The sequence below is a fragment of the Leucopleurus acutus genome (assembly GCF_964270905.1).
Source record: "Leucopleurus acutus genome assembly, chromosome: 1".
In the NCBI taxonomy this organism is placed as follows: domain Eukaryota; kingdom Metazoa; phylum Chordata; class Mammalia; order Artiodactyla; family Delphinidae; genus Leucopleurus; species Leucopleurus acutus.
Genome location: NC_139142.1, coordinates 132,879,812 through 133,014,268, shown reverse-complemented (window position 1 = coordinate 133,014,268; position 134,457 = coordinate 132,879,812). Strand labels below are relative to the sequence as shown.

General features: G+C 48.3%; 1 protein-coding gene and 1 pseudogene across 3 annotated transcripts; both read left to right on the top strand.

Annotated features, from left to right (window-relative positions):
* Positions 1-13,930: 13,930 nt before the first annotated feature.
* DAPK2 (death associated protein kinase 2) lies at positions 13,931-133,108 on the top strand. 2 transcript variants are annotated; one of them, XM_082850523.1, is made up of 12 exons: positions 13,931-14,018; positions 19,787-19,884; positions 80,580-80,801; positions 88,757-88,895; positions 107,176-107,305; positions 112,825-112,873; positions 113,590-113,616; positions 116,512-116,664; positions 117,716-117,761; positions 130,027-130,116; positions 130,225-130,308; positions 132,907-133,108. In XM_082850523.1, exons 2-12 carry the CDS (start codon positions 19,808-19,810, stop codon positions 132,985-132,987), a joined length of 1,098 nt encoding a protein of 365 aa, XP_082706649.1. In that variant the 5' UTR covers positions 13,931-14,018; positions 19,787-19,807; the 3' UTR covers positions 132,988-133,108. The 2 variants fall into 2 exon arrangements, with proteins under 2 accessions (XP_082706649.1, XP_082706648.1); XM_082850522.1 differs by lacking the exons at positions 130,027-130,116; positions 130,225-130,308; positions 132,907-133,108 and adding an exon at positions 119,125-119,878.
* On the top strand, positions 42,960-43,930 carry LOC309969805 (heterogeneous nuclear ribonucleoprotein A1-like; annotated as a pseudogene). The gene has a single exon. The product of its transcript is annotated as a heterogeneous nuclear ribonucleoprotein A1-like (transcript).
* Positions 133,109-134,457: the final 1,349 nt, after the last annotated feature.

Genomic DNA, 134,457 nt, shown 5'->3' with positions numbered 1-134,457 from the left:
AATTCTCCCACCCAGTGCACACGTGCACACACAAATGCTTTTTGACCAGCTGTCTGCCTCTACAAGATACGACAAGCATCATCTGAGTGGGCTCTGAGGCTCACAGACCAGGGCCAAATACACATTGACCCCCAAGTACTGACCGTTTCTCATCCCTGGAGCCTTATCTAGGGCTTAAAGAGTAGGGCTGTCTTTATATCTTCTAATGAAACCCTGATACATGAAAGTCTCATTGCCAGTTTCAGGTGGCTGGAGTCGATTGAAGTCAGAGATCCCTAGTGTATGCTCTTACCAACTCAAGCACTTACTCACTGGTGTTCTCACCAACAGATACTTAGCACTTTTTAAGTATCAGGCACTGTCTTAGGTGCTAAGGATACAAAGATGGATCAGCCATTGTCTGTCTTCCTTCAGTTCATGCTTACCAACCTCTGCATTCAGCCCCCTCTTCCCTGCAGGCAGTGAGTGATGCAGGCTGTCCCGTCTAGTGTCTGAGCTTGTCCTAGCCAGGCAGACATGGAGGCTAGTCAACCAGAACCAAAGACAAAATCATCCCTTAAGGGACTGTCTGGTGAGGAAACCAGTGATGGTACAACCAGAAATGTGTCACTGCTGCAGGCACCCCCATCCTGCTGGCCCTGCTGCTCTTCAAAGTTAGCTATAACTGCTGTACTCGCTGCTACTGTCAGAATGATATCTCTTCTATCCCTGCTATTTTGTGTGACTCACTCCAGCTGCAAAGTCCTAGATGGGGTCTCTAATGGACTGATCCCAAGTCCCATGTCCATGTCCTGGCTGCCAGGGAGGGAGGAGAAAGGAGTATCTGGCCTGTATGAGGAGTCCGTCTATCTCCCAGCAAGACTCACATGGTAGGAATTGCTCAAATACATCAAGAGCGTTAAGGTAGTCTGATGACTAATGTCCACTACATTAATATTATATTTAAATGAGTTTGTACTTTATCAACCGTAACAGCATCTACATACAAGTGAAAAATAGAGGTCCATAAATTCACAAAATGTGTTTGCTGGCAGGGTCAGCAAATTTTTTCAGAGAAGGGCCAGATAGTAAAATTTCAAGCATTGCATCTCTGTTGCAACTATTCAACCCTGCTTTTATAGCACAAAAAGCAGCCATGACAATATGTAAGTGAGCATAGCTGTGTTCCAACAAACATTTATTTATGGACACAGATTTGAATTTCTTTAAATTTTTATGTAGTGAAATATTCTTCTTTTGATTTTTTTCAACCACTTAAAAATATAAAAACCATCCTTAGCTTGTGGGTTGTACAAAAGCAAGCATTGGGCTGGATTTGGCCTGTGGGTCATTTGCCAGCTCCTGATCTGTAGGGATGATTCTTAACCTTTTTGGAAGGTCTCAGACCTCTTTAAAAATCTTATAAAAGATATGGAATGGACCCTTTCCCTAGAGGAAAGAGACACTCACATGAAACTTTGCGAGTGATTCCAGCACTTTCATGGATTTGCTAAGGAGTAAATAATCCTGGTCTCTAAATCATGCTAGCTGAGCCCTTGGGCTCCCATTCCTTTAAGAACTCCTCAGAGCCCAGGGGTTCACAGCCTTGGTTGGGAGTCACTATCTAGTTAAGTAATCAGAAGCTTTCTCAGCTCCACTGTGGAGCAACTGCCATGTGACCCAAACTGCTGATGTCTCCAGCAGGAGCAGGATACAGTTAACTGTAATTAGGGGAGGACTCTCTATTAGGAAGGGGAAGGATTGCTGTAATAGAGGCCTTGCATTCATAGCCCGGTTGGTGTCCCTCATGTGTTAATACAACGACAGAAAACAAGCCAGTGAACCGTGAGGGATGAACCTTATCACTGACGCAGCACTACTAGAAACAACTCTATTTTTTTAAGCTGCAGGTGGGTGCTGAGTATCTGTTATTTTTTACATCTTTTTAATATATAAAATATTTTATAATTAAAATGTTAAAAAACCCACTGGATCTCGCCTGGGCCAGTGGTTGTCTTTGACTCAGGTTAGGCTGCCTATAGGGCAGAGGTGAACTGAGTCCCTGTGTGAACTTGTTTGGGAGAGATGAGCTAGGGGAAGGGGGAGGATAGCAGTTGCTGTGTGGGCTATAAAGTTCTCTCTAAGGGCTATTAGTATCACACAGACCTTTGAGCCTCACAATGGAGGTGGTTCAGAGGACAGGCCCTGCTGCCAACATGCCACCTCGTTCTAATCGAGAACTTAGCCACCGTATGACCTTGGCCAAGTTACCTAACCTCTCTGTACCTTAGTTCCCTCATCTGTAAAATGAGGATGATATTTCATAGGACTGGTATGAAGATTAAGAAGGAATGCTTATAAGTGCTGAGCACAATGCCTGAAACATAGTAAATGCTTTATTAGTGTTTGTTAAATAAAAATAGAGGAGAGAGAGAATTCCCTGGTTTTCCAGTGGTTAGGACTTGACACTTTCACTACCGTGGCCCGGGTTCAATTCCTGGTTGGGGAATTAAGATCCCGCAGGCCACAAAAAAAGAAGAGAAAGCCCCTTGGTGCTTGGAGGCAGCAACTTTCCTCCCTGGCTGGGTGCTGTTACTTCGGAACCACTAGATGGCAGCAAAGCGCGGGCTTCCAGGTTTCCAGTTGGTCGTTGAAGAGCAAGACTTCTTGAAGAGCCCTGATGTCAGCTGTCCTGGGTGTTCTCTGCCCCCACCAGGGATCTGCCTAAGGGCGCCCTCAGGGCACACTCACCACCACTCTGACTGGACTGCATCACACTGGGGGCATTGCAGTCTGCGCCTTTGTTCTGACGGGTGATTATCGCAGAAGCCTCTCTCGGATGTGGAATTAACGATGCCAAAGGTTATGGTAATTTTGACACTTCTGACACATATTGGTTGCTGAATTGCCTTCTGAAGAAATTGTACCAATTAATATCTCACCAAGAATGGGGGTTTGTGTCCCTGTCCTGCACTAATTAATATTGGGTATTATTATTTTTTGACCTATTATTTCAGCTTTATTGAGGTATAATTGACATAAAATTACAAGACGTTTAAAATGTACATCGTGGTGATTTGATGTATGTGTACATTGTGAAAGGATCCCACCCATCTCATTAATTAACACATCCATCACCTCACATATTTATCCTTTTTGGGGGGGAGGTTAGAACATTTAAGTTCTACTCTTTCAGCAAATTTCAATTATACAATACAGTGTTATCACTACAGTCGCCATGTTTTTCGTTAGATCCTCAGACCTTATTCATCTTATAACTGAAACTTTGTACCCTGTTACCAACCTCTCCTTATTTCCGCCCCCCCACCCTGCCCTGGCAACCACTTTTCTGCTCTGTTTCTAGCCTTCGACTTTTTTTTTTTTTTTTAAGATTTCACATATAAGTGATTCTATGCAGTATTTGTCTCCCTCTGCCTGGCTTATTTTAGATTAATTACATTTAAAAAGTATTCCAACCCATGTCCTCAAAAGCTGTATAATCTTCCTTTACAAATCAGAGTTTTTATTTAAATTGTATAAAAACCATATATGGTTTGCATTTTTGTTTTCTTATTAGTCATCCATTTTATACACATCAGTGTATACATGTCAATCCCAATCTCCCAATTCATCACACCACCACCACCCCCGCCACTTTCCCCGCTTGGTGTCCATACGTTTGTTCTCTACATCTTGTTTCAATTTCTGCTTACTTGCTCTGTGACACGTGGGATCTTCTGGACCAGGGCTCAAACCCGTGTCTCCTGCATTGGCAGGTGGATTCTTAACCACTGCGCACCAGGGAAGTCTGAATATATATATATATATTAAGGTGGGAGATAAATAAAATAAAATGTATTTTCCCCTTTGGGGAAGTTTCCTTTGATTTTCTCCAAACTCCTGGGGGCTAGTTCTGTAGCACACTGTTCATATTCTTGGTTGTCATGAATGTGTTTTCTAATATTTCCTATCTTCTTTAGATGCTCCCTTTATCTCCCACAGTGTTTTCTTGTTGAATTATTTCAGGCTCACCTTGGTCATAATGAGGGTATTCAGCTTTACCAAGGACCTCGGTCTTTGGCATTTCCTACGAGGAATGCCCACCGGCCTAGGGGTCAGGAGGCCTGAACTTTAATCCTGGCCCCTCCCTGAACACGTGTAAACTTGGGTAAAAGTCACTTCCCCTCTTTTGGCCTCCTTCTTCCTTCTATTAAATAAGGCGTTAGATAATCTCTAAGGCACCTTCTGGTTTTAACTTTCCACCTACCACAGTGGATGCTGGCTTTCTGGAGCTTCCAAGGTTTCATTTACATCATTAACAACCACAGGAGTGATTAATGTTGAGCTTGGTCCGAGGTCACTAATCCGTTGATTCTTGCAGAATTAAAAATGATTATGACCCTTTAGGAAAGCTTATTAGTTCTCTTTTTTTTAAAGGATGTTATGGTTCTTAGGTCTTTGTCGTTGCTGTTGTTCTGATTAAGCTAATTGAACTAAACTACCTCACATCAGCTGAGTTTCCTTGTTGCTGGATTCCCGAAGCTGTCACATTGTGTTCCTTGGCTACATTAAGGTAAGGTCTGTTCAGATGAGTCAGAATATGAAATGAATACGTGTGCCAAGCTCAAGGTTGCCTCAAAGGGTGAATCTTACCAAGTTGCAGAGCTTTGCTGAACCTTCATTTCTCCAAGTGGAATACATGGCTACTATCGGGGATCATGGGGGCCAACTCTGTGTTAACCTAATCCTACTATCTGATTTTCTAGGTAAGAAAATGGAGGCCAGGAGATGCTGAGTGACCTGTTCACACTCACATAGCCTGGGAGAATCAGAGTCAAGGCTATGTGGTTAGGATATATGGAAAGTGGCCTGGTTTCCAATTAAGGTTGACCAATAGTCAGCGTTTGATTCAGGCAAGTCATTTCTCCGCACTGATTAAAATGAATTGAAAGATAGAATAGAATGTGAAACTTTCTAGCTTCCTTAAATATTTTGTAGACTAAAATAGGGGCTGGGTAGATTGACAAGGAACTGGTAAAAAAAAAAATAGGACATAAAAATCAAGATATGATTCTATTCATTTTGTCATTTTCATCCTTTTCTGAAGGATATTTACATCTTCATATGTCTCCACATTAGTGATGATTACTCTTAGCAAAATTTTTTCTTTTGTAAAATTTAATTATTTTATTTTATATTGGAGTATATTTGATTTACAATGTTGTGTTAGTTTCAGGTGTACGGCAAAGTGATTCAGTTATACATACACATATATCCATTCTTTTTCAGATTCTTTTCTCATATGGGTTATTACAGAATATTGAGTAGAGTTCCTTGTGCTATACAGTTGGTCCTTGTTGATTACATATTTTATATATAGTAGTGTGTATATGTTAATCCTAAACTCCTAATTTATCCCTCCCCCTAACATTTCCCCTTTGGTAACCATAAGTTTGTTTTCGAAGTCTGTTTCTGTTTTGTAAATAAGTTCATTTGTATAATTTTCTTTAGAGCCCACATATAAGTGATATCATATGATAGTTGTCTTTGTCTGACTTACTTCACTTAGTATGATAATCTCTAGGTCCATCAATGTTGCTGCAAATGGTGTTATTTCATTCTCTTTTATGGCTGAGTAATATTCCATTGTATATGTGTACCATATCTTCTTTATCCATTCCTCTGTTGATGGGCATTTAGGTTGCTTCCATGTCTTGGCTATTGTAAATAGTGCTGCAATGAACATTGGGGTGCATGCAGCTTTTTGAATTATGGTTTTCTCTGGATATATGCCCAGGAGTGGGATTGCTGGATCATACGGTAGTTCTATTTTAGTTTTCTGAGGATATTCCATACGGTCTTCCATAGTGGCTGCACCAACTTACATTCCCACCAACAGCGTAAGAGGGTTCCCTTTTCTCCACACCCTCTGCAGCATTTGTTATTTGTAGACTTTTTAACAATGGCCATTCTGACTGCTGTGAGGTGGTAACTCATTGTAGTTTTGATTTGCATTTTCTTAATAATTAACTATGTTGAGCATCTTGTCATATGCTTTTTAGCCATCTGTGTATCTTCTTTGGAGAAATGTCTATTTAGATCTTCTGCCCATTTTTTAAAAAATTATTTATTTATTTATTTTGGTTGCACCAGGTCTTAGTTACAGCATGCATTTGGGATCTAGTTCCTTGACCAGGGATCGGACCCAGGCCCCCTGCATTGGAAGCGTGGAGTCTTACCCACTGGTCCACCAGGGAAGTTCCCTGCCCATTTTTTTATTGGGTTGTTTGTTTTTTTGATATACAGCTGGATAAGTTGTTTGTATATTTTGGAGATTAATCCCTTGTTGGTTGCTTCGTTTGCAAATATTTTCTCCCATTCTGTGGGTTGTCTTTCAATATTTTTTTCTTTTAGCAAGATTTAAGAAAAGAATACAATGCCCTGGGCTTCCCTGGTGGCGCAGTGGTTGAGAGTCCGCCTGCCGATGCAGGGGACAAGTGTTCGTGCCCCGGTCTGGGAAGATCCCACATGCCGTGGAGCAGCTGAGCCCGTGAGCCATGGCTGCTGAGCCTGCGCGTCCGGAGCCTGTGCTCCTCAATGGGAGAGGCCACAACAGTGAGAGGCCCGCGTACCGCAAAAAAAAAAAAAAAAAAAAAAAAAAAGAATACAATGCCCTTTAATAAGTACTATTGCTGAGTAGAAATGAGGCTGAGGAAGACTGACTGAGTTCTAAGAACTTCAGCACTCATTAGTAGGTCTAAAGGCTTAATGAGCATTAATGGGTACTAAACACAATATTTATTAATTCTTTTCTGCAATGAAGAGACCTCCACTGACACAAGCATGCTATTCTCAGAGCAACCTCTGTTGTACATATTTTATTGATTAACCTAGTTTTCTTTGATCATAGAAGAAATATAGAAACAGCAAAACCAAAAAAACGTCCAAAAAATATAAAATGAAAGCTAGAAGTCTCCCTTTCCACCCACTCCAGTGTTACTCCCCAATGACTACCACTCTGAACAATTTTTAGTTTTTCTGCTAATTACCATAATAAATATTATGTTTTACTTTCCCCAACTTTTGATTTTGAAAAATTTCAAACTTACAGAGAAGTTGCAAGAATGCACCTAGATTTATCAACTGTTCAGCTTTCCCTCACTCTACACATATACATATTCTTTTTGCTGAACCATTTGAAGAACAGTTACAAACATAATGCTACTTCTCCCCAAAACACCTCAACATGCATGACCCAAAAGGAAGGACATTCTCTTCCATAACCATAATATAATCCTCCCACTCAGAAAATGTAGCGCTGATATGATTATGTAATAAAACATCCATATTCAGATTTCCACAATTGTCCAATCATGTCCCTTTTAACGTTTTTAAAATCCAGGATCCAATCACTCATCACACATTGCCCTGAGTTGCTATGTCTCTTCAGCCCCCTTTAATGTAGAACAGCCCTGTTTTTCTTTCACGGCGCTATTTTTAAAGAGTCCAGGTGAGTTGTTTTGCAGAATGTCTTTCAGTCTGGATTTGTCTGATTGTTTCCTCATGATTAGTTTCAGCCTCTACATTTTTGGAAGGAGTACCACATAGATGATGTTATATCTTTCTTGTTCCATTTTTACTGATGTTAAATGTGGACTTTTTATTAAGGTGCTATCTGCCAGATTCCTCTGTTGTCAAAGTACCCTTTCCTCTTTGTCATTAATGAGTAAGTCTGTGAGGAGATACTTAAGAGACCCTGTGAGCATCCTGTTCTCCAACAATGTTTCGATCAGTTTTTTTTGTTTGTTTGTTTTTGTTTTTTTGCGGTACGCGGGCCTCTCACTGTTGTGGCCCCTCCCGTTGCGGAGCACAGGCTCCGGACGCGCAGGCTCAGCGGCCATGGCTCATGGGCCCAGCCGCTCCGCGGCATGTGGGATCCTCCCAGACCGGGGCATGAACCCATGTCCCCTGTATCGGCAGGCGGACTCTCAACCACTGCGCCACCAGGGAAGCCCTCAATCAGTGTTTTTTGTTTTTCTTTTTTGGGGGGGTTTTGTTTGTTTGTTTTTCTCGCTGTGCCATGTGGCTTGTGGGATTTTAGTTCCCTGACCAGGGGTCAAACCTGTGCCCCCTGCAATGGAAGCACAGAGTCTTAACCACCTCGCCACCAGGGAAGTCCCACTCAATGGTTTTAATATCCAATGACGTGCCACGGAATAGGAAGGCCAGCTACACGGAGGTCAGGGATCCTCCAGACGTGTGGGAGGAGACACCCGCGGACTGACCAGGTCTGGCCCTGAAGTTCCTCTTCAGAGGAAGGTGGGGAAGAAATGCTCTCCTCCCATTCTTCCCTCATGGATCTACCACAGGCCTCTGTTGGGTCCGACCACCTTACCAGCAAAAAGAAGGATGACAGGAGAAGGATGTGGAGAAGGAGGGCAGGGGTTGTTAACAAACACAGGGAAGTGAAATCCTAACTTCAGCTCAGCAGATGTGACTGTGCCACCTAGGAAGAGTTCTCTCCTTAGAGATGCCTCTCTACCCTGTCCCCCAGGCATTCAGGCACCTCTGGGCACCCTTGGGGCTCTGTCTGGCTTGCCCCAGAACATGGGATTCTGGCATCTAGTCCCAGGATATCTCTTCTGCTTGGCTTTGAGGCCCCTGGAGGGCAGGGCCTGTGCCTCATTTCTCTCAGAGCCTGGCCCAGGATGTGCACCAGGAAATGTTTGAAAAATGAATGAGGCTGGAATTGAGCTGAGCCTTGGATAAATGGAGGGGAAAGGAAGAAAGTATTTCAGAGACAGAAGGAGGAACAACGTGGCTGGAGAGATAGGGCACAGGTGACAGACTGTCTTGAGAGAGGGAATCATCTGTTTTTTTTTGTTTTGGCCATACTGCGCAGCATGTGGGATCTTAGTTTCCTGACCAGGATAGAACATGCGCCCCCTGCAGTGGAAGCGCGGAGTCTTAACCACTGGACCGCCAGGGAAGTCCTGGCAACCATCTGTTTTGGGAGGGAAGCTGCCATTTGTGCCAGTGCTTTCTCAAGTATTTTGTCTGGTCCTGAGAGAAAGGTGTAATTATTCCCATTTTACAGATGAGGCAACTGAGGCTCAGAAGGGGAAGTGACTTGCCCAGAAAGTGGCTGAACAGGAATATAAATAGGCCTGTCTTATTCCTGAGCCTAGAGAAGGAGATGGTGGAATTCATAGCCCTAAAAGTGGGCATTGTTTGGGGTCCCTGGCCAAGCACCCAGTGCCCGTGTCACCAACCTCTGCCTAAACAGAAGGAGATAGCATGTGCCTGGATCATGATCCCACCACGTGACCTCTGTGCTGGCTCAGGTGGGAGTTGAGGCAGTAAATGGCAGGTGGTCTCTTACCTTCAGCCCTTTGTACACACAGCTACTCCCACCTAATGTGCCATCCTTCACTCACCCCACCCCCTACTCTCCTGGTTCTCTTCTTTCACGTTTGAGTCAAGGCTCTCCTTACCTTAAGGCACCTCGTGATGCCTGCTGGAGTAGACCTGACACTTGACCAGGCATTAAGTCTATTCTTCCTCCACCAGCACCTAGCCCCAGGGGGTGCCCTTGAATGTTTGCAGAACCAATGGGTGCGCCCTTGTGCCCAGGAAATCCCCATTGTCCAGGGCTTCCAGGGAAAGGCAAGGCCTCCCATGCCCCAGCTCCTTTCAATCTCTCCTCCCCTCCCCTCCCTTATCCTTATGGTGGGGTCAAGGCCTTGCTGAGTCCAGCCAGGCTAGAGGTGGAAGCATCCACCTCTGTTTGCAAGAGCCAGCGGGCCTCCTGAGGGAGGAAGCAGGAAGGGCGGCCAAGTCTGCCCCACACCCTGACCCTGCCTGGCTGGGCGTGGGAGAGTAGAGGGCACAGGGCAGGGTACAGAGGGCTGGGAAGGACTGAGGAACCAGGCCACTGGCCACCACTGAGAGGAGGAGGCTTCCTGCCTACCTTCTACCCAGGGGGCTAGCCAGCTGGGGAGGAGCCAGCTGTGTCCTCTCCTGGCCTGTCCTGATAGCATAAGAAAGCTGTCAGCGCTGGACCCACTGTCAAGCAGCCGGCAGTCCAGTCTTCATTTGACTCGTTCTGGACCTGCTCAGGGCCAGGCTGGGGATGGGTGGGGTGTAAAGATGAATAAGATCCATTTCCTTCTCTAGGGGAGCTCACACCAGACATTTAAGGAACAATAAACATAGCAATACTCATTGAGCACTTATGGGCCGGACACTGATCCAACCAAGTGCACACATATCCGTAACTAATGGAATGGTCACAAGAACCCACGGGGATAATGAGGCACAGAGAGAACAAGACAGTTCCCTGGGGGACTTCCCCGGCAGTCCAGTGGTTAAGTCTCCACACTTCCACTGCAGGGGGTGCGGGTTCAATCCCTGGTCAGGGAACTAAGATCCCACATGCCGCGTGGCGCTGCCAAAAAACCCAAAAACCAAAAAACAAAACAAAACAACAAAAACAGGAGAAGGTTGCCTGGGATCACACAGTAGGTTGCTCATTGGGATCCACAGTAGGCATCCGGCATCGGAGTCCCTGCATTTAGCCCTCGCACCGTGCATCCTCTATGCCAACCCAGTGCCGGCTGCCCCTGCCCACACATGCAGCATCTCAGTCCTGGCTTTTGTCTCCTCGTCAGCAGGTTGGTAGGCTCTGTAGACTTGCCAGGTGCCAAAGTGTGCCTTAGGTTATCCCCACTTTCATTGCCCTTTAGTGTCCCCCATGGTTACATCTTCCCCGTGGGCTTGTCTTCTCATCCTGTGGAAGCTCCAGGTTCCTGTGACTCACCAGTCTCATAGGCTGGGGGAGTGTCTTGCACAAAGCAGGTGCTCAGATGTGTCTGTGGTTTGGTGGGTTGATGGAGGAGGCTTTCGTTTCCCCAGGTCTCTGGGACATGAACAAAGTGGTTCTCAGCCTATGCACTGGAACCACCTGGGGAGTTTTAACCACTACTGAAGCCCAGCTCCCACTCCCAGAGGTTCTGATGTAATCGGTGTGGGGTGCAGTCTGAGCATTAGGATTTTAAAACACTCCCAGTGTGATTCTGATGTGCATTCAGGGCTGAGAACTCCTGGAGTGTAATATGTGGCAGTTATTAACTTTAATTATACATCTCTCCATCCGACATATGATTAAGTGCCAGGGACTTGGGTGCCCTTGGGGGACAGTAGAAAACAAGACAGTTATGGTTCCTTACCTTGTGACATTTACATTCTAGTAACTCAATTTAACAGGCTTTACTGGGTTGGGGATGTCAGGCATTGTATGGGCACAAAGATGAACTGGACACTAATTACAACTAAACTAGAGGAAGGGGAATGCCAATTAGGTACAAACCAAGAGTGGTAGGGTTCAGGGGAGAAAGGCATCCGGAGGGCAGCTCGGGGAAATTTCCATGGAAGATATGTCACCTGAGAGGGCCCTTGAGGGATGGTTTGGATTTTGTAGGATGAGATGAGGGGGTGGTGATGGAATGGCTTAAACAAAAGTATGGAGGCAGGAACAGCCAATAATCCAAGCTGGCAAGAAAGCTGGATGTGCACACACAAGAGGGAAGAGGATGTGCGTACACAGTGGGGAAATGCAGGTTGGAGCCTTAAAATGCCAGGTGAGACATTTGGAACCACGCAGGGACTGAGGCTGAGGTAATTCTTAGCACTTAATCCCTGGACCTCCTCCTGACTTCATTCTGGAGTAGGTGTCCTCGCTGCCACCACCCTCAGGGTTTTCCCTTCCCTGCCGTCTGCCACCTCAGTCCCATGTTCAGTGCTCAGTAGCCTCAGGTGAGGTTCTGATGAACTCACTCCACCCCAAGCATAAAATGCATTTCCAGATGGTATCTCCCTAGGCACTGCATTTGGCAAGTAGAATGGAAAGAGCACCAAACTGCAAATGGGGAGGGGACCTGGCTCTAATCTTAGCTCTGCCCCTCACCAGATGTGTGACCTTGAGCAAGTCACTTCTCTTCCTTGAGCCTCAGTTTCCTCCTCTGAAAAATAACCTGGCTGGATGGGATGATTGACAGCGACACTTCCAGCTGCGACATTCTCTGACTAGTTTGCCATGTGTCAAATTCAAGAATGTCCTTTTTGCCTTGGGCAAGGGGACATTGCTGCTGCAAATTAGGTACTAAGCATGAGACTCAGAGGGGGAAGGGACGGAGAGGCTACATGTAGGTGCTCCGCAGTCTCGCCTGAGCCCAGCCTTGGATTCATCATAGCACAGGCACCGGCCGTGTGAAGGAAGAAGCCTTCAGATGATTCCAGCCCCCAGCCATTCAAGTCACTCCCACCCACTGAAGTCTCCCCATTTGAAGCCCCAGACATCATGCAGCAGAGATAAGCCATACGTGCCGTGCACTCTCTGTGTTTCTGACCCTCAAGGCATGAGCCTAACAGAGTTGTTTCATGCCACAGGCTGGGGTGGTTTGTTACACAGCAATAGATAACTGGAAATGGGGGAGGAGGTATGAGGATGGTCTGAGGATGGAGGGCCTCCTTATGCTGGTGAAACCTCACCAGTGGTTGTCCTGTGGCCACTGACTTGGAGAGCCACCTCTGGTCTTGGATATTACTTTCTCAAGGTAGCCTGGTGCTCTTGGGAGAGGTGGCTCAAAGCCTGCACTGTCCTGGAATGTTGTCAAGTTTATGAACAAGGAAGCACCGGGGTCTTTCTAGAGGCTGTCACAGACTCTGAAGTACCAGTCAGCTGGGGAGTGGGAGAGGGCTGGTTGATCTGTACATCTCAGTGCCCCAGTGTCGGGAAAGGCTAAAGAGGGGACAGGGGGCTTGCTCACACAGGTAGAGGTCCTCTAGGTGCATCTTACACATTCTGTCTCATTTTAGTCCCACAATAGCTCCATTAGACGCTGTAAGGAGTGTTTACCTACTTTACTGATGAAGAATAAGGTCAGGTGCCATGCCCAAGACTATACCCACACCGGGAATGGCAGAGCAGAGCTTTGAACCAAATGTAGGACTCTGAACCTATCACCCTTTCCTCTTGGACTGTCTTGAGGAGTGCCCTGGATGAATTAGGGATGGAGGCTCTGGGAAGGGGCCTTCATTTATTCTCCCTAAACAGCCTCTTGTCTTGAAATAAGACCACTGAACTTGACTTACATTCTGTTTCCATGTCCTTCCACCACCCCCTCCACTCTCATTCCTTTTTCCTCCCGGGATTTTTGGCAGAAGGAAGAGAGGAGCACTCCACTCCCAAGTCTTTCATTAGGGAAGCCTTGATGTGATGATGTGGGGTGATGTGGGGCTTCACCAACGTGCCAGGCAGGGCTGGGGGCACGGAAGCCAGGCTGCTCCCAAGTGGGGGTGGGGATGAGGGGATGGGGTGGGGTGGTGAGGAGGGAAGTGTCCCTCCCCCTCTCGGCCCCCACCCCACTGTGAACCGTGGATGGTGAGGTTTCCAGAAGAATCTGTCCGTTGTCGGAGCACTCTGACTGGGAGGGAGGAAGGGGCATATTCCCTGGTGGGAATTCCTCTTTCATGGTGGAAGCGGGGGACAAGGAGATACCACTTTCTGAGTGATCATGCCAGGCTATATCCAGTGTATCAGCTCATTTAAATTAGTTTCCAGATTAGGCTTGGAGAGGTTAGCCGACCTGTCCAGCCACACATCATGTAAGCAGCAGAGCCCGTGAAGACGCCAGGTCTTGCCACTGGCTCTCGCCCCCTCTCCTGGCAACCTCAGGGGCCAGGAGGTGCAAGCTCCGACCTGGTAGGGAGGCTCTCGGCCCTCACCCGGGGGCTGTCCTGAGGGAACTCCCGGTAGGGGGCGCTCCGAGCGCCGTCTCGGGCCTCCGGGTGCGCCTCCAGCCGGCGCCTGGGACGGGACCGGCCGCCCCGCCCTCTCGGCTCCTCCGCGGCTCTGCGGGCAGGCGGGCGCCCACCGCGCAGGGAGCGGAGCGGAGCAGAGCAGAGCAGAGAGCAGCGCGCCCGGGCGCGCTCCCCGTGCCTACCGCGCCTCCACGCCCGGCGCCGCGCAGCCTCCCGCCGTGAGTAGCGCCCGTCTGCGGGCTCGACGGGCGGGACAGGGCGCGCGGCTTGGGGCTGGGGCTAGCGGGGGCAAATTGCTCCGGGGCAAGTCAGCGGCCCGGTCCCTGACGCCGCCCCCCCGGGTATGGCCGGCCTTGGCTTTGGGTGCTCTGGCCGGCCCTGGACCTCAGGGACTGCCCGCTGGGCCCCAAGGGCTCGCTCCGAAGTCTGGCACTTTGACCCGAGGAACCGGCTGGGAGCGGCTGGCAGACCTGGCGCCTAGGGAGGACGGGAGACAGACTTCCATCAAGTTAGGACCCCTTGACGCGGGGGAGGGCCCCAGATTTACGGGAGGAGAAGGCCCAGATCTTTTCAGCATCATCTGCTTCGCATACCTCCTTCTCGCCCTCTTGCGAAGAGGTGATGCGAGGAGGGTGCTCCGTACCCAGTCAGCTTTCTCTGTGGCAGAATGAAGCTGTGGTCCCAGTCGGGAGCCTGGGCTGGGGCAGAGTTAGGGTGGGCAGGGGGGCAGCCAGTTGGTCTGCGGCAGGCTGGGGTTTCGACAGCATAGGAGGGTGTTGTCAACGGTTCACGCGACTATGGTTCAGGCATTGTGGATGTCTCATGGCATGTGTGGGTCTGCCTGATCCTCACTGTAACTCTGCAAGGTGGAAATTAGGCTTCTCACTTTGGGAGGGAGAGGAGGCCCAGGGCCGTAAGCGTTGAGGCCAGGCAGGTGGTAGGTTAGGAGTGCACACTGGAAGAGAGGATGCATAGCTGCTGCCTCACTGGCAGGTGGGAAGGTCGCTGGGGGCGGGCGGCCCCCGACACCTTGTACTCAAGAATCCGGTGGAGGGCAGCTGGGGACCTCTGCTGTGGTTTCTGACATTGTATTTCTCAGCTGCCTCTGTGTAAGGTATTCCTGGGAGAGCCCTGGTGACTGAGGGGTGCTGGTACGTTGGCCTCTTCACGATTTCCTCCGGAGTCCTGTTCTTCCCCACACCACCCATCTCCCAAGATGTGTTTTTAGCACCTGAAGTGGCCCCATTCGGCAGCTTTGGGAGAGGCTTGGGCAGGGGGTGCAGGGGTGTGTGGATTTGAGTGGGTGTGTGCTGGTTTGGGGTGAGCTTCCCACTGGCAGGAAGAAGACCTGAACTGACGCTGACCCTCTCCCTAAGGCCTCCCTGGTTGTTAGATGTGGGGGGTGACCAAGCAGGCTGCCCAGCGGAGCTGGACCTTTACCAGGAAGATAGTTTTCTCACGTCAGCTCAGGCAGGTGGCTGATCTCAGAGCCCCAGCTTCCTCATCAGAGATCAGGGTGGGTCAAAGCCTCCAATGCATGGAGGGCCACTGTAATGCTGGATGCCCCTCCCTTCTGTTGGCAGCCTCCTCCTGAATGTGATGGGGGGGGTGTGAGGGGGCAATCATGGTCCCATTTCACAGACTTGCACTGGGTGAGGATCTCTGAGAGTTCAGCAGGGTGAGCTGGGGCCCATGGGGGAGGGGCTTAGTAGGGTTGAAACTTCCTTATGGGATGATCCTCCAGCCCTGGAGGCCTCCTCCCAGGTTGTCCCTCAGGAGGCCACCGACTTCGTAACCCTCGTGCCACCATTGGAGGGTTGAGGGTACTGTCAACAGAAGCTGGGGGAAGAGCAGCTGGAGTGGGCTAGCTGTGTGGCTTTTAGCAAGTCCTTCCCCCCATCTGGATCTCAGTTTCCTCCTCTTGTAAAACAAGTGGGTTTGACCAGACAGCAGTGGTTTTCAAACTCCTCCCACCCATGAATTCTCACTCGGAACCCCAACATATAGGGTAGATAAAGTGGAACTTCTCTGGCTCCCCTTCCTCATGCTGGTGGCTCCTGAGCAGAGTCTAAAAATCCCCTAGATGTTCTTACAGATCTCTTTCTGTGAGGTTTTAGGAAATCTTGCCTAGTATTAGGGTTGGGGGGCAGGAATGTGAATTCTAGAGATTCCATTAAGAGAAATGTAGGCATTAAGATGGGCCTCAACCTTGGAATGTCTGGAGCCGATGGATGGCCTGTGCCCCTGGCCAAAAGTTGTAGCTGTGCCCTCTGCCATGTGGTTTCATCTTTTCAGGGCCAGAAAGATGCCTGTATCTCTGTGTCCTTCTCCGGGTTCTAGCTGGTGACTGTAATTCCACCTCAGGATGTCTCCCCTTTGGTTTCATGTCTCTAAACTGGTAAAATGCGGATTCATCTTGGGGAGGGACGTTATGAAGGGGCTTTGAGTTGTTATCAGCTGCTTCTACCGGATGAGCTTTCTGAGCGGCAGCCTTGAGAAAGACAGCTGGGGCACTAAATTTACATCAGCCAACATTCATGGAGTGCCTGCTGTGTACCAGCTACCGCAAGGGGACAGAGGTGAGAATGTCACAACTCCTGCCCTCGTGAGGCTCCAAGACAACAGGCAGGAGGGAGGGAACTCACATTTGTTGGAAACGTCCAAGGACTGTGAAAAACACTTTACATATGTTATCTCATTTGTCCAGTAGATATCAGACTCGTGTCTTAATTATGTAAAATTTTGATTGCATACAAAATAACTGTACATACCATCAAGAAGCAGCATTGTCAGCACCCAGAAACCTCCCTGTGTCCCCTTCCAGGCACAACCCCTGACTGAGGCGTAACAACTATTACGACTTCTAGCGCCATGGATTTGTTTTACCTAGAGGGAATCACACAGTCTGTCGTCTTTTGTGTCTGGCTTTTCTCATTCAACATTATGTTTGTGAGTCTCGTCCACATTGTTGCAGGGAGCAGTAGTTCACTTTTTCTCATTGTTGTATAATAATTTCATTGGATGGGTATAACTCAATTTATTTATCCATTCTTCTGTCGATGGCCATTTGGTTGTTTCCAATTTTTAGTGATTACTGACAGTGCTGCTGTGAACGTTCTTACGTGGACCATTTTGGAAAACATCCGCATGTGTTTCTCTTAGGTACGTCCGTAGAAACTGACCAATAGTTTTCCAAAGCAGTCCCAGTGTCTACTCTCCCTAGCAGTTTTGAGAGTTCTCCAGATATTCACTAACACTAGGCATTGTCTAGACTTATTTCCTAGGTAAGTAATTTGAAGCCCAGAAAAGTTGTCTTGTGCTGTTTGCTAGTAAGTGGCAGAGCCGGGATATGAACCCAGGCCTCTGTGCCTGTGGAACCTGTACTCTCTCCCTCTGGGTTACACATTGACATAGATTATGAAATAAGCCAGAACGTGATAAGCTCTAACCCTAAACATGTGTAAAGAGCACTCTCTGGGAATTTAAAGAGGAAGAGAGTTTTAATCTGTTTTGGCAAGAAAAAGGGTCATGGAGGCTCATAGAGATGGTAGCATTTGAGCCTGGCTTTGTGGGAAGGGAACAGTTTTGCTAGGAGGGCTTTCCAGGTGCCCCCCCCCAACCCCCTGAAAAGGGCCCAACTTGAGCTTGGGTGTGGCAGGGGTGAAAGTTTTGGGGGAATGGGAAAGGTCTACTTTTGCCTGTAATATAGGATTTATGGGGGAGGGGGCTATGCTGAAATGGTGAGTTGAGGCCAAACTGGTGGGCCTGGTTTGAGCTTAGGGGACTCCCCTGGCCCCCAAGTTCTGGTCTTGGAGCAGACCAGATGTGGAGGATGTGGAGCACAAGGCAGGGGCTCATTGTTTTCTGGGGAGGTGGGGCTTCTTCAAATCCAGCTCAGCTCCCGATAGCCAATGCAGCTGGCCTCTTGCCAAATGGAGGATCCTAGCTGTTCCTGGGACCATTCTCAGGGTATCTGCCAACAGAATTTTTTTGGAGTTTTCTGCTTCCATCTAGCTGTGGGAAATTAGTAGCTACTGTCACCTCCACCCCCAGGATCTGACCCAGATGGTTTATTTGGAAGTATTTTTTCAGCAAAAAGAAGACGATAGATAGCAGTCCTGCCGCCCCCCCCCCTCAGTGCTAGCCTCAGGAGGTTTGCCAGGAATGGGGGTTGGGGGCAAAGGGGGCCAAACTTCTGACTCTGATCAAGCCAAACTTGCCAGGAGAATCCCAGTACCTTTTCCTCAGAAGGGAACAGAATTGGTGCCTCAATGGCTATGGGAAGCAGAAACACAAACAATGGCCTGGAATGAGTCAAATAACAATAATAATCATCGTTCTTATCTGCCCAGCAGTTTATGTCCTTATCACAATGGATCCTCACGTGGATGTGTGAAGTATGTGATATAGACGTGATCACCCCAGTTTACAGAGGAGGGGGATTGAATCCCAGAGAGGGTGCCAACGTGCTATGGGTCACATGGCTAATATACACCCAGATTAGCCTAGAACCGGGGATCCTGGAGCCTGCTTTTCTCAGGATTCCATGCTTGCCAGGCCCTGGATGAGCATGGAGTAAAGACCAAGCAGGGAGGAGGATGTGTGATGCACAGGCAGGAGGTTGGCAGGTGACCCTGAGAGTAAGGCCTGGGAGCCAGGCCAGCTCTGCCTGGAGGTCTTCAGGGATGTGTGTGACTCGATGGAAGGGAGGGAGGCAGGTGGCGTGTTGGTACCAGAGCTCTGGTTTGTAGGAGGCAGAGGTGGAGGAAAGAGGGTGAAATGTATACATCACCTGAGAGTTAGAACAGCTTCAGCCACTTGGCACTGATGAGACGTGCCCTTAGGTAATGGTGCCTCCACACAGCCTGGTGAAAACAGTCTTTTGGGGGTTCATGGGGCCCGGCCGTGGTTGGTCTCTGATTGCCAGGCAGAAGAAAAGCTGCCAGCACTAGCCAAAAGGAGCTCCGAGAGGCCTTTGCTAATGACTCTTGAAAGATGCATCCACAGGTAGCTGGTTTTATCTTTGTGATGTGCAGGCTGTGTCCTGGGCCCTGTCCTCAGGGTGCTGTCCAGGGTGGCATGTGGCTGTCCCAGGAATGGGTGAGCTCCTTAGGGCAGGAGGATCCCAAGGGAGGATGCAGACCATCTCTTCTGGTGGAGTGGTGGGTGCTCTGCATGGTTCAGAGTAGTCCTGTGGTTCTCATTAAGGTGCCCTGGGTGGGCAGAGTTAGCTCCATTTTACAGATGAGGAAACAGCCTCCTCCCGCTGACAAGAGATGAGGCCATAGAACTAGTTGTGGACAAAATTGCACCTAGAACCTCAGGCTCCTAACTCCTGGTGCCCACTGTAATTTGTCACACCACTCCCAGACATCTTTCCCTTAGGGTGATGAGTGAGAGAGTTTGAAATCAGTTCAGACTCCAAGTTGGCTGGCACAGCGCCTGTAGGAGCTGAGGTCATGCACATCCCTTACCTTTCTACTGCATTTTGTGGTTTATAAAATTAATATCCTGATTTGCAGTGGTGTTTACAGTACTAATCCCTTTTACAGATGAGGAAGTTAAGACTGCAGTTTAAATGACGTAGGCAACTGTGGGACTTGAACCTGGAACTTCTGACTCAAAAACGAGTTCTGTTTTTCCTGCATCACAGCTGCCTCTTTTCTCAGTAGACCTGAATTTCATGAGAACAAATTGCCGAAGTTGCCCATGGTCCTGTTTCTCTGAACTTGTTCAGAGCAGATCTGAAGAAGTGAGGAGGGCTATTTTTGTCTCCTTAACAAATGTGATTAATATAAATCAAATAAGAATGGTACATCATTGGTCACAGGTGAGGAAAGGCTTGATCAAGGCTGTTCTTGAGGAATGAGGGCTGTGGGTTATCTTTAAATTATTAGCTCCCAGGCAGCCAATTACTTTTGGGCCTAGATTCAGGCTGGTACCAATTGACACGTCTGTCCTAACCTCAGGTTTTTTCATGTTTCAGGGCTGTACGCTCTAGGCCTCAATGAGGAGCCCAAACATGGAGACGTTCAAGCAGGAGAAGGTGGAGGACTTTTATGACATCGGGGAGGAGCTGGGGAGGTAAGTGGCTGTGAGAGGTGTACTGGTCAGTAGATCTTGTAGGTCATGGGCTTGTCACAGGACTCGTGGGAAGCTTTAAAAACAGTCCTGAGGTTTATTCATCTTCATGGGTGCCTCTGCAAGGAATCATCTCTCTGGAAATGGAGACTTGCCAGCAGAAAGGACTAGGATTGCTGAGTTCTGTGTCTTCAGTATAACCTGGCTGACAGTTAACGGCAAATCTAAATGATTCTTGTTGTATCTGTTACTTTGCTCCCAAAATCCTCCCCAGGCTCTGGACTGAGATATGACCTGTTGGTTTTCTTCTCCGAATCCCACTTGGGATTCTCCGTGGCTCCCAGGTGTTGTTTTTTTTTTAATGTTTATTTATTTATTTAGCTGTGCTGGGTCTTAGTTGCGGCACGTGGGCTCTTAGTTGCAGCATGTGGGATCTAGTTCCCTGACCAGGGATTGAACCCGGGCCTCCTGCATTGGGAGCATGAACTCTTAACTACTGGACCACCAAGGAAGTCCCTCCACAACTCTCAGGATTTTGTTCTGTAAGCTCAGAGCCTGAATGGGAGGTGAAATCATCCTCCTGAAAATGGCTTTAGATTGAGTGACAAGCCACATGAGCCTAGTTGTGAAGGTTCTTCAGATCTGAGTTATTGGGTGCATTTTCAGGTTTGCTAAACCCACAACACAGACAGGAGTAAACTCAGATCTGAAAGTAGTTACTGTCTGGAGAGAAATGATTTTCTGAAGCTCTCTTCTTGCCTCTCATTTGTAACAACTGCTAGTATTCAGGTGGTATTTTAATGATTACAGAACACCAATCTTGGAGTTTGAATCTCACAACAATTCATGAAATGGGAATTATTTTTACTCTTATTTTTCTTGAGGAAACTGTGGTCCAATGAGCTTAAGCAAGTTGCCCCAAGTTGCTCAGCCAGCAAGTGACATGGCCAACGTCTGGCCAGTCCAGTCTGTGCCTGCACACCTGTCATGCTCTTTCCAGTGCACATGGTTCTTGCACACTCACACATACTTGCAGTACACCCGGCCCAGCCCCTCCACACACCCAGCAGAGTAAAAATCTGGGGGTTCAGGACCTTCACTGTATCCATGTTGCACAACGGGAGCCTTTCCCTTTAAAGAGCTCCTGTGTCAGGACTAATTCTCTTACTTTCTTTTCTTCTCTTTTGTTTATTTTTTGCAAATATATGTATATATTTATTTCCTTTTATTTTAAGCACACTGAATTTATAGGTTAGTGTTTTAATACAGTTTTAAATATTACATCTTAATGTATCATACAGGTTTGCTCATGTCATTAAATATTTTAAATGCAATTTTATATTCCCTTGTATATGCATGCCCCAATTATTCAGCCATTTCCCCTACTGTTAAAAATATGCAGTTTCCATTTATTTTTTTAAAATTTTCATTGCTAAAGCTATAGTGAACATCCCTTAACAGACATTTCTGATCCTGTTTTTGACTGTTTCCTTAAGATAGATAGCTAGAAGTTGGGTCACTGGGTACTTTTATTAAACAAAAAAAACTAGAAAGGACTTCAAAGCCAGAGGAGCCTTACTCAGAGAAGAATGGAAAGTGCAGTTATGGGAATTCCCTGGTGATCCAGTGGTTAGGATTCGGTGCTTTCACTGCCGGGCCGGGTTCAATCCCTGGTCAGGGAACTAAGAACTAAGATCCTGCAAGCCGCGTGGTGAGGCCAGAAAAAAGAAAGTGCGGTTTCTTCAAGTTTAAGGAGTGCTTGTCCTGCTTGACTGGATGGGTCAAGAAGCAAGTGTCTGCAGAGTCCCAGAGTGTCCCAGAGGGGGAGATTCCTCAGCCTTCTGTCTGGGCCATTGCCACTGGCAATCCGGGGCCTGTGAAGGGCTGGGAAGAGGCTGGAGGGTGGTCAGCTGGACTCTGCCTCTGAGCGAGAAGTGAGGGTCTCTTCGCCTCGGGCGCTTCTCCTGAACTTGGTGATGCCGGGGGCAAAGTGGCACCCTTAGCCACAGACCCTGGCAGGCCCTAACAGTGGCTTTTGATTCGATGGCCCCATGTTGGCCATGTCCTGTGTGTAAGGGTCTGTGCTAAGTGTCCTGGGTACAGAGATGAGCATGACACGGGGAGTCTTTGCCCTCCTGGAGCTCCAGCCTGGCTGTAGGGGCAGCTGTGCACATAACAAGGGCAGCGTTGGATGGGATTATGTCGGGTGGGCTGTGAGCTGAGAAGTCAGGAATTGGGGGGGGGGGCTTGGGCTCTGAAGAAGGAAGTAGACGTTTCCCGTGGAATTCATCTGTTATTCCTTCTTAGTCCTGTCTCTCCCCCATTCCATACCTCAGAGCTATTAGAACTGGAAGAGACCTCATGCTCTGGGGTCCTCCATCTACAACAGGGTGTGAAGGCCCCAGGTACCTCACAGCCTGGGGAGCCTTGGAGGAACCTCCCCTCCGCCCCCCGGTACCTGCAACTTTTGTAAGGTTCTAAGGTGCTGGCTGGACATAGGGTGAGTAAGAGGCAGCAAAGGTCTGAGGCCTTTGGAATGGCTTGTCGTCCTAGGATTTGTGGTCTAGGGCAGGGGTCCCCAACCCCTGGTACCGGTCCACAGCCTGTTAGGAACCGGGCCGCACAGCAGGAGGTGAGTGGCAGGCAAGTGAGCAAAGCTTCGTCTGCGGCTCCCCATCGCTCTCATTACCGCCTGAGCCATCCCCCCTCCCCGTCCGTGGAAAAATCGTCTTCCACGAAAACGGTCCCTGGTGCCAAAAAGGTTGGGGACCGCTGGTCTAGAGGTCCGATGAGCTGGAAGGCCTTTAGAGGTCTTTCTTCCAAGACCCTCATCGGACAGTTGAGGAAACTGAGCCTCAGAGAGGGGAAGAGTCTTGCCGGGGGCCATAAACAGGCTGGAACTAGAGCTGCCTTCAGATGACTGCTGAACTTCAGAAGGGGCAGTGCTATCTGTCTCTCCTCCTCTCTTTTCTTCACGTAACACACTGTTGGGGTGTACCTCGTGCCAGGCGTGGTCCGAGGCAGCGACGAACAAAATCGACGTTCCTGTCCTCTTGCAGCTTGTGTTCCATTGGGAACAAGTGATTGAGGGATCACAAAAGGACAAGTCACTATAGAGCGTGTGATGGGCTATGAGAGGAGAGAGAGGGATGCTCTGAGAGAGAATAGGGGATGCAGTTTGCCCTGGGTGGCTGGGGAGGCTGCTCTGAGGAAGTGGCTGAGGGTAAATGCGCAGGCAGGGGAAGCAGCATGGATGCAGGCCCCGAGGTGGGGAGAGCCTGGGACCTGAGCTGCTGTCAGGAGGCCAGTGTGGCCGTGGAACGTGAGCTGGGGGCAAGCAGTGCTAGATGAGGTTGGATATATAGCAGGAGGCCAGACCCAGCCTGCGAGCTCTCTGCCAACACAGACTGGTGGAGAGATTTGGCCTTTGGGGACACACAGTTTGAGGTCTGGGTCCCTTTCCTAGCTGTGCAACCTTAGGACAACTTACTTGACCTCTCTGAGCCTGAGTAGTTTTTACCTGTAAGATAGGAATAATAAGAGTAGCTACCTCGTGGTTGTGGGGATTAAATGGGATGCTGAGTCTGCGGTGTCCCTCACAGAGCTGGGCACAGGGGAGGTGTTCAGTGAACAAGAGCTTCTGGCCTTTGAAGTAAGTTTGGATGTCAAGGCCCCGTCTCCCACTTCTAGAGCCTCCCAGCAGGACAGTGTGGGTCTCTGCAGGAGGAACAGCAGGAGGGGTTGTTCTTACGTTTGGGAGGAGCTTTATGTAAACCTGCTTCCTCGGCTGTCCGTGAGCACCCTCCCCTAGACTCAGGGCTGTCTCATTGACTTTAGCTCCTCCTCAAGTCCTTACTATGCAAAAATGAAAATGAGTGAGAGTCACTTTTCCTTTTTTCACCTGTAATGACAGATGGAGCTCACACAAACATCATGCTGAACGAAGGGAACCAGATTCAAAAGAGCCCATACGGAATAATTCCATCTGTGTCAAATTCAAGACAGGCAAAATGAATCCCTGGTGCTAGAAATCAGAACAGTGGTTATTCTTGAGGGACTAGTGACTGAAAGGGGGCATGAGAGGGATTTCTGGGGGACAGGTATTGTTCTATTTCTTGATCTGGGTACCTGTTTCACTGATGTATTAATTTCCTGAAAGTATGTTAAGCCATACTTGTATATGTACATTTGCTTGCAAGTATATTGTATCTGAACTAAAACTATACATTAACAAACAAGGAATCTTTAAGTCCACTCCCTGCCCTGGTCTGGTCCCCAAAGGGCATGTTTCTGATGCCTTTGGAGGCCTTGTATGTCCTTATCCTACAAATAAGAGAACATCTGTGAGAAAAGCTGCAGAATCCAGCTTTGGATGTGGACATCATGCCCTGGCCTGAGAGTCTTGGGCACGGCTGGGGCCCACCTGGCCCCGCGCCTCTCACCTGATTTTCTGGCTCACATTTCGGCCCCAGCCTGCTGGGGATGCTGGAGGTTGTCAGCTGTTTCTGGGAACAGTTGGAGAAATGCTGGCCTGCAGCTTCTGGCCTCTCCCAGCCTGGGTAGCCACTGTAGGGCAGAGCAAGGCTCATAAAGAGAAACCCATCTAACCCCTCATTTTATAGATGAAGCTAAGACCAGAGAGGGGAAGTGACTTGTCCAAGGTCACACGGTGAACAGGTGATAGATCAGGGTGGGCACTGGTGGTCTGACTCCTACTCTAGGGCTCTGGCTACCACACCATAAGGACCCACAAAGCACAAACTTATTTTTCTCTTTAATTTTACTGCTTTTGGGGAGTGGGGGAGAATATATCGTAGGGTAGTCTTTTTTCTTTGACCTTAAGGGTAGGGTAGGAGGGTCAGAGTCAGAAAGGTAAGCATTTGGGAAGGATTGATGTTCCCTGGGGAAGGGTGCTGGTGGATAGGCCCAATGATGACTACTGTGTGTCTAAGGGTACAAGGTAATTTAATGTAAGCAGCATATAATGATCAGTGGTTTCTTTTTTCCTATACCTACATTACTTCACTTAGATTTTTAAATTATTAGATGAACATAAAATCATAAAATATTACTGTTGAACTGGATCTCAACAAGAATTTAGTCCAGATCTCCATTTTATAGACAAGAAAAGTGAGGCCCAGAGAAGGGAGGTGATTTGTCCAAAGTCACAGAGCCAGCAATCCAGGAGCTGAAACTTAAAGAAGCTTTTCAACTACACTGTGCTGGTTTAAACAGAGGAACACCTCTCTATATGTAAATTCAACTTTTATCCACAGCCCTCACCTCTCTCAGGGAGCCTATCTCACCATTCATTACCCCACACATCCCATCATAACCTCCCCAGCTCCCCTGGTGAAGATAGCGGCCAGAAGCCCTGCTACGTATAGGAGGCTCACACGTGCAAGGCACACTGCTAGGCACTTAACCTGCAGAATCCCCTTTTATGGGGATAGGAGCCTTGGGCCGTGGAAGGAGCCACTGCTCTCAAGCCTCACCCTTCCTAAACAGGCTGAGGAATTCCTTGGGACAGCTGCCTGCCAGACCTGAGTCTCCCAATGGGGTCCTCTGCGGTTAAGATCACCGCACATGCAGCTTAGCCAGAGCAACTTCTTTTGGGAGAGAAACAAAAAACCTCCAGGAAATGTATAGAGCTCAGGTGTACCCAGGCTGGGCTCTATAGCCCCGTCTAGCCACAAAGCTCTATAGAAAACAATAATAATAGGTGTTTGGATTTACCTGTCTCTGTCCTTGGGAAAAAGCGTTTCCAAGATGAACTCGGAGGCGAAGGGGGTTTTATTATTTCTTTTCAAATTAAAAAAAAAATTTTTATTGTAGAAGTAATGCATGGCATATGTCCTAAACTTATGAACAGTTAGAGTAGAACTCCCTCTGTCCTCCCTCTAAGTCTCACATCCACAGGTAGACTTTGATGATAATTGTCTTCTGTTGCCCTTCAGAACTTAGTCTAAGTAAAGCAAGTGTGAATGTAGACCCAGATGGGATCATACGACCAGAACAATCTACAACTTGCTTTTCTCACTTAATGAAATACATTGAATATCTTTTTACAGTATATAGATCTATGAGACTTACTTTGGAGGAAAGTTTTTTTTTTTAAATAAAACATTTAAGAAGGCAGTTTAAGCCAACAAAAGATTAGGAGCCTTAACCTAGCAACTGTTTTTATTTCTGAGTCTTACCTTCTAATCTATCTATGGCTATTTCTCATGCCCACACAGCCTCTCCTCTTTTGTGTCTGCTTGAGGCCTGCATGTGCTCAGAGTTAACATTCCCCCAAGTGCTAAGCTCCTGGGGGCAGGTTGCCTAGACCAAGGGGAGCAGGAGAAATTCTCAGGCCCTGGGATGACCGGTGATGAGATTAGGCCTATCTCACATTTGTTTGTGCTGGCCTGTCAACTCTTTGAAGGCAGGTCCGCAACTGCTCTCCTATTTTGAGCATCACGGCAGCACTGGGACAGAGGCCAGAGGTCCCCAAATCTTCTGTGACTTCTCTTTGCTCTCGCTCTTCTCTCACTCTTGGAAAAATTAAACTTTTCCCTCAAGGTCAGGATCAAATGCCATCTCTCCTGGCAAAGCCTGCCATGACCCACTCCCTCTACACCTACCCCCTCTACCACACCCCCTCTATGGACTGTATTACCTCTTATTCTGGACCCACACCTCTATTAAGTGCTAATGTCATCATACCTCATGTTACACAGAAGGTTCACCTGGTCATCTTCCCTGCTGGACCCAGGGTCCTCCATGCTGGGCTCCTGCGTACTTTATCTTTTATCCATTCATTTTCTGCCCCTATCCACCTCCCCCCCACACCCTCCACCCTGCCACAACCCCAATAGTCCAGCCCAGGCCTTTTACGCTTGATAAGCGCTCAACTCCCACAGACACCACAGTTAACTGCAGAGCTGTTTGGAACCTGCCTTGGTTCCAAAAACTCAGCCAAGCCCCCAGCTCCCATAGGCCTTGGAATGCACGAACGTCCAGGATTCCCCAAACACAAAGTGAGAAACAAAACACACTCCATTTCCTGGACACACATTGTTTTTTTCTTCTTACTCTTTTTTTTTTTTTTTTGGCTGCCGCGCGCAGCATGCAGGATCTTAGTTCCCCGACCAGGGATCGAACCCAGGCTCCCTGCAGTGGAAGTGCAAAGTCTTAACCACTGGACTGCCAGGGAAGTCCCCATTACTCTTTCTTTTTTTTTTTAATTGAAGTATAGTTGATTTACAATGTTGTGTTAGTTTCAGGTATACAGGAAAGTGATTTTAGCTATATATATATATATATATATATATATATATTCTTTTTCAGATTCTTTTCCATTATAGGTTATTATAAGATATTGAATATAGTTCCCTGTGCTATACAGTAGGTCCTTGTTGTTTATTTTATATATAGTAGTGGACACACATTATTGTATTTAATCCTGGTAGCACCTTGTGAAGCAGCTGCTATTCCCATTTTACACATGAAGAAATTCAGTCTCCAAAATGTTAGGTAACTGGCTCAAGAAATACAGACCACCTACCTTATCAAGGAGAAGGCAAGTGGGAAATTCCACTTCGTGCAACACAGCAAATCTCAGAGAAAGTCAGAAATAAAAGCCAGAACCTTCTCTAGCCAGAGCCCTGTTTGCCTCCCTGGGCTGGGATTCTCGTGCTTGTCTGATCACACACATGCTTATATTTCCTGCTGCCGGAAAGTGAAAGTGACCGACCTAAGTTAAGAATCTTCTGCCCTCATGTCAGTATCTGTGCCGAGTACTTCCCATCTTCTGGAACAATATGAGCTGGATCACATTCCCACTTCACAGTTGTGAAAACTGAGGCTCAGAGAAGTTTTACAGTGGCGGCTGGTCACTCATGCCAAAAAAGCTGTCTGACTGCTAACACCGAGCTTGTCTGTGCCAGGCCCAGGAAGCCCTCAGCTTGGTGTTAGTGGCAAGGAGGTCTTTTGGGCCACAGCTGCGCCCCAGACAAGCCAGTGGTTTCCAAAACGTGAGTGAGCATGTGTGGATGTGTAAGTGCACGTCTGTACTCATTGTCACAGTCCAGAGACTCTTCCCAGGCACCCACTGTGTGCTTGGCACCGTGATGGATAGAGGAGACTTAGGGCTCAGGCCTTACCCTAGAAGAGATTAGGGCTCAGTTGTGGCACAGGGGTACTCTCCTCCAAAGCTAATGAAATGAGACGTTGGAACAGGCCACAAGCTAATAGGGGGACCCCCAAACATGTGCCAGTTGTTCAGCGGAGGAAGCTGTCACCCTGTGCGGGGCAGCTCCTCACGGTGTAATCCTGGAGATGGCACGTAACCACCTCAAGGTCAGGGTTCTGCCAAAGACTGAGAAGCAGCAGGCCCGGGCTTGGGCAAGAGGGCGCGTGGAGAGGGTTGAAGGGAGGGGGCTGCCAGGAGGACAGGCGACTGCAGGGGCCCTGGATGACAGAGGCCCTGGAGGAAGGAGGGAGGCGCCTTTATCACCCATTGTCAGGCAAACAAAGCACAAAGCCACTCAAACAAAGTGGCTGCATTGCACATGCTTCAGTCAGAAGCTGGCACATGGTGCAAACCGCTTGCCCCGAGGTAGCGGTCTCATTGAGCTCAGTTTGCATTATGAAAATTGTAAGAGCGAGAGGGAGGTCCTATGTGAGGATAATTGAAACCGTTATATACCTGTATCTACGGGACACACTTTCCTTTCTACTTATATATCGCCAGCCTGTACATTTTGCATTGTGTTGTTTTTTGACTCAACATTGTTTTATGTATACCTTTCCATGTATCCAGAGTCCGTATAACCTAAAAATATTTTTGTTTCAAAATAATTTCAAATTTAATAGCAACATTTTCAGAATAACAGAACTCCTGTATATCCTTTATATACAGGAACTCCTGTATATCCTATTCTAGGAATAGGTGGACTTGATCCTCCCAAATAGACATACCAGGTTTTAACATTGTGTCACCTCCTCCCTTGCTGTCTCCCTCCTTCCCCACTTTCTCCTTCTCCTCCTGCCTTTCTTCCCCCTTTTTCTTTCCTTCAGTTTCTTCTTTCCTTTCCTTCTTTCTTTTTGTCTGTCTATCTACCTATCTACCTACCTACTTACCTATTATTGTTTCCGAGCCATTTGGGAGTTGGTTGCGGACACTATGCCTCTTTTTCCTCAATGCTTCATTATGCATCTCCTAAGGACACGGGCATTCTCTTTCATAACCACAGTACAACTTTCAAATTCAGGACATTTCACTCTGATACAATATTTTTATCTAAGCTATCATTCTTGTTCCAATTTTGTCAATTTTCCCATTAGTGTTCTTTAAAAAAATTTTTTTAAAATTTTATACAATTTTAAAAGGTTAAACTCCATTTACAGTTATTACAAAATATTGGATATGTTCCCCGTGTTGTATAATACATCGTTGTAGCCTATCTTACACCCAACTGTTTGTACCTCCCACTCCCCAGCTAGTGTTTTTTATTTATATATTTATTTAAAATATTTTATTTATTTATTTGGTTGTGCCGGGTCTTAGTTGCAGCAGGCGGGCTCCTTAATTGCAGCATGCGAACTCTTAGTTTTGGCATGCATGTAGGATCTAGTTCCCCGACCAGGGATTGAACCTGGGCCCCTTGTATTGGAAGCTTGGAGTCTTAACCACTGTACCACCAGGGAAGTCCCCCAACTAGCAGTTTCTCTCCCTGCTAAACAGGATCCAGTGAAGATCATATATTGCATCTCCTTGTCATATAACTTTAGTCTCCTTTAATCTGAAACAGTTCCTCAGCCTTCCTTTGACTTTCATGACAAGATATTTTTGAAGAATACTGGCCTTTTAAAACAAATAGATACAGTCCGTATGTTTTCATTAACCTCATAATAATCTGCTATATAAACATCCCCAATTTACAAACTTTCCCTATTGTTTCTCACTACTAAAAATAAGTGTTTCTGTGAACATATTTGTTAATTTCCTCTCTCTGCATTATTTCTGCCAGTGTATTCTCAGAGGTGGAATACAAGGTCAGAGGTTATGGCTGATTTGTGTAATGATTGAAACTAGAAATACTGAACCAGTTTACCAGGTCACCAGCATGTGCTTATTTCCTTATGGCTTTGCCAATACCCTTTCATTATTTTTGCATAGTTCAAGAGTTTTGTAAAGATACCTTAATGTTTTCACTGTGGAGAAATGCAAAGTGGTTGAAGTCTTCTGTGCTTCTCCCTTAATTCCAAATCTTGTTCTCTGTGCTACTTTACCTTTTTTCATGGTGTTTCTGTTGCATTTTCGTAGATATTTTGAAGTTCTGATAGCAACACAAGGCAGGTAAGGCAAGTATAATCATTCCCATTTTATAAGTGATGAAAATGAGGCCCCATCAGGACTGGAGGCAGAGGTCTTCCTGTAGACGGATGGTGTTGCCTTCCTCCCCCGAGAGGTAGAGGGGATTCAAGGTCTTTGGGGGACCCCAGAACTCTGGCAAAGGGTTCCACTTCTTTGTCTCTACTTTTAGAAGCTGGCTGGAATGTTGTGGGGGTTTTTTGGCCACGTGGCTTGTGGGATTTTAGTTCCCAGACAAGGGATTGAAACTGGGCCCTCAGCAGTGACAGCCCAGAGTCCTAACCACTGGACCACCAGGGAATTCCCTGGAATGGTTCTATAAGAAGGTTTTCTGTGAGGTGCTATTGGGAGAGGGGTTGCTTGGGGAGAAGTGTGTTTTGAGGGCGAAGGCGAGAGCTTGGTTTCCCTGTATTCTCCCTTGCTGGGGAGACCAAGGTGAGGGGTAAGAGCCGCGGCCAGTGGTGGGAGTTAGGGCCTTAGGTACCCATCACCTCAGCTTCAGTAAAGCACCAGGGCTCTGGCAGTGCAGGTGGGAGGCCATGTGAAGCCCTCCAGAGTCTCCCACAGAGGAGATGCTGCAGCCTTCAGAGTCTCTCTTCTGGAGATTGCTCTAGCCCCCAGAGCAGCCTTCAACAGGCTTTAAAGCCCAAGAACTTTAACCTGCAAGGGCTCTGACATTGTCTAGTCCAGGGGATGGGAAACTATAGCCCTACAGTCAATACCACCTACTTTCAATGGCCCTGGAGCTAAGAATTTTTTTTTTTTTTTTTACAAAGTGTGTGTGTGTTTTTTTTAACTTTATTGGAGTATAATTGCTTTACAATGTTGTGTTAGTTTCTGCTGTGTAACAAAGTTAATCAGCTATACGTATACATATATCCCCATATCCCCTCCCTCTTGAGCGTCCCTCCCACCCTCCTTTTCCCACCCCTCTAGGTGGTCACAGACACTGAAAGAATGGGTTTTATGGATGACCAGTTGCAATAGATTTGATGGTTGGAACACTAACTTTGGACCCCAATTAAGCAAACTGTTATCCGCCCCTGCAATTCCATTCTTCTCATGGCAGACATGTATTACCAAAAACAAACAAAACAGAATAAGACAAATGCAATTCTTATTATATTTTGAGTTTCATCAGTTAAAATTTTGTGGAAATTTAGTTTTCTCCTTTGTTATGTGAGTACCTACTCTGTGCTTCCAGTTGAGGAGGTGCAGATTTGATCCTGGGTCGGGGAATTGGGATCCCACGTGGTGCAGGGCCAAAAATACTACTACTACTAATACTACTACTAATAATAAATAATAATATCCTGGATTTTACTTCATGGCTCTCAATGCCTAAAGTATTTACCATCTGACTCTTTGTGGAAAAAACGTGTCTACTCCTGATCTACTTCCAGTATGGTTTACTAGTTAAGCAGCAAAACTTTAAAAAAGTGACTTATTCTGGGGTGGGGGACAGGATAGAAACAGATCAAAGTGAGGTGCAGTTATGTAAAAGGAGGAAGAAGAGGTGAGCAGCGGTCCACCTGCGCCCCTTCCCTGCCCTCCGTCTCACATAGCCCGTGAGGAACCTCCGAGAAGTCCAGTTTCAAAACCACTGTTCATGTCAGTCTGTCCTGTCCTGCAGGGAGTGCTGGGGTGGAAGACGGGAAGGGAGGTCTGGGTATTAGGGATTGTGCATCCTCTCTAAACCTGGCCCTGCACTGGTCATGGGCTGTTACCTAGTTTAACCCTCTTGCAGCCCTACGGGGTGGCCGGCGTTTCTCCCACTTTGCAGATAAGGAAGCTGAAGCTGGGAGAACTTAACTAACTTGCCGAGGGAAGTGTCACAGCTGGGATTTAAACCCATGACTTCTGACTCCCGGCCCAGTGCTCTTTGGTGGGGGGGGGGGGGTACCAAGCTGCCCAAGATTTTTCTTTCTGCCTGTGACCCTGGGCTCCCCTCCAGAGAACAGGGGAGGAGGTGGATACGGTTGTTTAGTGGTTTATTGGGGAATCTGCTGAGAGCCCAGTTGTCCTTGTTTAATCCATTTCCACGGCTGATACTGCTCCCCTGCCCACGCCCACCCCCTGGCTGCCTGCATCTAAGCCTGAGACCTCAGTGCCCTAATCTTGAATCTTGAGCTGCTGGTCCTTGGTGGCCTGGCCACAGGGCCTGGAGGGTGATGAATTATCCTTCCCTCCTGGGGGTGAGGTTTATTTGGCACCCTGGGCCCAGGGCCCACCAGCTAAAGAGGAGAACTTGGCTGCTCAGGGGCTGCAGTAGGGTCCTGGGAGGCAAACGCTCCTACTGGTGTCTTGGAGGAGACAGGGAGACGGGGCAGAGGGGGAAAGGCAGCTGAAGGCCCCAGCAGGAGGACGAGCTCGGGGCAGCAGCCTGATGAGCCCTAGCCTGGTGGTGACTACTCCGGCTGCTGCAGCCACCGGGCCCAGGTGTGATCCCGGCTCTGCTACTGTGGGCCGCTGGACCTGGGGCAGCTTCACGCTCATAGGCTCCGTTTCTTTGTGCTAAGATGGTCCCATTTCTCACAGGGTTGTTTTCCAGCCTTCTGGGGTCCCCTCCTTTAATGTCCAAATAAGAATAATGAGCATTCCATTCCAGGACAACAGGAAGTCCTGTTCCTGACTGAGCATTTCTGGGTCTCCCCAGGGAGGGCTCACATCCTCCTTGTTGCCTTAGGTCCTTGGACTCAGGACCTCTTTCTCCTTCGAGACAAGGCAGCGCTCCCTCTGTGACCCTGTCTCAGGCACGGACTCAGGCCCGTTTCTGAGTGCCTCCCTTGCCACTGAGGCTGCTTGCAGGATAAACTGAGTTTCGGGTAGTGAGAGGAATTTCTGCACAGAGAAGGAAACAACTTCAAGTGGGGTAATAGATACCTCCGCTCCCCTGACTCCTGCCATCTGCCATGATACTGAGGCCTTCCAGGACCCCTCCACAGGCCCGAGATCTGCTACCATCCTTATACTTACCTCCCCAAAGAGACCCCCTATTCTTTCACATATAGGAAGTTTAGGTCCTTGTTACAGCCTCTCCCTGAAAGGACCCTGGGCCTCTCTTTTCCAGAACCAAAGATCCTTTAAAGTTTTTCCCATGCTAAAAGCCATCTCTGACCATCCCTCCACCCCACCTCCACCCCATTTCGGAGTCTTTTGCCTTCCTTATTACCAGTAACAGTTCTGAGCAGCTTTCAAAGTGATTCTTTTCCCATTCCTAGCACAGATCCAAGGGGCATAGCCTGGCATGTGGGAAGTACCCAGCAAATGGTTGAAGATACGGACAAGGTGATGCTAAAAGCCCAGCGGTCAGTTGTTTTGAAGAGCTCATAGGGAGGAGCTGGGTTGGGCTGCTTCTCCTCTGTTACCTCATTTGATCATGAGCCTCCACATTGGAGTAGGTGGGTGGGGAGGAAGTCACCGTCCCCATTTTACAGATATGGAAACGGAGGCACAAAGACCCAGCCCTACCCTTGAGAGCAGGGTGGCCAGGTGGAGTGGAGATAAGGCTGGTGTCCACAGGGGTTTGTAAACACGGATCCAAGTAGCAATCTTGAAAAGATTTCTTAGAGAAAGAGATTGTATAAGACACCTTTGGACCCAGCTAAATCAGCAGCGTTTCCAGAGTTTGGAATTGTGAAATTCTTTCTGATGTTTCAGCTGAGCCCTGATGTAAGAGCCTTCCTGGGGTCCACACATGCCTCTGAGATTTCAGCTTTCTGCTGGTCAGGAAGCACTGCCAGGCCCTGGCTAAGCCGGTTTGGCTCCACCAACTGCCACCCCAATTCCCCTGGTTCCCAGTGTTGTTACCATCCAGGAAGTTCTGCAGCTGGACCATCCCTGGGGCAGCTGATCCACCCCTCTCCAATACACAGTCAAGAATTTGTCTCTCAGGCTCAGGTATTAAACCTAGGTACGAATCCCAGTTTTACTACTCACTGCCTGTGTTACCTTGGGTAAGTTACTTCACCTCTCTGAGCCTTGGTTTTCTCATCTGTGAAATTGAGAACATACCACCTACCTTATCAGGCCAGGATTTGAACCTCCATCTCTCCTGACTCTAGAGGATTGAATGAGATGATGAGCGAAACATGTAGCACAGTGATTGTCATCTTGGGTAGTATATATGAATCAGAGGAGGTTTAAAACAAACACACGTGTATACATGCCAGGGATTCAGATTTAGAAGGTCTGGGGTGGCGCTCTGGCATCCATATTTTTTAAAGTGTCCCAATTTGTGTAGACTGTACACCTGGATCCAAGATCACTTCTTCAAAATGGTACTTGAGACACAAAGTAAGCTCCCAGAGCTGTCGGTTTACGCCTTGCTTCCCTGATTGAGCAAGTCTATTATCCTCTGTCGCGGTGGGCCATGTTAATTTTACCTCTGTGTTCGCTCACAAAGACCCCTGCTGGGATTCCCACTCACCCCCATCTTGTGCATGGTGTCTGCCATACCTGATATCCCTTTCTTGCTAAAACTACCCTCTTTCCTTTTCCGCCCTGAGCCCCTCACAGCCCCCTGCCCCATAGAGTGGAGCTGGGCTGGCTCTTGTGCAGGGGTGGCCCCCTGACTGGAACAGGGATGGTCACTTGACCCAAGAGTGACCCATTCATTGGCTATTTGGTGTCCTATGAGATGGCTGGGCTGAAAAAGCTCTGCCCACTAGGACCAGTGATATATGAGCCAAAAGCCAATTAGATGGCCTCTCTCTGAGACTTGATGCACAGTGAGGAGGGAATGGGGCTGCCACAGAAGATGCAGTGATTCCACGAGCTAATTCCTTTGTGGCTTCTAGGTTCACTTTCTCTTCCTGTGTGTATCCTTCCAGTGACCGCCTTTTCCTCAAAGAGCCTAGGTTGCATGCCTTCCCTGTGTTATCTGTGTCTCACCCATGCCCAGAGCCCTGCTCCAGTTCTACCATGCCCAAGTTCTGCTTCCTTACAGAGGCCTGTCCTGACTACTGCAGGCATGTTGACTGCAGGCGGGGTTGGGTACACCTGTTCTACGTACCTACAGCACGTTGTGGATTCCCTAGTCGTCATTATTTGCCTTTGAGTCTGTTCCCGCCGTCTCTGGCATCGCCCCTTAACAAAAAGCCACCCTAAAGCAGCTTGCAGTCCAGTGAGCTTTCCAATCATAGGATCTGGAGGTCATTCTCTTTTATCTCCCAGTGCCTTACCCAGTGATAGGCACATAGTAGGTACACAATAAATGTTCGAATGAGTTCTGGTTTCAGTTGGCTCCCGGGGTCTCTATTCTGCCTTTGCACTGTGACCTTAAGGAAGTTTCTCTTCCTCTCCGGTTCTCAGTTCCATTTCCCCCCTCAGCTCTAAAATGTCATGAGGCTATGAAATACCCATCAAACATCTATTGGGTAGGAGATGCTTTGATGGGCATAGGGAGGGGCGGAGAGGGGAGTGAGTGCAGAGATGTAGTTTATACCTTCTAGGAGCTTAAAGAGAGGTTGCAGGGGCACATAAACAAACAAACAAATAACCTCAGCAGCAATTCAAGAGCTGTCAGAACATAGTGCAGCCAAAAGAACGTTCCAGACAATCTATGTGATACTAGTTCAGAACGTGGCTACCTCCATGGACTGGCACAGTCAGAACAGGTTTTGGGAGGTGAGAGCTAAGTGAGGCACTGAAGGATGGGTGGGATTTGAATAGGCCGAGCAGTGAGTGTGGGCATTCTAGGACTAGGTGGACCTGAACCTCCCAAATAGACAGGAAAACGCAAGGTGTGTTTGTGAGAGTGGGTCCCCCGGAAACTGGATGACGTGTTCTGATAGGGAAGCAGTGCGTGAGCCTGGAGTAGCAAGGAGGGGATGGACAAAAGTCTAAGCTGCCATTAAAGTTTTACTAGTGTTGGTATTGATCACAGTGAGGGGAGGTGGGAAGAATGAGGGGAAGTTAGGACTACGGTTGATTTAATTGTCTTTTACTTATACTGTCTGTATTTTCTTAAAAAAACTTTAAACATGTATTTCTTATGTCATATAGGACAAATTGCTTTTTAAGTATTTCATGCTCAGGAGTTTGGACTTCATACTGGTTTTAAGCTGGAAGAAAGGTTAATGGGATTGAATGGGGAAAAGGGTCATGGGGGACTTCCCTGGTGGCGCAGTGGTTAAGAATCCACCTGCCGATGCAGGGGACACGGGTTCGATCCCCGGTCCGGGAAGATCCCACATGCCGTGGAGCAACTAAGCCTGTGCGCCACAACTACTGAGCCTGCGCTCTAGAACCCACAAGCCACAACTACCGAGCCCACGTGCCACAACTACTGAAGCCCGCATGCCTAGAGCCCGTGCTCCGCAACAAGAGAAGCCACTGCAATGAGAAGCCTGCGCACCGCAACGAAGAGTAGCCCCTGCTCGCCGCAACTAGAGAAAGCCCTCGCGCAGCAGCGAAGACCCAGTGCAGCCAAAAATAAATAAGTTAATTAATTACAAAAAGAAAAAAGGAAAGGGTCGTGGGAGGTGGCCCAGTGAGGAGTGAATCGCTATAAAGAATGTGAGGGGGGCTTCCCTGGTGGCGTAGTGGTTGGGAGTCCGCCTGTCAATGCAGGGGACAAGGGTTTGTGCCCCGGTCCGGGAAGATCCCACATGCCGCGGAGCGGCTGGGCCCATGAGCCATGGCTGCTGAGCCTGTGCGTCCGGAGCCTGTGCTCCGCAACGGGAGAGGCCACAACAGTGAGAGGCCCACGTACCGCCAAAAAAAAAAAAAAAAAAAAGAATGTGAGGGGATGAGGACCTGGAAGCTTCTCAAGGGAAGGATGGAGGCTTCACTGACTTGTATCCTTCACACAGAAAGAAAGGACTCAGTAAACCCTTGTAGAAAGATTAGCAAATCAGGGTGGCAGCCCCTAAAATAGAAGGTAAAGTGATGGTGAGGATTCACACTGGTTCCTGCAGTGAGTCTCCCATCTCTTCTGCCAGAAAAATTCTGGCAGATACCCTGGGAAGTTTGGAAAGAGTCATTTGTCATTGTCCTCACTGGGCCACCTCCCATGACCCTTTTCTTTTTTTTAGATTTAATTTATTAATTTATTATTAATTAATTAATTTATTTTTGGCTGCATTGGGTCTTCATTGCTTTCTCTAGTTGCAGCGAGCGGGGGCTACTCTTCGGTGCGTGGGCTTCTCAAAACTTAAAACTATTCAAATGTTAATAACTGCAGGTGCTCATTTAACAATAACAGTGTTGTACATTTCTTTTCTCTCTGTGAGATTGCCCAGAAGACTATAGCATTGCCAAGATTGTCCAAGCCTTTTTAAAAAAATTTTTATTGGAGTATAGTTGATTTACAATGTTGTGTTAGTTTCAGGTGTACAGAAAAGTGAATCAGTTATACATATACATATATCCACTCCTTTTTATATTCTTTTCCCATATAGGTCATTACAGAGTATTGAGTAGAGTTCCCTGTGCTATACAACAGGTCCTTATTAGTTATCTCTTTTACGTTTAGTAGTGTGTTTATGTTAATCCCAACCTCCACCTTTCCCCTTTGGTAACCATAAGTTTGTTTTCTAAGTCTGTGAGTCTGTTTCTGTTTTGTAAATAAGTTCATTTGTGTCATTTTTTAGATTCCACATCCAAGCCTTTTAATGACATGTTCTTTTCCTCCTTCTGAGCGCCTTCTCTCTCATCTTCCTTCCTTTCTTCTACTAGTTGTACTCAGCCCTCAAGTCCGGTGAAAAGTCTCCTGTCCTTCTGAAGCCTTCCCATGGGTATTTCCCCCAGCTTCAGCCATCTATCCAGCTTCCAGCATCCGTAGCCCTTACAATCTCTGCCTCATACACAATTGTTCTGAAGCAGAAGGTTTCCTGGAGGTTCATTCTGTATTCTGAGCCAAACCGTGAGCCCCTTGTAGGCAGGGGCCAAGGTTTATCATTCTTAGTTTTCCCACCACCATTAGCATAGAGCTGGATCTATAGTAAGTGCTCAGTAAACACAGGGGCTGGTGTTAACCATAAATTGTACTCAGCCAGCACTGCGCCCCTGAGGGCTTGAGTTTGTGTTTCCAAGCCCAGGAGAAGGTACAAATGCAGTGGCATTATTTTCATCACAGTCCTGTTCACACGACCTTCTTTGTTTTCTTGCCTGGAGGGGGTGGAGCAGGGGAACAGGCCAAGTGTGCAGAGCTGTTTGACATCCCAGCAGCTGTACAGAATGCTCACTTGTTCTCCCCTTTCATGTGCCAGAATTGCCGCACATCCCAGCTTCTTCCTGCACTGGTGTTAGCCTTGTGGCCTCTGTCCTGCTCCTGCTTCTCCAGGAAGTGGCTGAGCCTGGTTCTGCGAACCCCAACGGGATATCTAGTCCCAGATAGAGAAGATGCCAGAGCTTCCCCTTGTGGGCAGCGACCAATCTCAACTGAGGAGGTGCCGTGGAAGTTCCAGGTCACGGTGGTGGCTTTCTTGGGGCTTTCTGAGGATAAGAGAAATGCAAAGATTCATCTGTGGCATCTGAGCCATCAGCCATGGACTTAAAGACCTTGATTCAAGTCCCACTTTAGCTGTCAATATGCTTTGTGACTTTGGGCGAGACACCTTCCCTTTCTGGGTCATGCAGCACTTTGGTGGTGCAAGTGGAACCTGATTGCAGGTCTCCTTGCTCCTGGTGCTTCCTCTTTCTCCTATTCCACAGAAACACTACAGGTATTTGATATCACACTAAGTCACCTACCCTTTCACTTTTGACTTGTTCCTGTTAGTACCTGAGGTGCTCTTGAGAGTAGGGACTTTCTTCAGAAAGTCTGCTGTCAGAGATCTACCCCCAAAACATGATTCTCCTACATTTCATTCCTTTCAGCTTCAGACATCTTGGGGCTACGTGATGGGTCTGTTTGTCTCTCTTTTTTAAAATTAAAGTATATGGGCTCCCTTGGTGGTGCAGTGGTTGAGATTCCGCCTGCCGATGCAGGGGACACGGGTTCGTGCCCCAGTCCGGGAAGATCCCACATGCCACGGAGCGGCTGGGCCCGTGAGCCATGGCTGCTGAGCCTGCGCGTCCGGAGCCTGTGCTCACAACGGGAGAGGCCACAACAGTGAGAGGCCCGCGTACCACCAAAAAAAAAAAAAAAAAAAAAAAAAGTATAGTTGATTTATAATGTTCTGTTAGTTTCTGGTGTACAGGAAACTGATTCAGTTATACGTATATATAACATATTCTTTTTTCTTATCCTTTTCCATTATGGTTTATTACAGGATATTGAATATAGCTCCCTATGCTATACAGTAGGACCTGACCTTGTTATTTAGTGTCTGTCTCTTTTGACAGCTGCAAAGAGATCCTTCCAGAAAAGGTGGGCCAAGTGACACTGCTTTGTTGAAGCAAGTAATGCCGTCCCATGACTGGGCTCCATAAAGATTTGTCATACGAATAGATGAATGAGTGAATGAATGAATGGATTCTAGCAAGAGGCAAGAGAATTGATGATGCCATGGGATCACCTGAATCATCACTGTAAGAGACCAGGGCAGTCTTGGGAAGACCCCTCTGTGAAACTGACCATCTTAGGGCAGCACTTGCCCAATTTCCAGTCCTGATGAAATGGGTTCTGTCCCCCACTGCCACCCCAGCTCTCTCTCCATGTCGATGCATTCAGCAAGACCGTGCAGCGAGAGCTGGTGTGCGAGTAAAGGCGTCCTGGCTTTGGTTCTGCCGCTGCATGTGCTTAGGCAAATCCTTTCCCTCCCCAGGGGATGTCGGTTTCCCATCTCTAATGTTTAAGTGCCTTCCAGCACTAGCCTCCTGTGACTGTATGATCATGTGAAGCATCCTTGCTGGGTCAGAGGCCACCTACTCGCCAGGGCAGGAGTCACCAAGGGCCATGGCACAGTAAAGCCTCCGGTGCCACTGAGACTGCTGTCGCTGAGATTAGACAGGGATGCTTGGCATCGAGGCTGTGCCCAGGGCCTGTTTTAGCAACACGGCTAGTAAATATTGACTCTGTGGCACGAAAATGGAAAGCAGAGATGACTGTGTTAACTCACTCAGAGGGCAGAAGTTCACCAAGCCCTGATAAGACAAGATGTAGTTACGCAATCTGTGGGCGTATCATTGACAAATACGTTGTTTAGGGCTGGGGAGAGCTGAAAATAGGACAAGGGAGCCTTCACGGCTGATCCGCGGCTGCTGTCCCGTTGGCATAGGCTGGCCTGCCGGTTCATCGTTCATTTTTAAATGAATGGATACTTACGTTCTTGAAGGATAGAGAAAAAAGACTGTAAGGAAATACACCAAAACATTCACTGTGACATTCTCTAGAGATGGTGAAATTGCCAGTAATTAAAAACTATTTTTCACAGTCTACAACAATCACATTACTTATAATCAGAAAAAGGTAATGTATTAGAAATAAAATACCCTTTTTTGAAGAGTCTGAAGGAACTTTCAGAATCTTCTAAGTACTTCAGATCTTTGTGTTTTGCCTACTGGACATTGTATGGTAACGTAGCTCTCAAAAAACAAGAAAACTCCATATGAGAGAAGGTACTCTTCAGAATAAACCCTGATCTAAGCGTGTTTATGTATTGATTTGTACCCGTGAAAGCAGAACGTGGTGGGATAAAATTCCAGTCACTTGAGATAGCAGGATTTTTTTTTTTCTATGTAAACAAACACTGCTTTGAGTGCTTTCTGTTTGCCAGCCCTGTATTCTACAGTGACCAGGCCCGCTTGGCCCAGAACTGGGCAGGTCTGAGCACAGGGCACTCCGGTAAGCCGTTCCAGTGGTTCTGGTAAGGTAGCAGGAGCCAGGTATGGAGGAGGGACTAGGCCATAGAATTTGGAAGGCAGGGGTGGGAGTGCCATTATATTAATAATAATAATTATCACTGATTAAACACCAACCATATGCCAGGAACCTTCCACATATTACTGATCCTTACAAAACTTTGTGTGATAGGCATTAGCTACCTTTTAGGGATGAGGAAAGCAGGGCTAGGAGAGTCACCTCCCAAAACTTCAGGGCCCATCAGCAGCAGGCTCTGGATTCAAACCCACATCTGCCTGACTGCAAAGCATTTGCTTTTCCCACCCTGCCAGGCTGCCTCTCAAGCAATTTAGGGTTTTACGGGAGAGCACAGACACCTGCAAAGGGAGCCTGAGCTAGCAAGATGCATGCAGTCTCCATCCAGGACTGAGGGTCTTTGGAGGAAGACGCAGCCCCAAGCGTAAATCATCTGCGAGTAGCTACAGGTAGCATCCTTGTGTGCCAGCCCTGACCCCAGGACTGGGTCCATCTGCCCTCCTCGGCCCTGGGGCCACCCAGTGGGGCCATTGGGGCCACAAGAACCATGGGACAGGTGAGCCTTCTTTGAGGTTCCTTCTGGCCAGTCCAAACGGCCCTTCATCCTCATCATCCCTTGTGCGATGGGGAAGGTCATTTGTTGGGGGGCAGTTGAAGTTTGGGGCTGCACAGTCAGGGCCTGTGGAGGAGGAGAAATTGGTCTGTAGGCCTACTTTGTACCTGGTTAATTAAAACAACCAGTAAAAGAGTCTCGTGGTGGTTTAGCTTTGTAGCTGGCTCGCTAGAGCTAATTTCTGAGTCTGACCAATCGCCTCTTTGGGCCCAAAGATCCTGTCCTCACAGCCCTTGGGACTGGCCAGGAGCCTCACTTCCTCGCCCAGCTCCTCTGGAAATCTCTCTACTGTAACCTACCTGGAGAATGCTTCGTCTGCCCCCTTCACCGGGGAAGGCTTGCCTTCTGAGAATGAATGCCTCAGAGTTGAAGTTCATCAGTTAAAGTTGGTCTCCACTTATTTTGTTTTCTCAGGAGAAAGGATGTGAGTTTTGGGGGAGGGGCTGAACTGTGGTATGTGGTGTTTTTAAAAAACTATGTTTTTGGCCCAAGCAGCTGAGCTGATTGCAGCCCAGCAGCACCCGTTATGGAAATGGCTTATCTTGTGGTTCTCCAGAGTTGTGCCTAGAACGTATTTGGCTTCCTGACAAAACCATATAGGATTTTGAAATTTGATGGAGAAGGCTTCAAAGTTACCAAAATTGAAAGGAGTCGTGACATCTGTATTCTCCTTCTGGCCCAGGAGTCTGGGTTTCTCTGAGGCTCACACCAATGTGAGTATCTGTTTTTTGACATAATAATGATAATCGTAATAATCACCTACATTTGTACAGAACTTTACAGTTCATGAAGAACATTCACATACATTATCTCATTCAATTCTTGTGGCTACACGTCTAGATAGGCAGGGACAATTAACCCTATTTTACAGAAGAGAAAATGAGGGCTCAGAGACGTTAAGTGACCTGGTCACACAGCTAGGAAGAGGCAGCATCAGAAGTTGAACCAAGGTTTTCTGACTCCAGACCAGGAAAGGCAGGGAGGTTTGCATCCAGTTTATGATGTGGACCTGCCATTGTGTTGGAATGCAGGCTCCCTGGGCACAGGGAGATGCAAGCAACCCAAGACTGTCCCGGGTCCAGCAGAGCCAGCCTCTGTAGAAGATGAGACAACCTTCAAGGTGCAACCTTGGGCCCAGCAGAGCCAGCCTCTGTAGAAGATGAGATGACCTTCAAGGTGCGACCTTCAAAGGCTCTTTCTGAGCCTTATGGTAAGTGGGTCTTGGCCCCCTGTAGACCAGCAGTGGGAGGACCCCGTATTAAGAGCTCACAGAGCCTTTCTGCCCGTGGACGCCGCCGAGTAAGCATCGCTGACGTCTCTCCTCCCCCTCCACTGCCGTCATGTCTAAGTCAGAGTCACCCAAAGAGCCCGAACAGCTGCGGAAGCTCTTCATCGGAGGTTTGAGCTTTGAAACAAGTGATGACAGTCTGAGGAGCCACTGTGAGCAGTGGAGAACACTCACAGACTGTGTGGTAACGAGGGATCCAAACACCTGGTGCTCCAGAGGCTTCGGGTTTGTCACATATGCCACTGTGGAGGAGGTGGATGTGGCCATGAATGCAAGGCCACACGAGGTGGATGGAAGAGTGGTGGAACCAAAGAGGGCCGTCTCAAGAGAAGATTCTCAAAGACCTGGTGCCCACTTCACTGTGAAAAAGATTTCTGTTGGTGGCATTAAAGAAGACACTGAAGAACATCACCTAAGAGATTGTTTTGAACAGTATGGGAAAACTGAAGTGATTGAAATCATGACTGACTGAGGCAGTTGCAAAAAGAGAGGCTTTGCTTTTGTAACCTTTGATGACCATGACTCTATAGACAAGATTGTCATGCAGAAATACCACACTGTGAATGGCCACAACTGTGAAGTAAGGAAAGCCCTGTCTCAGCAAGAGATGGCTGGTGCCTCATCCAGCCAAAGAAGTCAAAGTGGTTCTGGAAACTTTGGTGGTGGTCATGGAGGAAACTTCAGTGGTCGAGGTGGCTTTGGTGGCAGCCGTGGTGCTGGGGGATAGGGTGGCAGTGGGGATGGCCATAATGGATTTGCTAATGATGGAAGCAATTTTGGAGGTGGTGGAAGCTACAATGATTCTGGCAGTTACAACAATCAAACTCCAAATTTTGGACCCATGAAAGTTGGAAACTTTGGAGGCAGAAGTTCTGGCCCTTATGGTGGTGGAGGCCCATACTTTGCCAAACCCCGAAACCAAGGTGGCTGTGGTGGTTCCAGCAGCAGCAGTAGCTATGGCAGTGGCAGAAGGTTTTGATTACTGCCAGGGAGGAGTGTGCTACGACGGGCTTATCAACTCTTAAAAAACAAAATTCCAGTTCAAGCTCATGGCTAAAGGGAGCATCCTTATGAGGACCTTTATCTGAGCCACTGTGCACTTCATTTTCACTGCCATGCAGTAGTCATTAGCTGCTATGCAGCTCGAATTAATCATTCAATTTTGTGAATGGACTTTTTAAAAATAAAATGCATTTGACTTGGGAAAAAAAAAAAAAAGAGCTCATAGAGCCCTGGAGTTAGCTGCTTTTGAACTTCGGAGCGGTAATTCCCACCTGGGACATACTGTCCTTGTCCTGCGTGGCAGAGGCAGGAGAGAGTGTGTCCTTGGCAGGGCAGGGCCCTGTGGGTCAGCCAGGCTGTGGTCTCCTGCAAGACCGCAGCTGGCACAGGTCCCTGACCATGTGGTGCCCTCTCCTGCCGCCTCACCACCCTGCAGGGACCTGCTCTGCTCTTCTGCCCACATCACCTCATCCTTTCCTGCCCACCTCCTGTTAGGACGCTTCCTTTCTCCATGCCCCTTGCTTGTCTGGTAATTTCTCTCTCCTTCCTCAAAGGTGGCACATCTTGTTTTTATTTAATGGTCTTGACTTTTCTGAGGGATCAGATCTGTTTCTTCAGTTAGACGTCAGCTCCCCTGTGGTACCTTGCCTGTGGTCTTTGGTAAATATTCAGTACATATTGGTAAATACCATTGGCTGCTCACCTGGCGTAGGAAAGTGTTTTGGGCTCCTGGCCTCGCCCAGGACCTGAAGTCTCCTTCAGAGACCTGAGAGCTGTTGGGACAATCACACAGTGTTCAACCTGAAAGGGACCTTCGAGGGTATTTAATAATCCAACACTGGTTTTCCAGAAGAAGAAATGAAAACCCAGGAGGGAGTGATTTGTTCCTAAATTATCTGGTGGCTTTGAACAAGTCACTCACTTCCTGTGTTCTCATTTCTTCCTCTGGAAACCAGAGTGTTGGACTGTTAGATACTCTCAAAGCTGCCTTTTAGATTGAACGTTGGATGATTGTCCCAACAGCCCTCAGGTCTCTGAAGGATGGTGTGTGATGCGGCGGGAAGTTTTTCCCCATGCCTGAGGGAGGGTCGGAGATACTCACTCCTCCACGTCTGCCCGCAGCACCGCTGTCTCCTCAGGTGGTACTAGAACACCAGACTGCAGGATGGATCACACTTTCCTCTGTAAGCAGTCTTGGAGATAACCCCACTTTCCAAGGGTCAGGTGCTCCGGGATGCAGGAAGGCCATCTTGGAGCCCTTGGTTAGAGGAAAATGAAGTAAATGAACACTTGACCGGAGTCACTGCACCTCCAGGGAGGACTCAGGCAGCCAAGCCTCTGGCTCAGAACCCTGGCTTGAAGGTGTTTCTTTCTGGCAAAGCTTCCAGTCACACCCAAAGAAGGTTGGGATTTGTTAAGTGCAATGACTAATTAGTCCTGAGGCGGAGATCTCTACCCGCTCACGATGGTATCATGATTTTTTCACGTCAGGTTGGAACACTTACAGGGGCTGGACCTTTGTTTCCTGTGGCTTCCATGTCATGTGCAGACAACTGTATTTTTCCAGAATGGATAATTTCTCAAACCTAGCTTGCTTTCCCAGTTGCCGCCAGGAAACTTATAACTCTGGTCACTCGACAGCGCCCCCCTTCCTGGGTCTGCAGTTGTTTCGGAAGGAATGCATTCTTATCTGGGCCTCAGTTCCTTTCCTAGCAGTGCAGGCGCTGGGCTAGCTGCTATCTCAAGGCCTTCCAGCCCTCAGGTTCTTTACTTTTTCTTGCCCCTTTTCCCAGCGGACATTTCTGTTTTCTTAAGGGATATGCTTCCATAGAGCTGCTGCAAGTAAATCAGAGACATCTCAGCTGCTGGGAAGCCCTATGCCTGGTTTCACCTTTCTGCCCAATTACTAAGTCTTAAAGGCACCTAGTGTCCTTTAAGCTGCCAGTTTTCTGCCTTTCAAGATCACACAGACTCAATGTCTAAAATCTCGGTAAGGAAGGACAAGGTCTCAGCCCTGAGGCAGTTAAGGCGGGCTCACTCCGCTCTGTATTCCCTCAGAATGAAGGGTAGGACCTGTCTCACTCCTCAGGACGTTTGCAGTGTCACTGTGACTGCTTCCTGCACTCTGGCTGTGGAAGTGATTTGTCTCCTCAGTGATCTGGTTGCCACCTTGTGGATTGTCTGGGGGTAGGGGTGGCAAGGGCCTCAGGCCTTATAGGGTCTAAAAATGGTTTTGCTTCCGTGCTTTTTTTTGTCTGTTTGCCATTATGATGACACCGGAGATATAATTTGTATCCTGTTTTCCCCAATTACATTACATTGTAAACATTGCCCTCTCATTTTCTCGGGGAATATATTTATCGGCCAGGTGACATGATCAGGTTAACTTTAATAGTTGAAAAAGAAAACTAGTGGATAAAAAAAAAGAAAATCAAATAGTGCACTGAAAAGTTTCCTCCCCCATCCTCCTGAATCTTTCTAGCCCCAGGCCTCAGAAGGGACCATTATTAAGTTTCCATATATCCTTCCAGAAACTGTCTGTGCATACACAGCCATACATATGCACGTTCTGTATTTTTTTAAATGTAGATTGGATCAGCCTGTGCACGTAGATGGGATCAGAATGTTGTTCTGCAATTTGAGTTTTTAATCTTGTGCATTTTCCCAGATCCGTGTGTGTGTGTGTGTGTGTGTGTGTGTGTGTGTGATGTTCTTTTTAACAGCTGCATAGACCAACTATGGATGGACCATAATGAATTTAACCGGTGACATTGAGGTTGTTACTACAATGCGCATCCTTGTATATACATCTGCATACCTCATTTACTCACCTCCTATCTGCCAAGTATGGTTCTAGACACTGAAGATTCTGCAGTAAAAAAGACAGACTCCAGTGCCACACTCATACCAGTATAATTGTTAGATAAATTCTGGAAAGTGGAATTGTTGGCTGATTGATTTATCACATTTATTGAATGCATGTAAGCCATGTAGAATATTTTGTCGCATGTTGATGAATGTTTGAATTTTTGGCTGCCTGAAACTTTCTCCCTTACACTTGCCCCTGACCACGGTATCCGTACCCTCTCCTCAGCCTCCCAGTGGTTAAAGGGCCATTTACTGAGGCTTCAGGAAGGTCACTACAACAGTGCTGGGTGATGACAGTAACATGTGTTTGCTGACAATTTTCTTTCTTTTTTTTTTTTCTTAACTGACGTATAGTTGATTTATAGTACTATATTTGTTTCAGGTGCATAACATAGTGATTCAATATTTTTTAGATTATACTCAATTTAAAGTTATTATAAAATATTGGCTATATTCCCTGTGCTGTACAATATATTCTTGTAGCTTATTTCTTTTATACATAGTAGTTTGTACCTCTTAATCCCCTATTCTTATTTTATCCCTTCTCCCTTCCCTCTCCTCAGTGGTGACCACTAGTTTGTTCCCTATGTCTGTGAGTCTCTTTGTGTTTTGTTATATTCACTTGTTTGTTTTATTTTTTAGATTCCATATATAAGTGATAGCATACAGTATTTGTCTTTCTCTATCTGACTTATTTCACTAAGCATAATACCCTCCAAGTCCATCCATGTTTTTGCAAATGGCAAAATTTCATTTTTTTTGTATTTTATTTTATTTTATCGAAGTATAGTTGATTTACAATGTTGTGTTAGTTTCTGGTGTACAGCAAAATGATTCAGTTATATATATATGTGTGTGTGTGTATATATATATTCTTTTTCAAATTCTTTTCCATTATAGTTTATGACAGGATATTGAATATAGTTCCTTGTGCTATGCAGTAGAACCTTCTTGTTTATCTATTTTATATGTAGTAGTTTGTATATATGTTAATTCCAAACTCCTAATTTATCCCTCCCCACCTTCCCCTTTGGTAACCATAAATTTGTTTCCTATGTCTGTAAGTCTGTTTCTGTTTTGTAAATAAGTTCCTTTGTATCAGTTTTTTAGATTCCACATGTAAGTGATGTCATATGATATTTGTATTTCTCTGTCTGACTTCAATTAATATGATAATCTCTAGGTCCATCCATGTTGCTACAACTGGTATTATTTTATTCTGTTTTATGGCTGAGTAATATTCCATTGTATATATATGTATACCACATCTTCTTTATCTGTTCATCTGTCGACGGACACATAGGTTGCTTCTATGTATTGGCTATTATAAATAATGCTGCTATGAACTTTGGGGTGCATGTAACTTTTCGAATTAGTGTTTCTGTTTTCATTGTATATATACCTAGGAGTAGAATTGCTGGATCTGTAGTTCTGTTTTTAGTTTTTTGAGAACCCTCCATACTGTTCTCCATGGTGGCCGCACCAGTTTACATTCCCACCAACAGTATATGAGCGTTCCCTTTTCCCCACACCCTCACCAACATTTGTTATTTATAGACTTTTTGATGCTAGTCACTCTGACAGCTGTGAGGTGATATCTCACTGTGGCTTTGATTTGCATTTCTTTGATGATTTGCATTTCTTTGATGATTAGCAGTGTTGAGCATCTTTTCATGTACCTGTTGGCCAACTGAAAAATGTCTATTCAGGTGTTTTGGCCATTTTTAATAGGTGTATATATATATATATCAATCAACTGAAAAATGTCTATTCAGGTGTTTTGGCCATTTTTAATAGGGGTATATATATATATAGATAGATAGAGAGAGAGAGAGAGAGAGAGTTGTATGAGCTTTTTATGTATTTTGGATATTAACTCCTTATCAGTCAAATCATTTGCAAGTATTTTCTCCCATTCCGTAGACTGTCTTTTTGTTTTGTTGATGATTTCCTTTGCTGTGAAAAAGGCTGGCACTTTTAAGTTCCTTGAGGTACGGCTTTGCCATGTGTCCTCACAATTGCGTGAGGAAGTCAGAGTGGCTGGTTTGCACTTTACAGAAGGAACTGGGGCACAGAGAGGTAAGATTGAGCTAAGGTTGATGAAGGGAGTCCTAGCTCCCCACAAAGCTGGCTGGTAGCAAGGCTGGGATGAGGACTCAGGAAGAGGGACTCTGCTTCCTGGGACTACTTCAAGGAGTGCTCAGAGTTCCTGCCATTTAAATGAAAGCATTTTACAAACAACCCAATCCAAAAATGGGCAGAAGACCTAAATAGACATTTCTCCAAGGAAGACATACAGATGACCAAGAGGCACATGAAAAGATGCTCAACATCACTAATTATTAGAGAAATGCAAATCAAGACTACAATGAGGTATCACCTCACACCAGTCAGAATATCCATCATCAAAAAATCTACAAACAACAAATGCTGGAGAGGGTGTGGAGAAAAGGGAACCCTCTTGCACTGTTGGTGGGGATGTGAATTGGTACAGCCACTATGGAGAACAGTATTGAGATGCTTTAAAAAACTAAAGATAGAATTACCATGTGACCCAGCAATCCCACTGCTGGGCATATACCCAGAGAAAACCATAATTCAAAGAGACACATGCACCCCAATGTTCATTGCAGCACTGTTATAGCCAGGACATGGAAGCAACCTAAATGTCCATTGACAGACGAATGGATAAAGAAGATTTGGTACATATATACAATGGAATATTACTCAGCCATAAAAAGGAATGAAATTGGGTCATTTGTAGAGACGTGGATGGACCTAGAGATTGTCATACAACGTGAAGTAAGTCAGAAAGAGAAAAACAAATATCGTATATTAACGCATATATGTGGAATCTAGAAAAATGGTACAGATGAACCTGTTTGCAAGGCAGAAATTGAGACACAGATGTAGAGAACAAACGTATGGACACCAAGGGGGTAAAGCCAGGGGGTGGTGGGATGAATTGGGAGATTGGGATTGACATATATGCACTATGTATAAAATAAATAATAAGAGCCTGCTGTATTAAAAAAATAAAATTTAAAAAAATGTAAGAGTTTTAAAACTGAAAGATGAAGTTAGTTTTTTTCTTTTCACTTTGTTCTAAAGGGCTTGCATTTCATGAATTCACTTAGAGCTGCTCTGAGCACTGCAGTAGCCAGCGGCCACGTGGGACTACTTAAGTTTAAAGTAATTAAAATTAAATAAAGTTACAATAGGTTGCTCAGTCATGGTAGCCACATTTCAAGTGCTCAGGATTCACATGTGGCTAGTGGCTACTGCATTGGACAGTGCTCTACTGGATATTTCCATCATCCACAGCCCTGACTTCAAGTGTCCATGAGGCTGTAATGTTATTTTTCTCCTAAACTCATGTTTGTAGGTGGAATTTTTGAGATCATCTTCACTCTCTAACTTTACAGGTAGGGAAAAGGGGGTGTACAGATGGGAGGTGACTAGCTGCCCATGGTGGCATAGCTGAGGGTGCAAAGCTATAATTAGAGCCAGACCTCCTCCTATGTTTCATAGTTGTTTTACAGTGTTGTGTTAGTTTCTACTGTACAGCAAAATGGAGTGCTATACAGCAGGTTTTCATTAGTTATCTATTTTATACATATTAGAGACCTCCTGTAGGAGATTAGAATGATTAAAGTACAAACTGAAAATAAAGATGATTGAGAAGGCAGGCAGGCGGAGCCTTTGCCTGAAGGTGGCCTCTGTGGTTAGGAGTCATGCAAAACCACTGGTTTTAAGACTGAGAGCCAAGTGGGGAACATCGTCATACTGAAAGGGTCAAGAATGCCTGTACCCCATGCCTCATAGATTTTATCCTCCACTCAACCTCTGGCTCCTGAAAACTGTAGTTAGGAAGATGAGCAGAGAGTACTAAGCAGTTGATAACTGCTGTTAGTACTAGTAGTAATACTGGTAATACTAATAACAACAACAGTTGTCAAGTACCCTGCCAATTTTCCTAACTACAGTTTTTAATTTTGGTGGTGGTGGTAGTAGTAGTAGTAGTAGTAGTAGTAGTAGTAGTAGTAGTAGTAGTAGTAGTAAACAGGAAGACAGGAGTTAAAAATTATGTCCATAGGGGCTTCCCTGGTGGCGCAGTGGTTGAGAGTCTGCCTGCCGATGCAGGGGATACGGGTTCGTGCCCCGGTCCGGGAAGATCCCACATGCCACAGAGCGGCTGGGCCCGTGAGCCATGGCTGCTGAGCCTGCGCGTCCGGAGCCTGTGCTCCACATCGGGAGAGGCCACAGCAGTGAGAGGCCCGCATACTGCAAAAAAAAGAAAAAAAAAAATTATGTCCATAGGCAGTCCTTAAAGGTGGAAGGAACTTTCTGGTATACCAAGATAATTCTCTTGTGTGTTTATGCTAGTGATTCTCAAATGTTAGTGGATATTGGAATTCCCCTAGAGGGCTTGTTAAACCATAGATGTTGGAACCCATCCCCAGAGTTTTGATTCAGGAAATCTGGGGTAGGGCCTGAGAATTTGCATTTCTAACAAGTTCCCGGACGATGCTTATGCTGCTGGTTTGAGGGGCATACTTTGAAAAGCATTGGTTTATACCTTTAGGTGCTAAAGAGAACTCAGCTTAAGTTTCAGTGGCACAGATTTACATTTCTAACCCCCTTTTACAGACCCTCCTACCTATGCCCCAACTGTGCCCCACCTAGAACCAGCCTCTGTACCACTCGGAAAACAGTTGTCATTACTAACCATGTCTGTGCGTCAGTTTTTCAGACCTAACCACCAGTAGGTCTTGAGCTTCTACAAATGTGCCGGTTTTCCAGTGGGTGTGGTGGGTCACACTGATGAAGTGTAAGATATTGCCCTGCCCTTAAGAAGATTAATCTAGTTTGGGGGTGGGAAAAACACAAACACAGGAAAGAAAAGGGTACAAAGAGAGAATTGTCTTTTTGTGTACTCATCTTTGTAAGCTGACGCATTCAGGGGCGAGGATCCCTGGGGGTTGGCATGGTCAGGGCAGCTTCCAGGAGGAGTTAGAACTTGAACTTAAGCAGAGGTAGGATTTGACTAGGCAGAAGGTATCTCAGGATAGGCAAACGGGCAAACAGGAGAAGCCCCGAGGTGGGAATGTGTGTGTTGGGTTGTCCCTGCTGGGAAGCCAGAGTACAAGGGCCCTGGGACCTGGCCAAGGTGCATAGCCTTGGCGGGAGGGGAAGACAGGTCTTGAGTAGAAGAGAATGTGATGACATAAGTGTTTCAGGAAGATGGACTTGGGGATGTGTGGGGTGGACTGGGAATGTAGATGGAGGACTGTGGGCACGAATGCTGAGCAGGAGGTTGTGCTAAGTGTATTCATCTGTAAAAGTCTAGCTCTAGAGGGGGGTGGGTATGAAGAGAGTCTAGTCAATTTCATTCAGAAAATATGTACTGCAGTCCTACAGGGGGTCCAGCATTGTATTACGTACCTGGGGGTACAAGGATGGGTGATTACAGGCTCTGCTGGAGGATCTCACAGCTTAGTGAGGAAGAGGAATATACAAAGAGAGAATTTCAGTAAAATGTGCTGAATGCTATGATGGAGGTGTGCACCAGAGGTGGAAACAAAGGAAAGCCTCATGTCCAGGACACAAAGAACATTTCTTTTTTCTGTTTTTGAATTTTCTTTTATTTATTTTTATACAGCAGATTCTTTTTTTTTTTTTTTTTTTTTGTGGTACGCGGGCCTCTCACTGTTGTGGCCTCTCCCATTGAGGAGCACAGGCTCCGGACGCGCAGGCTCAGCGGCCATGGCTCACGGGCCCAGCCGCTCTGCGGCATGAGGGATCTTCCCGGACCGGGGCACGAACCCGTGTCCCCTGCATCGGCAGGCAGACTCTCAACCACTGTGCCACCAGGGAAGCCCAGCAGATTCTTTTCTTCAAATTTTTCTTAATGTTTCATTTTATTTTATTTATTTTTGGCTGCGTTGGGTTTTCGTTGCTGCATGTGGGCTTTCTTCTAGTTGTGGTGAGCAGGGGCTGCTCTTTGTTGCGGTGCACAGACTTCTCATTGTGGTGGCTTCTCTTGTTGTGGAGCTTGGGCTCTAGGTGTGCAGGCTTCCGTAGTTGTGGCACTTGGGCTCAGTAGTTGTGGCTCGCGGGCTCTAGAGCACAGGCTCAGTAGTTGTGGCTCATGGGCTTACTTGCTCCGTGGCATGTGGGATCTTCCCGGACCAGGGCTCGAACCCGTGTCCCCTGCATTGGCAGGCGGATTCTTAACCACTGTGCCACCAGGGAAGCCCCAGCAGGTTCTCATTAGTTATCTATTTGATACATATTAGTGTATATATGTCAATCCCAATCTCCCAATTCATCCCACCACCACCACCCCTCACTGCTTTCCCTCCTTGGTGTCCACACGTTTGAAGAACGTTTCTAAAGAAAGATCAGGAGTGATAATAAATTCTGGCCGACTTTCCCATGCTCATTTTGACAAAGAGGAGGTCTTACATTTGTAGACTAAGAAAAGGTTCCTGCCCTTTCCTCGCCGTTGACTGTCATGTTCTTGGTGACCCTGTAGCCCAGTGATGTATGGTAGAAACTGCTGACCGCCCCCCCCCCCAGTTCACCCCTGATTGGGTAATTACAGTTGTTGATGAAAAAGTAATCCGTGGATCTAAGAAAGAAATGGAAAATTTTATTTGAGCCAGATTGAGGATTATAACCTGGGAAGAGCATCTCAGAAAGCTCTAAGAACTCTTGCACCCATTAGAAATCAAAACACAGTTACATGAGTTTTTTGAGACAGAGAGCTGTACATCAATGACGTATTATTGACAGTTCACACAATCCAGATCTAAGTGTCAGTGTGGCCCCTTATAAGATCAAGAAGGAATGTTATCTTTTAAGGAGTTGTCTTGTTGCTGGGAGAATGTTCCTCTTTATGGTTGAGCAGGTATTCCTGTTGATGGGGGAGGTTTGGTCAATGCATAATGCGCATACACACTGCACACTAGAGGGGGGAGAGGGGCCAAAGGGCAGAGAAAATTTTTTATGCTTAAATTTTTCTTGTCTTTCCATAAAATATGAATTTTATTTCACACAGTGTTCTGCTGTGCTGGTTGGGGGTGTCCATTCGATTGTTTCTTTTCTCTCTCTCTTTTCTACTGTTAAACAACACGGGAAGTTTTGAAAGGGAGGTTTTCACTTAACTATTCATCATCCTAGCGCATTTTTGCCTCTGTGTTCTCTACTATTTTTTGGCTACACAAGTGTGTTTAAACAAAATGAAAACTGTAATCAAACTGTACGTATACCATCTGCGCATGTTCCCGTATCGTTATTTTATAAACATGTCCCAGCTGATTCTCCTGTTTATCATCTTAATGTTTGTGTCATCTTCCATTGCAACTGGAACAGCTAATTACCACCCAGTTCCTTAGTGGAAGATTTTTAGCTTGTTTTCCAGATTTTCCTTGTCTATGGAGCTGTGCTCTCTCTTTTGAAGTCTCTCCATTGGCTACATTCCCAAAGAACCCTGCACTTGGACCAGAATAATGTGATTTTAAGTTCCAGATCTGTGGCTAGTTAGCTGTGTGGCTTCAACTCTCTGAGGCTCAACTTTCTGCTCTGTGATAATACTGACTGTGCAGGGTGTTGAGATATGACTCAGGGCCCATAAAGGACCTTTCATGAAGGACCTGCGCATTTAGGCACAGTTGATATGACTCAGTAGAAGCACGTGCGTGAGTATTTTTATGGTTCTCTTTTTATCTCTCTACGTAGAGAGATAATTCACTGACCATGCAATTCATCCATTTATAGTGTACAATTCAGTGGCTTTTACTCTATTCCCAGAGTTGTGCATCACCACCACCATCAATTTAAGAACATTTCATTACCGCCAAGAAGAAACCCTATGCGCACTAACAGTCATTCCCCATTTCCTCCAACCCCCCCACCCCCCAACCCTAGGTAACCACTAGTCTGCGAATTTTGTCTCTATGGGTTTGCCTATTCTGGTCACTTTATATAAATGGAATTATACTTATGTGGTGTTTTACGACTGGCTTCTTTCATTTGGCATAATGTTTTCAAGGTTCTGTGTTGTAACGTGTATCTACTTCATTCCTTTGAGTCACCAAATCATATTCCATTGTATGGATATAGCACCTTTTATTTATCCATGTATCAGTTGATGGACATTTAGGTTGTGTGGTTCTTTAAACATTTTAAAAATTAATTAATTAATTTATTTTTGGCTGCGTTGGGTCTTCGTTGCTGGGCGCGGGCTTTCTCTAGTTGCGGCGAGCGGGGGCTACTCTTCGTTGCGGTGCGCGGGCTTCTCATTGCGGTGCCTTCTCTTGTTGCGGAGCATGGGCTCTAGGTGTGTGGGCTTCAGTAGTTGTGGCACGTGGGCTCAGTAGTCGTGGCTCACAGGCTCAGTAGTTGTGGTGCACCGGCTCTAGAGCACAGGCTCAGTAGTTGTGGCACACGGGCTTAGTTGCTCTGTGGCATGTGGGATCTTCCCAGAGCAGGGATCGAACCCGTGTCACCTGCATTGGCAGGTGGATTCTTAACCACCGCGCCATCAGGGAAGTCCCTTACGTTGTGTGGTTCTTGATATGCAGTGCTAACTGACATCTATCAAACACTGTTGCATGCCCCAAGTTGTTTGATGTGCCAATATATAGGACTCTTGGTCCCTTTTTCATCATAACTGTCAAACCACAGAAATTACATAACTGCTGGGAGAACTGTCGGAGAGCTGCCCCCCTGAGTTATGAAGGAACCCCGTGCTGAGTAAGCCCACACCCTTTAGGAAGGTACCTTTGCCTTCCTTCCTGATGCTAACTTTCTCCAGGGCTGGGAGATCAGAGGAGGCAGCCCATTCAGGAGGCAGAGAAGGCTTCCTGGAGGAGGGGCCTTCAAGGATGGAAAGCCTGGCTGAAGTAGGAGTAGATGGACATCTTGGGCAGGTGTGAGCAGGGGACAGATTGCTGTGATAGGAGAGTGGAGGGAAGATTTAGGGGCCCTGGGAACTGAGGGTGCCCGATTACAGGCTGAGGGGATCTTATACAGAAAGTGTTGTGTGGTGACGAGCATGGTGAAGTGAGGTTGGGCCCGCTACTGTCTTGTAACTTTCCCCCCTCTTTGTAGCTGGTGGAGGTTTTTCTGAGTGAGGTTCAAGCCTCCCTGCATATTCAGTGGCTTTCTGGAGCTGGGCTACCTGTGGGCAGGAGGGAAGAAGAGTCGCCACTTCCTTCTTGGCTCCCTGCGAGATTGATGTAATCTGGACTTGGCTCTCTCCTCTCCCAGCTGCCATGTAGGCGCCAAGGCTGAGCTGTTTGAAACATGAGGTGGGGTGGAGGGGAGGGGAGAGAGAACAGGGATGCCTGTCAGGAAACCTGTCTGGCCCTGGCTCTGTCACTGCCCGGGAGAGTAGAGGGCTCAGGCAGGTCCATCCCCTTGTCTGGACCTCGCCTTCCCCATCTGTAAAGTGAGGGTGATGGTGAGAAGTTCCCTTTATTGCCACAGTTCCATGAGCTTTGCCGACTTTTATTGTGTGCTGGGGATCTCAGACAACTTTCTGTGGTTGGTTCTGTCCTGCTATGGGGGGCTTGTGGCTTCTCTTGAGGGTCCTGATACAGGTGCTGGAACTGTGCATCTTTAGTTGGGGGTGGGGAGACAGGGGCTGACAGATATTGTAAAGTCCAGGATATAATAGGAGGAGAGATTATTTTGGTGTCTCCTGCTGCCTGACCAGTCAGCCTGGAGGGCTGTGTCCTTTGACGGCAAGGGCTGATTCTCTGACTCTGGCCTATTTTTTGGTAAACAGGCAAAAGCTACGTGTGTCAGATTCAAGTGGGGACAGACCTTGGTGGCAGGTGCCACTGTGGCAGCAGAGGGGTCAGGGCTGGCCTGGGGAAGCTGGGGGACCGGTGTGCTGGGGTGGGACCACTCGGTGCAGGTTGGTAATGAAGCCCTCATGGGCGTGATGGGGTGCCAGGAGACAGCACGAGCAGAGAAATGCTGGGCAGGCTGGTTCTGCCCGTGTGGCTGAGATTTACGTGTGTTGGGTCTTGTTCTACTCCTGCACCCAGTGCTTGTGTTCATTTCCCTCTTTTGTGGATTAGATGGTTTCTTATTTTATTCCCCTCCCTCCCCCAACTTGGCCATCTGTCTCCCAGTGTTTTCTGTTGGCCTCGAGCATGAGAGACTCTGGGCACATTGGTCCACGCCGGTTCCCATCTTGGGAGGGCACACGGCTGTCCTCCCACCTTCTGGGTTGTCTCCATCTTCTCCAGCACCTGCACGTCTTCCCTGCGCTGCACTTGTATTCCTGGGCCGGCAGCTGGGGTTTAGGTCAAGGGAGGATAATGTTTCTGTTCTTGTTTCCAATATCTGTGGTGACTATATTTAATAACCCCATGATCAAAACATATGGCCTCATACACTGTAGCCTGAGAACAGAACAAAATGTTTGCAATCGCTGCTAAAATCTAGGCAGGATGATTTGCTATGAACTGGCTGGATACCTGCCTTGTTCAGAGCCTCCTGGCTTCTCTAGCACCATAGGTAGGAAGATCCCTCAGGGGTGGGTATTGGACTTAGAAGATGTGTCTGTCCCATGAAAGGCAAGATCTTGCAACCTTAAGTGCAGGCTTTGGGCCAGAGCAGGACAGCAGGTAGACCAGCTGAGCTCTCTGGGCTCAGTTTCCCAGCCTGGAGGGCGGGGCTCTGCTAGTCTCTCTCCTTACTCACCTAAGTGCTAGAGGATTAGGTAAAAGTGTTTTGAAGAGCTCATCTAAAAGGAGCTATGGGAGGAGATGGAATTAATTGTTTCAAATGAGGAAGGAAAGAGAAGTCGTCGCTGATTTGGGCCCTGAAGCCAGGAATGTGAGGCCGAATAACAACCTGTGGCTGCTGGGAGGGTGGGAGGGAGGGTGCGGCTCTCAGAGTCACGGGATCCTTGGCTCAGGTTCCTGGCTGACTCAGCAGGCGGTTCTGCACGTGCTCAGTGCACTTGCGTGTGGGTCCCAGGGCCTGTGAGAAAGCCCACTGCCAAACCAGGCAGCAGAGACCCCCCCAACCCCATGCACATACAGCAGTAACAGTTTGGAAAGTCTTGTTTCCCACCAAGGAGATCAAAATCCTCAACACTCTACTGGTCTAAACAAAGCTGTCCCATCCAGGCAAAGGTATCAGCATGAGGCAAGTCATGTTTGATGATGATAATTAAAAAAACAAAAAGAACCCCCTATTGAATTCATGAATCTAGGCATTGATCATTAGGAGCTGCTAATATCACCAAGAGAGAGGCAGCCAGAGTGCGTGTACCTCCTGACGGAAGCACCACCTGCGGAGTTTTGCCAGAAACTCAAACTTGAATCTGATTAAACCTCTCCATCCAACTACAGATTTACAGGATATACAGGGCACAACAGAACATGTTAAACAACACCATGGGGGCGCAGTCAGCAAACTCCACTCTGCGGGAAACTCTAGGTCAAAAGATCTATTATTTTCAACAAATGAATTGTGAGAAAAAGAGAGAGAGAGGGAGAGAAGGAGAGGAACCTATAGATTAAAACAGACTTAAGAAACATTAGCAATCAATTGCAATGTATGGGCCTTATTTGGGTTTTGATTTGGTGAAACAAACTGTAAACAACCTTTATGACACAATAGGGGAAATATTAGCACCAACTAGATGATGATATTAAGGGATTATTTTTATTTTTTTAAAACACAATAAATACTATGGCTATAGTTTTTTAAAGAGTCCTTGTCTTTTATATTTTTAAATTCAACTTAATTTATTTTTTTAAATTTATTTTTGGCTGCATTGGGTCTTTGTTGCTGCACGTGGGCTTTCTCTAGTTGTGGAGAGCGGGAGCTACTCTTCGTTGTGGTGCGTGGGCTTCTCATTGCGGTGCCTTCTCTTGTTGCGGAGCATGGACTCTAGGTGCACGGGCTTCAGTAGTTGTGCCTTGTGGGCTCCAGAGCACAGGCTCGCTCAGTAGTTGTGGCGCACGGGCTTAGTTGCTCCATGGCACGTGGGATCTTCCTGGACCAGGGCTCGAACCGTGTCCCCTGCGTTGGCAGGTGGATTCCTAACCACTGCGTCACCAGGGAAGCCCTTTAATTTTTTTTAAATTTATTTTTGACTGCGTTGGATCTTCGTTGCTGCACACGGGCTTTCTCTAGTTGTGGTGCGTGGGCTTCTCCTTGCGGTGGCTTCTCTTGTTGCGGAGCACGGCCTCTAGGTGCACGGGCTTCAGTAGTTGTGGCACGTGGGCTCAGTAGTTGTGGGTCGTGGGCTCTAGAGCGCAGGCTCGGTAGTTGTGGTTCATGGGCTTAGTTGCTCCATGGCACGTGGGATCTTCCCGGAGCAGGGATTGAACCCATGTGCCCTGCATTGGCAGGTGGATTTTTAACCACTGCGCCAGCAGGGAAGTCCCAGGAATGATACTTTAGAGATATGACATGGGAAGGGGCAAAGGTCCCCTCAGCTCTTACTAAGTAGCTGCCTCCTGTGTATATGTGTGAGACCGATGGAGCTCATACATAGTCCCTGTGTTTGTGTGGCCTTTTGCAGTTTACAAAGTGTGTTCACTTTCATCGTCACCTTTGGGCCTCACGGTAGCCTCACATAGGCAGGGATTACCCTCATTTAACAGAGAGGAAGCTGAGGCTGGGAGAGTTTATGACTTATCCAAACATGACAGCTATTTTGAGGGAGCTGGTACTGATCCCAGGTCATCTGACTCCTGAGATCACACATCCTAGCAGTAGATGAGTGACTCCAGGGGCCCAGAATGGGGCCCCTGCCTGTGCAGGCCTATCTTAAAAGTCAACAACCACCTGTGACTGAGGGAGAAAGGAGCATCCAGGGGTCAGCTGATGACCTTTCTTTGGATGGAACAAGTAGTAAGTAGAAACTTGGGTTGATTTCTCTCTCATGGCCAAACTCTGGTGATGTTCAAGGATGGGTCAAACTTGACCCTGCTTGACTTTTTAAGTAAACAAGATCCCGACTTTCTATCTCATCATCTCTCCCCAGGCCCCTGAATCAGTTTCCCACCAGTTTCACTCCACTCTTGATGAGGCGGTCAAGGTTAAGAGTAAAGCTCTGGAGCCAGTCCCCTTGGGTTCAAATTTCAGCTTTACCCCTTTCTGGCTGTGTGATTGGAAAATTGCTTCTCCTCTCTGTGTTCCAGTAGCCTCCTCTGTAAACAGGGGGCAGTAATAATACCTCCCTTATAGGGTTGGTAAGAGTACTGAGCACATTAATGCATCTTAGAATTGTGCCTAGAATATAGAAAGAAATTATTATTATTTTTTAAAATAGTGAAAAGTCTTAAAAAACTAAGAATAGAGTTACCATATGATCCTGCAATCCCACTCCTGGGCATATATCTGGAGAAAACTCTAATTTGAAAAGATACATGCACCCAAGTGTTCATAGCAGCGCTATTGACAACAGCCAAGACATGGAGGCAACCTAAATGTCCATCGACAGATGAATGGATAAAAAAGATGTGGTAGATGTATATACAGTGGAATATTACTCAGCCATCAAAAAGAACGAAATAATGCCATTTGTAGCAACATGGATGGACCTAGAGATTATCATACTAAGTGAAGTAAGCCAGACAGAGAAAGACGAATACCATATGATATCACTTCTATGTGGAGTCTAAAAAAATGATACAAATGAACTTATTTACAAAGCAGAAATAGATTCACAGACATAGAAAACAAACTTATGGTTACCAAAGGGGATAGCGGAAGGGCGGGTTATAAATTAAGAGTTTGGGATTCATATATATACACACTACTATATATAAAATAGGTAGAAAATTCCCTGGTGGTCCAGTGGTAAAGAATCTGCCTTACAATGCAGGGGATGCGGGTTTGATCCCTGGTCAGGGAACTAAGATCCCACATGCCGCAGGGCAACTAAGCCTGTGCGCCACAACTACTGAGCTCACGTGCCTCAACTAGAGCCTGTGTGCCGCAAACCTACAGAGCCCACGCACCCTGGAGCCTGCGTGCCACAACTAGAGAAGAGAAAACCCACACGCCACAACTAGTGAGAAGCCTGCACACCACAACAAAGAGCCCACACACCGCAACAAAAGATCCCACATGCCTCAACGATGATCCTACGTGCTGCAGCTAAGACCCGACGCAGCCAAAAATAAATAAAGTAAATAAATAAATAATATAATAAATTTTTTAAAAGCCCAAAAAACATACTTTATACAGAAATAAAAAATAAAATAGGTAAACAACAAGGACCTACTGTATAGCACAGGGAACTATACTCAATATCTTATAAAAGCCTATAATGGAAAAGAATCTGAAAAAGAGTATATATGTCTATATATGTATAACGGAATCACTTTGCTGTACACTTGAAACTAACACAGCATTGTAAATTAATTATACTTTGATTAAAAAAATACTGAAAAGTCTTTGTAAGTAGACCAAGATTAGACTACAAAATAATAAGTGATTTGTTGTTGTTCTTTTTAAATAACTTGGAGAATCTTCCAAGGATCCTGTCAGTTCTGGAAAGAGCTCCGAAACTCCTTCCTGGGAATTGCCTTCTGTGCCAGACTGCGAAGCATGTGAGACAATCAGACAGATTGTGGTGTCACTCTATGAAACTTCGGTTAACTCTAATCCTCTGTTGAATGGAATTGTGTATGTGTGTATGCGTGACCTTTTCAGTAGGCAGATTAAACGAAAACAAGATGACATCAGGAATCTAGTTTGTATTTTAGATGTAGAACCCCGATTTCTCATACCCACAGTTTCCAGGCCTCTCCAGTGAGAGAGAAGAAGATGTGTACTGATAAATCTGCCAGTTGGTCATCTATCAGTTCATTCATTCAAAGACATTTGTTGACAATTATGTGCAAAGTACTGTGGTAGATGCTCTGGAAGACACAGTGATAAATAAGAGAACTTTAAGGCCTTTAAAGATCGTTAATCTTCAAAAACGTATTTGATCAAAGCACACATACAGGATATTGTTCACTTTTAGGGGAGGTAGAACTGGTTCATGTTTCCGACAAGAAGGCCCAAATCAAAAAGGAACTTCTGATGAACTCTGTTATTAAACACTTAAAAAATCAGATTATCCTTTTCTCCAAACACCGTGGTTAATCCATGTCGAGCTGCAACATGTCCCCCAGATGTGGACCCTAAGTGCCACGTTGGAGGCTGTTTGTGCCACTCTCTCCAAGGCCCCTGAGCTTGGCTTCTCCCCTGTAACAGGAGGTCAGTAATACCTATCCCCAAGGGCCTCCTGGGGATTTGGTGAGTATGAAATAAGAGAACTCACATAAAACCACTTTGTAAGTCATAATGCTACTTCAAGAGTAACTTCTTATTCACGGAAGGAGTCGTTCAACATATTTTTATTCATTTGTGTCTGCTCATTATACTGCCTTTTCCAAGGTATGAAAACAGTCCCATAGGTCCAGACTTCCAGCAAGAAGGACCAGGACCAAAGAGGATTTGGAGGGAATTTTGGGGTACCCAGGATTCCATTAAGTAGTGGTTTGCTGTAATATTTTCTTAAATAGCACTTCTCAAACTAATATGTACATGAATCATCAGGGAGCCATGTTCACAGGTAGATTCTGAATCAGTAGTGCTGGGGTGGGATCTGAGTTTCTGCTTTTCTACCAAACTCCCAGATGAAATCAATGCTGCTGGTCCAGGCCCACACTTGGAGGGGCAATGTTCTCGGGGATACAAGGTCCAGTGATGAAGAGAAGAGAGGAGGTGCAGCCCTGGGCCCCAGGAGGGAGATTTCCAGGAAGGCTATGTTGGGAGCTGTGGTTGCAAGTCAGTGCCCCCACTTCCTTCCCATCCCCACCTGGAAGAGGCTATCATTTTCCTGGGCCGTGCATTTACTCTGAATTTTGGAGGGAGGAAACGTGCATTGTGAGTGCTTGCAGGGAGGAAGAGGAAGGAAGGAGATTGCCCCATCATGTATAGTAACTGTCCCTTCTTGGTGGCAAGCTGCATTTCCCTGTGATCTAGAGACAGCAGAATGAGCCAGTTCCCACCTCCAGCATCTGATGGGACAGCACAGCAGAATCCAGTGCAGACCAGAACTTTTTTTTTTGCCAGTAGTGGAGGTGGTTGAAGAGTGTTGACTTAAGTGTTTCGAAGAAGGGAAGGACTGAGGAGTAAGCAGTCAGAGGGTTCTCCCACCCCCTTTTTTGCCAGCTTGCCAATGCTGGGTGCTCTCCTGCTGCCCTCTAGCACCCCAAAGACCTCCCCTGCAGGGCCCGTCTTGTTCTTCATCTAAGTACCTCAGTTCTCCTCACCCCAACATTATCTCTTCTTCTATTACATCAAAATTTTCTTTTTCCCCCCAGCATAGTTTTTTTGTTGGTTTGTTTTGGCTATGCTGGGTCTTCATTGCGGTGTGCAGGCTTTAGTTGCAACGTGTGGGCTGTCTAGTTGTGGCACACGGACTTAGTTGCCCTGTGGCATGTGGGATCTTAGTTCCCCAATAAGGGATCGAACCCACCTCCCCAGCACTGGAACACGGATTCTTAACCACTGGACCACCAGGGAAATCCCCCCACCACCCAGGCACAGTTGAATTCTGCCATTTGGTAGGAAAGCAATCTAATCCGACTAATTCCTATTAAGGTATATATGACTGCTAATCCAACTATCTATACGTTTTTTGAGTTTTTGTGAGCTGTGACACACGTGGATTTCTCCCCACTTCTCCCTCTCCAGGCAGACAGAGCCTAAGCCCTAGGGAGACCTGAGGCTTTGTAGAGGTCTCTTTTGCTGTAGGTGGTGATACCTCAGGAATCTGGGTGTGGGAAGAGCTATGGGGTTAAAATCTAGGTGTACCTGGTATAGGTGTGTCCGTTCAGGGGGAAAGCTTCCCTCTGCCTCCCCAGCAGGCTGCCAGTAAAAGCAGGAGGCTGTGACATAAGGGGAAGTTTGTAGTGGTGTGGTTTTCACATCGAGTCCTGTGGTGCAGACTTAGGGGCTGTCACGCATGTCTGTGTGTGTATATAGTAATCAAGCAGTGCTTTGCGTTGTTCCCCTTTGATCTGTTTTGTACTTTAAACTTCTGTGTAAGATTTATTTGAAAAACAGTGTGATCTTAACATGAGAAGGCTTAAAAGCGATTGCCTCGGGTGAGCAGAGCTGGGGCAGGCGAGGAATGGGGCAGGGGGCTCTTGATTCCACTCTATGGCCTTCTGTGCAATTTCATTTTTATTTATCCATGTTTGTGTGCAGTCCTTTGCTGAAGATTTTAAAAAATAAAGAGGGCTTCCCTGGTGGCGCGGTGGTTAAGAATCCACCTGCCAGTGGAGGGGACACGGGTTCAAGCCCTGGTCCGGGGAGATCCCACATGCCGCAGAGCAACTAAGCCTGTGGGCCACAAGTACTGAGCCTGCGCTCTACAGCCCATGTGCCACAACTACTGAAGCCCGTGTGCCTAGAGCCTGTGCTCCGCAACAGGAGAAGCCACTGCAATGAGAAGCCCGCGCACCACAACGGAGAGTAGCCCCCGCTCGCCACAACTAGAGAAAGCCCGCGCGCAGCAACGAGGACCCAACGCAGCCAAAAATAAAATTTATTTATTTATTTATTTATACAAATAAATAAATAAATAATGAAAAGAAAAAGAGTTTTACTGCTAGAAAAAGTTTGGAACTCCTTGCCGTAGTAGAAAGACACAGAATAGTTGTTGAGAGACCTGGGGTCTCTGGCTGCTGTGGCGTAAGCTGCTCTGTGACGCCCGGGCAAGCTCTGCGTGTTTTCTCAACTATGAAAAGGGTCCTTCCTCTCCCCTGCAGTTTGACCCTACCGTTCTGTGAGAAGCAGCTGGTGGCAGCTGTGGGGCAGGACTGTCCCTCCCAGTTCCCGCTGTGTCCTAGAAAAGCTTAGGACTGACACCCAGCCCGTGGATCGTCGTAACTCCCAGCCCCAGCTTGGTCAGATAATTTCTGGGCTCGAGGGGAAGGGGAACTGTGACCAAATTACTCTGTGTCTTACTCACCTCTGGGATCCAAGGGAAAATTCCTTACAGAACAGAGCGTGACTGGACAGGTTTCCAGCAGAGTGGATCGGCAGCGCGCCCGAGCTGAGTTTAACCTGTGTCAAAGTGCCTACTGTGTACTCTGTGAGAGCTTGGGTGTCCTACGGGTAAAGAGAGGTCCCACAAAGCAGCTCTGCCTTCAAAGAGTACGGGAGAGAAGATGTACCGAATGTTTAGTTTAGAAAAGAGGTTTCTGGGAGTGCCTTCTGCAAATACTTGCTGGTTCTTATGTGAATGAGGGGACTGCATCCTCTTCGTCTTTGTGTTCCCAGTGCCTACACGCAAGACTCCTGTATTCAGCTCATACTTACTGAGCGCTTCTAGGTGCCAAAAGCACAGCAGTGGGCAGGACGGAGCCATCCCTGCCTTTCAGGTGTTTACAGACCTGGGGCGCTAAGGGTGGAGAGGGTGGAGCATGGCGTTCAGGCGAGTAGACAGAATACCCCGGGCAGTAAGAGCTGTGATGGACGCCGAGTCGTGCACACAGAGGACACCTGTTATGGTCAAAGCTGCTCGTGGCTGGGCTTCCTCACACTTCCACTGGGTCCACTCCAGCCACCCAGAAGAGACCCAGGGACCCAGGCAGAGAGCTTAGTGTATGTGGGGACCCTTCTCTGTGTGTATATGAGCCTTGCCATCCAGAGCCAGCCTCTGGCCGGAGACCCTGCAGTGTCCCTGCCCTGGAGGGAACAGTGGGGTGACGGGAGGCCGAGGGACACAGTCCATCCCCTGGCTGTCCTGGGCCCTGATGTGTTGAGACACTCTGCTCTGGAGGGAATGCCGGGACCTGCCAGCTCTCGAGATGAGGCAGGAATGTGCCTGTCTGGCCAGTCTGGGCCCCGGGTGGCCCCTGTTTTGTTGAGGGAGGAGGTGATTTCTGGGATATTGAAGGGCAAGAAGGGGCAGCCTGCGGCCAGGGTGACAACATCTGCTTTGAACCGTGATATTCACCGTCTGATTTATTCCTCCCCCACCTTTCAAAAACCATTCACTGAGCACCAAGGATAGCCTGGGCTTTGTGCTGTGTTCTCACATTTCTCTAATTAAAATTTCTCAACAGTCCTGCAAGTTAAGTGTATTATTTTCATTTTACAGGTGAGGAAACTGAAGCCCGGGGAGCTAAAACTAAAATCATATTTATCAATGCAGCTAATGTGTATCACAACCTATGAGGTTGTTGTCATCCCCATGTGCTGATGAAGGCACAGAGGCACAGAAAAGTTAAGAAACTCACCCAAGTTTCCAGAGCCTGCTAGTAACAGAACTGGGTTGGTGTTATCCTGGCGTCTTTCCCAGATTCGAGCCCCCTGCCCCTTCGGAGCTCTGCTGGTTAACCTCTGCCCCTCTGTGACTCCAGCATGGGCCATGTGGGCGAGGTCAAGGTCACCCTGAGGCAGCTGGTGAGGGAGGCCTGGCAGGTGGGCTTCTAGAGGGAAGAGGCCATGTTAGAGGCCGGGCTGTATTCTAGACAGCAGTTTGGGTAGACAGAGGAAAAACAGATCATGTTGGATGTGACGCATACCTTCCCGGCGTCCTGACAGTTAGGCTTGAAAGAAACATGTCAGGCAGCATCAAATCCTGTAATGACTTAGAGCAGAGTTAGAGGAGCCTGGAAGGAGTGGCAGCCCCGAGGGCTCCTGGTAGCTGTTCATTGGGGCTGGTGATGACAGCGGAGATGGCACGGCTGCGACTCGGAGCCGCTTGCCCAACAGAGACTCTGGCTTCTGCTGGGGAGACAGGGCTGGGTGGGAGGAGATTTTGAACAGAAATCTGCTTCTAAGAGGACTTGGACCTGTTGTCTCTACCTTGCCCCACCCTCTAGGGTTGTGGGCATAGGGAGGATGGATGGTTGTGGATCTAAAAGTCAGATCCCTTTGAGGGTGGGGATGAGGGAATGGGCCTCCTGTGAGCATGGGGCCCGAGGGGGATGGGAGCGGCACCATTTTATTCCTATGGGAACTGCCTTCTGCTCTGCAGTCGATCAACTTGTCCATTGGGATGGACTGTAAATGGCTATGTGGGTGGTCCTGCCTTGGCCCTTTAACTGTTTGGGGCCTCCATTAGCCATCTGTGAAATGGACCAAGTTCTGCCTTTGCAGGCATGCTCGGCAGCTCCCTGTCTTTCTCCATGCCACAGTGATGGCAACACAGAACAACTTACAGTTATTTCCTCCTGCCCGTGTATGGTAAGAACTTGAGGCAACGTACAGCATGAGGCACACAGAATTTGAAAATAAAGGTGGAAGATCAAAAGACACTTGACTTCCAAAAGATTATGATTTATCAATTCTGTGGTAAGGCCTGAGTACCTGCATTTTTACCAAGCTCCCCTGCTGATTCTGTTACACTCTCAAATTTGAGAGCCACTGGTGCGAAGCAAGGAGGAAGGAAATACACCCAAGATCTAGGCCACTATCGCTATTGTCACTGACCACCAAGACGACAGAAGGGAAATAAGATTACGTCATTTTCATTATCTGAAATGAACAAGGGTATCAGTTTTTCAGGGTAGACAGACATCTTCATGGTACTAATTTCTGAAAGAAAGCCATTTCCTGCTGCAGCCTGTTTCAAAGGACACTAAACAACATCATGGATAATTTGGGGGCAGGGGAGATGCTCTGCATCCCTAAAGGGGGTCTGTTGTGCTGGTCACCCCAGCAGCTGTGGCCCACCTTGGGGACACCAGGCCCACTCTGTAGCAGGACCTGCTCACCCTCTGATGCCATCCTTTTCTGCAGTCAACCAGCAGGAGGGGCATCGCCAGGAGGAAGAGTGGGCTAACTCTGAGGAAAGAGCCAGGCGTGGGGGATGAGAGGTTGCCTGTGCGGTGAGTTTGAAGGTATCTCTTGGACTGAGTGTCTAGGTGACCAACAAGGTCACAAGGCATAAGGCACTTCCCTTCAGTGTGCCCCGAAGTCAGCTTAGTGACAGGCAGAAGGAGAGAGAGGTAAGAAGAAAACTGGTTAACACCATCGGATGCTACAGAAGACCTAAAGCTCCTTTGTGGACAAAACAATTAGGGCAAATATTTGCAACATACACGGCAAAGGGTTCATGTCACAAATATGTAAAGAGCTTTTACAAACAATAAGAAAAAGGCAAACATCCCAGAGGAAAAATAAGCCAGGCATGTATAAGGCAGTTCAGATTACCAACAAACACAGGAAAAGATGTTCATTCTTACTTGTAATCGACTACAAGTTAATAAATTTAATTCAAGTGAAAACAATGAGATATCATCTTTCAAGTAGGAAAATGGTAAAGCTGAAAAACACAGTGAGCCAGTATTTGGTGAAATGTGTGTGGAGTGAGGAGCAGGGGATTTTGACATGTAGGGCTGTTGGGAGTATTACTGGGACATTCTTTCCGGAAGATAATTTGTCAAGTATCAAAAACCTTAAAAATGTACATAACTTTTGACTAAGCGTCCTACTCCCTGGAATTTACCTTCAGAAAAGATAATCAGGGATGTACACAAAGATTTATATATAAGGGTATCTAAAACAGTCTTATTAATTATATTAACAATTAGAAGTAATATAAATGTCCAAAATTAAGAGTTTGCTCTAAAAACCATGCTTTATTGGTATGGTGGCATATTATTTAAAATCAGGTAGTAAAATAATTTTTAATGACATGAGTAAATGTTCATGCTCTATTATTAAGTACAAAAAAATTTTAAAGCAGTTTCCAAAATAGTACATGTGGTATCATCCCAGTTCCATTAAAAAAAATGAACAGTCTTTTTAAAAAAAAGACCGTAATATGTGCTGAAAAAATGTCCAAGAGAGCAGCCACCAAAATGATAACAATGGTTATCTCAGGAAGCTTCCTCTTTGTGCTTTTTAAAAATAATGAACATGCTCCGTTTGTAATAAACAAATATCAAGAACGTGTTCTTCTCCCAGAGAGTCTGCCAGTGATGTGCTTCAGCTGCATGGAGAGCTGGCTGTGAGTGACAGGTCCTGCACCTCACTTCCTGCTGCCTCAGTTTATTTAATTTAATTAATTTATTTTTATTATTATTATTTTTGGCTGCATCGGGTCTCTTAGTTGCAGCACGTGGGATCTTTCGTTGCGGTGCAGGCTCTTCGTTGTGGCGCGTGAGCTTCTCTCTAGTTGTAGCGCTCAGGCACCAGGGCACGTGGGCTCTGTAGTTTGCGGCACGTGGGCTTTCTCACTGAGGCGCATGAGCTCAGTAGTTGTGGCATGTGGGCTTAGTTGCCCCGCGGCATGGGGGATCTTAGTTCCTGACCAGGGATCGAAATCGCATCCCCTGCATTGGAAGGCAGATTCTTTACCACTGGACCACCAGGGAAGTCCTCCTGCTGCCTCAGTTTAGCTCTTCCTTTCTACACTGATGGGATACCTGCTTTGTTCTCAGTGTTCAGCGGGCCCTGTGAGATGAGTAGGACAGTTCTTTCTCCCCAGGCTCTTATGGGCTGGTTGCTGGTTAAGGTGAATGCCTCGGTCATTTGTCATGGAGGTATCTCTGCTATTTGGTGTGTTCAGCATTTTGCTGGATGTGAAGATGGTACAGGGGCATCTTTCTGAGAGTGCCTGAGATCTGTTCTTCTTGCCCAAAGCCCTGATCCCACTCTCTCTTTGGAAATTTAGTTGGTTAAAATGGGACTGACACATCTCAGTAGCTTGAACCTGTGGCTGGACCCTGTGCAGCGGGAAACCCAGAAATCACCCTGTGTGTCTCAGACTGAGAGATGCATGTGACACCCTGACCTGCCTCAGGGAATCCTAAGAGGGTGAGCTGGGATGGGGGTGAGAGAGACATCTTGGTCCCACTCAACATTTTTCTGATGAGTAAACTGAGGCCATGAGAGAGAGGGGGACTTGGAAATTGGTGATAGAGCCGGGACTCCAAATCCCGTGCTCTGCCCACAACATGGTGGTCTTCCCCATCCCCAGCCCTGAGTTTGGGAGAGGGGATCTGAGGTATTGTTAAGTACTGGTGAGGAAGCAAACCTGGGGTCAAAAACTCACAGAAATCCCGAGGAACAGAGAGCATCCACCCTAGACGGCTAAGAGTTGTGTATATTAGTGAAGGTGTTGCAGCAAGAATCCCTTGAACATTAAGATCCAGGTGGACAGAAGAGAATTGACAAGAAATGATTGGTTGTGATTTTTGCACACCCGCATTCACACATGCAGATACATGTATGTAGTCAGTCCTCTTCAGGGCCACCTTTATGGCATGAATTTTAGGAAAGACTTTTTTTTTTAAAATATAAATTTATTTATTTTGTTGATTTCTTTTTGGCTGTGTTGGATCTTCGTTGCCGTGTGCGGGCTTTCTCTAGTTGCGATGAGCAGGGGCTACTCTTTGTTGCGGTACGGAGGCTTCTCATTGTGGTGGCTTCTCTTGTTGCAGAGCACGGGCTCTAGGCGTGCGGGCTTCAGTAGTTGTGGCACACGGACTTCAGTAGTTGCGGCACGCGGGCTTCAGTAGTTGCGGCACGTGGGCTCAGTAGTTGTGGCTTGCGGGCTGTAGCGCACACAGGCTCCGTAGTTGGGGCACACAGGCTCAGTTGCTCTGCGGCATGTGGGATCTTTCTGGACCAGGGCTCGAACCCATGTCCCCTGCATTGGCAGATGGATTCTTAACCACTGCACCACCAGAGAAGCCCAGGAAAGACCTTTTTATCTCCAGTTAGTTCCTTCACTTGCCCAGCGTGTGCCTAAACTTGCCACTGTTGAAGCCCCTCTTGGTCAAGGATGCTGCTAAAATGTGAATGTGTTACTTTGCACTGAGGGCAGGTTAACCCTTTGCCTCCCATTATCACTCAGTGTGAATTATGGGTAAATTATGGAAAGGATCCCCAGGGGATGTGGACCATGGGGAGGCCCAGAGTTCATAGGAGAGAGGCTGGGTACAGAACTCTTGGCACTAGAGTGGTCTGGCAAGTTGGGAGGGAGGTTTTATAGACGATAAACTGTTCACTTCACCATTTTATGAGGGAGGACCCTGTCCCCACACAGTAATAACAGAACCTCAACCATCCTGGATTTTTCTGTCTTCCTGCTGTAGTCCCTTTTTTGCTCTGTAGCATGAGCTCATGCAAAAGGTCACATCTGTTATGGTCCAGCCTCCTGGGCTCCACCTAGGCTGTGAAGGCCAATTGGCTAGCATTTGTGGGATCAAGCAAGTTGACCTGTTCTGCTGAAGTTCTTTCATTAATCAAAGGTACATCTGATTGTCAGGGACTCGGGTGGTGAGAAGGGAGCCCTACAAGCGAACATCATTGGCTGCCAGCCACTTGTCTTCCTTTCCCTCCGCCCACACAAAGAGGAGAGGAAAGGGCAAGTTCAGCTTCTTGAGGCACTTCCTCGAGAAAGTGGCCACTTGACGGGGAGGAGGTGAGGTAGAGAGGTGGTGAGTTGGGGCCTGCCCAGAATAAAGCATTTGGGTATCACTCCCTGCTTCTCCGGCTGTGGCGAGCTGACTCCCCTTTGCCTGTCTGCATCTAGCCTTTTCTGCCTGTTGGGCTGTACCCCGCAGGCCTGCAAGCCCTGTACTTGCCCAGCCTCAAGACCGAAGAAAAGAGCCCGGAGTTAGCGACAGAGACGTCAGTGGTTTAATGGTTGGGGGGATCTTACATGTCTGAAGCAAGGTCCTGGAGTGACACTTCACCATGTGCAGCAGATGACGGGCAGGACAGGGCAGCAAGTCTTCACTCCTGGGTGGGAGAGTGAGGTTACCAGTTACAGAGGGAATTGATGTCAGGTTGGCTCATCGGTTACCAGGGAAACCAGCAGAGGAGCAGGCCCCTCATGGCCCCTTTGATGAGCTGTCTTGGTCAAGGTGTTCTGATCTAGAGATTAGAACAGTCACTAGCTGGGGCCGGGGGCAAGTATGTAGGCATTGACTGAGTAGGCTCTATGATTAAGAGAGAAGGTCAGTTATGTGAGTAGGGTGTAGGTGAGGCAGGGACTGGTCGAGCAGGGGATGTCCAGAGGACAAGAGAACAGCCGTCTTGAATGGCCTCATAGTACACTGTTGCACCTGGTTCAAATCCCACCTGCCCCTTAAGGCTTCCCCTGACTCCCCTTGGCGGATACTTTCTCCCTCTGTTGAACTGCTGCAGCGCTTACTGCTTCCCGTGCAGTTGACTCTGAGACAGCTCTTTCTATACATCCATTCCGTATTTCTTTTTCCATGAGTGTTTGATCTCCCCAGTCGACTGTGAGCCCTTCAAGTTGTGGGGTGCGTCTTGTTTGTAGCACTTAGGACACTGATCCACACATGAGGGATGGAGGAGTACATTAGTGAATGGACGGATTGGTGAATGGACAGTTAGGTGGATGGGTGGGTGGATAGTTAGGGGACTAGATGACAGGTGGGTGGATGGTGAGTCGTGGGTGGTGCCCTCCAAGGCTAACACTTCAAACCATAGTAACCTACCTCACGTCAGTGTCTAGAATCTAGACTCTAAACTAAGGGAAATACCAGAGGACACTGAGCTGCATTTTCAGTGAAAACCTTTCTCTGAATAGCCAAGTCCAACTTAAACTGAGCCTAATTTATTTCAGGCCTTGGACTTGTGGGCTCATGTTCATTTGACAACAGCATCAAAATGTGCTTAGACTTAAAAATAGATTCCGAAAGGTAATCAGAGCTCAGCTTGACTTGGCTCTGCTCAACAGGTCCTCCCTTTTTGTGCTTTAGGAATTTTTTCTGCCCACCCCCACAAAAAAAAAGTGTCAGAGGAAGGAAGCTAGTCTGAGGGACAGGGAACTGAACGAGCTAAGATGTGAAAGCAGCTGCCACTGGCCAGCACAGGCAGACACCTGTGACTTCTTGGACAGGGGCCATTTGTAGGTCAGGGTTCAGCTCCCTGGAAACTTCTGGTTCCTGATGCTTATCCTACATGTATTCCTTACTGGTGACCCTGAGTTTGGCTTGCTCAGAGTAACTTCTTAAAAGTCTAGGTAATAATGTTGAGAATTACTTCATCAGTGTTTTCTATTTCTCCTTTTTTCTTTTTCTTTTTTCTTACAGTTTGAAATTGCTTTGGGATCATCAACGAGCATGCTTCCATGCTGTAGAGTGTACTTCTCAAATTGCGTTCCCTGAAGCCCTTGGGGTTCCATGAAGCCCCTTTAGGCATCATGTCGGTGGGCTCTGAGTAGGTGACCTCTGAGTGCCTCTCCCCAAAAAAGAAGTACTCCTTTTTTTAAAAAAAATAATTTTTTTTTATACCTATTTTTGGCTGCATTGGGTCTTTGTTGCTGTGCGCTGGCTTTACTCTAGTTGCGGTGAGCGGGGGCTACCCTTCATTGCGGTGCACGGGCTTCTCATTGCGGTGGCTTCTCTTGTTGCGGAGCACGGGCTTTAGTCACATGGGCTTCAGTAGTTGTGGCACATGGGCTCAGTAGTTGTGGCTCGCGGGCTCTAGAGCGCAGGCTCAGTAGTTGTGGCACATGGCCTTAGTTGCTCCACGGCATGTGGGATCTTCCCGGACCAGGGCTCGAACCCATGTCTCCTGCATTGGCAGGTGGATTCTTAACCGCTGTACCACCAGGGAAGTCCCAGAAGTACTGCTTTTTATCTGTTTTGCATATTGGGCTTCTGTGCAAGATTTATTGGAGAGAGGGTTCCATACCTCAAATAAATTTTAAAGTCATCATCAGGAGACTAGAAAGGTATGGGCAACACGGTCAGAGAGGAGAAATGGGTTCATTAGACAGTGGGTTTGGCTCACTAGCTGGGAGAAAAGGCCATTTGAACGGCTCTGGGCGCTCTTGTGTTTGCAGGTCTTGTGCTGATGTTTCTGTCTGCTCCAATCTCCATGTGCCGGCTGCTGGCTTGGCCGCTGCCCTCGCGTGCCTCTCACTCCTCGCTTGCCCACCTAGCTCCCGACGTACTGCCTGCCTGGCTCCTGACATACTGCCCACCTGGCTCCTGACGTACTGCCCACCTGGCTTTTGGTAAATTTTTGCTCCTTACCCTCATCTCTCTGGCCTGGAATCTTGACTTGCTGCTTCCCACTTCTGACACCCTTGTATTTCTTCACCCTTTTTTTGGCTTCCTGGGTGTCTGGTCCCTTGTTGGCCCTGACCTTGGGTGACTGTGTCCCAAAGTGTTTTCTGTCTTCCTGGATCCTGGCACCACCTGGGGACCCTGCCTTTCAACGGCCCCAGTTCTCTCCAGCACTATTTTAAAGCTGGGATCTGTGGATGGGGTTCACAGGGGCTGAATCAGATTCAAGGCTGGGACTGGAAAATGGAGACCAGGATCCAGATATGGCGATCCAGTGGATGGAAAGAAAGAATAATTCGCGTTCACAGAGAATTCTAGTTTACTTAGTGCTTTTACATACTTATCTCACTTTCTCATTATAACCTGGTACGATTGGGATAGTCTTATGTCTGTGTTACACACAAGGAAACCGAGGCTCAGAGTCACAGTAGCAGAGCTGGAGATAGAACCTGGGCCTTTTGACTCTAAATCCTGGACTTGGGTATAGCAGACCAGAAGCAAGTTGGTTACTAAGGCAATGGGAGAAAGATCTTGTTCGTGGGAATCAGGAGTGGCTGACTAGATATGAGATGTGTTGGAAGGGGGAGGGGGTTAAGAGGCAGGGTCAGTCAAGCCTGACCAGGCAGAGGAGTGGGGACACCATCCTCAGACAGGCTATTGCCCTGGGATTGGGGTGTGGGCCCTCTGGGATCAGGCTGATGTGGTTCCTGCGGACTGTAGATTTGAGCTCCTCTTGTCCACACATTTGACACATGTTGGTTGAATGTCCCATGCCCCCGCCTGCTGGGTTGCACCTGGGGTGGCCATGACTGGAAGCTTCTAAGCATCATCCCCGCCCGGTGGTCCTGCAAACTTGCAGGCTAATTCCAGAGGAATCGTGGCTCATTGTTCTGGAGTGTGGGAAGAGGAACTGCAGTGATTGCTTGGGGGAAGCGGGAGGAGGAACATGGTCCCCGCATCCCTCTGACTTGGAGCACTTCCCATTTGTTACCTTTTACCTCCCATGGCATCTCCTCCCTGGGGAGGGTCTGTGTTCTGTACAGCTCTGCCTCATCTCAGCCTTGACCAACTGGGGACTTGGGGGCAAGTTACTAAGTTCCTGGACACTTCAGAGTTGACTGAGAATGAGAATGAGTTAGACCCACCCTATCCGTAACCCTGACAAAACACCTTTGGCAGTCAGCCCCTGGCAGTTGCCAGAACAGGTCTAGTTGGCCATAGCCAACCTGGTGGGAGTGGGTGGGTAGTGGGAGTGGTCTTGCCTCAATGCCGGCCATGAGGGGTGCATTGTCTTTGGAGAATTCAAAACCAATGATAAAACTGAATAAAAATTAGTCTACTTTTTATTATCATCATGCACTGGCAATTCTCAATACTGTCAGTGATAAAATGCTCCTCCATTCTGGGGTGGGCCCCCTCCTCACTGTTTGGTACATCACTGCTGGCTAGTTACCTTGAGAGTCTCACTGAAGCTGGAGTCAGTTGACCTGACTCTATGTTCTAACCCTGCTATCAGGGCCTGCTACCTGGCCCAACTACCAAGTCACTTAACCTCCCTAAGCCTCCATTTTCTGATCTGTAAAATGGAGCTAAGAATGGTACCTGCAAATATTAAAAGAGAGAATAAAATTACAGTTAGCTTGCAGAGAGAAAAACTGGATGTAAATGCTGGGATGTCCACATTGCTATACAAAATCTATCTCAGGGTGTGAGATTTGGGTCACGCCCAGATTATTCTTTGGCGGTGAAGAATTCGGTGATAATTGAGCCAGGCTCTTCCATGAAGCTTAGGAGCTGGTGTTGGAGACAGCAACACTATTTTTGAGTTCTGAGAAACCGGTCTAGGTTTACTCCTCATCTGATTCCTGGGCAAACAACAGGAGACCCTCATGGGGTGCCACCCTGGGCCCTGCCGAGTTCTGTCTGTGACTGTGACGCTGATCTTCACGCAGCCTGCTCTGTTCTCCCGGGGCACTGAGTGAGTGAGGGGCTGGGCCCTCGGCCTGGGAAGAGCGGCGTGTTCCTGACATACTTGCAGGAGAGCAGCTGGCAGGAGCAGGGAAGGTAGTTTCTGTGTCTTGTGGATTTACTGTCCTTCGCGGAAACCCTCCTACGTGACTTTTGCAAGCCAGCCTCCGGCTCAGCGTTCCACCCACCCCCACCTCCTGCTTTTCTACTGTGCTGGATAGTTAAGTCCTTTGTCAGGCGTTATCTCATGATTTCCCCAACAGCCCTGTGAGGTGGACAGTCGGGGTTTTCTCATCCACATTTGACAAGGGAGGACCCTGAGGCCCTGGGAGTTGAACAGGCTGCCCAGGGTTATGACCAGTTAGTGGACGGGCCCTGACCAGAACCCAAGTCTCCAGACATCAGCCCAGAGATAGAATTTGGAGAGTGAAGGGAAGGCTTCATTTCTGTTCAGAGTTGTCATGGGCTCTTAGGAGCTTTCTGACAGGAAGCTTTCTGAGGTGAAACCTCAGATGGCAGGTGGAGGGAAACAACTGAGAAGGCAGCTCCTTGTCCAAGCCCACGAAGCTTTGGTGGCAGGTCACGGGGACCAGGACTTGGACCTCCGGACTACCCTCCCTTTGCTGCATTCAGGTTAGGAACTGACTCGTGCTAGGGAGGCGGGAATAGGAATATGCGTGCTCTGCCTATGTACATCAGTGTTTCAGCATTCCCATAATTTTTGAATTAGTGTTGGCAGTCACTTCCCTTATGGTCGGATGGCTCCTCTCTGCTCCCTCCCGGGATATACCCTGGGTGGCTCTGTCCTAACCTAGAGGGGCTCTCGCTGTCCACCCCTTGCCCCGTAGCCTAGCTGAGCGACTTCTGCATCCCAGGGCCTGAATTTCTGGCTTCAGAGCCTTCCTGGTGGGCAGACAAGGGCTCATCACCATCACTGCTTCCACCTGCCCTTGGGTCTTCTGGGGGGGCGTGACGAAGCCACCTCAGGTCTGGCTTTCGTGCATCTGCTGTGGGTACAGTGACCAGGGGGTGCCCAACTGCAAACTTCCATTCCTGTTATTTCCCAGAGCCCGGGGTGGTCTTCTGCCTTGATTTGCAAATCAAGGAAAAACTGTCCTGGTGGAAGAGATGATACTCCTCCCCCCTTACCCTTCTCCCCTCCCATCCTCCTTCTAATGATCAGATCAAAGAACTAAGGGAGAGGGTAATATATCAATACTGAAGAGGGCAAGGAATAATATGAGTAACAGTGGTGTACTTTTTTCACCTAGAAAATGGAGATAATCAGAAGACTGTTGTAAGTTGGTGTTTCTCAGCTTGGACTGCACGTCACGGTCACCCGGAAAGCTTTTAAATATCTTGATTCCCAGGCTGCAGCCCAGACCCTGGAGATCAGAATCTCTGGAGGTAGGACCCAGGCAGCAGTAATTTTAAAATTCCCTGGGACTTCCCTGGTGGCCCAGTGGTTAAGACTCTGCACTTCCACTGCAGGGGGCACGGGTTCGATCTCTCGATCTCTGGTTGGGGAACTGAGATCCCGCAGGCCGTGCAGTGTGGCCAAAAAAAAAAAAAATTCCCCTGGTGATTCCAGTGTGCCGCCAGGGTTGAGAACCACTGCTCTAAGGATGAAAAGAGTTGGTTAATTGCTTAGAACAAAGATATCCCCATATCTGGTTGTGCGCTGGACTCGTCAGGGGGTGGGGTGGGGATGTGTTAAAATCGCACTGACGCCCTGGCCACACATCGCAGACCATGTAGATCAGTGACGTCTGCCTTCACCTGAGCCACTAACTAATAAGACGTAATAGTCACCGTTTACTGGAGCTGCCTGTGGGCCGGCATGACGTATTTCCGGTCTTCACAATTCCCTGGTAGGGAATCACAGTTCCCATTTTACAGATGAGGAAACTGCTGCTCAGAGCAGGTAGCCAGGCGGCGTAAGTTTCCTGAGGCCAGGCCTGTCTGACCCGGAAGGCTGCTCTCCCTGCCCAAGGCCTCCCTGCCCCAGGGCTGGCCTCGTGGAGCGTATTCTGCACACTTCCCAGTACCAGCTCAAGGAGAGAGGGGAAAACCAGCAAGTGACCTTGGCTCTCCTTGAGGCTCTCCAGGGCAGGTTGAGTAGAGGACCGCTGTCCCGTGAAGAGAGGGAAGATGAGTGACGTTCCTTGGTATTTGGGTCTGTGTTAGTCACGCACTCTCAGAATACCTCCTTTTGGCTGGAGGAAGACGCCTGCTCGTGTTAGGCCTGACCCGCAGTCACCTCTCATTGCCGCAGCTGCTCTCACAGAGAGAACACTCAACCAGGAAGAGCAAACACTCATTTGCTTTTTGAGAGTTGGAGGAATTTTTCAGGCATGTGATACAGAAAAATGCCCCCATTTCCCTCACAGGAAAAGGGAAAGCTCTGTCAAGGTAACTTGAAATATTTAGCTCTGCCTTATAAAATCCCTGTGCCTCCACCTCTGTGCTCTGTAAACTTAAACAAATCGCTTAAAATCCTTAAGCTTTGGTTTTCCCATCCCTCAGGGCTGCCAGTGCCAGGCCCCTTGAGGTGTCAGAGAGAGAGGAAAGGAGCGTGGCCATCCCGACACAGAGACTTCCAGCTGCCTGGGACTGGAGGCTTTGTCCAGGGTTTGGTGGTACCCACTAAGCAACCTGATGTCCCAAGGCCCAAAGCAGCTTCCAGTGACCAGAGATCTCACTGAATGTGTTCCCTCTGACTTTGGGAGGCTTGGCTTCACTCCACCTGGGTCAACCCCTAGTGTGTAGACAGCCCAGAGCCAATATTTGGGGCATACATAGCTGAGTTAACTCTAATAGTTTAGAGTTAGCAGACAGTGTGATAGACATTTGGCTGCACAAAGGCTTCCCAGCCCAGCCAAGCAGCCAGGGCCCTCTCCCTCCCCAGAGCTCCATCTGTATCTGATGTGTGTGCCTTTGGTCCCTGCCCCTTACTGTGCAGCTCAGAGCCTGGCACAGAGTAGGTGCTCAGGTAGCACTGGGTGATTGGGGGATGAGGGGATGGAGAGATGCGTGAACATGTGTTTGGCATCTCTAAGGTGGTTGCCACAGAATGCTATTTAAGTGTTGGCATATCTATTCCTTACTCGCTCTACTTGCTTTTTTTTTTTTTTATCACTTTGGTTTATTTTGAAGGCTGTCTCACTAAGGATTATTCTAGTAATGGAGCGGTTCAGATGTGATGCTGTTTTCTGAGGTTGAGGCATATATCCAGAGCACTTGTGTGTAACTTTTACTCCAGAGCCACTAAGAGAGTACTTCTAAAGTGTGGAGTCTCATGGCCCCTTGTTTAGCCATTAAGCTGAACCTTAACATTTTCTGAGTTCTGTCTCAAGCAGTGGGTATTGTGGTTGGCAAGAAAACATGGGGCAGTGGTGGAAGGGGAGTGGGAAGACCCACAGGAGGGTGGCCACTGGGCAGTCACCAGGGACTTCGAGTGGCCCCCACCGATTGCCTGGACTGAGATGGTGAAACAGGAGGCCGCTGCCCTTTTCTGTGTGTGTGTGTGTGTGTGTGTGTGTGTGTGTGTGTGTGTGTGTGTGTGTGGTGGGGGGGGAGGCTGCCCTGAAGCACTCAGGGAGGCTGGCCTAGGGCCACCTGCCACTCTGGCAAGGACACCATTTCATGATTGCTGTCTGGGTCCCTGGAGTGAAGGATTTTCAGGCCCAGCCCTGAAGGGCACTAAGCATCATCTTGACTCCTTTAACTATCTTAGTGGCTTTGTGAACAGTGGGCTGAGCACTCGGCCCCGGGGCCTGGCATTGCCATTAACTCTGTGATGACCTCAAGTGAGTCACTTGATGTCTCCTGTGCCTCAGTTTCCTAACATTTTACGATTCTGTGGTCCTATCAGTCTTCTCACCATGATGAACACCCACTGTGCTTACTAACAATGTTAGGCTGCCTCCACCCCACCCTCACCTCCACCAGGATCCCCCCGAACCCAGCTGGCATGGCCTCTGGCCTCGTCCTTAAGTGCATCATCCTCATATTAGCTCTGTCCCCTGTAGTCTGACTACTTGGCTCATGTCAGGTAATTGAGATTTTTATTTGTTGGGAGGGGCTGGAAACAAAGGTACAAACATGAGACTATAGAGGTGCTTTGTCCCCTCACAATTCCAAATAGATGAATTTGTACTTGCCTCCAGATAAGGGAGACCCAAACAGAGGATTGTTACTGTTAGTATTTTGACCATGCTGACCATTTTTTGCTTTTTATTCTATTTATTTATTTATTTATTTATGCCGCACCTCACAGCACGTGGGATCTTAGTTCCCCAGCCAAACCTGTGCCCCCTGCAGTGGGAGCATGGAGTCTTAACCACTGGACCACCAGGAACGTCCTGCTTTTCCTTAAAAATCTTTTCATTAAGTAGTATAAACCTCTGGACATTGTGATTTCATCTGGTAGACACAAGACAGGGGTTCTAGCTGAGGCTTTGGAACGATGAGGCTGTGTCATCCAGATCAAACCAGTAGCCTTTCAGGGCCTCAGTGTTCCCATCTGTACACTGGGAGTGACAATACCAACATGCCTTCCTAGTAAAAGGTAAAGGATGCATATGAACAGAAGGGAAGCCCAGTACTTACTCTGTCTCAGTCACTGGTTGATGGCCAGGTGGGGATGCTGGCTGGTGGCATGATTTGTCCTGCCCTGGAAGAATGACTCTGAGTTACTGTGGCCTAGGGGTGACAACCAGGTCACTTCCCCAGTAACCACAGTGATACCCTCCTTGTGTGGGTCTGTGTCCCCACAGCGGCCAGTTCGCCATCGTGAAGAAGTGCCGAGAGAAGAGCACGGGGCTGGAGTACGCAGCCAAGTTCATCAAGAAGCGGCAGAGACAGGCCAGCCGGCGGGGTGTGTGCCGGGAGGAGATCGAGCGGGAGGTGAGCATCCTGCGGCAGGTGCTGCATCCCAACGTCATCACGCTGCACGATGTCTTCGAGAACCGCACTGACGTGGTGCTCATCCTCGAGCTGTGAGTGGGTGCCTGGGACTGGGGGTGGGGGGCAGCAGGGCGCGGGGGAGCTCCAGCCACAGGCCCCAGAGGGAGCAACAACCTGACAGAAGCCCGACCTGGAGGAGGTGAAGTCAGTGGGAAGTGGTTTCCTTCATTTACCCCATCCTCCTCCTGAACCCGGGCTTGCTGTGCAGCAGGGACTGAGGGCGAGGGTCTAGTCCTGACTTTCACTGGACCCTGGGGATCAGAGGGAAGAAGTGGGGAGTGCTGGGGTCCTTTCCTGGCTGGTGAGCACGTGGGAGGATGAGGGGGGCAGAGGGTGGAAGGCGGAGCAGGGGGCTGTCAGGGAGAGTCTGTTCTATGAGGAAGGGAAGAACAAACATCCTCCAGGCTCTGCAAAGCCCTTCTCAGCCCTTTCCTGGGAAGAACCCCCCTGCCTTTGTGCTGTGTTTGATGCCTTTATTGTTATCATAGTAACTGTTACTTAGAGGGCCCTGCTGTAAGCCAAGCGTTTGCTGGGTCCTTCGTGTTGTGTTGTTCAGTCTTCACAGAAGCTGTGTTGAGGGTAGTGTCCCACTTACACCAAGAGGACTTTGTATTCACTTTGCTGAGAATGTCTGTTACCTCATTTAATCCTCATAACAGTCCTATCCCATGGAGACTCTTATTACCTCCATGTTACAGACAAGAACACTGAGAGGCTGGGTCATTTACAAGGTCCTACAACCAGGAAGTGGCGGGGGCCAGGACTGGGTCCACGCTGCTTGTGCAGATAGCTATGCGCTTGAGGTGGGATGGCCTTGGGCTGGCCCTGCAGGGGAATCCTTCACAGTCTGGTGGAATTTGGATGGGTGACACCACGACTCCAGGGGTTGGTTGGCCAACTGGTGTCCCTCCTGGAGATGCCCCCCATGGATTGGGGAGGTGGAGGTGGGCCTCCGGCGGTTAGTAGAGTTTGAGTTGGGCTGTGGCACAAGTTGAAATGGCTGTGTCTAGTCAAGCAGCAAGACCGAGTGTCAAGAATGTTCTGAGCCTCAGAGGCGTGAGGCGTCTGCCAGTTAGCAGAGAAGTGGCAGCATTTGTCTCAGCAATCCCTGACTTTGTGACCTGGGGCAAGACATCTGAGCTTCAGCTCTCATCTATAAAGCAGGCAGCCATCCTTAACCTACCTGTGGGTTGGGTGGACCACCTGACATTTGAGACCATTCTAATTTGAGAACTATGCTCTGGTGTTGTCAGCCTATAGATTTATGTAGCAGATGGGCATTTGCATACTTTTGCATTGGATTCTTAAATTATCCATCTGAATGTTTAAGTGCATAGAATTACCCATGCTCTCCCTTTGTCTAATTCCCAATGTCCTCTGTGTTTCTCCCAGGGACCTCTTAGCCAATTGGACCAGTCAGTGTATACGCCTGCCTCACTCAGACAAGCCTGGTGGGTTCCCACAGATGTAGCCAGCCAAGTAGATGGCCCGAGGTGTGGCAAGCCCCAAAACTAAGGGTTAGCACTGGTTCCCAGCAGAGAGTGACAAGCCCACCTTTGCTGGGAAAGCCAGGCCAATTCTTTAAATGTCTGTTGTCAAAACTTTACAGCAACTAAAAAGGATTACATTCATATGCCTACCACCCAAACACAGCTATTTTTTCCCTGTGGTTCCTCTCAGTCTTTATCTATTTGCATGCAAGCATTGTACTTGTACAATTTCCTGCTCTACTTTTCCCCCAGTTAACGTAATGCCATGAATAGCTTTTTCCCTTTTAACTGACTATATCATGTTTCATTACATTACATACCCCTATCTCCCTGTTGTTGGACATTTGGTGTTTTAATTTCCAGCTTTTAACCATTACGCATTTTACTGCCATAAAACAACTTTCTTCCTGTGTTTTCCCCCTTTTCTTTAGGATTAATTTTTTTAGACAGATCCTCAGGAATGGGGCAATCGGGCTGACATTTTTAGGGCTCTTGGTATCCTCACTTTCATAGGACAGGTTAACCAGCACCACGTGCAACATGGGAGTGTTTCTCTCTGCCTGCAGCCTTGCCAGCCCTGGGTCATTTGTTTTAAAGCAGGGTTCATTATTGTCTTTTACAGTTATGATACTTTTTTGTCATTTTACTTGGCATTTCTGTCATTACTGGGGTAGTTGTCTGTTACTCCCTGTTTGTAGAACCCCAGGAGTTGGGGTCTCGGATGCTCTTGAGATGTCCCTGTTTCTCCCAGCAGGCTTCATGGCTAACCAAGAGTTACATGCCCTCTTCTTGTGAGCTGTCACCGCCCGTAACATGAGTTGTCACACTGGTGCTCTTGTGAGCTGCTGTGTTTGTGAACTTCTGTCTGTTCGTAGTTTCTCTGTCTCCTCCTTTACTTTCAAGCTGCCTCATTGTCTCAGGGTGCCTGGCTATGGAGCTAGGGATTGCTAAGACAGTGCCTCAGTCTTGTGTGACCAGAGTCTGAGAGGAGACCTTCCAGGAGAGAAGGGCTTTTCATGGGCTTTTATGTTTGGACGTGGTGACCTCTGTTGGGCTGCTTAGGAGCCTTTGGCCTCCTGGTCCTCACTGTGCCCTGCTAGGCTAGTGGGTTTGCCTGGTACTTAAACACGGGTGTCAGAGCCCACCTGCTCAATTGATATTTGCAGGGTTTGTGGATGGATCTACCTCTCAGTGCTGTTTAGTGCAGGGCTCCAGCTGAAGTGGCCAGTGCTCAGAGGACATTCCCAACCCTGATTTAAGTCCCCTTCAGCTGTTTTTACCCTGTCCATGATCGCCTGTGCAGCAGCTGTCAGGACTGGTGATGGCAGGGTTGGGAAGGATTGAGTTGTCCACGTAAGTTGACTTCTGTAGGGTGTAAAGAATATTTTCAAACTCTCAGTGGATTAACTCATGCCACACGTGGAGCTGGCTCTGAAAAATGTAGGTCTGCCCTGGGAGGGTTGGGCAGCCCTTCCATCCCAGGCCCCTGACCTCTCTGGGGCCTCCCTGACTCCAAGCTGTGGAAAGCAATACAGCGGCGGGAGCATACCAGGGCAGGGCCCGACAGAGCGCTCCAAGGTGGTGGCAATGCTTCCCAGGCCTTGAATTGAGTCCAGCTTTCTGGGCCCCAACAGCTCTGGCAGCATCCTTCCCAAATCACTGCCTACACAGGTCATTTGAGCACTCCCTCTAAATGGTTGGTTGCTTTTGAAAGAGTTCTGAAAAGCATTTCTAGCAGCCGGATGAAACTGCAGGGAGGAAGGAGGCAAGGGTCAGATTAGCAGGAAGGCGACTGGTCCTGGGGACACTGGAGGAGAGCAGAGGCTGGCTGTTAGGTTCTTTTCCTCTTTAAGTCAAATTGTTTAGGGATGTGAGAGGAGAGAAGCTTGGGTGGAGTGGGGATGACTCCATGGCAGAGATCTTGGGGCTGAGAAGCCCTTGGGAGAAACTAGGTTTGGGGGTAGAAACAAAACCCAGGCTCCTTGATGGCCTTGAGAACAGGTGCCTGAGGATTGATGTGAGTGTCCCTGGCCTGGGTGTCCAGGGCTGGGACAGATACCCGGCAGGCTCATCAGCCTCCCACCTTTCCAAGTCTCTGGGGACGATTCTAAGGGTCACCATGGCTGTTCCCCTCTTCGTCCAAAGGAGATCATGTCTCACTCCGTCTGCTGCCCAGAGCACACCTTCAAACAGAACAGCTGCTTACTGTCCCCCAAAGTCCTCACCCTGCCTGGGCCTTTACATCAGTAATTTTGGGTGACAGAACACACCCACATTATCATGAAGTTCTTTTACATTTACTCAGTGTTCTGTTTAAGGTAGGAAGGGCAGGATATGCCCGAGGTCACCGTCTTGCACCACCCAGCAAGGCTGGAAGTATAAAAACAAGGACTGGGCTAGGTCCTTGTGTTCCTGAGGGACACTGTGGATTTGAAAATTTACAGAAGGCTCTCGACAGGTCTCTTGAAAATGCCAAGACTTCACTTCTGTATGATACAGAATATTCTGTGCCTTGTTGATATTTTAAATGTCTTACTTCTTTCCTTTTTTTTTTTTTTATTTGCCCACCTTCTCTTGAATGTCTTGCACAAGGTGCTGTGGAAGCAAAGGTAATCTAGCTGGGGAGAGAGCCAGCCAGACAGTGGCAGCCCAGTGTGTTAGGGCACGGATGCAGTTGGACAGGGATGGCAGATGACAGCCTAGGGCTTGGGGTGGCTTTGGGTTTTCTTTTTTGCATCAGCAACTCGAGCCTTATAATATGGGTAGAGTGTGGTGAGAGGAACACGTGGTGCAACGGGATTGAGAAGATCTGGATCTAAATCCTGGTTCTGCCACTTACTAGCTCTGTCACCGTGGGCAAGTCACTGCTCTCTTGGGGCCCCAGTTTCCTTGTTTGGGAAACCAGGACAGAAGTTCCATCTACCCCTCAGGGCAGATGTGAGTCTCAAGTGAGAGAATGCTTGGGGAAGTAACACCACACAGGTGGCGAACTCTAAATAAACTCAAAACCAAGCCCTCTTCCAGCACTACCACCCCCAACAATGAGATGGTGCATGGTATTGGACTGGGGTCTGGGACTTGGACATGGTCTTGACCATGCACTCTCTTGCTAGGAGACCTTGCATGGCCACTTCCCCTCCTGTGGGCTTGGTTTCCTCATCTGTTACGGAAGAACTTCCAAGTGATGATGGTTTCTGTGCAGGGATCACTGAGGGAGAGCGAGGAGTTTGCTTCCCTAGAAGTTTACTGTTAGCCTCTTAGTATGGAGGATTTCAAACATATACAGAAGTAGAGAGAGGGATGTAAGAACCCTCCTAGGCACATCCCCCAGCCTCACATTATCACCATTTTGCCAGTCTTGTTTTACATCAAATCCTACTCCCCCCCCCACCCCCGACTCCAGCTGTTTGTTTGCTGCAGTACTTTAAAGCAAGCCTCAGACATCGTGTCATTTTACATACAAACACTTTAGTATGCATCTCTCATTGACTGCAGTTTTTAAAATGCAGCCACCATGGATTTATCACACCTGACAGAATGATCCAGCCAGCCACGCCCCAGACCACTGAGGCTGTCTACACTCCAGTCCATAGTGATATTCCTGATGGACCCAAAGATACCTTTTTACGGTTGTTTTATTTGAATTAGCATCCAAATGAGGGAAGTCCACATGCTGTGTCTGGTTCTTTTGTTTCCCATGTCTCTTATTCTATGGCAGTTCTCCTTCCCTCCCTTTTAAAACTATTTATTTATCTATCTATTTATTTATTTTTGGCTGCGTTGTGTCTTTGTTGCTGCGAGCAGGCTTTCACTAGTTGTGGTGAGCGGGAGCTACTCTTCGTTGCAGTGCACAGGCTTCTTATTGCGGAGCACGGGCTCTAGGCTTGCGGTTTTCAGTAGTGTGGCTTGCGGGCTCTAGAGTGCAGGCTCAGTAGTTGTGGTGCACGGGCTTAGTTGCTCCGTGGCATGTGAGATCTTCCCAGACCAGGGATCGAACCCATGTCCCCTGCATTGGCAGGCGGATTCTTAACCACTGTGCCACCAGGGAAGCCCTCCCTCCTTTTTTTGATGCCATTGATTTGTTGGGAGAATTAGGTCATTTGTCCTGTTGATTGTCTCACAATCTGGTTTCGTCTTATCCCTGCCTCATGGTGTTGTTTAACTTGTTCCTCTATGTCCTGTATTTCCTGAAACCTGTAGTTAGACCTAAACAAGATACCCTTCCTATTGGTGATGTTCAGTAGAAATATAGTGCAAACCACATATGCAGTGGAAATGCCAGATTTTCCAGCAGCCATATTGAATAAGAAGTAGAGACCTAGACAAATTAGCGTTTTTTTTTGTTGCTGTTGTTGTTTTTGTGTTACGCGGGCCTCTCACTGTTGTGGCCTCTCCTGTTGCGGAGCACAGGCTCCGGACGCACAGGCTCAGCGACCATGGCTCACGGGCCCAGCCGCTTCGCGGCATGTGGGATCTTCCCGGACCGGGGCACGAACCCATGTCCTCTGCATCGGCAGGCGGACTCTCAACCACTGTGCCACCAGGGAAGCCCCGGAAATTAGTTTTAATAATATTTTTTATTTAACTAAGTATATACAAAATATTATCATTTGAACATGTAATCACTGTAAAACTTATTAATGAAGATAGTTTACATTCTTTTTCTCATCCTATGTCTTCAAAACCCAGTGTGTATCTTACACTTACAGCACATTTCAGTTCATTTGCAATGCAATGGTTAGAGTGCAATCCTGCCAAAAAAATAAAGTTGTATTTAAAGGAAAATATTTTACATCACTTCAGTTTTTGAATTAAAATGAATTAAAATTTAAAAGTCAGTTCCTCAGTTGCATTGGCCGTATTTCAAATCCTCACTAGCCATATGTGACTAGTGGCTGCTATACTGGACAGCATATAGAGAGAATATTTCCATCACTGCAGAGTTCTGTCAATAGCACTGAACAAGAGGCTTAAGCAGGTTTAGGTTCCGTTTTTTAAGTTGCAGTACTTTGTAGGTGTTGCTGTATACTTCCTATTGTATGACATTGTGTTCAGTTGTTCTGTTTTTCATGATGCTAAGATTGATGAGTGGGTCTATGTATGCTTCTGGACACTTTTAAAGAAAGGAAAAAAGATTTTGAGGCTCTTTATTTAGGATGGACTAGGTGGCAGGGAGTAAATGAGTCCCAAAACTGGGACAGAAGCCATTCTGGCCATATGAAAATCATTTGAGGACGCTCTGTGATATAGTGGTTGGGAGTCATTCTGCCTGGGTTTGAATCCTGATTCTACCACTTACAGGCTGTTTGACCTTGGGCAAGTGACTTAACCTCTCTGAGCCTCTGTCTCTTCAACTGTGAAATAGGAAACTAATAGTATTGTACTTTAGCTCATAGGGTATTGTGATGATTAAATGAGATAATGTACAAAACGTATACATTATGCACAGAGTAAGTATTCAGTGAATATTAATTACCATTACTATGTTGCTGTTATTATAAAAATACAGGTTCTGAGGCCTTGCTGCTAGAGAATCTAATTTGGTAGGGTCAGTGGTGGGACCCGGAAATCTGCATCTTAAACAGGTTTTCCAGGTGATCCTGAGTTCCTGGACTCTCTGGCCCAGATCCCTTCCTGAGATCTTTTCCTGGGGTGACCCTTGGCTATGTTGCAGCTCCAGAGAAGCACGTGTTGGCTGGACACTCCAGCATCTGTCAGAGGCCAAACAAGCCCAGTAGGACTGCCAGATTTATCAAATAAAAATCTCCCATTTTATCTGGCAACCATAAATCCCCAATTCAGATAAAACTGTAAACTAGTCTTTTTGCTCCATGGGTCTCTCTATTCCTGCCACATCAAACATAGGGTGCAGGAGCATAGAATGTGAGGACAAAAGCAGTATTTTAGAGTTTTTAGAGATGAATGTAATTAATGGGTCTTGATGTTTAAGTTAGGGACATGTCTTTGAAGAGGTCATCTTTTATAAGATGAAAGAAAGGGGCTTTGGGAACCATCTTGATCAGTCTGCTCATTTTGCAGGTGAGGAAACTGAGGCCTGACTGGAGGGGGCAGGGGAGTGAGTTGTCCAAAGCCAGTAGCAGGGCTGGACTGGAACCTAAGTCTCCAGTTTCTGTCCCAGCGTATGTTCCTCTTTGTCATCCCACAGCACTTGTTTCTGTCCTCTGTCACTTGAGTCATATGGTGGGGAGGGGTAGCACCTAGGATAACAAGGGACCTGGGCCTAGAGTGTGAGCAGAGACCCTTCTGGTGACACCCTAAGGGTGGTTCCTGCCCTTGTGATCCAAAGGGAGGAACATAGCAAGTAGAAATAGAAGGAAAGTCAGTCCCTGGGCTGGCTGGATAGAGCCCCAGAGATGAGTGAGGGGATTCTGCTAAGCAGGGTGCCTGGAGACAGGGTCAGGGGTTACACCCATGGGCTTGGGCTCAGGACACACAGGACTGACTGGGCCTGGGCCCTCCTTACTGGTGTCTTGCAGAGTGTCCGGAGGAGAGCTCTTCGACTTCCTGGCCCAGAAGGAGTCCCTGAGTGAGGAGGAGGCCACCAGCTTCATTAAGCAGATCCTGGAAGGGGTGAACTACCTTCATGCCAAGAAAATTGCTCACTTTGATCTCAAGGTCAGTGGGGCGGGGGGGAAAGGGAAAAGAATCAGGTTAGGAAGAATGGGCCCAGTCTCTCCCAATGTCATTGCCAGGAGGGGTCAGCGCCCACTAGGCCTTCCTCCCTCATCTTACAGTTGAAAACTCTGAGCTCCTGGGAAAGAAATGATGCCACAGGAGTGTCCCCCTCCTGAGTTTCATTTCTCAGATAAGGTTTTTTTCACATAGGGGCTGATGGCAAGAAGCTTCTGAATCAGACCACTGGCACCTTATCTCTTTCAGGAAATACATAGGGTGTAGTTTTTAAATAAGTAAGCCAATGACAGGAAACTTGAAACCAAACCCATTTCACAAGACTGAACTTTTCAGTAACCAAGAGCTAACTCCTGAGTGGGCAGAGCTAGACGCATTCAGATGAATACTGCTGAGGTTGCCTGGCTCTCTGGACCCAGCACAGTGTCCAGCATCCTTTGACCAGAGGTTATAAATCTTAGAGCCCAGTGACCACTGGCTGTACTCCCCCACTCTGCCCCTTACTGTGGCCATAAAACTGATTCCAGAGGCCACTGATCATTTGTGGTAACTGGTATTCAGGGTCGAGAAAGTTCACTGTGACCACACAGGACTTCACAAAGCAAGAGTGTAGTCAGAGTAGAAGGATCAGTTCCCACAGTAGCTGAGCTCAGTTGCATAGGCTGATGAGCCTTTACAGTCACCGGAAGCATAAAGATCCCCCAACCTGTAATCAGAGGGACCCATTTATTGGGGAGGAGACCCACTGATTTTTTTTTTTTTTTTCTGGCTGCATTGGGTCTTTGTTGCTGCTTGTGGGCTTTCTCTAGTTGCGGTGAGCGGGGGCTACTCTTCGTTGTGGTGCACAGGCTTCTCACTGCAGTGTCTTTTCTTGTGGCGGAGCACGAGCTCTAGGCACACAGGCTTCAGTAGTTGTGGCGTGCAGGCTCAGTAGTTGTGGTGCATGGGCTTAGTTGCTCTGCAGCATGTGGGATCTTCCCAGAACAGGGATCAAACCCGTGTTCCCTGCATTGGCAGGTGGATTCCTAACCACTACACCACCAGGGAAGTCCGACCCACTGATTTTTCTATCCAGAAATTCCTTTTGTGTTTCAAGCATTGTTCTGGGTGCCTGGGTGTTGCTACAGGTACAAAATCAACTGAGGTCTTGTTTGAGCTTAGTTCCTCTTTTCCAGGAACTTGTGCAGGAATCATAAAAAAGAGATCAACAACTCTAAGTGCTATGATAGAGGGAAGTACTGGGGGGCTGGGAGTCTAAATGAGAAGCCATCTAAGTCAGACTGGAGTATCCGAGAGGGGCTTCCTGGAAGAGGTGGTATTTGAATTGAGTTTTGAAGGACTGCCAGGAGTTATCAGAGGGGACGGGCCTTCTAAGGAAGTGAGGCCAGCAGGTACATGGTCCTGAAATAACACAATGCATTCAGGATAGTACAGGCAAAGGGTGAATGTGCTGAATGGAGAAGCCAGGAGGAGAGCAGGAGGCAGACACAGGCCATGGGAGCTAAGCCAGGGCGGTTGAACTTTACACTGAGAGATATGGGCCAGATGAGCAGGGAGGTGAGGCGAGCAGATGTGTGTTTCAGAAAAGGCCCTCCAGCTGGGAGCACGGATAGAATGGGGACAGTAATCTGGGTGCGATGTGGCAAGTGCCAAACTAATTTGAGGAGGGGATAGAGTCAAGACCTTTTATAGAGGTTGCTCTGAGGATTGATTAGGTACCTAATTAGATGTGGGACATGAGGGGGAAGGCAGAGTCCAGGATGACACCCAAGCTCTGGCTGGCAGGGCTGGCCCAGAGAGGGTATGGCGTCTTGTGGTCTCAGAGGCTACATCAGGGTGTGGGCTCACGTCCCGTACAGGGATCCCACCCCAGCTCTTACTGTGCCCCGTGGGGTGACCTGCTGTGAGTCTCCCCTCCTTAGGCCGGATTGTCGCGGTATTTTGAATTCCTCCTATAGAAGACATCTTGCAGAGTCTCGCACAGGTGTCACGGGGTAAAAGTCAGGGTCACTGAGGAGTGTGTGGCCTGGGCAGGGCTTTGGACCTCAGGGTATTCACACACCAAGCAGGAAACGGGCTACCTGGATCGCACGTGTGTCTCCTTCCTGATAATGCTATGGGTAGTTGACTTATTTTCTCTGTCTTTGCTGGCTCCTCCGAATGGCCTCCTTTGTCTTTTCTCTCATGGGGCTGGTAGAGGCAGGCGTGTGGAGTCCACAGGCCCCGATGACTAGAGCATGTCCATGCTGTACGGTTGGCTTCTATGGCAGCTTGCTGAAGTGGGGGGAGTTGTAGCCCGGTCAGGGTTTCACCCTCACTCTACCGTGTACCAGGTAACAACTGAACCTCGGTTTTTCAGCTTTAACACAAATGATAATGCTTACCTGTCAGAGTTGTAAAACTGAGAGAGAAGCAGCATCAAGTTCTGGGTACCAGATAGGTCCTCTGTAACAGGAGCTTCCCAGAACAGAGGAAAAGAAAACACACCTCCTGTTACAGTGTTTTGGGCCCTGATAGACTAGGAAAACGAAGCCTGCTAGTGCAATTCTAAATGGCCCAGCAGAGAGCTGAGATTGGTTGCTAGGTGGGGCTACTGGTCGGTGATCTTGTCTGGCTCCTGGGCTCAATCTGGACGTTTTCCACAACCTGGAGACAGTCTGGGTTTCCCCTGGATGCAGGTAGGTTGAGGATACTGCTGACCCCTACCCTGCCTTGTATCCTTAGAGGGGGGTATGGACAAGAAGCCTGCTGACTCCCCTACCCGTGGGTCCCTTGGCCCAGGCCCAGCTGGGCAACTTCAGAAGTGATGAGTAGCTGGAACTCAGTGGGATCACCTCGTGATTGACTAGACACTTCCTGGAGCCAGCACGTGGGTATGTGTTCCCCTTGGCTGGAACTTCCTGCCAGCTGGAGGGATCATACAGAGGTCCAGCTGGTAGCTTAGAGGGGACTTCTTGGTTCCATGTTGTTTCCCACCATATGAAATTCATTTTATATGAATACATTTCTCTTCCTGATTCTCCTTCTCCACGAGGGACCTCTGCTTTCCCCTCCTCTTGTATTCTGTTACTCCTTGCCAAGTGAGTCAGGCTCGCTTGGCTGCCCCATGAGCACAGCCACCATTGTTATCTCCACGCCCCTGCTCATGACCTGTTCTCCACGCTCACCTTCCAGCCGGAAGGAGCAGGTGATGGCGGAGGATCAGCTCTCTGGCCTGCCTTTGGAACAGGAATGACCTCTCCTCCTGTGTCAGCCATTGTGCTGGAATGGTAAGGCTCTATCCCTGCTTATGACACACTCCCAACCTTGTGGCAGAGAGCAAGTGAATGGAAAAATTAATGTACGATAAACAGCCTTGGTTAAAACAGATCATGGCATGCTGTTACCCAGAAATCTGTGGCAGACCCTTGTCACCCATGGGATAAAAGAACCCCTTCTCAGCATGGGGTTTCTTAAACTGTTTTAAATGTTAAAATGTTTAAACATTTTAAAAATGTTTCTTAAACATTAAGGTCTTTCTTAAACTGCCTGAGCCCTGATTCTGGCCTCATCTACCTTTCCCCACTTGAAAACACTAGCCCCAGGCACCAGGATGACAGATACATGTCCTGGCCCCTCTTCTCTGCTCATGCTGTTCAAATCCAGGAAGCTGCTCGTCTTCCTTTTCTCTGCCTATGGACTTCCTGCTCATCCTCCAGGCCCAGCAGAAATGCTATTTCCTCGGGTAAGCAAGCCTTTCCCACGCCTGCCAAAGCATAACTGAGAACCAACCTGCTTCCCTGCTTATCTTGCCCCTTGTATAGACTTCCACTGACAGCATTTATCACCGAATTCTCAGTTCTCTCCGGGCATCACTTTCTTCTCTTGTCTCTAGCGCAGTGCCTGACATATGAGTTACTCATCGTTGAATGAATGAGTGAATGAAGGAAAAATGGTTTAGTAAGACAAATGCATGCATGGATATCATCTGGAAAATGCAAAAGAGGTGGCAGGCAGATTTCAATTCAGTGATGTGTCATTTATTGAGGGACTATTGTACACCAAGGGGTAGAGTGACAAGCATCAATAAGATATGGTACCTGCCTTCCAAGGGTCCACCACCTACGGGGAGATGGCTGCAGTGAGACTGGTGCCGAGGCCATCTAAAATAAAATCTACCCATGACACTCACTAAGAAACACTCACTTCCGAGGGGTAACCTCTCTGCCTCAGCAGAATGAATACCATCCCAGTGTATGGTGTAAATTCACCACAGACAGGCCCGCTGGTGTGGGTAGGTAGAGGGGGTGCAGGTAGATGATGTGTTTACCACTGAGGTACAAGGTATTGTCACTTTTTTACACATAAAGCAATTGAGATTCAGAGAGGTTAAGTTACTTGTCCAAGACCACACAGGTACTAAGTGATAGGGCTGGTACTTGAACTTACCCAGTGAGGAGACACTAAGCACAGCTGAGTATCACCAGCTTTTATTTCACCAGATTCTAACAGTATGGATTTCTTACTTGCTTGCGTCATGCCTTTTACACATAGTTAATCCGAAGGTTTATACTGTGCCATAAATTTATCCTTTGCACAGTTAATTTCTCATCTGGTTACCTGATTTTTTTCTTTCTAATACGTTATTCCTCATAGTTGAAAAATTAATTTGTATTCTATTAATTGCTATAAAATGTGCATGCATTTGAAAGTAGATCTTACAAGATTGAGATGATTTCCGTACTAAAACCTTGGAACATGAAATAGAGGTGAGACTTGGCAGTTTTGACTGTCAAGGTAGGTTCGGGTGAGATTGTAGAAGTTTAGGGCAGAAGTTGGTATAGGCAGTCACAGCCATAGACGACTTTTACCCCTCAACATTTTTTATTATGAAAACATTTCAAAATGTCTGAAGAAATTAGAAGAACCATACAATGAACACCATTATGCCCTCCTCCTGCATTCAACATTTGGCCACATTTGCTTTACCTCTTTCTCTCTTTAAAAAAGAAAAAAAAAATTTACATTTATATAAAAAGCATTTTATATATATACACGCACACACACACGTGCATATGTGTGATTTTTAAAATTAAAAATAATATCTAATAAAAATTTAAAAGTATTAAAATGTATGTAATTTATTAAAATTATGGTATTATTGGAAAGAAAATTGTAGCTATCTTGACACTTCACTCTAAACACTTCAATAAGCATCTCTCAAGATTAAGTTCAGTCTCCTACCAACCCACAGTACCATTATCACACTTAAGAAAATTAACAATAATTTGTGGAAGACCTTTAATTGGTAAAAAAAACATTATTCTATTTCTTATTTAGAAAGAAAATTCTCCTGGCAGTGGAGAGAGAATGGATGGGAGAGAGTAGGCCAGTTGGAGGTAATGATAAGACTGTGGGAAAGAGATGAACCCATAAACTTTTCTTAAAAAATGAAGTCAATGGTCATTTATGCTATTATAAAAAGTAACAAAATACAGAAACATACAAAGAAGTTACCTGCAGACTCTCTACTCCAAAATAATCATTATTAACATTTGTTATATTTTCTCCAGCTTTGTGTGAACAGGGTGTGTTTGTGTGTGTGTGTGTGTGCATGTGCGTGCGTGCGTGTGTGTGTGTGTTAAGGTGTTATAACTATACTACTTCTACAATTTCCTCTCCTGCTTTTTTCACTCTACATTCTAACCCAAGCAGGCCACATGGGCTCTGTAGTGATTTACTTTGCTGTTGAGGCTTTTATACAAGGCTTTCTGATTTCCTTACCCTCTTGGCATGTTCTGAGGGTGGACCCTGTTTCCGGTTCCTCATACCCAAAGCTTAGCTTATGCCCCAGCCTCAGTATGTGCCCCGTGGGCTCTTCATCTCAGCTCCATGCATCAGCATGGGAGCCCAGAGCCCTAGGGATGCATCCTGGCTGCTTCATCAACTACTGCAGGGCCACCCTAGGGTGACCCGAGGAGAAGTGAAATGACACAGAGCTCCTAAATGGTTGAGGGAAGGAACAAAATGTGGCAAAAATTAAACTATGGAGAGCCATAATTGAAAGAGTTGAAATATAGCAGTAAATGTGTGAATTGGGAGCATTAAACCAACAAGCTGCTTTTTATGAGATACAGCAGGAGGCCACATGGGGAGTGGAAAGAGGAGAAGATTGTGGGTCAAGCCTGCATTTAAGTCTCACCTCTGCTAGGTAGGGTTGGGGAGGTCATGGCTCTGACCTTTCCTGGCCTTGAAAGTGGAGATAATATTGCCCCTCACTTCCTCACCCAGGAATGGAGTGAGGGGCCAGGGGGAGATCAGTGTTTCTGAAAGGTCCCTGTAAACTCTAAGACTCCTTCCAAGTGCTGGCTGTGAATTTTAACTAGCCTCCCTATGAGGCCACATTTCTCCCTATTCCTCTCTTTCCTCCAAAGGGATTCAGAAAGGGAGGTGGGCATGGAAGCACCCAAAGGGGTAATGAATAAGGTGGTGCTTTCCTACCACCAGGCTGGGCAGATTCCCAACAGTGGCAGGACACTGTGTGAGGTTGATATGGCTTGGAGTGAATATCATGATCCCTATGTTACAGATGAGGAAACAAAGACAAAAAAGCCGTGCCCTCCTCCTCTTTTGTCCTTACTACCTTTGCCATCACCATTAGGTGCTCAGAGTCTCTTTGCTACTTCCAGCTGCCCACAGCCCTCCACTCTGGGCCCCTGCCCAGGCCTGGCCTCTACTGAAGTATCATGTGTTCAAATAGTACCTTTTAGGTTCCATTCACATCTCTACCATTAGCCCTCCCCATGCAGCTGATCTCAGTAGGAGTGAAAGAACCTGATTCTGGAAGTGGTAAAGGGTGGTGGAAAGGTATCTTGGCATGAAAAAACCTGGGTGAAAACCTAGCTGCACCACTTCTTAGTCATGTGGCCTTGAATAAGTTAATTAACTTCTCTGACCCTCAGTTTCCTCATCTGGGAAGCGCAGACAGTAACTTAGTCTACTCAGATTCTGTGCAGTGGTGTTCTGGTAGTAGCTGGATCTCCAATGAACAAATATATGTACACACACACTAAATTATTATAAAGTCTACTGATATAAAGGTTTATAATGTAATTTACAAGTAATAAAATATATAATACTTTTATTTTATAAATTTCACAAAAATAAATTGATTCTTGTAGAGCACTTTCCTTGGTTTTTGCTGACCTCTTGTATCAATACCAACCTATGGATGCAATAGACAAATGAGTGTAGTTCCAACAGGATTGTTCGTTGATATTTTTATGTTAACAAGTAAGGTGAAAATGAAGCAATGAAGACGTCTGTTGGAGCTTTACTTGTTTGCCAATGACATGAGTGACTTCTTTGCTGAATTGGATAATGGTTTCTGAATATTGAAAAATATTTCTTCAATTTTCTCTGCTAGCACAAAATAACGGCTATAGACACGACACCCTTATAAGTTTAATCTCTGTTATTAAGTGATTTTCTGCAGCACTTCCTAAGTCTAGAATCAAGAAGTCAAGTCCTGATTTGTAGTGTCTGCGGATTTCTGTGGTGTAAATACACCCACTGGGGCCAATTTCAAGGCACCAACTTGATGACACTGACTAGAGCTAGGAAGAGGGGTGCAGTAACATACCATGATGAAGTACTTCCCCCATTCAGAGATAAAAGGCATTAAATAACCTCAAGAACATAGAAAATAATAAAATATAATAGAAATAAAGAAACAAAATATAATAGAAATTTATACTTCCTAATAGAAATTAGGAAGTAATACGTTTTTAAAAATGTATTTATTTATTTGGTTGCGTGGGGTCTTAGTTGCGGCAGGCGGGCTCCTTAGTTGTGGCGTGCATGTGGGATCTAGTTCCCTGACCAGGGATCGAACCCCGGCCCCCTGCATTGGGAGCGTGGAGTCTTATCCACTGCGCCACCAAGGAAGTTCTGGAAGTAGTAAGTTTTAAGTATTTTAAATATAATTTAATTAAATATGTTTCTATAATTTAATTTTTAATATTAAAATAATATTCTTACATAGCTCAGTTTAACAACTGGCTTACAACATTCTTGCAAATTTAACAGCAGGCTCTCATGAGCCGGTAGGCACCAGCTTTAGCCCACCCCCAGCTCTCTGAGACTCTGTTGGTGAAAGCATTTTGTAAACAGGACAGTGCTACCTGCAGGCCAGCTGTGGTGGTGGCAGCAGTGGTGTAACAATAATAATGGCAGCCAGCATTTATTGAGACTGTAGTAAATGTGCAGGCTCTTCTCTGAGTGCTCTGCATGTGTTTACTCCTTTTATCCACATGACGACCCTATGAGGGAGGTAGGTTCCATGGTCGTGGCCATTTTATAGAAAGGGGAGGTTGCTCAGGGGCTCCTAGGTTTTCTTGTGCCTCCTCAGAACCCCTTACCATATTAACACTCCCGTTTCGCAGATGAGGGGCCAAGGATCAGAGAGGTGAATGACTTGCCGAGGTCACACAGCTAGCCTGGGGCAGAAGCAGGGTTCAACCCAAGTCTGGGGACTTCCCTGGTGGCACAGTGGTTAAGAATCCACCTGCCAATGCAGGGGACACAGGTTCGAGCCCTGGTCCGGGAAGATCCCACGTGCTGCGGAGCAGCTAAGCCCGTGCGCCACAACTACTGAGCCCATGTGCCACAACTACTGAGCCCACGTGCCACAACTACTGAAGCCTGCACGCCTAGAGCCCGTGCTCTGCAACAAGAGAAGCCACCGCAATGAGAAGCCCGCACACCGCAATGAAGAGTAACCCCCACTCACTGCAACTGGAGAAAGCCCGCGCATAGCAACAAAGACCCAACTCAGCCAAAAATAAACAAACAAATAAATAAATAAGTTTATTTATTTATTAAAAAAAAACCAAGTCTGTCCAATGAGAGGGCCCTCTTTAGTGCTGGTTCCCCAAACACTGGGCGCTATATGATTTTGACTTTCTTGCAGAACCTGCTTTAGAAAACCAATTCTGGAGCCTCACTCCTGGTGGGTTGATTTAATTGCTTTGGTATTTTTAACACAGTCCCCAGGGGATTCCAATGGGTAACTAGCTCAGATGGGCCCCAAAGCACAGCTTGGGGCTCAGAGTGCCTGGATTCAGGCCCAGGTTCCTCACTGGTTAAATGGAGGCTCCGACCATCCACAGCTTGGCGGCTGTGAGGAATAAGGTGATGTGTGGGGAGAGCCCAAGGCAAATGCTGGTTGTCGTGTGGCACAGACCAGAGAGCCAGCATTGCTGATTGGCCCAAGGCTGAAACCCAGTGGTCCTAGAATGGCCTTGAAAGTGAATTTTTATTTCCCTCCCTCTACCCAATAAGAGCACAGAGACAGTAGGTAGTGGTTTTCTCTGACTTTACCAGGCAGGGCTTCTAGAACCATGCAGCAGCCTCCCATAGAGAAGCAGGCCGCGAGTGAATGTCCAAAAGCTGTGGTTTAACAAATCCAGTGCAACTGGGTTGGGGCCCTTCCCTAAGATGTGCGTTTTCTGGGAAAAACATGGAGCTGGAGGGACTTCCCTGCTGGTCCAGTGGTTAAGAATCCACCTTCCAATGCAGGTTACAAGGGTTCGATCCCTGGCCGGGGAACTAAGAATCCACATGCCGCGGGGCAACTAAGCCTGCGCGCCTCAGCTAGAGAGCCTGCATGCCGCAAACTACAGAGCCCATGTGCTCTGGAGCTGGCGCGCCACAACTACAGACCGCTGAAACTAGAGAGAAACCCACGCCGCAACGAAGAGCCCAAGCATTCTGGGGCTTGCGCACCGCAACAAAGATCCCATGTGCCACAACTAAGACCTGATGCAGCACCCCCCGCCAAAAAAAAAAGAGGAATGCATCAGTTAAAAAAAAGAAAGAAAGAAAAACATGGAGCTGGACCAGCAAACTGGTGAGTTACCAGAGCCGAGATGGAAATGCCAACTTTGCCAGCCGGCTGGGGTGATCTAAGTGGGCACCCTTACATCAGCTAGAGGAAGCGAGGCAACATGGGAGAGGAGAGAGCACACAGGCATCTTGGGCAAGCGTTTAACCTCTCTGAGCCTTGACTTCTTCATCTGTAAAATGGGGTGATGACGGTACCTACCTCAGAGAGTGAGAATCAAATAAGAGGTGTGTAAACGCTTCGTAAACTAAGTGCTGTAGGTTTTGCTATGCGTGAAACTTCAGATTGGGTGCCTTTGGAAACACAGGAAGAGCAGGCCCTGCCCTCAGCAAGTGTGCAGTCTCGTGGGGGAGGCAAGACTAACACATAAAGATCTTGGCAGTGCTTGGTGCTGCAGGTCAAGATCGCTGCACGAGTGTGGAGCTGGGAGAAAGAAGGAGGGCTGGGCTGGGTATTCAGATGATGCTTCCTGGAGAAGATAGCATTTTGACTGGGCCTGGAAAGATGGGTAAGAGCTCAATAGGCAGATGATAAAGACCTCTGGAGAGGAGCAGCAAGATCAGGAAAATAAGCACAGAGATGATGACAACGGCTACAGGCCACTTGATATGCCTTGTTTGATCCTCTTAGTAACCCTCTTGAGGTAGGTTTGAGAAGAAGAAGCCTGAGGCTGAGAGAGGTTAAGTAACTTGCCTGGTGTCAGACTGCTGGTAAATGGCAAAACTGGGATTTGAACCCAGGTTCTAAGGCTCTTAGTCATTGTCTGTGTTGACTCCCTAAATGCAGGTTGTGCGAGACACACATATGACTGCGCCGATTCTTTCATTCCTTTACCTGGTAAACCATTCCTGAGCACCTACTACATTGCAGCCCCTCTTGGGTGCGAGGGATGGAAAAGAGGGGCAAAGCCCCTGTCCTCCCCTGTGGGGCCTCAGGTTAGTGGGGAGAGGACATGTAAGGGAGTAGTTGTAGTGCAGTTGGTTCTCTGCCAGAGGTATGTCCGTGTACCTTGCCGGCCCTTGGGTAGAAACAGCTAGCTGTGTGTATTGACGGGGAGGGGGTCACAGAAGATGTTCCAGTGGGGAAGTGCTGGAGCTGGGTGGTGAGAGGGGAGGAAGCCTGTCAGGAAGGCATTCCAGCAGAGTGAACTGCGGGTTGGGGTGGGGGTGATGAAGGTCCGCTGGCATGCAGCAGAGGGTGTGCTGTCCAGAGGTGGGAGGGCCTTGAATGTTGATGAAGGTGGACATTGGGCCCCGGGCCGCACTGGAGCCTGGTGGGGAAGGGCTGCCTGTGGTCTCATCTACAGTGTGCTGGGGGGTGGGTGGGGAGAATTTGCTTCAGCACCATGGAAACCTGCCCACAGAGCCCTGGCAGCATGCAGCCCTGCTTTCTCAGGTTGCCCAGCACTTGCTGAATAACCTGGGACTGTGCTTGACATTTCCAGGGAAGGTTCCTAGACAGCTTCCTTGTCCTCACAGCACAGGCCTGTCTGGGCTCCAGCTCTGCTGAGCTGGGCAGCCTCACCTGGTGATGGGCAGGCCGTGCAGGCACCTGGAGAGGGCACTGGGCCGAGGGTCAGCAGACTTGGGCTCTGCTCTTTGCTTGGTATCCTTGGCAGTTTCTTGACCTCTCTGGGCAGCTCTGCAGCATGAAGGAACTAAACGGTCTCTGAGGTCCCTTGCAGCCCCAACATTGTGAGTCTGGGGGGGGTGGGGAAACGGGATGGGGGAAGGCAAGCAGAAGATGAGTGGGGGAGGAGGCAGGTCTGCGAAGGGCAGGTTCTTCAGATTCAGCAGGGTTTCAGTAAAGTTCCCGGGGATGACTGTTGTCACTGCTGCATCCCTGAAAGGAGAGAGCAAACATAGCCACCCTGCTCTGAAATCTCCTTGGGCACCGCTCCTTACATGGACCATCTCCCTGAATTCTCAGGACACTGTATGCCTTGGTAGGTGTTCCCATTTTGCAGATGGGGAAACCAAGGCTCCAGGAGGTCCAATGACTTTGCCCAGGTTTCACTGTGAGAGGTAGAGGTGGAATCTGAACCCAGGCCTGACTCTAAGCTCTGGTCTTTGGCACCTCATTTCATAGATCCCCTGAGGCTGCCTTCACCCTGCAGGGGCTCTTAGACATGCTGTACCAGGCCAGTAGGGATCACCCCACAAGGGTCCCCCCTGGAGGATCAGCTTCCAGATGACCATAGTAGGTGCCTCAGGCCAGATCCACTGGGCTGCTGAAGGGCACATTGGCCCACAGCTGTCCGCCTGATGGGCTGAGTTGGTGGCTTTATTTTAACAGGTGGGGAAAATTTCACCTCCTGGTGGCTACGCCATGGGCCCAGGGCCCGGCAGTGGCAGCATCTATGGAAATGTGATCCCTTCCTCCAGCTGTGCTTTGGAGGTGACGTCAGGTGTGTGGGTGAAGTATTTGGTTGAAGTAAATAAAGCTGGAGGAGAATGACAGGAGTGAGGGAGTGTGGATGGGCTCGCACTATCCCAAGGGCAGCCTGGCTTGGCAGTCTGCTCTTCTTTCCTGCCCTGGAACCAGGAGACCTGAGGCTTTGTGGTCCTGCCTTGGGGCCCAGAGGAGTGGGAATTGGCCCAGCCAGCTTGGAGGGTGTACCCCCTGGCAGCTACAGGGCCTAGAGCTTGAAGAGGCTTTGGCTATCATCCAGGGTCTAAGTTGGGAGACAGAGGCCCAGAGAGAGGAAGTAGCCTGCTTAAGCCCACACAGCCTTGGGTGGTGGAGTTGAAATTGGAATTTCCCAATACCTAGGCCTGGGCTCTTTTCCACCACCCTACCCTGTTTGGGGAGCGGGGAAGCGAAGAAGCTTAGACCAAACCCTTGGGGGAACTGCCTCTTTGCTGCCCTCAGACCACCCTTCAGACCCTCCTTGAGTCCCTTTTCCCTCTTGATCCAGCCCTATACCAGCGCTGTGGGGAGGTGTGCTCTCGGGCGCCCCTAGTGGTCTAGAGCCTCCATGGCGCAGAAAGGGAAGAGCCACTAGCCCCCAGTTCCTTCAGTTCACATCAGCGAATTGTTATGAAACGTGCAGGATGCAGGACATCATAGGGGATGCCAGGAACCTTAAAACTGATTGAAATTTTTCCCAAGGAGGGTACCACCCAGGAAAGCTGCATCACGATACGAGAGACAGCCTGCAACTAGGGCCACTCACTCGTAAGCATGTTCGGTGCTGAGGGGGTTAGAGCACAAGGTCAAGGGCCGCTTCATTGAAAAGCAAGGGAATAAAAGGGGGCAGAGATAGGGGATAGGCTCTGAAAGTGTGAGGAAGAGTAGGAAGGGCATTCTAGGCAAGAGGAAGAGCCAGAGTAAAGGACGGAATAGAGATGTCGTCCTGGGCCTGGTAATGCTCACCCTGAGGGGATATAGGACAGGTGGTGGGCAGTGAGGCTGGAAAGTGCAGAGCCTCAGACGCCTCAAATATCAGGCAGGGCATTTGGAGTTTCTCTGGTGGTCAGTAGGACCACTGAAGATATTTAACCAAATAGGGTGCTGTGGTGGAGAGAGCAGGAGCTGGACTTCCCGGGAAGCTCATCCTGACTCTGCCATCATGAGCTGTTGGACCTTGGGTGCATGTTTTATCATTCTAAGCCTCTGTTTCCTCATCTGTGGGATGGGGTTGATAATAGTACCTACCACTCAGGGTGGCTGCAAGGATGACATAGAGCACTAGTGCAATGCCTGCCTTGGTAGAGGTGCAGTAAGTGTCAGTCCCTACCTTGCTTCCTCGCCTCATCAGATTATTACTGGAGGTTGGGATAGCAAGAAGGAAGCCTTGCTGAAAGTCAGAGAAGCTGCAGATATGGGGTCCAGGTACCCTGGTCAGCCTAGAATCTCCTTGGTAGCCTGGGCAGGAAGTAGGAAGCATTGGTGGCGGGGAGCCTGTGACCTCTGTGTACTCCCAGTCAGGGCTGGTCTGAGGTGAAGGTGCATCTGGTCCAAATGATCCAACTTGTGAGAAGTGAGTGAGGTGGGGACAAGGACCCAGGTCTCCACCACCTAGCAGAGCATTCTTGGGGGGCCCCACCTCCCAGCCTGAAATCCCTAGACCCCCATCACTTTATGCAGACCTGTCTTGGGACTCTCTTTGACAGGACCTCTGTTTTCTCACTGAAATGAGGGGGTTCAGCCCAGGAGGTCCTGACGCTCCTTTCTGAGTCTCTGGACACAGCACGAGGGCCAGGCCAAGGGCGGGGCATGGGGCTGCTCACCAGGGTGAAAGCATCACAGGAAGAAAAGCATCCTGGGATGGGAAACAGGTGTCGGGGCAGGAAAATAGCTGTGCCTGAGCCAGGGTGCGAGTTTGCCCCAGGCTGCTAGGCCCAAGCTGCATTCCCACTCCTTCCTGGGATAGATTCCCAGGACCCTTGAGAAGCAGGGAAGGGGGACCATTTAGTCTAGTGGTTAGGAGCACAGGCTTTGGAGTCGGACAGAAAGAGGTTAAACTCCCTGGTCCATGAATCAGTATTTTTTCAGTTTTGGTTTCTTTTCCTAAGAAAGAGGAATGATAAACACCCACCGTATAAGGTAGTGAGAGGGTCAGTGAGGTATAAAGTATGTCATGTGCCTGGTTAGCACTGGACCTGCACATTGTAGGGATTTACTAAATGGCGCCTGTCTTCACTCGGGGAACATTTACCGAGCACCTGGTGGATGTCAGGCTCTATGCTAACCTTTGGGTATTGATAGGAGTTAAACCCTCGGGAAGCTCTTAGCCCAGTGGGGCAGACAGGTCAGTAAACTGACAAGCTCGAGGGAGTGGGAAAAGCACTGAAATAGGGGAGGTGCAGGGTTTGATGGGAACTGGGGAAGTGGCGGGTGTGGGCAGCAGGGGGAGGCTCTCTGGAGGAGGTACTATTTTTGCTGAAATGTGAATGTGAATTAGCCAGGTTGCGGGTAGGGACAGTGCGGGGAGAGTGTCCCATGCAGGGGAGCAGTCACCTGCTGTGTGATAGGTTCTTGGGGTGGGGCAGGGGACAGATGGGACTCAGGTGAGAAAACATGGCCTTGCACGGAGGTTCTCACAAGCCAGTGGAGAGGCTGTTTCCCCTGGACTGTGGGCCACCAAGGTGAGAGGATGCGAGGCAAGGACGCTTCTCACTTCTTTTTTTTGTTTTACATCTTTATTGGAGTATAATTGCTTTACAATGGTGTGTTAGTTTCTGCTTTACAACAAAGTGAATCAGTTATACATATACATATGTTTTCATATCTCTTCCTTCTTGCGTCTCCCTCCCTCCCACCCTCCCTATCCCACCCCTCCAGGCGGTCACAAAGCACTGAGCTGATCTCCCTGTGCTATGTGGCTGCTTCCCACTAGGTATCTACCTTATGTTTGGTAGTGTATATATGTCCATGCCACTCTCTTACTTTGTCACAGCTCACCCTTCCCCCTCCCCATATCCTCAAGTCCATTCTCTAGTAGGTCTGTGTCTTTATTCCTGTCTTACCCCTAGGTTCTTCATGACATTTTTTTTTCTTAAATTCTATATATATGTGTTAGCATACGGTATTTGTCGTTCTCTTTCTGACTGACTTCTCACTTCTTAGGGAGAATCTCCTGGGATTCTCCCAGGGATTCTCCAGGAATGTCTGGGAGAATCCTGCCTCCAATTGTTCCTCCTTCCTTCCTGTGGGGTCCCTGCCCCCCAGTCCTGGGGACCACCAGGGCTAGTGTGTCTGCCTCTGTCCACTGCGGCTTCCAGCCCTGTTCAGCGGGTTTTGGGTGGTGGTCAGGAGGACCCGGACCGGGCCCCTCAGCCCCAGGGAGAAGCCTCGGGGCCATTCCCAGGAAGAGAAAAGTTCCCAAAAGGTGGCTGAGGAACGTGGTGGAATGGAGGGAGGAGAAGCCCCCTGCTCAGGAGATGGTGGGCAGCAGGGAGGGTTCAGCTCACCACATGGGGTGCCAGGATGCTTGGGGTCCCTGGGCAGCCACCGGAGGGCCGGGTCAGGGCACTGGAGGGGGCCCCAAGCCTGCATCCTGTGTCCTGACCTCCCCCTGCCCTCACTCTCCTTTCTGCAGAGTGTAAGGAACCGCCCTGCCTTGGGAAAGGACTTTGACACAGTTTCAGAATAAGTTGAGAGAAATCTCCAGAGGGGGAAAAGAATAAACACACTTTTAAAATGCAAAATGAAACATATTATATTTTTTTTTAAAAAAAAAGGAAAAAAAAAGGAGGGATTCCTCATCCAACTCACTTGAGTGAAAGTTTCCAGCCACTGTGAAGTGAGGTCGCAGAGACCAGGGAGCCGAGAAGTTCGGGATGGGGACACCTGGGCTGTCTTCAAAGCAGATTCGGAATCAGTTCAGCCAACTTTTAGGGCCACCCTCCACCTGCCCCCCTCTGAGCTCTGCGCTGCGGGGGGCGGAGATGCAAAGACCTGAATCCTCCCTCCAGCCGAGGGTACAGTAGAGCATGGAGGACAGACATCGAGGACTGTCGGACAAGAGAGAGTGTGACAGCTGTCATAGCAGAAAGGTTCCAATGAGCATGAAGGGGCCCCGGGGGGAGGGAGGGTTCACGTCTGTGGATGGGGGGAGAAGGCTCAGTGCTGCTGAGGAAAGGTTTCAAGGAAGAGGTGGACTGAGTTAGACTTTGAAGCCTGGCTAGGATTTCAGTGGGCCGAGATTGAGCAGAGGCTTTCCAGGTAGAGCAGATGATGAGAGCAAAAGTGCAAGGTGGGAAATTCTCCAGTACTTCGAGAAACAGGGACATTCAGTTTTCTTAAACACTTATTTATTTACTTATCTATTGATTTAAAAGCACTCTATTGAGATTTATATGTCACCTAGCATGTAATTCACCCATTTAAAGTCCACAATTTACAAAGTTGCACAACTAACACTGCAATCAATTTTAAAACATTTTCATCAGCCCCGAAAGAAACCCCGTACCTATTAGCAGTCACTCCGCAATCCCCTGGTCCTAGGCAACTCCTCATCTACTCTGTTTCTGTGGATTTGCCTATTCTGGATATCTTATATAAATGCAGTCATATAATCTGCGGTTTTGGGCGACTGACCTTTCACTTAGCACCATGTTTTCAAGGTTCATCCATGGTGTGGCATGGATCAGTACGTCATTCCTTTTTATTTTTTTCTCCGCCTTCATTCCTTTTTATGGCTGAATAGTATTCTGCTGTCTGGATATACCACATTTTGTTTACCTACTCATCAGTTGATGGACATTTGTGTTGCTTCCACTTTGGGACTATTATGAATATGCTGCTGTGAACATTTGTGTACCAGTTTTTGTGTAGATGCATGTTTTCAAGGCATTCCATTTGGAATGGGATCTAGGACGGTCCTGGCGAGGAGTAGCAGGGAAGAAGATGAATCAGAGGGACTGCTCACCCTCTGAGTGCTCCGCGTGGTTGGGTGGGAGTGAGAAGGCTAGGCTCAGGATCCTGTTCTAGCCTCACTGGGAGCCTGGGCTGAGTGAGGCCAGGGCAGGGCCGTCCCCCTACGTACACACACCAGCCCCCACTGTTGTGTTAGATCTGGCAGCTGTTTTTTGTGTTTTTTTTTGCCGTACGCGGGCATCTCACTGTTGTGGCCTCTCCCGTTGTGGAGCGCAGGCTCCGGACGCGCAGGCTCAGCGGCCATGGCTGATGGGCCCAGCCGCTCCGTGGCATGTGGGATCTTCCCGGACCGGGGCACGAACCCGTGTCCCCTGCATCGGCAGGCGGACTCTCAACCACTGCGCCACCAGGGAAGCCCAAGATCTGGCAGCTGTTTTACTGGGCTGGGAATAGTCTGGGCAGCTGGTATTTTCCCTGGAAATTAGGTGTTTTTTTCCTGTGTCCCACCGAGGGCCAATGTTAGTTAAACACATAGAGAAGTGTGAGCCACACCATTAGTCTACAGGAGGGGAGTGTTGTCCACAGGAAGCTGACCGGCCAGGGGAAAGAGGTGGTCAGGAAGATGGAGGTCAATAAGCCATGTGTAGAGTGAGGCTACGTTGCAGTGCCCCTCCCCACCCACATACACCCAGAGAGGCAGTGGTTTTATTTACAGGAAATGCTGCAAGTATCTCCCTGGCCCCATTTGACAGATGGGGAAACAGAGGCACTGCATTAAAGGGATCTGCCGTTCAGAGACAGAAACAGGATTAAAGCCAGAGTCTGGTTCTGCTGTCAGCAGCAGGTTTGGTAGAACCCAAGCCTTGCCCTTGGCGTTGTGGCTGGTTTTGAGTTCACAGGAGAAGACTGAGGACACAAAAACAAGAAAGTGTTTATGCTGTTTTGGTGTCCCAAAAAAGAACACCAAACCCCACCCCAAAACCAAAGCAAAAACATAAAATAGGGCTTTAATTACCATCTTTTCTTTTATCCCTTTTCTTCTCTTTTTTTGTTCTCCAGCCAGAAAACATTATGTTGTTGGACAAGAATATTCCCATTCCACACATCAAGCTGATTGACTTTGGCCTGGCTCATGAAATAGAAGATGGAGTTGAATTTAAGAACATTTTTGGGACGCCAGAATTTGTTGGTGAGTTTTAGGCCTGTTTCTCTCCCAACTGAGAATCTGGGATCAGGAGGTAGAGAAATCCCAGTAGTAAACCCTGCGTCTGGAGCTGTGGCCTATGGGCTGAGAGATGATGCCTTGGAGACTCCCTAGAAATCTAATGGGTAGGGAAGGAAGTGTCTCACTGGCCTCTGGATGAGGGTCCAGGTGCTGGCTTTGAGCGCCCAGTGGGGCAGTGAGAGGCCAGGTGGGCCTGGAGGCCTTTGCAGAGTTAAATCCTCCCAGAGCTGGCTCCACTGCCTGCTCTTAGAAGAGATTATGAACATTTAAAATTACCTCGCCCTCTTGCATTCCCATAAACTCAACCTTTTCTGGAGTAACTTTTGATTTCCTGAAAAAGAGAAGGGAAATCTTCTGCCAGATGCCAGATTCAGCTGCTCGCCTCTCCTGTGTGCCTGGCCTTCATTCACGCACAGGAGGCCCAGCTCCAGCAGAGCCCTGGCGGCTCTGTCTTCCCTCTGTGTCTCTCAGCCTTGGCCCAGGCCTGGTGGGACTGGCACCACAGGTCGGGGGGGAGAGGGGATGGTCATAAAGAAACAGCTTTGCAGAGGAGAAAGGAATGAAAGTTCAGAACCAACACCTCTCTGCTTTGGGAGTTGGAGTGGTCTTAGAGATGGAGGGAGGGAATGGCCTCCTCAAAGCCTGGGGGCTCAAACTTCTGACCACAGTCTAATCAAAAAGGAAGACGGGATGCGTCAGAACATCCACCCTGATAGATTTTCAGGCCACACATAGCAGCTCTGCAGCCACTGTGGAATGAAACTGCAGAGGCCCCACAGACCCCCTGGCAGGGAAACCTTGCTGTGTGCGAAGCACTATGCCTGGTGCTCTACAGGCATTGTCCAAATTAATCCTTATAGGATCTAATGAAGCAGATTTAAAATATCTTCTCCATCAAGTGCCTTGTTTAAGGCAAAACAACCGGTAGGTGGTAGAGCAGAGATTCAAAAACAGATACATCCAACATCAAAGCCTGTGCTTTTTCCATTAGACCACGTTGTCCTCTATAAGAAGACCTTGCCCTCAAGGAGTGTTCAATTTAGTTTTGGAAACAAGACATCAAACCATCAAATAAGAGTGCTGAAAGGATGTTTTCAGGTCACCTGATCTAGTTTAAATGTGGACTTGGAGAGCTAGGGGATTTTACTTAAGGTCAACCAATGGTTATTCTCCACCTACTATACGACAGATATTAGGTACTGGGGACACAGTGATGGTAAGAAGCCACACTCAGACTGGCACACCCAGGGTCACACAGTGAGCTGGTGGCAGGGCCAACTTGAACCTGGGGTGCAGGTGTCTAGTCTCAAACTTTGTCCAGGATAGCAGTTGCTGCCGGCCATTCACATATGTGGTAAAAATGCATGTTTATTTAAGTTCATACCAAGTGTTGAATGATAATAAATGGTTCAACTAGAAATTCAGGGCAGTCATAGAAGAGGTGACACGAGACAGGATGTGGTTAAGTGTAAGGGGAGTGATATAGACAGCTCTGAAAGACTGTTCAGACAAGATATCCACTCTCACAAGGTCAGGGGGATCAGTCCTGGCCTTGAGTCAGTGAGGGACAAAGTGCTGTCGCTGTGGGTGTGGGAGGATCTAAGGGGGGTCAGGAAGGAACCAGAGCAGAGGAGGTGCACGTCCTGGGTTCAGAGGTACCACAGCAGGGGTGAAGGGCCAGAATGAATGCATTTATCTGGGACCATTCACTGTCCACTCTAGAAGGATCAGAGGGTTCACACGGGCTGGCAGTGTCAGTGGGATATTGATGGGCGGAGCCAGACTGTGGAGGGTTTTTCCCAGTGGTATACTGGTAAATGTCTAACAACCAGGTCTCAAAACAAAACAGAATACAACTCTAATTAGGTTGGATAGCATCTGCCAATTTCAACCTACCAACATGTTGTCACTGAATTCAGAGCTGGGCAAAGATGCACACAGCTGACTCTTGTGAGCCAGTGTGACACAGCTCCAGCCCAGAACTGGTCTTATTTGCACCTTACAGATATATAGGGTGGTTTCTCTAAGCCCCTGACCCAATTATGATGACTTACTTTTCCCAAGATCCCTGAACACAGGTTATAACCACTCTTCCCTCTTCCCACCATTCTTTTGAAATTTTAACCTGAGACCAGGGTTAAAAAGTGTCAGCTTCTGGGAGTGTGGTGGACCAGGTCTTCCAAAAGGTCCTCTCACTACAAAACTGGATTCTTGAGAAAAATATTATTTTTCATGCAATTCTGGACTCACAGGAAGTAAGATAAATCTTTAAGTGAAGTAACTCCTTCAGCATCACCTGTCCTACCTTGAAAATCGAGCGAAATGAACGTAGAGCTGGAGCTGTGAGCAACAAGAATATTCAATAGGAGGACCTCTCCTAAAGGCAAGTATACATGTCAGCATTTATCAGAGACTAGCGAGATTTAGATGTTCAAGGATGTAGGATATTAAAATTATCAGATGTTGACTATAAAATAAATGGAATGTATATAGAAATAACAGGTAGACGCACAAGAATGAGCAGGCAACAAGAGATTCAAAAATGACTGGGCAGATTTTTAAAAGAACCAGATAGAACTTTAAGAAATTCAATATGTACTCGTTGAAATTTAAAACTCAGTGGATGGGGCAAACAGCAGATTATACACAGCTGAGGAGAGAATTAAAGAATTGGAAGACTGAGCTGGAAAAAATCAGCTAGAATACCACAGAGTGACAAAGATATAGAAATACTAAAGAGAGGATAAGTGGAATAAGTTTAAAATAAGAAGCCTAACATAGGTCTATTTGGACTCCCAGACGAGGGAATAAAGACAATACAGGAGCAATATCTGAATAGAACGGCTGAGAATTTTCAGATCTAATGTAAAAACATGCATCCCCAGATACAGAAAGGACAATGTATATCAATCAGAAAAAAAAAAATCTATACCTAGACACATGATAGTTAAAGTATAGGGCACCAGATACAAAGAGACGATCTTAAAAATCAGCCAGAGAGAAAAGACAGGTTACCTACAAAAGACAAAAATTAACAAACAAAAACCAATAACCGGACTGACAGCATACTTCTCAAAACAACAATGGAAACCAATGTCCAATAGAATATAATCTCCAAAGAGCTGAGGAAAAATAAAAACCCCATAATTGTGGAGAAATTATATTTCAAGAATGAAGGTAAGAGATTCAGAAAAAAAGCAAAACCAAAAAAGAACAACAACAAAAAAGACAAAACAGTTAACCTCCAGCAGACCTTCATTAGTGGAACTTCCGAAAGATGTACTTCTGAATTAAGGAAAATGACTCTGAAGGGAGTTCTCAATGCAAGAAGTAATAGGAGCAAAGAAATCAGTAAAACGTTAGGCAAATAGAATTATTTTCTTTCCTAGAGAATGATAACGATGATGCTGATGATGAAGCTTTAATTGTAGGACTGAAAAAAAGAACCAGAAACTGAAGAAAATAATGTTAGCTAGGACAGAGTACTCGAAATTAGTGTTCTAAGTTTCTTGTATTGTTAGAGGAGGGTCAAAATATTGATTTATGTTAGAATTTATTTGATATTCATAGTAAAGTCTCAGGGGTAGCCATTACAAAAGTAGAAGCTGGGGAAAAAAAGAATAAGAAAACTAACAAAAAGCGATTTAAAAAAAAAAAAGACAAGAAAGAAGATGAAAAGCACAGATGAAAATGGACAAACAAAAGCACCTGAAGGACAGAAATGAGTGTGTATGTATATCGAGCAGATGAGCACTAGAAAGTGAGCTGTGCTCCTCAAACTCTCTATGGTGAACCACTTGAAAAAAAAAAAAGTCTATCCTGGACTGCTTGTTCAGTAAGATACAATAAAAATAAATTCCTGGAAAAGTGATCACAGTTTGAGTGTCACAGCAATGTCAAATTGCTATGCAAGTCTCTAAATGCTTACTGTCAATTTCTGTACATATCTTGTCAGGACCAGTGACAGTCTGCAGACTGTTTGCCTGCAGACTGCACTTTGAATATCACTGTCCTAGAGAAAGTCTTTCATGTGTGTCTCAGGAGACAGGTACATAAAAGTTCCTAGCAGTGTTCTTCCAATAAAAGATAATAATATAATAAAATAATAAAAGAAGTGGAAACCATCCAAATGATCACCAAGAGAATGACTAGAAGATGATCTATATTCACACAATGGACTATTATATAACAGTGAAGATGAAGAACCATGGATGAACATTCAATGAACGCTAGAAGCATCATGTTGAGTGGGGAAAAAAAGTCAAGTGACGGTAGATCACATGCAGTATGGCATCATTTTTAGGAAGCTGAAAAATAAGCCAGGAGAGTGGTTCCCTGCATCTGGGAGGGTGGGATGGGGGCACATCCAATAGATGCAGAGGTTTTGATATCATTCTAGGTGAACAGACTTAGCCTTTCCCACTCCCCACCTTTTTCCATTCGTGGTTAAAAAGTCTCAATCCTTCTCCCTTCTCTAGTTATCATCCTCTCTTCTCTATTTCATTACCAAGGCTTTTTTTTTTTTTTTGCGGAACGCGGGCCTCTCACTGTTGTGGCCTCTCCCGCTGCGGAGCACAGGCTCCAGATGCGCAGGCTCAGTGGCCATGGCTCACGGGCCTAGCCGCTCCGTGGCATGTGGGATCTTCCCGGACCGGGGCACAAACCCGTGTCCCCTGCATCGGCAGGCGGACTCTCAACCACTGTGCCACCAGGGCAGCCCCTCATCACTAAGCTTTTTTGAAGAGTCGTCTGCACCCTTATCTCCACTGCCCACACTCAGAACTCTCTGGGCACTGCAGTGAGTGTGAAATTCAACACTTGCTTCCCAGGGCTTATGGGCTTGATCACCAGGCACCATTTGGTCCTCTTCTGTCCCAGGTAGAGTCTTCTTTCCTAGACTCTGCACCTTCTCCTGGTCGTGGCAGCATTCGCACGGCTCCTGTTTCCGCCTGTGTGATGGCTCTGGTCCACCCCACCCCCACCTCCAATACCCAGCCCCTTCCTGGACACCTTCCTCTGGATGCCCCTCGGGCACCACAGGCTCATCACCTCAGTGGCCACCAGAACGTCCTCCTGCTCCTCAGGTGGGACTTGCCCTCTTTCAGACAGACTCAGAGGAGCGTGGATTCCCTCTCTGCCTCCTCTTCTCCTCCATCACCTTCCAGCGCTGACCTGACTGGTTTCCAGTGGAGAGTTCTCAAGCAGGTTTTGTTCTAGGCCCCATGGTCCCCTCCCGCATCTTCCTCTCCCCACCCTCCTCTTCCTTTTCCAGGAGTCCCTTTGTCCCGTCTTCCTCACCTTCAGGATAAAAGGCAGCTCCCTTCCTCAGAATCCTTAGAGCCAGATTAACCCCATCGGCCTCTCTGATTCTCCTTAGTGAGGGTTCAGGATGGAAACATTTGGCACCAGATTCCCTCAAATTCCTTACATCCTCTCTTCTCATTTTCATGCCCCTGCTGACTCTTCAACATGGCCTCTTTCAGCTCCAGAAATTGTGAACTATGAGCCCCTGGGCCTGGAGGCTGACATGTGGTAAGTTGTACAGGCCGCCCAGGTGGCCCAGACCCCGGCTCTGGCTGACATCCCCCTTGACCGTGAAAACCTCTTCCTTCACACTGACCTTTCAGAGCCCCTGGCTCTTCTGGGTGTGCTGGACGTGCGGCCAGTTAGCACACGGCCAAGGCAGAGAACAAGGGGAGAGGTGAGGCTGGAGGTGCAGGCTCACCTGAGGCCTGCTGCAGCCACGATAAAGATGATAGTGACGGTAGCTCATTCCATCAGTCAGCCAGGTGATTACCGGGAGCCTCATGTTCTAGGTGCTGTGCTGGGCCGGGGGAGACCACGGTGATGGATTCTCTGCACAGATGGGGCTCATTTCATGGGAGCCACGCTCTACAGTTGGCTAAGCGGCTTGATCACGTGGTTTTCTAAAATCCTCCCAGTGGTCCTGTGAGGTAGTTCTCAGTATCCTCATTTTAAGAGGAGAAAGAGGCTCAGCGGTGATCATCGCAGCCTGCGTGTGCAGGAGTACCTGATCTTGAACCTGGGTCCTCGGACTCAACGTCCAGGGCTTGATGACTCCAAAGAAGTCCCAGGCTGCTGCTGAAGAGTGGGGTGGGGAGGGGCGTGGGACTTGAGATGGCATCCAGGGGCTGCCGTGAAAGGGCCCTCAGGACCGCGTGGGGAGTCCCTTGCTGGTCTGGGATGACAGCCACGCAGCCCTGACGCGACGGTTCTTTGTTTTACAGGAGCATTGGCGTCATCACCTACATCCTGTGAGTATCCCCGATCCCGGGGCTCTGACCCAGCTCAGGTCCAGGGGGGAGCTGGAGGGATGAGAGGGGGCAGGCAGACAGACAGACGGACATTTCCCGAGTGCCCACCACGACCAGATGTGTTAGAGCCACACAGCAAACCTGAGGCTGAGTGCTCTCAGCTCCATTTCATACATTTGACCCTGGGCTTGGGGTTGGGCAGGAACCCAGGAGAGCAGCCTGCAGCCCTCCATCCTGCACAGACTGTGTTTGCATCCCTCCTGTGGTCGGGGGTCCACCGCTCAGCCTCACCCGGACCCAGGTTTCCTGTGAAAATGTCAGTTTTCACTCCGAAGCCTTGGGACAGCCCTCAAGCTGCCATGCCCTTCCTGACCCTGCCTCTTCTTTCTCTGCCTTTCCCCTGCCTTTCTCAAGATCCCTTTTCCTCTCACATTCTCTCTCTTCCCTTTTCCCCAGAGTCTCTCTTTCCTGCCACTGAAGTATTAAGTGCTTAAGCAGAGATTTCCTGCATCGGGTAGTGGACCTGTCACTTTCCATCTCTGTGGCCTGGGGCAGAGACTGAATCTCTGGGCCTGTTTTTCTCATCAGAAAAGTAGGAATCACAAACTTCCTGCCATGGGTGTGTTGTGAGGGTTAAATAAGCCGACGTGCAAACTTCCCGGCACTGCTCAGACACAGACTCGGCTGATTACGTGGTGTTCATCCGTACTTCCCAACTGTTTCCTCTCACAGCACTCCTGGAAAATGGTATTTTTATGGCACTCTGGGTAAGAGGCAGCCCACAGCCAGAGGGGATGAAGGATGGGGCACCAGCACTCAACTCTCTCAACATCCCTGTAAAGCATCCCTCTGGCTCCCCTTGGACTGGGAGCTCTGTGCGATGTGGCAGACACCTCCCGCCACCCCCCACCCCACCTATCCTGTCCCCCGAGCTGCAGCAGCGGGTCTCAACCCTGGCTGCACGTCAGACCTTTCAATATCTACTGTGGCCCAGGCCCCACTCCAGATCTATGAAATCGGAATCGCTAGGAGCGGGGTCTAGGCATTAGTATTTTTTAAAAGCCCTGGAGGAATCTGAAGGAGGAATTTGCAGAGAGAGAGAATTTGCTGCATTGCTGTATAGTTCCAGACTAGAGCCAGAATATTCAGATGTTGACTCTTGACATCTTGATATCTTCAGAACTCTGGTTTCCATATTAAAAGAGTATGGAATTCCAGTGTCGCCAGGGCACACAATCTTCTTGTAGCTCATTGAATTCCGTACAGGTTATTGGCTGCCTGCTCCATGGTGGGCACTGTGCCAGGCACTCAGGATACTACCTGAAGGAGAATCTGTCCTGCTTGCCTGGAGCTCCCTGTGTGTGTGGGAGACACCGGACAGTGCACTCTTACCCAGTGGGACCAAGGTTATCCTTTAGGTATGAACATGGCTTTGTGAGACACAGATGGGAGAGCCACTGGTTTGCTGGGACTGCAGGAGGTTTAATGGGAGAGGGGGAGGGGGAGACAGAGAAGAGCGAGAGATTGATTTGAACTGGGCTGGAAGGAATGAGATGAATTCTCCTGGTGGAAAGGGAAGGAAGGGCTGTCCCAGCCGAGGAAGGGAGCGGTGAGCTTGGTAAGTGTGGTGAAATATATGGAGCGTGTGGACCAACTTCTGATGCCTTGCTCAGGAGTTCAGATGTGATTCTATAGAAAACAGGGAGTCATAGAGGGTTCTTTGTGTGCTAACAATGACAATAATAATGACCATCGATTCCAGAGTTCTTAGTATGGGCCAGGACTGCACGGAACAGTCTCTATATAGTTATTCTTCAACATTTGATATATACTTATTCACAACAGTCATGTGAGGTGGAGACTTTTCTTTTCTTCAGGTTACAGTTGAGGAAACTGCAGCTCAGGGAGGTTGAGTAACTCTCCTAGGTTCATACATGAGTGGCAGAGCTGGGATTCATATCCAGGATTGAAATATCAGATTTTTTTTCCAGGGTACCTTGCTTTCACTATCCCAAGAAAGTGTCAGTGGAGATAGGGATGACCTTTAAGAGGTATTTAGGAAATGGAACCGATAGAAATGGTGAGGGAACCATTCTATTCCTCTATGGTGAGGAAGAGTCAAAGATTCCTCACCTCTACGGTTCCTTCCTCTATGGTGAGGAAGAGTCAAAGGTGCTGTGTTTCTAGCTTGGGTACGTTCAGGAAGTGACGTCATTAATCGAGGCAGGGAGCACATGGAGGGTTAGGGTAGGGCACAGGGACCTCTGGGACAATGGCACATCTGGATCATGAGTCGGGAGACAGTAGATTCAGGAGTCACTACTGGAACAACACATTCCCCACAGACCCTGCAGGGGAACATCACTCACCCTTCCAGTCCCTAACGGCCCATCTATTGCCACACCTCTCAGGCTTTGCTCAAGCTGCTCCCTTAGCCTAGAAGACCCTCCAGCTCCTTCTGTAACTGCTGACAACCTCTTCATTCTTCAGGACACAACTGATGCAAATGTCAGCTCTCCCATGAAGCCTGCTCTGGGCCTCCCCTCTGTCCTGTGCTCCCACAGCCCTTTTTCTGGCCTGTTTTATTCTGTGCTCTGCTGGAGATTATGAAGAGCCAGGTCTCTGTATTTGTCTCCCCTCCCCTTTCGAGTCCCTTGAAGACACGGTTTCTCTCTATCACAGGTACTTCTCTCTGTCACAGGAGCTCCATAAAGTGTATTCAATTGGACTCATTTGAAGAGTTGCTGACTGGTCCCCCCGCCCCCCAGAGGGGGCAGCAGGGTTGCAGGGAGCCTCTCATGCCCACGCAGCAGTACGAGTCAGGGTTCCCAGAGTCCGCCACCCCCACTTGCATCTACTTTCCCACAGTCACGTGTGTCCTCTCTGTGTGCCCAGCCTCAGTGGAGCATCCCCTTTTCTGGGAGACACAAAGCAGGAAACACTGGCAAATATCACAGCAGTGAGTTACAACTTTGATGAGGAGTTCTTCAGCCAGACCAGCGAGCTGGCCAAGGACTTCATTCGGAAGCTTCTGGTTAAAGAGACCCGGTAAGAGAACAGAGGAGGGCACTGGCTGCTCAGGTACTGACCCTCTCCTGCCACCTCTCCCAAAGCCGTGTCCGTCTGTCCCTGCTTTGCCATGGGCTATCATCGACCATTGTGGTCTAATCTGGGCAGGTGCTGAGGAGTGTGGACTGGTCAAGACTTGGCATTCATCTTGTTTCCTCAAGTCGTTCTGGTTTCTTTTCCTGCTGAAATGCAAATAACTGTGTGTGTGTGTGTGTGTGTGTGTGTGTGTGTGTGTGTGTGTGTAGAAGTCAACCTGGGTTTCTCTAGGGCTCATAATCTTTTGCGGTCTGTCCCAAAGGCACCTGGAACTAGGATTCAAAAAGGAAAGTGGCAGGGTTTTCAAGTCAGTTCAGGATGGGAGTGGGCGGAAGTGGGCCCAGAGGGGTCAGAACAGTGGGAGAATAGGAGACCTGCTAATCCCACACCTTCTGCAGGGCCCAGGGTGAGCCACGTGGCTGTGCGATCAAAGAAGGAGATGGGCAGGGGCTTATAGGGTGCTGGGTACCCAGAGCACGGCCTAGATGAGGCAGGGGTAAGGTCCACAGACTTTAGAAGACCATATCCTCTTGGTCCCACAGATTTTAGAGAGGAGCAGAGGGGGGTCCTCTAAAGTGCAGGGGCCCAATTTCCCTACTGAAGATCAGTGCAAGGTGGGATGGGATCACCCTACGTGGGTACAGAGCAGGGAAGGGCAGAGAGTGGATCTGGGAGGCAAACAGAAAAACAGAGACCAAAGGTTTTGCGGTGGAGAGCACTTATGACTCTTCCGTAGTGTGGTGTCGGCCCCTTCAACTCTGGGACCAAAGATGAGGGTTTATGTGATGTCATTTTATTGAGGTGTCTTCCTGGACCACTTTCTCTGGAATGCAGAGAATGCAGCCAGTTCCCCATCCACCTCTGCATCCCTTATTATTCTAGTTTGATGGCAGTGGTGGAAGAATGCCAAAAAGGAGGTCTAAGAAGAGTGAGAATGGAGACTGCTGCTCTCAGCTTCTCATGGACCATCACTGTTTTCTGATCCTCGTTGCAGGAAACGACTCACGATCCAAGAGGCTCTCAGACACCCCTGGATCACGGTAAGGGCACAGTGGTGAGTTCCAGCGAGCAGTCCCCTGCTCTGTCGCCAGGGCTGCCTGGGGCGGCCGGATGCAGGGGACCTATGGAAAGGCCTTTGCTTGAAACACTGACCCTCAAGCACAGACGAAAGCTAGCTGGGGGCTTCCAAGGGTCTGGACTTGTTCAAATAGGTCTACAAGTTTAAGTTTCTATTTCACGTGTTCAGGTGACTTATGAAACGAAACCTTCACAAATGTCAGTTGAACTCCTTGTTCTTTGGGCCCATCTTACAAAGGGTTCTTTGTCACAGGACACGTCACTGTCATTCTCAAAGCAGAAATCAGGACTCCTCAGTTGTAGAGAGAGATCAGTGACAGTTAAAAACCTCAACTTTGTAACCGGGGCTCCTTGTTTCCGACTTTCGAAGTTCTGAGTAAAGGATGGCACTCAAACCGGTCACTGGCTTCCTCAGGCCCCTGGAGACTTCAGGGAATGGGGCTCTGAGGTGGAGGCCTGCTGGGAGAGAGAGGCAGCCACTCCTTAGGGCAGTTCCATTCTCTCTGGGGAGGGTGGGGACACAAAGGTGAATCCCTGACTAACCCGCCTTGTAACTGGGCTTCCAGCTGCTGGGTTTTCAGAGGGCCTTGCAGTCTAGGCACAGTAAAGTGCCAGTGAAAAGCACTTTGGCGGGATAGGGATCAGGAGGGTGGGATTCTGGCCCTAGTTCTGCTGACTGATGAGATGTGTGCTCCCAGGGATGTCACCAGACTTCCCATTCACTGAAATTGTTAGATGGGAGAGCTGGCGAGGATGATCTGAGGGTGCAGATGAGAAGGGGCAGAGGACCACGGGAGATGGAGAGCAGGGAGGGCTGGAGTGCTCTGGAGAAGGCCAGGTTCACCTGCTTGTTGAAGGATGCGGAAGGCCAGGGGCCCTCCAGGTTTGGGCCCAGACCACAGAGCTAGGGAGTCTGGTGGGCTGCCTCCTAGCTCAGCTTGCCGAGTGTTGCCAAGGCCCAGGGAGCCCCCAGCTTCCCCCCCTCAGCCATGGCCTTGTATGCTTCCACCCTTGAGTGGATGCCTGCAGAGTCCTGGCTCTAGCCTGCTTGTCTGTGCGAGCACCCTTAAATGCTGTGCGTGTGGAGACCCTCTCTAATGGCCATGGACCACCCTGCCCTGAGATGAGTGTGCAGGCAGCACCCGTCCTCCTCGACCTGACCTTTCTTACGGTCTGTGTGGGTGATCCTTCCGCCCTGGTCCTCCCGTGGCCTGGCGCATGCAGTGAATGCAAAGAGGCTGCTCGTGTGCCGTCTGCCTGCACCTTGGACTGCCCTTGGAGCGGACGTCAAAGTAACTCTGGCCCTTCTGTCTAAACACCCCCTAGTCCAAAGGAGAGATCAGAACCCCTGAACAGCACAAGGCAGAGCCCGCCCAGCTGAAGACCGAGCGCCTGAGAGAGTACACCCTCAAATGCCACTCAAGCATGCCCCCCGACAACACCTATGTCAACTTCGAGCGTTTTGCCTGTGTGGTCGAGGACGTGGCTCGGGTGGACCAGGGATGCCGGGCCCTGGCGGGGGCCCGTGACACCATCCAGGACGATGTGGAGACCTTGGTCTCCATCTACAATGAGAAGGAGGCTTGGTACCGGGAGGAGAGTGAGAGAGCCCGGCACGACCTGTCCCAGCTCAGGTACGAGTTCCGCAAAGTGGAGTCCTCGAAGAAGCTCCTGCGAGAGGACATCCGGGCCACGGGGTCCCGCCTCGGGAGCACAGCCAGGAAACTGGACCATCTGCAGGCGCAGTTTGAAGCCCTGGGGCAGGAGCTCTTGGCAGACTTACAGTGGCTCCAGGAACTGGTGGGCGGCTTCCAGCTGGAGAGTGGGAGCATGGACAGCCCCAGCTCCGTGTGTTGCCAGGACTCTAGTGAGTGCCTAGGGGAGCTGCTCAACAGATCATGCAGTGAGGAAGTCTAGGCCAGCTTGAAGCTCTGAGCACCAGAATCGAGTCAGGAGTGCATCCTGGATGGTTTGCTGAAGCCCATTCCCAACTGCCCTGCCAGGGCATCGACTAGAATTCTCCTGCAGGGGTGTGTGTCTGTAGCATAGCCTTCCACCCTCTTCCCAGAATGCAGAATCACGGAGGGGCTAGCTAGTTATCCATATCCTCTCACCAGCCTGGTTTTCTGGGAGGGTGGCTGGCAGGGCAGCTAAGCTGTTAAAACGATTGAGGATGAACACCCGTCAGTGTACCCTCCTACAGAGGGAGGACGGCTGGCCCTGGAGAGATACCTGATAACTGATTTGTGATAATGGGTTTGTTCACGTCTCGCTTCCCGCCTTGTAGATTGCAGGTCTTGGGTAATATTCTAGTTAACTAGGGATAACAGTCAGTTGGCTTGGTGCTTTCCTGCTGCTGAAGGAGGGATTCTGAATACACAGAGAAAAGATTACTTTTCATTTATTATTGACTTTTCACTTACCAAGCATTTATGGCTTTGATCCTTAAAGGAACCTGTGAGACAGGAAGGTAGGTGGTATTATGATTGTTGTTACTGTCATTTCCATGTAACTGAAGAGGAAATTGACCTCCAGAGGGAAAATGACTTAGCTTCATTCATAGCTAGTTGATACGCATGCAACAGAAACCCAGGATGCCCGACTCTAAGATGAAGTATATGGGAAGAAATAGGCTTTACTGTAAAAATCCACGTTAATATTAAAGTTCAGATCCCAGACGTAAAGTAAGCATTTTCACGTATTTTGCCAAGTCAGGTGGAAGCCTTATACCTTCAGGCAATTGTCCTAAGAAGTGTGTCCTAGAAGGCACGCAGTTTATCGTTCCCATCCAGCTGTGTCCCTGTGTGAAGATCACCTGCAGAATAGGAGGGAAGGGGCAGCATCTCGCCCTTCTCCACTTCCCGCCTCTGGCTAAGGGCTCCAATCTCGTGTTGGGAATGAAGGCCAGAAAGGACTCAACAAGCAGTTTCCTTTTCTCATGTCCCTAAGGTCTGAAGAGGGTGGACATTAAGATTGGGGAGCCCAAGGCTCAGTGCTCCCTTCCTGACCTCAAGCTGTGCGCACCCCTCCCTGAGGACTGGATCATCTTGTCTCCCTTTTCCCGGAGGAGGGGCCAGCCAACTAGCTCACAGAGAAAGAGTGTGGAGTGTGGGCCCAGTGCTGTGCTAGAAGCTTGGGGGTGAGGGAACAGATCGTATCATTTCAAAGTGCCTTCACAGACTCACAAACCCCCCGTCAGATAGGTGGGGTAGGTGTTATTCCCAATTTGGAGCTGAGGAAACAGAGAGGATGTGATTTGCCCAAGGTCACAATAGTGGCAAAAGTGGAGACTTTCTGATGATGTCCGTCGCTCCTTCTGCTTCCCCTAACTACCCCAGTCTCCAAGAGTTTACTCTCTGCTGTGGGGCAGGTTACACCAAGACACATCCATCTATGCATTCACAAAGAATTTCTAAGCACCTATCTACTGCCAGGCATTCAGCCTGGCCCCAGGGATACAATGTTGAGTGAAAACAGGCATGTTTCCTGCCCTCACGAAGTTTGCAGTCCAGTAACGGATTCCAGCATTCATCAAGAACATTCTGCAAAGGTAGAACTGCAGCTGGGACCTATGCAATGAGAGAGAAGGATGCAGCACTGCAGGAGCCTGCAGTGGGGGATGATCTAGTCAGGGAGGGCATCCCTGAGGTGGTGACGCTGGAGCTGAGATCAGATAAGAAAACCAGGGAGAAGGTAGTGCTCCCCACAGAGCTGTCATGCCAGGGCTCTGTGCTGGGAGGGGGCCTGGGAGCTGAAATTGCTCAGACAGGAAGAAAGCTGGAGGGGAGAGAATAGAGTATGGTGTGGATGGGGCCGGAGAGAAGACAGGACCAGCAGGGCTTTGCCGTATTAAAGAGCTCTGCCTTCACCCCAAGGGTCATGGGGAGCCATGATGGGCGCCAGGCAGTCAACAGCCTGACGTGCTGGTGGGGGCAGGGATGCCCAGTGAGCAGCACAGATGGGGAGTGGTTTAGGATGAGGCATGAGATTGTGATCCCATGAAACCATTTCTTTAAAATCCTACCTCTAATTCTATTCGCATGCTGGATCGCTTCAAGTATCATATATAACATTTGTAACAGAAACTTTTTTCATCCACTGTAAGAAAGCATATTTTCATCAAATGTAAATGCATCATTATTTTATGACGCCAAAATAAAGGAAAAAAAGCCCAGGATGGGAAGTCCAATAGGAGATTCCACATACAAAGCTGGGACACCCTCACTGAAAGGGTAAATGGGAAATAAAGCCACCAGGCAGGAAGGGGAGGCAAGGGAACGTGTGTGTCTCAACCTTGACACTGTGGAGAGGGATGGAAAAATCCTCCACTGAGAATAGGAGTCCCAGGTCCATGGTACTCGTGCAGGTTTGCTTTCTGTATTTGCACAATCAGTGGGATCCAAAAGAACCTCAAAACAAGTGAATAAACAAAACAACAACAACAAAACAAAAACAAAAGAACCTCGAGCGGAGAATCTAACATCAAACAGTTTGAGGCTGGGTGGCCCCAATGACTGGCAGAATCAGTGTGGTCATCTGCCAGAACACCTGCCTTCACTTCAGATCGACAGTAAGGATATGATGCCACTGTTTGGGAGTTAAGTCCTGATTTCAGAGATCCAAAAATGTGCATCTTGGAATCGATGGAAGATGGCAAAGGCCTGTTCCCTAAACCCTGTCTGGAAGAACTGATACAAAAGACCCCTCTACGAGCTCTCCAAGAATTTTCCTGCCCTGTTACAGGACATGATATACCCATTTGGCATAAGGCACTGCAAAGATGAAAGGTCCCTTTGGCCAAGTCAACAGGTTTCCTAAGGAAAGGAAGCCCCTGACTGAGCAACTCAGGACAAACTTTCTTGTGAAGGTCGAAATAAAATGCAATAAAGTAGTAAGATGTGGATGATGATTTGAATTAGGGAGACTGGGAAAAGGGAGAGAGAAGTGGTTATTTTAGAATCCTGGCATCAGCTTCACACTGTCCATACTGGCGGGTCCTCAGACGTGAGCCACCCGACACCCTCTTTTTACAGGATTTTACAGGACAGGATTTGTCTAGAGTCCCCCAGCTAGTCAGCCCCAGAGCTGGGGTCAGAACCCTAAGTGGTTTTCCTCGCAGTAGTGGCATCGTCTTCTCTGTGTTCATGTCCAGTCGTGGGTAACAAGTTGTCATTTAGATGTTTTATGAACAGACTCTTTTATGTACTAAGAGTTTCCAAAGACAAAATGAAGTGAAGTGAAAAATGCCCCCCAAGTCTTTCAGGGAAATCAGAGGAGATTGTGACCTTCCTCTGTCACCTGGCTGGTCCAACTCCCATCACCCTTTGGCAGCAGAACCTGATGCCAAGGGGAGCCCAAGGAAGCCTGTGGAATGCCCAGCCAGAGGACCTGCTAGATTCCTCCCCACACGCCCACAGCTGGCATTTTAACAGAGACATGAAGGACAGGGCAGGGCAGGGCCGATGGTGGCAGGATGGGGTGTTTCGTTGGTACCTAGATGGACGAAGACCTGGGGGAAGCCGCTCTGTGGGCCAACCCATCTACCGTCACAGAGGATCCTTTCATTCACCAGGCTGTGAATGAAAGGTCAGCCTCTGTGCTCTGGGCAAATGCCATCCTGGGGAGCGCAGGGTGAGCGTGTGACATCTTCCTGAATAGCGATTCCCAAGGAGGCTGGAGAGTCGGTGCCTGGGGAAGGCAGCAGTCTGTCCCTGCTCTGAGGCAGAGGCATGCCGCACACGATTACCCTTTTGCGTGGGGAAGGGTGGAGATGGCGTGATAACGTGGTAACCGGTGATTCTGCAGATGCAGGGTGCTGGCAGTGAAGGGATGGAACAGAGGAATAATGGTAGGAGAAGCCAGAGTCTCCTCTGCGAACCCCTTCCCCGTACCAGCCACCCACCTCTCCAGGTGATCTTGAAGGTGGCGACTTCCCACCTCACTCCATCAGGCAGGGCTGTGGGCCCTTGTGGGAGGTGGCTGGGTGCTCAGCTCCCACCCCCACTGGCAGCCTCTGTACATGTCTGTGGAACTGAATGGCCATTTCTGCTTTGTCTGTGAAACTCTTGGCCTGTGGAGAAGATTCTTTGCCCCTGGAGAGGAGACCCAGCAGTGGGCATATTTGAGGAGCAGAAGAGGCCAGTTCATTGAACAAACACTGACTGTGCTCTGGCTCTGGAGGGAGGTGACAGATAAGGACAAGACAACCCCTGAATAGAAGACTTACTGTCTGGGACAGATGGGGCCCCAACCAACTGGGAGGTGAGGAAGGCCATGGTTTCTAATATTCCAGAAAACAGGAGGGAGACGAACTCTGACTGAGGAAGGGTAAGAGGGGTGGCAGAGGGCAGAAACATTCTCGGGGTGGGGGGTCTTGCCCCCAACACTCCCCTCCAAGCTGTAGCCTTGTGGGGAAGGTACCAGGCAGAATTTGGAGGGATATGGGGATGAGCCCAGCTTGGTGTCAGGAACCTAGAGCTGTCAAATGGAGATTAAAGGGAAGGAGGTTACAGAGATTTAAAAGAGGGAGACTTTCTGTTTTTAACTTTTTGTTATGGGAGATTTTCAAAACTTGCACAAAAGTATTGAGAATGGCAGAGTGAATTCCACGTACCCGTTACCCAGCTTTGAAGTAATTTAAAGCAAACGTCAGACTGACTTACCTCGTAAATTCTTCAGCAGGAATCTCTGATAGGGAGTTTCTTTTTCCTATGACCCCTGCGCCATTATCACACCTGACAAAATCAAGAATCATTACTTATTATCATCTGGATACACATTCTGGAGTCACATGCCCCTGCTTTTCTTTTCTTTTTTTTCCCCCCCCCGTATCGGCAGGCGGACTCTCAACCACTGCACCACCAGGGAAGCCACCCCTGCTTTTCTTAAGGGTGTCCTGTTATACGCGGTTTGTTCAAATCAGGATCCAAACGCAGACCGCACGTGGCAGTTGGATGTTACGTCTCTCAAGTCTCTTCAGTACAGGAGGGAGAGCTTTTGAAGCTTTTCCTGGGGATGAAAACTTGCTCAGAAAACTGAAGGTCCCGGGGAGAAGATTAAAAGTGAGAGTGTCTCTATGCTGAGACCTAACTCAGAAACGTAAGGCTGGGTTAGGCAAGGAAAGGGACATTCTTGCCTCTTTCCATTGGCTTGTTCAGTGTAGGGACAACCTGCAGGAACACAGCCTCTCTGCAGCTCTCCCCACCCAGGCATAAGGAGGTAGAGACTCAGGCCCCTGTAAGCCTCACGTGCTCCTCTCCTGGTTAAACAGGGAGGTAAGGCCAGCAGGGCCCAGGCTCCAGCCAGCAAAAGGAAGAGGTGGAGATGCCACGTACAGAGAGATGCCACTAAGGGAGATGAAGGAGTGAGGCTCAGAGAGACAGTCCTGGGCACGAGAGGAAAGTGGGTGCTCATGTGTCCATGGCTTTCAGTGGAGGATGGGGCTGGAGTAGTGACTCAGATGGAGGTTCGAAAAGTTGCAAACTGTTGGCAGTTTGTAGAGGAGGCCTGATATTTATTTATTTATGATGTTATTTTTTTTAAAGATCTTTATTGGAGTATAGTTGCTTCACAGTACTGTGTTAGTTTCTGTTGCACAACAAAGTGAATCAGCCATATGCATACACATGTCCCCATACCCCCTCCCTCTTGAGTCTCCCTCCCACCCTCCCTATCCCGCCCCTCTGGGTCATCGCATAGCACCGAGCCCATCTCCCTGTGCTGTGCTGCTGCTTCCCAGCAGCCAACTATTTTACATTCGGTAGTGTCTATATGTCGCTGCCACTCTCACTTTGCCCCAGCTTCGCCCTCCCACCCCATGTCCTCAAGTCCATTTTCTACGTCTACCTCTTTATTCCTGCCCTGCAACTAGGTTCATCAGTACCATTTTTTTTTAGATTCCATATATATGCATTAGCATACGGTATTTGTTTTTCTCTTTCTGACTTACTTCACTCTGTATGACAGACTCTAGTTCCATCCACCTCACTACAAATAACTCACTTTCGTTTCTTTTTATGGAGGCCTGGTATTTAGAGAACGTCTTTGGGGTGCCTCTTCTGGAAAGCCAGGGTCTGTCTTTATGCCTGGGAGGAGGGCTGCTGCTTCATCTCCCTGCTCTGTGGATGTCGGTGCTGCCTAGCTCTCCCCAATGGACTTTTTCAGAGACACTTGCATCTGCATGAACAAAACCTGACTTTAGCCACAGCGTTCTGTCTTCTTTTCTCCCTTCCCAACATTTTTCTGAGACACCAAACATGCTCCTAGGAGCCTGGTCAAAATCGCCCACACTCTCTGGTATCGCTGAAGGACCACAAGGCTGGAAGGTGGGCACTGTTTGTCTGCAGAAAGGGGAGGGTCAGGAGAAGGCGGAACAAGCTCTGTTGCCTCTCACACCCTGAATTTAATCCAAAGTGTTGGTGCCACATTTCCTTCTGGGAACTGATCTCACTGCAGAATTTATGTCTCTCTGCCTTCATGCCTAGATGACCACAGTGTCAGCGCTTGGTGAGCCTCTTAGCAACCAACAGGGCCCATTGATTGGGAAAGGCCAGCCTGACAGGTTTATAGCCTCTTCCTCAGAGCTCATGCTGTTTTGTGTAGCATATAGACAGGGCCCTAGAAGTAACTGCATCACCTCCCATGAATGGCCTCTGGGAATGGTCCGATGTGATATTTCAGTTGGGCATCTCTGCTCAGTGGCTGGCACTGCTGGACCAGTTGGAAGGTGGGATTCTCACTAACAGGACTCCCCGAGCCTGCCTGTCAGCCTTCCATACGTGGGGTTTAGCCATCTCTCGCCTCACAAGGGTGTCAATCAGTAAGTAGACAAAAAGAGGTCCCTTCACTCCCAGAGTCTACTAATTCCAGCTCATCAAACTGTCCAAGTGAAGTGCAAGAGTGTCCCTTGCAAGGGTTCGACTTGAAGGTGAATTGAAGACATTTGTGAAGTTAGAGGTAGAAATGTTCTGTGGGCTGGGAAGGCAGGATGCCAGTCACCTTGGGAAGGAGAGACTAGTTGCTGAGAGGTATGGGGAGGTGGAATTAACAACAACTGAATAAATATGGAATAAAATGTCAGGTGGTGACAGGTGCTATGAAGAACTGGGGCAGAGGCACTGTGAGTTGCATGGGGCAGCTGGGTGCTATTTTATACAGGGTGGTCAAGGAAGGCCTCCTGAGGAGGTGACATTTGAGCAAAGACCAGAACAAGATGACAAAGTAAATACAGTAAGACCCGGAGACCTTGGGTTCCTGGACCAGCAAGCAGACGCATGCCATGAAAGCCACAGGGACAGGAAGGAGATGGGGAGAAAGTCAGGTTACAGAGGGACCCAGATGATACAGGGCTTGGGGTTCTTGGTGAGCCTGTTGGGTTCTATTGAGAGTGCCCAGAAGCTGCTGGAAGGTTTTTTTTTTTTTTGCGGTACGCGGGCCTCTCACTGCCGCGGCATCTCCCGTTGCGGAGCACAGGCTCCGGACGCGCAGGCCCAGCGGCCATGGCTCACGGGCCCAGCCTCTCCGCGGCATGCGGGATCCTCCCAGACCGGGGCACGAACCCGTGTCCCCTGCATCGGCAGGCGGACTCGCAACCACCGCGCCACCAGGGAAGCCCTGCTGGAAGGTTTTGATGCCAGGAAAAGGCAGGCTCAGCACAGACCAGTTGCCCTGTGTCCTCTTTCGCACCTCTCTTCCAGGTGGGACCTAAAGCCAGGGCTGGGCTTGCGGAGGAGGTGAGAGGCGGTTAAGGAAAGGGCTGGGAGAGCAAGACATGGCCTGATGGGCCCCTCAGAGCCCCCATCCTTTTCTCTTCTCTCTCCTCTCTACCTTCCTCCTTTTCCTCCTCTCTCCCCTCCTGCACTCTTTGGCCCAAACCACCGTGTCCCATTTTGGGGGAGTGAATAGCCCCTGGCTCTCTTGTCTCCCCTCCATGTCAAGGTTGCGTGCACTCTCCTCCCTGCTCCCTGACCTCCCCAGGACTCTGCCTCTCACCTCGCTGATTCCCAGGCAGAGCTGTGGGGAGTCATGGTGTCATGACACCCTCCCGTGGTCTCACGGCGGGCTGATGCAGGTGCCTGGGCCTCTCGCCGGTGGGGATGAGCAGGTCCTGGGACTTCGTTCTGGTTTGATTCTGCAGCAGCTCAGGGAAACAGTTTATCCGTACAGCTCTTCAGCACCCACTGTCTTATGCTCTGCATCAGGAGTGGGTAGTGAGGAAACATTGACAAAAACATGAAGAAAGTTCTTCCTGTTGTTGTCCACTAGTGGGATGACTCCACTGCAGAGCTGACCGAGAGAGGGGTTAAGTATAATAAAGGAGCACACATGTTTTGGTCATGTTGGGAGAGAGAGAGTGTTTCTTGGAAGTTATCCTGGAAGAGGTCATGTCTGAATTGGGCTTTGAAACACACAGAGGCCGTCCTGGAGGAGGGAGATTGGGTAAACAGGGAAGGGGCCTCCTGCCAGAAGATGTCAGGTCCAGAGCAGTGTGGGCCGGCCATATGCACTGGCTTCCACTGGCACCTGGCGCCATGATGAAAAATCAACAGGCATGGAGGTGTGCTTGTAGTGTGGTTAGGAGACAAGACCAGCATCAGGAATCAATGAGTGACCTCACTCAGCGGTCACTGAGGTGCCCGAGGAGGCACTGCTGTGAGGAGGCTGTCAGAGCAGAGAGAAGAATAGAGCTGGATGGGACCTTATGGATCGCCCCGGGCAGTTCGTTTCCTTGAGTCACGGAGTCCTTTAAGAATCATTGGAAGCTATTGACTCTTCTCAGAGGAAATGTATGTCTGTACCTATACACTAAGTTTTTTTTTTTAATTGAGCTATAATTCACATACTATAAAATTCACCGTTTGAAACTGTACAATGCAGTGCTTTTTAGTATATTCACAAGGTTATACAACCATCATTACTATCTAATTCCAGGACATTTTCATCACCCCAGAAAGAAACTTCACAGCCTTTCATAGATAGTCATTCCGCATTCTCCCCTCTTTCCAGCCCTGGCAACTGCTAATCTACTTTCTGTCTCTGTGGACTTGCCTATTCTGGACATTTTATGTAATTAGAATCATACACTACGTGGCCTCTTGTGTCTGGCATCTTTCACTTATGATACTGTTTTCAAGGTTTATCCATGTTGTACTATGTATTAGTACTTCATTCTTTCCATGAATGGATTTTCCATTCAGTTCTTCCATGGTACGGATATACCACATTTTGTTTGTCCATTCATCAGTTGATGCACATTTAGGTCCTCTCCACTTTTTGTCTATTATGAATAATGCTGCTATGAACATTTGTGTACAAGTTTATGCACTAAAATTTGCAGAGCATTTCAGGAGGTTCACAGAACCCCTGAAACCCATCTCTTGAGTTCTCAATCTAGGAAAACCTTGTTTTACGAAGAGGCAGGAATTCATGAGGGAATGGACTCCTCACATTGGAGTCCATTAAATATGTCCAGTTTTTTTTGTATATCAATTACATCGCAATAAAGCTATTATAAAAATAAAATAATTTATAAAAAGATGGAATGGAGAAGACAGGAAGGCTATCAATAATATATTACTATTTATTGAGCAACTCTAAGCTAAGCACTTTACATCCCCATTTACTTAATCCTAAACAACCCTGTGACACAATGTTATTTATTATCCCCATATTACAGATGAGAAAACTGAGGCTCAGAGAAGCCATGCCAGGTTTCTTGGAGAAGTCAGGGTTTAAGCTAAGCCTTGACTGCCAAGCAGTGAAAGGCAACTACACATCCCATCTCCTCTCGACCCCCATCAAAGCCCCTATTTCCTTAGATTTATTTTTGAGTGGAGTACTAATACCCGTCTGCTAACGAGGCATCCATTTTGCTAGGCCCAGAACTGGCCCAGTGCACAGTGGGCATCGTGGGCTGCTGTACGATGACCCTTCCCCAGAGTGACCCATGGTTGAAGGACCTGCCTCCTGCTCTTCCCCTTCGGGGAGGGAGGGGCTGAGCCTCCAGCCCAGCCAGTGTGCACATCTGGCTGTGGTAATAATAGCGCAGGGGTGCCGAGGGCATCTCCAGAACAGCTGGACTTCTGGAGCCGTTGCCCTCAGCGTGAGGTTCCTCTGCGTGCCCTGCCCAGCAGGGAGGTCCCGGGGTCAGGCTAAGGGTGGCGTGAGGTCAGGGGCCCTGCTGCCGTCCGAAGCCCAGCGTCAGCCGCCATGCTCTGCTTTGTCTCCCAGCCTGTGGACAACCAGCAAGCCCTGGTGCGCAGGGAGTCCCTGGTCAACCTGGAGAACTTCAAGAAGCAGTATGTCCGCAGGCGGTGGAAGGTGGGTCAGGGCTTAGGGGTGGGGGCGGGGGCCAGGTGGGCCCCTGGTTCCCTCCGGGGTCTCGGTGCACATCCTCACCTGGCGGTTCCTCTCCTCCCCCTCCCTCAGCTCTCCTTCAGCATCGTCTCCTTGTGTAACCACCTCACCCGCTCCCTGATGAAGAAGGTGCAGCTCAGGCAGAATGAGGACCTGGTGGGTAAATGCAATGCCCTCTGATTGGGTGGAACTCTGGGTGTGGCCTGGAGCTGGGGGGAAGGGGGCGGGGAGAGGAGGTGGGGCTTAACTGTTTCTGGCAGGCTCTGCACAGTGATCTGTGTTCCGGGGGACCACTGGGGTAGTGCTGGGAGGGGGCGCTCCAAGGGGGCAGCATGAGCCTCTGGAGGACCTCGAATCCTTTCCTCGTGGGCTTTCGAAGGGACTGCTGTTGCCACTCCACAGCCCCAGCCTTCCCCTGAGGACCTGTGGCCTGCCAGGGACCGTGGGAACAGTGGACAATGAGACTGCTGGGGGCAATCCAAAATCAATTCCTGACGATCCAAGGATCTGCTTTAGAATGGAAGCTTTACATTCATTTGCCGATTTTTTCCCATTTCTGTTTTGCTTTAGTTTGCCAATAATAATAAAAACAATAATATTTAGATGATATCTTATATTTGATTAGCTTGTTGCAGTTTTACGTACATCTAAAATGAGAGACTTACAAAATAATATAGTAGTCAAGAGCATGGCCTCTGGAGCCAGACTGCTAGGATTCAAATCTTCCACTTACTGTGAGACCTTGAGGAAATTACTTAACCTCTCTGTGCCAAAATGTCATCATTTGTAAAATGGGGTTAACAATAGGTCCTACCTCACAGGGTAGTCATGAGGATTAAATGATGACATATTCTTAGAGCCTGGCATTTTAAGTGCTCAATACTTATTAGCAGCTATTATTGTTGTTTAAAATCCTCTGGTAGACTGTAAAATGCAGTGCTGGTGCTACGAAATGCAGCGTTAGTATTGCAGCTGGTCGAGGTTCCCTGACAGACCCTCCCCACTGCTCACCGAGTGTGGTGAGGGCCCCAGGAGGGTCTAGGATGACACAGGTCAGGACAGAAGGTGACTGCCTGCTCAGGGAGAGGCTGGAAGGCGGCAGCCTGAGGTGAATGGGCCGTCAGCCCCGGGCAGCCTCAGGGCGCACAGCACTTAGGCTGCATTGCAGGACCTGGCACAGCCCCTGTGCTCCCTGCCACCAGCCTGAGCCCTTCTTGATTCTCACTCTTGTCCGGAACTTGAGGATTTATGGCTCCAGGGACCCAAAACAACCGCGTGGCTTTGGCCAAGCCATGTCCCTTCTCTGGCTGCCTTCCTCATCTGCTGTAAAAGGGGACTGGACTTGCTCCCTCTGAAAATCCCTGTTAATCACAGGCAAACTGTTCTCCAGCTGTCTTTTGTATTGTATGGCCCTGACTCATGCTCAAAAGTTTCTATTCAGCAGAGCTCGAGTTATTTTTATTGTTATAGCCGGGCTTGGTCCAGGATGTATTTGGCTAAAGTTGATCTTGACCTTGGATTGCCAGCTGGCTCAGGCCAGGGGAAGGAGAGAGGGCCCTGGGTAGGCACATGGCTGACAGCGGGCATGCCTTTCAGGCCGAGTTGCCCTGGTACAGTGCTGGCCATTGGGAAAGAGGAACAGAGAGTAATTGAAAAGCGTATAAAACTCTTTCCTAATTTTTGTCCTTGTGCAGACATTTAAAATAGTCCCCTTTTTTACTCAAACAGTCAGCACCTGATATCAGCTCGATGGCTCACCCTACACGTGGAAAAGGAATGAGTCCCAGGGGACTTCCCTGGTGGTCCCGTGGTTAAGACTCTGGGCTTCCGCTGCAGGGGGCCGGGGTTCGATCCCTGGTCAGGGAATTAAGATCCCTGCGTGCTGCATGGTGTGGCCAAAGAATTAAAAAAGAAGAAAAAAGAATGGGTTCCAGACATCTATTATTCAGTTTACCAAAAGGCATTTTCCTTAAAAAAGAAAAGAAAAGATACGTCCTTTTGTTTAAGAAGCATTAAAATTGAACATCTGACAATAGATTTTTTTTTATTGTCTTTCTGAATTAGGACTTTGTTTAGTAGTTTTAATAATTTAATTAGATGCATGTGGCGTGAATGAAAAAGGCACGGTGACCACCAGGGTGGCTGCTCCACGCTGGCTTAGCCGTGCAGGAGCTGATGGACTGCACTTTACTCTTTTTCTCTTTCATAAAAATGGAGCGCGGAAGCCATTTCCCTGGAAAGACTACATGGCAGGGCCGGCTAAAGGCGCAGCTTAAGCCAGTCAGAGAAGAGCGGGGGGGAGGTGGCCGTCGGAGTCTGGGGAGATCCCTGTGGCTATCCCTCCCCCGTTCCCTCTAGGCTGAGTTCAGGAGACCCACCAGCCCACAGACCAACTATCCAAGTGGTCTTGATTATGTGGCAGCCACAAAGGACACCGGATATAATTTTCATTATTATTATAATTTGGCCTCTTCTGGCACCTGATTTTCCCTAGATGCTCTGCTCTGCCTGTATTCCTTCCTCCTGGGAAGGCGGCCTCAAGGCAGTTGGTCTGGCCCCATTTCAGGTCCCTCCCCACCCCCATCCCACCCACCCCTGGTGTCTGGACAGAGCAACAGGCTTCCCCTCAATGTCCGTCTCCCTGGTTTACAGGCCCGTGACCCAGGTGTATCAGCTCAGGTTACCCAGCACAACCCCATTCCTGGCACCTTCTGACCCTCTTGCCCTGGGTCTCTCTTTTTTTCTGTCTTCCAGAGGAATTGTGAGAGTGACACAGAGGAGGACATCGCCAAAAGGAAAGCCCTCCACCCCCGGAGGAGGAGCAGTACCTCCTAACTGGCCAGGCTCAAGGTGGCCACCAGGGAGGCCTGGGCCCCGCAGGGCTCCTTTCTATGCAGACTCTTGGACTCCGCTTGTCGCCAGCACCCAGGCATTCTGCATCCCTGAGCACTTTGCAAGAGAGATGGGCATGCAGGATTCAGAAGCATTTGCAGGGGAGCCAGGAGACCCTGGGAGCTGTGGCTGTCACCTCCTGGGAATGCAGGAGACTCCAGCATTCCCAAAGCTCTTAATTCTCCACAAAATGGGCTTTCGCCCGCTGCCAACCTCAGAACCTGGGATGGGGATGTGGACCTAAGAAAATTATGCAAATGACCATCATCATCATGGGTGAAGGTCAGATTCAGGCAGCTTTCCTCACAGGATGAGGGAGTTCAGAACCAGCCTGGTCAAAACTGACACCAGGAAGACAGAGGCCTCCCCCATGGGAACAAGATAAGAAGTGAAATGAATCTTGGGGTGTGAGGGACCAATCCTGTGACCTCCCAGAACCCACATGGAGTCCACGTGTCATGCTGGCCAACATATCAAACCTTCTAAAGCAGCCCATTTTCAGCCCACTGTGTTGTAATTTTTTTCACTTTTATTAAACTTCTGGTTTACCTGATGCTCGGCTTCTTTTAGGACTCTCCCGATCTGATCTTCTTTAGCTCAGGTGCCTATGACTGTCGGGGAGCACCTGGGGTGCTGAGTGGATAGCACCTCCGAGGGTCACACTGAACCACCCGCTCTGGACTGCAGGGTGCCTACCTTCTACATCCTTCCCTGAAGGAGTGCAGCCCAAGAAAACCAGCCCAGGTACCAGCATATAATGCCTGTGCTCCCTCCGCTACGACGACAGTCACCCCTGCTGGTGTGGACTGAGTTGTGTCTCCCAACCTCTGGTACCACTGAGTATTTGGAGACAGGTCTTCAAAGAGGTCATTAAGGTAAAATGAGGTCACTGAGGTAGACCCTAATCCAATAGGACTGGTGTCCTTATAAGAAGAGAGATCAGGACGCACAGGACCATATGAAGAGACAGTGAGAAAGCGACCATCTACAAGCTAAAGAGAGAGGCCTCAGAAGAAGCCAACCCTGCCAAGACTCAGTCTCAGACCTCTGGCCTCCAGAACCATGAGAAAATAAATTTCTGTTGTTTAAGCCACCCAGACTGTGCTTCTGTGTTGAGGCCGCTCCAGAGAACTAATACACCTGCCAACGACGGCCAAGATAGGGGCAGGGGGCTTTATGAAGATGTGGTTGGAGAAGGTCAAAGAGGGACCTACAGGGAGAAAGGAGAGGAAGAAAAAGATGGATTACCTGGACCCTTGAGTGAATATGGCAAGAGAACTTTGACAACATAGAAATCTGAGCCCTGCCTTCCAGGCCAAAGGAATGGTGGTGCTGAGCAGAAACCCAAGAGAAGACCCTTGGAAGCCGGAAGTAAAGAGGGTCAGGGTGAGGCACCGAGGCTGAGAAAGTACA

Excerpts from the sequence above, each read along its gene's own strand:
- DAPK2 (XM_082850522.1), top strand. The coding sequence starts at position 19,808 with ATGAGGAGCCCAAACATGGAGACGTTCAAGCAGGAGAAGGTGGAGGAC. Across the intron at positions 88,896-107,175 it reads TTGCTCACTTTGATCTCAAG|CCAGAAAACATTATGTTGTT; the intron begins GTCAGTGGGGCG and ends TTTGTTCTCCAG. Across the intron at positions 117,762-119,124 it reads TCAGACACCCCTGGATCACG|TCCAAAGGAGAGATCAGAAC; the intron begins GTAAGGGCACAG and ends AACACCCCCTAG.